The following is a 144,179-nucleotide window of genomic DNA, read 5'->3' as shown; positions in this document are numbered from 1 at the left end:
GATCACAATCACGTATGGGATTACTGTGAAGCTGCTAACTTCATTTTAATGCAATATCTAAAAGTAGTTTGTTAAGTTGTGTATCGTATTTGCTATGACAACATTCAATGGCTGGCTATGTTGAATATGGCTAAACCAAAAATTTGTGTTATTGTAACACTTCTAGAGAAGTATATATCAGTGTTATTGTGTTAAAACGGTTTGTAGCGCATTTTAGGCGCATTTTGATTAAATAGAATATGGAGGTAGGCGCTACTCATGAAATAACCTGAAATACATATTTTATTACATTATACCATGTTTATCAAACATGTGGAACAGTGAGCTACAGTTTTGTTCAGAATTCTGGACCCCCCCACCCGAGTTCTAATATACACTGTTGCCCATCAAGTTGGAATAAAATGTTTTTTACCTCTACTCATGAAATCATTGTGACAATGTGATCTATTCTTGATAAATAACGTGTTATCCTCTCAACTTTATTGATCGAACTCTTCCAAACAGATCACAGTGAAACTTAAAACACAATTAACCTTTGCAAACTTTAACAAAATTGGGTGTATTGAACAATTACTCCAACTTTATGGGCAACAGGTTAATGCGTACAGTTGGTCTTGTTCATCGCACTTAGACTTGTAACCCAAACAATCACGAATGACGTTCTTTTTGCATTAACCTAAGATAGTTTTGATAGTGAGATATATCTAGTGGGAAATGTGCATTTTGTTTTTTATACTCTTCATCACTGAATGTGGATGTTCAGTCTTTTGGTTATTAGGCAGATTCTTTCATGTTGGGAACACAGAAGCTGTCTTGTTATTTCTCATTTGTTATTCATTTTTTTAAGCATAAAAATGACATTACTATACCATTAATTGCCTGATTTTATCTTTGTTTGATTTTTTTATTTTCACTTCATTTGTCCACATCAGCCAGGGCGCTTTCTTTTAATGATATTTCTGACATTTGCCAACACAAAAACACAACAGTGTTCTTGACAACTTAACCATATGATAGATTAATGTTGAGGCCATTCATTTTCATTTAATTCTTCTACAATTCTGAAAAATGGTGCGTTCCCCCACCATTATAAATGCCACTTTTACCCCTGTTCATGCACACACAGCATTGGATGATGTGCGTCATAGAGGGGCATTGGTGTGAATTACTACTGTTTTGGCTAAAATATTTCATATAAACCACCATCTTTACTTTGTTTTTTACATACAATGGGTGGAAAGTAATTTTGACCCAATTTTACCCATATTTGACAACAGAGCTGACAACAGTTGGTCCCATGTTTGTAGCCCTTTTTGTTGTGGAATTCCAAGCCTTCAAAGATGCAGAGAGGTCAAAGTTCAAAGGTCAGTATTTTAAAGCAGGAACCATGTAGAATCTTCATACTGATATAATCTTATACTTTTTTTAGTATCTTTATGATTTGTTTTGAGATGTTAAGTTAAAAACACACTAACATTGATATTCACAAAACTAGAAATACTCACATAACATGTATTTATGGTTCAAAAACATTGAGATTCAACACATCCATAGTTTGGACAATCATAAAATACCAACATTTTCTTCTGGCAACTGGGACTGTGAGTCTAGTCATACAAACAAAGCTCAATGTGTTGGTGGTCACATGAAAAATTAGTGAAAAGTAAGATAATATAAATACTTATGTCAGCATTTAAAGCTCAATGGCCATGTTTTGGTTACTTGACCAAACCTTTGCCCATTATCAATAAACATTTTTCCCATTACATTAAAGTACAATGTGACGAAGGGTTTGCACTAACTTCAACAGACAAAGGGTGACTCAGCACTAATGGAGGGTGTGGTGCACAAGTCAATACAGACGGGTGAAGCTTTACTATAGTCCAGAGAGGTGAAGCTGGATTAGGTCAGGTCTTGGAAAGAGCAGGAAGACCAAGGAAAGTCGCTGTCCACGGACCTCAAGATGTGCCTACATGTCCAGCAGGCACTCAAAATATCAACAGCCCTTTTGCCACCACATTTGTAGAGCTTGGCACTTTTAGAATGATTTACAATCATAGTCAGCCAATGAAGAATCATTAATAAAGGTTGAACAAGATTTACACTTTTAATTTTACTGAAACAAACCATGGGTCAATGTTGTACTTGTATTCACTGTCTCTGATGATCAGATGGTGTTGGACAACCGCTTGGTCTCACTGGATTGACAGGTTTTATTTGATGATTGCTGATGACAGGTTTAATTTCTAAGATTTCACAAAGAATGTATCTTCCCTGATGAAACAGAATATGATATGAACTATCATGGCACAACACATTTTGAATGAACTTAGTACAACTACCAAACTGAGTCAATCGGCTGGAGAAACCTCCATTAGACTAAACATGACATTTCATTTCATTGAGTAGTTTACCGTAAAACACTGTCCAAATATTTTTTTAACAATCTATATGTAGAAGTCAATGTAATGTGTAATACAAAGGTAGTAACAAGTCACAAGTAAAAAAATGCACCACTGTATGTTCAAATGTCAATTTCAAGTGCATTGCTGTAAATACACAACACCATAGATCTGAATATTTCAGCTTAATATATCACATACTGAATCATTCCAAAGAGAGGAGTCAAGGTCCTTGTGTTCTTTCAAAGTATATGAAATATATTTATCTCCAAATGTACAGAGCATGCACTTTATAGTGATCTAAAGACATTGTGAATTGTAGTCATATTTTTTGTTAGAGTAGTGCTATTAAAAGTTCATCAGTGGCATCAGTTTAGTGACAACAAAACATCATCACCATATTAAAGAGCAACTTATTCATTCATTTTTTTAAAAGTAAGAGTTCATCACTGTATTAAGATGACATGTGTTTTATATTGGAAGCTGGACATTTTTAATATAACTAAAGGAAACAATGACAAATGATGTCTTAGTAATGTTTCCTTTATGACGGTGACCATCTTTGTATGTACTGTATATGTTTTAAATCTAATCTGCTATACCTGAACTTGGTTCCCACTTGACGCTAACAAACTGACTCTTTAAAGGGTAAATCAACAGTAAATGTGGCAGGTGTTTTGGCTTGAAATGGATTCAGGAATTGAGGTGCAAATAAAAGTCAAAGACTGTACATTGTTCTACCTTTAGCTCAAGAGAAGGCACCCAAGCAGGAACTTAACAACCTATAACTTAAGGCGTTGCCGTTGTCACAGGTTCTGCTTTTGTTTCCACTGTTCTTTCTTCAAATCTGGGAGCGGGTTCCTGAATCTAAATTCAGCCATTGCTCAGGGTGTGGCGCTAAATCCAAGTTCCAGGAAAAAGCAATACAACAGTAATTAATACAAAAGAACATGTTTTGATAAGTACTGCAAAGAAGTGTGTTTCAAGACACAGATGATATTCTGATTCTTAATATTCAACATGAGTTTTGCTGCTTTTTTATACATTTAAACTGTAGATTGTGCGCACAGTTGTGTGACTATTAAAGAAGACTATATTAAAGAATAACTCCAGTATTTTTAGACCTTTTTTGGGTCCAAAACAATAAAGACAATGAGTAGAAAAACCTTTGGAACTGGTCCAAAAAATTGCAGAGAATGTGCAACGAACAAGAAATGTGCCTGATCATAGTACATCCACTAAAAGTGCTTGTACAAATGAATAAAATAGGGCCCAAACTAGCAGTTTGTGTAAAACTGCCACTGGAGAGCCTGTTAGAAGGTAGGAGATGGTCTGGTGCCAGTCATTCTTGAGGCTCTTATTAATTTAATGAAGCTGCCCTAAAAATCATCACATTAGCTCGACTTTTTCTATTGTTATCCAACAATTGAACTGCCTCCCCATTTCACATACCAAACAGTGTTATAGCTTTATAATGTCACCTTTTCAGTGAGATATATTTAACTGGTCAATAAAACAGTAGAGAACACAGTGGAAACTAGAACGTATAGCATACAGGTTTTTACCAGTTTCAGTTTTCCAGTTTTAACTCGTTACCAGTTTTTAATGCCCAGCTTATGCATTCAGAAAGGACACATGTTTAATGTGCTTTCACACATCCTAGTGGAGTTAAAGCACCTGGGTCAGGACTAGGCAAACTGGCCAGTTTGAACAGAAGCACAGATCAAAAAACACGCCTGCCTGTAGTCCCCTGAACTTCAAACATAAAATCATGCTTTGGCTTTTTTGTCATATTTACAAATGCAACAATGGGTGAATGTCACTTTATGACATTTGGATATGGTCAGAAATGTTGTCAGAAATGTTGTAACCCGAACCCTAACAACAGACGCTGGAGCACTTCAAGACACGCCTCCCTTGAAGTTGATCTGTAAGAACAATGCTTCATCTGCAAAGTAACTCAGGATGCATGTGGTGGAATTAATAGTAAATTGATAAGAAAGTAGATTTTACTCCCTAGGAAGTGGAGTAAGTAGTAAATTGTTTTGTTTACTACTAATTTCATTTAAAAACTCTCCAAAGTCTCCAAAATGAAAGTCCTCCAGTGATGTAACAGGACCTCAAACATAAACCTGCGTACAATACTTGAGTAAAAGTGTTAAGTTATTTCCCGCATTGGCCATATAGCAGTGAAACAGCAGTTTGCTGCCCTTAATGAGTTGATTTACTCTTTAAAACATTGAGTGCCATTACAGTCAGGTCCTTTCTTTCATTTTCATTTCTGGTGATTTTGTGTCTGTATAATGTTTTGTGGCTGTTTATACTTTCTCTTATACTTTTTCATGTAAAACACTATTTGAATAGACGCAGAATTTTCAAAACAACAGAGCATTGCCTGGCACAATACACAGCTAGTGTTACTTTTTAAATGACGTGTATTAAAGATATATCAGAACCAACTTGTGTTGATACAAAACTGTAATGCTAATAAATACCTGATGTTGTACCTGATGTTAACCTCACAAAGGTTGTATGATGTGTGTTGTCTCAAACTTCACTCAGTGTTGAAACTTTAAATATCCTCTTCAGACATTATCTCAAAAATAACCATTTGTGCCTGGTGTGGTTTTCCACAAAAAGTTTATGAAAGCACATCTTCTACTTCACCATCACTTAGAAATCCAGGACTTTTGAATATGCAGATGTTGTCCTCTACTCGGAGTATGTGCACTAGAGGAAGTTTCCAGTTGCATATTGGACCACAATTAGCTGCAAACTATTTATGATGAATTCAGAAACAGAAAATGTAATGAGAACAGAGAGAAGCATTACACCTTCAAAATGTGAAAACATACTGTGCATCATCTTGCACAGTGAAGCTCAAACAATCACAGTCATGGAACAAAATGAAAAATAGTGATTAAAAGAATACTTTAAACACTGGTCAGGCTCAAAACAAACAGTTTAAGATCAATATTTTTAATGTCATTATTATTGCTTTAATAAAATGATTTGCCTTAGTGTTGGAAACCACAGATAGCCACTCCCACTGACACCAGCATGTAATGCCAACGTCAAACTGTAACCATGGAAACACAGATAGAAACTACACACATCATTTATTCCAGTGTCGATTCCAATGAAATGGAACATAGAGATCAGAACATCAGAGCTGACCTAGATTGGGAAGAGCAGGCCATAAGAGTCAGAATCAGAGGGATGAATCAAATGGCCAAATAGATCAGAGTTAATTACACAGTAAAATATTAATGAATGATTATTTCAGAAAGTATTCTATGTTGACTTTACTACAGAGGGTAGGTTCCTCCACAGGGACTTATTGAGAAGCACATAACACCTATGCCTCGCGCAAAATGTTTAGTATGAAACAAAACAGTGGAAATCACTGGTATTTAGCAGTCACTCTCACAGAGAGAAGTGGATAGATGTGTTGCCATGGTGAAGGTGTGATCACCATCATCAATATACTCAGCTGCGTTTCGTTCTAAGGATGAATAATCACCAGGAATTTGAAATGGTAAGTCTGTGCACATGAGGCCTCTCACACCCACACACACTCAACACAATAAAATAAAATGAAAACAATTTGAAAAATGTATCAAAAACAATCATGGGTGTAAATCACAAAGCCGGTGTGTGTTTTTCCATTAAAATGCAAGTGTTTCAATGAAACACATATTTGTGCTTGTTTGCTAGTGTAAACATCAATTAGAATATTATATATCATGTAGCTTTTCTCCAGCTTTTCATATCCAGTAATTAGAAACATCAAGATGTCATGCAAATTGGTAACATATAATTCTGTGTTTTTAGCAGGGAGGAGACATCATAATTGATTATACATTATTGTAATTTTGTACAAACATACACACACTTAGCACACACCATCATGAGCTTACATGTTAATCAGGAAATACAAGTATTTATACCACATTTATCTCCATACTACACTAATAGTATTCTGGTGTCCCAATACAGCAGTTATAATTTATACAGGCCAACTGGTGACTTGATATCATGTAGAAAAGGTTTGATTTTTCACACACAGCACACTTGTACATGCAATGGAAACCTCTCCATGAGACTGTCTTGTTCAATGGTCAACACACTCTCGAACCCACCCTTGTTAAATATAGCAGCTCAATGACCCTCCATTTCTATGTCGTTACCAGTCCACCAATCTGGTGTCAGTTTGCGAATGCAATGTTCGGATTAGGCTTTCAAAATAAAGCCTGTCGAGAAACATTTCAACATTTTATGAGGTTTTGGATGTGCAGAAAAGAACACATTTTGGACGCACATTGAAGGTGACCTTCATCGTCATGGTAACAATAATAACCATGTGTTTAACGTTGTGAAACAGTCTAAGTTTGGTTAGGTTTAGGCACTAAAACTACTTGGATTTTTTGGTTTTAAATGGGAAATCTGTGGGTCTTCTGTATTTGATTCGTCCAAATAATCCAACTTTGTCCAAACTTTTCTTGTTCTTTCTATTATTTCACCTGACCTCAGTGACACAAAAGCATCGAAGCATCATGTGGCAAGGGCTTAGTCTGAAATGACACTCGGTACCTCATCAAGGAGATTTCAGACGCTCAAAAAAAGAGAAGTGAAATATGTCTTTGCTTTACGGAGAATAAAATCAACAGCACTTTAAGACGTTGCACTCAATCAACAAAAGAGCTTTTTGGAGTCAAAGGCCATAGTAGTTACAAGTCTTGAATGTAATAAAAAGGCTTTATTACTGAATAGCCGACATTTTCCCAAAAGCTTGCATCGTCTTGTTGCCGTTTAAATGCCTCTTAAAGAAATCCACTCTAACTGACTTTTTTAAGCTGTGCCAGAGCCTGGCAGCCACAACAGGAACGGTTCACCTTGGTGTTGGGCTTTGACCAAGGAACAGTGTGATGCTGAGTAGAATCTTAAAATTTGATCCCGTATTTCAATGGCAGCCAATGAAGTAAAGCCAGAAAAGGTAAGACATGAGTTCTGTAGCTGGTTTTACATGAAAGTCCTGTTGCAGCAATCTACAATAAGCTGCAAGTCAAAGGCCTGAACACAGTGTCCAGATCACTATAGTAGTAATCTAATATCAGCAGGTGAAGTTGGGAGGAATTTCAACAATTGCCGATCCAATCAGCTACTTGTATCTACTTCAATGGCAGCAGGTATGTTTTCAGAGTTCAGCACTAGCAATGATGGACAGCAAGATGGATTCAAGTTTACAGTGGGCGGACCGTCAGCGTCCTGAAGGGCTTAAGGAGGTCATATGTTTAACAGATGCCTGTATGCGACATCAGCACACCTTTATGGTCTTTTGATGGGAAGTTGCCAATCCTGTCAGGATGAAAACTAAAAGTTCACACACAGTTTCTTGAGTGAGCAATTTGGGGTCAGTGTCTTGCCACAGCTGCCTACCAAATGCAAAAAGACACATCCACATGCATGAGGAGGTCATATGGCCTGACATCACCACCACAGACATCCAATTAAATAGACCATTTCTGAGCAATGTGGCAATAGCTGTTTTTAGTGTGCAGAATTTCAGAGCTCTGATAACTAACTAGTTTTTAACACTGTTTGCACTCTTCATGGTCACTAAGCAAGCTGATTTTTATTTTGTTGGTCTGGAAGTTGATTTATCAACATAAATATAATTTGTTACACATTATGTTTTGGAAGAATAAATATTGTAATAACACGTTTTAAATGTCACAACTTCTGTTATTCTATTCTATTATATTATATTGGGGGCTCCTGCTGCTGGAGGCAGGGCATGCAAACACAGTACCATCTGATGTACACTAAAGCATTGTACACGTACTGTATTTGTCATATGTGCAACAATTACAGTGACACAGTCATTGGCAATGAAATTCTAATTCTCACACTCCCTCCAACAATGGTCATACAAATATGACAGTTTCTTCTGTTCTTCCAACTAAAATCTACAACAAAACCTTTTTTAAATCAGTGACAAGATCCTGCTCATTAGTAAATGAGATAAATTGTCCTTTGGGCTTCTATCCTGGAATAGTGTATAAACCCTGTCAGGCGTTCTTGGTGTCCTTCTTTAAACGTGACTCTATCTCATCCCTGGAGGCTGTCTCACATGCCTCTATTTTGGTTTTGATCTTCCTTTATACTGTTCTCATACTCTCTCCACTTCTTCCAGCCTTGAATAAGGATTTTTCTTTATCAGTTCTGTTGTCAGTCTCTCACGGGTTTTTTGCTTGGGTATAAAGTACTCACACAATTTTTGATTGATTGTACATTATGCACTACAGCAGTTGAACCCTGTGCATTTAAGGGACCAGGCCGACTTTTCCTTATCCCTAGAATGATTCTTAATAAAACTGTATTTTTCACTACACTACAATTTTTTTTGTGCTTGGAAGTTTGGTTAATTGTGTGTAACTTTCTTTGTGCTGCCCAAAAGTCCCCCAGTCGGTTTTGCCCATTCTGTGGTTTCACACAAAGTGTATCGTCGTGCATCGCTTTGTGAACCGACCATTTGACGGGTAAATTGACCCTTGGGTAAGTCACTGTGGCTATTTATCAACTCTGAGCTGTAGACAAAAAAGTAGTGAACCAATACAACACATCCTATTTAATGAGCAGTCAGAGGGCTTTGAGCCTCAATAAAATTAAGTCTTTGATACATTTGATAATATATGCATTATATAGTTCAAGTTCAAGTTCAAGTTAAAAGTAAAAAAAAAATCAGTAGTAAAATTTAGAAAAGGAGCAGGAACTTGAATATAATGAAAAACAAGCACAGTGACATTGAAATATCTTGTAATTGAATTGGATAGTTCCTCATCATGCAAAATCTTTTAAAAAATGTAAAAAAAAGATTGTGTAAAATAATCTAAAATTCAGCAGACTTCACAAGCACCAGGATAAACTACATGAATGGAACCTCAGCGAAATGTGAATCAGTGGATGAAATGAAGACAGCAGAAATAAATCATTGCTGCAGGGAGCTGTTTATTTATTGATGAAGGCTTTCTTCTCTAACCTACATCAAAGGCAGAGTGACACACTAGGTGTGTGTAAGTGTGTGTGTGTGTGTGTGAGGAAGACAGAGAAGCTGACTGAATTTGTGTCTGATGTGTGTGTTTTACCGTGACAGTCAAATCAGGTCATTAAAATGAGATCAAAGTGCCATGACACCATACAAGGGCAGAACCATGGTATAGACATAGGGGGTCTAAATGAGATCCATCAGATTTTTTAAACATTTAAGCATTTCCCAAATTTCAATGACATTTATATGTGAAAATATCGTTCTGTGAACCACACTGACCATTTGAATTCACCTTTGAAGGAGTAGTCTGCAACCCCTCCCTGTCTCTGTTTGCTTTTATTACTAGTTTTATTTACTTCTGACACGTAGGCCTGGGTTCAAACTAAAGTTATTGAGCTCTTTAAACTCACATTCCAATTTTTCACCTTATCATTTGTATCTCACTGACCCCACTGTCAGCATGTCTCTCCCTCTTACTGTCTGCATTGTGGCAGATACCAATATTTTACCACAAAAAACATTTACTTACCTTGAGGATCATTTTAGTTTGATACGTTTGCTTGTATAGCTACTTTCCTCAGAGTGAGAAACAGACGGATGGCCTAAAATATTCCAATTCAAACACTGGGCCACTTCGAACCCCTGAGATGATTATGTTAATCCCATTTGGATTACAAGGTTGGCGTAGGGTATAGAGGCTCTCCCTTTGGAACAGGCTTTGCTTGCTTTCCCATTTGCTTTTTTGCAGCTACCTGTAGCAGACAGACACTGACAGCACACTGTCAACTCTTTACTCTCAGTCCCAACAGGTGGTGGTCGCTGTCACAGCTGGCAGGGAAGCTGTGCAGTCAGCTTGTCATTTTGATTGTTTATTGTAACAATATACATACAGTATATACTAAAAGATCAGCTTCACATACATTTGCAATCCTATTTGTTCATTTCTTTAACTGCATGAGACTGTGGGGGCCCTCAGCAGGTCCTTCAGCAGAAGGCTGAGGCACCCACCCTGCAAGAAGGAACGCTACCGCAGGTCTTTCCTCCCATCAGCCATCAGATTCTTTAACAGCAGCATCACTGGCTACAGTCCATAGTTACTACATAGTTGCAAATTGGCACTGTTTTTCACTCATGTCATTTAATTCATTTCATATTCCTGTCCATACTTGTACATTTATGTCCAAAGTGTAAGATCATTACAACATATATTTATTTACTATTGCTTATTTTCTAAAGTTGTTTTCTTTATTCTTTTTTTCTATTGTTGCTGCTGTAACATGTGAATTTCCCCCTATGGGGGATCAATAAAGAAAAAGTGTAAAGTTGAAAAAGTGTAAAGTCTAAAGTCTGAGCCGCATCATTGCCCTACAAGACAAAAGTGGAAAATGACAAATGTGGAGTAGTACTACTCCAAGCATACTGTGTGCCGTTCTTTGCCATTTGAAGCTTCACTCTCATTAAGGTCAAAAGGGTTATGATACACTTGTCCAACAAAGTACCAGCTGTCTTTATTCTGATCAATCCATGTGTGAAAAAAGGCACGTCAGAAGAATAAGGATGCACCAATAGTGTCTGTGCATAAAGTACCAGGAATTCTCATGCTTTCCTACCATGACCTCAAATTTGGTATTGAGGCCCAAAGTTCAGCTGGGCCCCCAGCCCAGGTTGTTCACATATACCAAGTTTGGGTTTTAGGCCAGTCACAGAACTGGACCCTGCCTGAGAAAACAGTCTGGGATCCAAAAAAAAGAGAATACAGATACATGGGAAACCCTCCACCGAAGGACAGTTACTGGAGGACTGCATGCTGTAAGTTGCCGATATCTTGTGTCCAGTGTCTTCCTCTTTCAGCAAACACTGGCTGTGGCTGTGTTCACTTTGTTGCTGGAGAGTGAAGCTTTGTTAGATTATTTTAATGAAGTTATTTTAGTTTAAAAAAACTGTTTGGAAAATGTTTCTAAACTGCAGTTTCCATTTTGTTTTGTTTGAAATGACAAATTATATATTGAACTTGAATTTTGTAGTGGCCCTCCTGTAAGATGTGTGCTGTCAGTGGCCCCAAGCCAATTTGAGTTTGAGACCCCTGATCTAGAATAAAGAGTTCAGAAGTCTGAAATCATATAGAAGACACAATGCAACCATATGTTCTTAAAATTTAATAAACAAAAGAAAAATGCAAACAATACTATGGCAGTAAACCTTGAGGAAAGCCTTGCAGAAAATGTCCAAAAGGAAGATTTATAACATGAATATTCCAAATGCACTTTGATTTGGAAGCAGCTGTGTAGGCTGATTTTGAAGGTCCCATGTTCTGCTCATTTTAAAGTTCCTGCTTGTATTTGGAGGTTTATATTGTTTAATGCTGTTTTCAGTACTCTGTTTTAGAAGAAAAGGACAATCTGCTGCTTTGCTTTTGCCTCCGACTTCGTGTTACCAGGAGCTGAGTTAGTGAGGAAGAAAACAACGCCAGACAGCGAGGTGGAGTCAGGAGGTTTTTAGTGGGTGGGGACAGTCAGCCTGCTGAAGGGCTGGAGGAGGTTACATGATTATTAGATCCCCTCGTGACATCATAAGCATGCTTTCACACACATTTACTGAAAGGTGTAGCAGGAGAACGAGAGACAAGGTCGGTCTTTACTCAGTTTGTCTGTCTCTCAGCACAGTTGTGGCTGATAAAGCCTGAAAAAGACTGTATGGAAGAGTGTATGGAAATCAGGCTATGAATCTAAAAGTGTTGGGACCACTGTCAGAGAACAACAGGTTTAAGACAAGTATTGTTTTATTTCTGTTTAATGAAGATTCTTGTCTTTCTTGTATTGTCTTGTCCCTGGAGACTCCTCTCTGCGGCCTGTGTCTAGTTTCCCTTGCCTTTTTTTTTCTTTCCTGGAAAAAAGAAAACATGACATGGGCACAAATATTACTCACACCATTCATTCACAAAATGCTGGTCTGCATTTTAAGTAAAGGTGTGACAAATAATTAGATGGTCCTCAGATGGAGGCACAGATATAATCTAACGTGACTCGAAATCATTCATCATTCATTCAGAATCATCTTCGTAGGACAGTGAATATCCATACTAAATTTTTATGTCATGGTCTCCTGTTGCCATCTTTAGGTCTTTTGCCAGAGCAAAAAGTCTCTATTAGGTAACATGTTCTTAGCCATGCCAGTCGCTCGGGTTTAATGGGAATGTCGGTTGGCCCATCAGTTTGGTCCAGACTAACACATTTCCACAACTACTAACTGATTCAATTATTGAAAGAAATTCATGGCTCCCAGAGGACCAATCCAAAGAATTTTGATGATCTCCTGACAATCTAGACATCTAGTACTACTATGAGGTTCCGTTTATTGTGCGTGTGCATACATTTGTGAAATGTCTCCTCGTTCAAAGCTCCAGTGTGTGAATGTGTGTCTCCTCCAGCTTAGATTCCTGTATGAATGATGCGTGATTGGGTGAATGAGGATGTCCATTTTTAACTTTTCTCTAACCTTTGGGTTTTGTCTTGGTTTTCCCAGGGCAAGGTTTGGAGACAGAAATAGTCTGTTGACACTCTGCATTAAACAGAGCCCTCTTCAATGTCCCTGTTCTGGTCCGCGAGCCAGAGCTTGGATCACACTCTCCCCAGCTACCAAAGCGATACTTACAATCAGCTTAAAGAGAGAGAGAGACACAGACACATAGAAGATACATGAACACATGCCATACATTAATTCCTTCAAGCTTCACTGGCTGTTATATCTAGTGGACCTTACGCTTCCATTATAGGCCCTCTTCTCCTGTGTGTGTGTGTTCGCATGCAAGATAAGATAAGATAAGATAGACTTTATTTATCCCACACCTGGGAGACAGAAAAGGTGCAGAAATAAAGCGTCAGTAATGCAAAAACAATGTATATAACAAAAATAACAATAAGTGCAAATATAAAAATATGGGAGAACAAATATAAATATATATAAAATATATAATTGTAAGAAATTTGATGGTTAACACTTGGTTTTAAGGTTAAGGTTACAATTAGGTTAAGGTTAGGGAATGCATAATGTCAATGAGTGTCCCCACAAGGACAAGTGTTTTGATCCATACATTAATTGACATAAACTACTGAGCATGACTTTACCCACTTAGCAGATCACACTGTAAACTATGGCATAAACATTTCAACTGGAGTTGAATCTTTGCTGACAGTGACAGTGTCAACAGAAATTGTATCATAGCTACAGAGGGGTATATAAGGAGGGTCGTTATATGTTACAAGTGCTTATAATGTTGTCTCCTGCCTCTGTGTTCTCATACGATGGAGGCATACGGTCAGTAGCAGAGGTTTGTCTGATGGAGGCTTTGAAAAAATAAAGAAAACTGTCACATTCAATGTACTAAGTCTACTTGCAAATCACTTTACCCTTCCTAATTTCATCTGCACTGTATCCATCCATCAAATTTCAAATGTTTTAGTTGAATACATCATTTTGTGTTTGTGGGTGTTACCTCCAAAGTCTTTTTTCCAGTTGCAAGGTACTTTACATTTCATCTTCTTGTTCTGCTGGTCACATGACCCCTCTCTAAACCCTGCTCCACAGTCCCCGTTGCTAGGGACACAGTTGCCATAGCGCCAGTCAGTGCATTCTGACCCGGTCTGGGAGGGTTTGTTTTTCTCTGAGGACAAAATAAAGATTTATTAACTGGTTATTTTAGACATGCATTGTTTCAATATTCAATCCACAAATTCAATGAGCTGGAGAATTCAGCCAGTGCTGATAATACTGCAGGTCACCAGGAACTGCATGTACAAACAAAGTGAACTTAAGCAATTAGAAGTTTCTTGCTATGTACCTGCAGCACTCAGGTGCAAATTCTGGTAACTATTTGTTACTGCACTTGTGACTCCTATTAGCTAGTGGTGTATGCAATATCTTTATGGGAATGATGTTGAAACAATGGTGGCAGTGCAGGTGGTAGTATATATAATAATAATGAGTCAGTGCCATCAGCTCCATTGTGTATAACTGTAAAGCTCATCACCATAGATATGGGACAGCACTCCACTCCAATCAAATGAATTTTTAATGCACATATAGTAAGCAAAAATACATTTGCAATGCATGAACAGAAACATATAATTATAGCAATGGTTTCCAACCTTTTTGACAATGGGTGTTTTTTAGGTTACATAAGCCAGTAATTCAGCAGGGGAAAAGTCTTCATGACAATCATCTTGTGACCATATGGGCTTTTTTGTGGGTCCGAGCCCCTACCCTGGGGACCACTGATCTATAGTGACAAGAAAAACAAAGAAAGAGTAGGTAAGAAATGGAGAGAGAAATTTACCTTTCTGGTTTTTCCCCCCAGCTACAGTTTTAATGGTCATGAGAGTGACCAACAGAAGCAGCAGCAGCACAGCCCTCATCCTGTACAAACACACACCAGTGGGAAAGTCAACATTAAAAAGGTCCACATACATCACAACTGGTAAACCATTAAGTGCTGACCCTCACCCCGAGGTTATTTCATGTGAAATCATTATCTGCTCCTCTCACCACCACCATCACAGCTCATAACAACCCGACAGGGGACTTCTGGACACTGGCTGTTTTTAATACAAGAAAACAATAAATTGCTTTATGAATCCAACTTTTAGAAATCAGAAGTGAAAATGTTAGGTTTGCACACATAGCACACATCAGGTACTGCCTGCAACCCCTATTGCAAATGATGTGTATTGGGAGAATTTACAGACTTTCAGCTGTGTTCAATGAAGACCTCAAACAAGAACAATTGAAATAGCTCAACACTTATATTACAAATGGTTTCTCTAAATTCAACACAAAATTCCACTTTTAATGACTACTGCAGTCTCAAAATTATTCAATTCCTCCTAGACAAGCACCCTTTTGCTGTTTTGAACTGCTGCAAATGTGATGAATAGCCAGACATCAGGTTCCTGAGGCATCCGACAGCATTCCTGAGGAATTTCAGCCCATTCCTCATGGGCAACAGCCTCCATCTCTCTAATGTTCTTGTGTTTGCATGCTGCAACCGCTTTCTTCAAATCCCACCAGAGATTTTCTATGGGATTCAAGTCAGGCGACTGTGACGGCCACTCTAGTATCTACCAGGATTTTTTCTGAAGCCAAGCCTTGGTGGACTTTGATGTATGCTTTGGATCATTGTCTTGTTTGAAGATCCAATGATGCCCGAGCTTCAGCTTCCCCACAGGCGTCTGTGAGGAAGCGGAAGCTTGGGCATCATGATGTTTTCTCCCTAGGATTTCCAGATACTTGACTGTCCCAGAAGAAGCAAAGCAGCTCCAGAGCATCACCGAGTCACCACCACGCTTCACTGTAGGCAGGGTGATCTCTTCATTCATTCTTCCTCCTCCAGACATATCTGATCCATAGACACAAAAAGTTCCAGTTTTGTTTCATTACTCCACTTCCCTTTTGACCAAACTCGTGTGGCTTATTGATATGGTTTCAAGCATATTAGAGCCGACTGCTGCTGTGCTTTTGGGTCAGTAGTGGTGAATGTCTTGAGCGTTCAGTCTGCTCCTTACTGTAGAAACTGTAACCTCAGTGCCTGCTGCCACCAAGTCTTGCTGCAGGTCTTTTGCAGTTGCTCAAAGGGTTTTGTCCACCTGCCTCCTCAGAAATCTGGTGGCAGCTGTTGTTAGCTTCTTTCTGCCACGTCAGGTCTTTCTGCCAGGTGGTGCAGCCAGTGTTCCTTTAGCTTTGATCTCCTCTTTTAACTTTTTGGACAATTCTCTTAACTTACCCAAACGTCACAGTGAACAAACCCAGAGCCAGTCTGGGTATTTGACATGTTCTATGTAAAGCACACCTGATATATGACGTCCTTGATAAACAACAGCACCTGATTTGCAAATGAGTGCTCTTATGAGGGATTCTATTCAGGGAGTTGAACCAATACCATCTACCCATCCATTTTCTATACCGCTTATCCGTCAGGGTCGCGGGGGGAGCTGGAGCCTATCCCAGCTGACTTCGGGCGAGAGGCAGGGTACACCCTGGACTGGTCGCCAGCCAATCGCAGGGCCACATCCAGAGACAGAGACAGACAGACAACCACTCACTCTCACACTCACACCTACGGGCAATTTTAGAGTTACCAATTAACCTAATGTGCATGTCTTTGGATTGTGGGAGGAAGCCGGAGTACCCGGAGAGAACCCACACTAGCATGGGGAGAACATGCAAACTCCACACAGAAACACCCCGGGTTCAAACTGGGATTCGAACCCCGGACCTTCTTGCTGTGAGGCAACAGTGCTAACCACAGCACCACCATGCTGCCCAATACCAATACCAACACACCTAATTTGAATAATTTTGAGCGCAACTGTATGTTCATATAATGCAGGCTTAAATCGCTGAGGTGGTGAGCCAGCAATGATAATGTTGAAAATGTTCTTCTAAATGTGTTGCCTGGCAGTTAGTGAGCAAAAATTGCCATAATCAGTGGTAGCTGATTTTTTGTTAGACATGTGTCAATCTTATTTTAAGATAGTATTTCTCTTCAATAAACTTATCTATCTTAAATTATTAAATTGTAACAACTTGAGGTCACGAATGCAGCTGTCAATCTTTGGCAGCCCCAGTTCTTTGAAATCAGCCTGGCTTGCAGGAGTTCTACAGTCAGGCTTTAAAGAATTAAAGAATGCTGCAGGCACTTCACTGGTGTTAGCTGCAAACTAGTGAAGGGATATAACTGATTTTCAGTTATATAACTCCATGGCTATAAAACACGCTACTATGACATTTTCTTGATTTATGGGAGGCTTTTCTCTGTTTCACCCAGCGTTTTAAAATTTGGACACGACAGTTATAGTCCTTGTGACATATAATACCCTGTTGGCCTTGGTGGAAACTGCAGTGTGTCTCCACTGAAACATGCAGGGTGCAGTCACTGGCCGGTTATCTGACATTACAGATCTTTACTGCGAAGGTGTGCACACATTTCCAGCACAGCACCCCACCCAGTTCTGCTTAGACACACATTTCTGCCATGCATACAAGCATGCATGCATACACAAGACATCAGGCCTTAGCACGGCATGAAAACATGATAATGAAAGCAAATAAAGGGTTACGTTACGAAATTAAGCTGCTGCATTGTCAGACCCATCTACAAAACAGTCATTTTCAAGTTTCAAGTACAGCGAACAGCCAATAACAAACAGATTTATAGCTATAAAAATGTAGTTCACTCATGTATGGCCGTGGGTTTCTGGAATCATTGTTGTAAAGCTATTCTTTACTGAGACGTGAAATATAAAGACGAGCAGATGCCAAACATGTTTTTCAAAACACAATACTCTTTTATCTTCGAGCAAAGACTTTCCAACAAACATCATTAACTATTATTAGCTTTGCCTCGCTAACTGGCAGGATCAGACATCTATTGAATCACCCCAATGCCTAAGTGAGTCCAAACTTTTTTTCTATTAATATATGTGAAAAAAAGATATTATATTCACAATATTGAGTTTGAAAATGACACGTTTGTTATAAAGTTGACTCACTTGTGTTTTGAGATAAGTGAAGTAAAAGATAAGTGGACCTGATAGAAATGTTTTGTCAAATTGCTATTTCCAATGTGAATCATGAACATTTAAAGCTTAATTCACAATGAAATGTGATTAACTGTTTTAATAGCTCAACAATTTCTAATTAGAATATAATTCCAAACACCCCATGTATAATATCAGTGTGTCCGTTTCTCTCGTTTTCAGTAAGCAATACATAATTCAAGTGAAGCTGGTGGAGAATGGTGGAGTGGATGTTTCACACACCAACCAGGCTGCAATTATGCACTGCTGCTCTAATAACCTGCCCAGGGACTGGAGTTAAAAAGCACCATAGTAGCATCCCATGAGAAAACCACTCCATGCTTTTTCAGATCAACCAAAGTAGCAGTAAGGGGAATAAAAATTATTAATGGCAATAAAGCCTAAATCATCATCAAGGCCTTGGTCAACCAGAGCCTCATTTGAGTCAAATCAGAGGCAGAGGATTTTAAAATGATGTTCCTGATTATGATACCATGAAGCAATTGAGAGGTGGAGGATTTTATGTGGAATTTGTGCATTTTGCTACTATTTTGTTTCACACTGCGTTATTAAAACGAATTTGTGCCAATGACAAAAGAGGCAAAAGAAATAATAATGATCAGTCTCAACTTCCCCAAGGTCAGACTTCTGTTTTCACCAGCTGAAACAACAGACCCCTATTAAGGCTCAGAGTGAAAGGTCAGAGGTCATCATCATTGTGTCCAGTCAGTCAGTGAATGTCGAAGAATCAGGTGAGAGGTTAATAGCAGTCCGCTCAGGGTGCTTCCTATAATTAAAAACTGAGCTCTTCCAAGTCAACATTTTTCCATTCACAAAACAAATTATTAACGAACAATTACAAATATATGTTAGATTCAGGTATGTTCTTTTAACAAAGTACTCGGCTGATAAGGTACAAGCTATTGGGCTCTGTCTTTTGAACAAAGGGCTTCTTCTCTGAACTCCCAGACTCATTTACTTTCACAAATATGTGCTAAATGCACCCCAGGGCCCAGCTTTACAGCCGCCATCGGTCAATCTGTGACACATAAGGGGCGTGGGGCGTGGGGCGTGACTCAATTGGAATCGCAATCGGAAGGTCGGTGGTTCGATCCCTGGCTCCTCTAAGTCAGCATGTCGTGTCCTTGGGCAAGACACTGAACCCCAACTTCAGTGTGTGAAAAAGTAGTCTCCTCCAACTTACATTCCCGATGTGTGAATGGGTGAATGAGTATGTAATGTAAAAGTGCTTTGAGTAGTTGAAACGACTAGAAAAGCACAATTTAAACCAGACTCTCTCTCACACACCCTTGAAGTGGTCTCACTCACCTCTCCTCAGCTCAGCTCTCCCAATGCTCTGTTTCATCTTGGGCTCTGCTGGAGACCACTTCAGTTCACCTCATCTCACCGGGACCCCTGAGAGTCCAGTTACAGACCTGCAGCTTACTCCTCCAGCCCCAGCCTCAGTGTGGCCTGTACCAGAGCAGACCACCTTTCTCATGGTAGCGACACTCAACTGAGAGATAAAGCTAAGCTAACAACAGCACATTTCCTTTGTCTGCTGCACCTGTGAAGCTGCTTTTGTCCACCAGCCTGTTACATATTGTAACAGGGTTGTGAAACTTTTTGTAACTTGTTTCTGGTCACTAGAAAAAAAGAGAACCGACAAAAATCCCTGCTTGATTGATGCTGTTCATTTCTCCATCATGTTTAATAGCTAAATACCGCTGGCCTTTATCCTGTTTATACGGGTTCACTACCTTCAAAACCTTAGAAATGTAGTTACAAAATATAGGAAAATAAGGCTACAGCCAAATTGAAAGTGAAGATATAATCTGTTTAATGCTGAATTTAGTAACTTGTTAAAAAAGAAAAACACAAAAATGATTTTGTGTCAGGTGCATGGCAGGGTGCCGTCCTGCTCATCAGTCTCTTGCTGCTCATGGCTGCTTGTTACCCAACTGACTGAAAAGCTATTCAGCATTGAAAATCTTTGAAAGATACCGGCACCTATAGCACTACATGCAGTCACAAATGCAGCACAGACATCAAGATGCAACTGTGATGCCACTAAACCACTATAAAGAGGAGAGAGGAGAGAGTATGGCTCTTCGGATCATCAACATTTCAGTAACAGCTACAGTACTATGACAGGAAGAGCTGAACTGGGTCATTATTTCACTTTTCTGCCCTTTTGAAGATGGTGTTTCTGGCTGGCAATTTGACACAACAAGTGCAAGTCTACTCTCACATTTGCATGGGAAAAGGTCAACAAAGAGTGCATTCAGCTATGGAATTCTGCTCACTATAATCAAATATACATAAGTATTTTTGCTTGGCCCTTTATGACAGTGTCCCTCATGACTCGGCTTCCTGCAGCATTTACTGAGAAAACATGCTACAGAATACATACATATACATGTAAAAAGAACAGCCTAGAAGAACAGTAGATCGTGATTAATTCAACCAGTTATATTGCATGATGAATTTTTTATGTTTACTGCTGCCCTGCAACATGTTTGAATTTAAAAAAGACTGGGAACAGGCCTCTAGTAAAGCAATTCAAACCTGCAGACTTAAAAGACGAGAAAAAGCAAGAGCTGACTCAAGATGAAGACCAAACACAAGGATTATAGCCCTGTCTTGCAGGCCTGCAAGTGTTTGAGTGTGAAACAACAGTGCTGCTTTTTTGGACAGGTAATGTGCTGCCTGTGCTTACTTACTTGTTGTTTATGTGTTTGGATGCTGCTGGTGTTACTCAGATCTGCTAGCTGTTTCACCTCATCTTACAACATAATTGTTACATGACTCACAACTGGGGCTTAAGTTTTAAAGTTAGTAGAGTGGTTATTATAAATTATCAAAGTAAAACTGACTAAACCTCTTGAGTACGACTGCCTCTGAATGGAACTTATGAAGTTGTGGTTGAAACATGGGAAGTCGTGGACATCATATTATAGTAATATTGATACAGGGAATTCTGAGGCCATTGGGAATATCAACATTTTCACTAGATGTAAAGTTACTAAGATAAACTCTATACTACTAAAACGATACATTAATATACCATTCTCCAAATAATTGCTGGAATCTGGTTTAAGTCCTATTTATCAGATGGATTTCAGTTAGTGGAGTTGCACAAGGTTCAGTGATTGGTCCAGTTTTATTCACCATATATACGCTTTCTCTGGGTAATATTATCCAGAAACTCCTCATTAATTTCCATTGTTATGCAGATGATACCCAATTATACTTTCAATAAAGCTAGATGAATCCAATCAGTTGACTTAACTCCAAGCCTGCCTTAAGGACATAAAGTCCTGGATGACCAGCGCTAAACTCAGACAAAACTGAAGTTTTTGTTCTTGGCCCTAAACACCTTGAAGACACATTCTCTAATAATATAGTTACTCTGGATGGCATTACTCTGGCCTCCAGCCCCACCGTAAGGAATCTGGGAGTTATCTTTGACCAGGATTTGTCCTTTAACTCAAATTTCTAGGATTGCCTTTCTCCATCTACGTGACATTGCTAAAATCAGACGCATACTGTTTATGAATGATGCAGAAAAACTGTCCACGAATGTATCACTTCCAGGTTGGATTATTGCAATTCCTTACTAACAGGTTGCCCCAGTAAGTCTGTAAAGACTCTCCAGCCGGTCTAGAATGCTGCTCTACATGTACTGACGAAAACCAGAAGAAGAGATCACATTTCTCCCATACTAGCTTCTCTGCAGTGGCTCACAGTAAAACCCAGAATAGAATTGAAAATCTTTCTCCTCAGCTACAAGGCACTAAATGGTCAGGCTCAATCACATCTTACAGGGCTCATAGTACTGTACTACCCCAGTAGGGCACTGCACTCCCAATATGCAGGCCTACTGGTGGTTCCTAAAGTCCTGAAAAGTAGTATGGGAGGCAGAGCTTCCAACTGTCAAGCTCCTCTCCTGTGGAATCGTCTTCCAGTTTGGGTTTGAGACACCCTCTCTACATTTAAGAGTAGGCTAAAAACCTTCCTTTTGATAAAGCCTATAGTTTAGGGCTGGCTCAGGCCTTAGACCAGCCCCTAGTTATGCTGCTATAGGCTTAGACTGCCGGGGGACTCCCATGACGCATTGGATTCCGTTTTTCCCTTTCGTCCTTTTCATTTCTACGCTCCATGTCCCTTTAATGTCTGTTACTAACTTGATATCTTCCCCGGAGCCTCTTTGTGTTCCTGTGGATCGTGGTCATGGTTTGCCTGGTTGTGGTTCTCTGGCTTCCATGAATCACTGCTGCAGATTGTCGGCCGCCGCCACTTTTTACTATTATTAATATATATCAGTCATGTTATTATTATTAATTTATTCATGTTATTCACTGTTACCATATTGCTCCTTATTAGTCATATTCCTATTATGATTAGCACGCTAAACACAGCCCATTTTCATTGCACCATACATACTGTTTGGGTGTGAATATTTAAGACAGAAAAGACAGAAAGGTGAAAAAAACAGAAAGAAAGAAAAAAAACACAGAAAGAGAGGTCAGTCTGTCACAACCCATTCTCAGTGAAACCAGTGACTGAGAAACACACTATGAGCACACTGCAGGGTGTCTTGGTTTGTGTGTTAATGTATGTGCTAGTGCAACATAATAAAACATGAAACACATGTAACAACTGGATATTGCTTCCTGGTAACACAGAGCTGGTTTATGCAGTTTCATTATTGTTATTGGGAAAACAATAAAACTTAAGTGAGGCTAGTGGGGAAGTGCCTTAAACCTATGTTATGTGTAATGGCCTGCAGGGGCAACTCCACTGGCGCCATAAAATCTGATTGTTGTATTTGTACACTTACTTGGCTAAAAAGGCTGAGTCTCATTCTAACTCTGATCCCAATTCTATTGATGGCACCCCCAAAAATAAAATTTTGCTTAGGGCCCCATAAAGAGTTGGACCAGTCCTCTATGGCCTCATGAATCTATTTTCCCAATCAGCATCTTATGATGAGTGATGTGTCTGAGTCGCACGTGAACACAACACTTCCTGCCAAAGTTTTGGTTGCTTCACAGGATGCTTTTGTCCTCTGAGAGAAATGTATGTCACATACATCTGTGCACGAAATAGGATTAAGCAGTTTGTTTATGTTAACAACTGCAAACCACACTCACATCGTCCTGATGCAGAATATTGCTGCATTTGTTGAGTGTTGGTAATAAAAAATACATAAATATGTTTTTTTCCAAGTTTTATTGTTGCTAATTTGATAATGAATATTCACTTTATCTGAGAAAAAACAGGACTGTTCATTTTTTTCTGTTTTGATCAATCATTTGACATATAGTAGTATAGTATGGTTTCTGATTTTAAAGGTGTGAATTCTCTATCTGTGTATTAAACTACTGTAGTCATTGTGTGAATATGAAATACTGGCACATACCAGAAAGAAAAACCCTGGTCAACAGATAGAAAAACTCCCTTGAGTGACTTTCTTCTCTGCTCTGATTATCTCTGTCAGTGCCTAGAGGTCCATCTGCCATAAGACACAACAGAAAAAAAACATAGTAAAATCGGTCCTGAAACCACATTCTGACTTTCTTATGAACATTAAAGCAGACAAAAGATTTCTCCAGGGTCATGCTGATATGAGAAGTTATTTCCGGTGGAATGATTGTGCTACAGAAAGGAAAGGAATAGATGCTTTCCCTTTTCTTCAGTGACTGCTTGTTGTGACAGACCGAATGATAATTTTGCTTTCATTTTAATTTTGCTGTCATTTGAGCGTCAGTGTATTGTAACTCAGTTGTAACTCAGGAATGGAGTCACTGTAACTGCATTCCTATTACGTTTGAGTTAGGGAGTTTAAAATTAGCTGTGTTGTTGATTCTGACATTGCCTTGTACTCAATACTACTCAAGTCAACTCAACCTGACTTGGACCACCACATCTGCAGTGGGCCTTGCAGTTTGGTTGATTGACTATTTTTGGTGCCTGTTAGTGCTAAGTGTTAGTGTTAGGCTTTTTAGTGCTTCCAACCAAGAGCCTCAAAGCGTCTGGGCGGCTCCTTCATACCATCAGCACAACACAGCAGCACCCAGCATCTCCTGACCACAGAGCCTTTATCATGGTTCATTAATAGCTTTGCCATTTTGCACATAATGGTACATTTGCACTACCTGTGGACACTTTGAACATTTCTTTCAGATTGCATATTGCACTATATTTTATTTTGTACATTTCTATATTTGTATTTTTTGCACATTTGCATTCTATTTTGTATATTTGTATTTTTATTTCTTCTAAACTTTTTGTCTCCTTTTTCTTCGATTCTGATGTAGCTGTGTAATGAGAATTTCCTCCTTGGGGGATAAATAAAGGTGCATCTTATCTTATCTTATCTTAACAATTATTTTGTGTGTTGATTTCAATACTCATATTATTTCCACGTAATTTCTTCTGCTACAGTCATGACGTTGGTAGAATTATGTTTATCTAAAGTTAACTAAAGATAAGCCACCCAAAACCATCTTAGGAACCAGATGATTCAGAGCGCAAACAAGGACTTTTTATGGCCTTCAAACCAAAGTTGAAATGGTTTAAATGAGACATATAAATATCATCTGCATAGCAGTGAGAGAACCACTAGGGCTGATCCAGATATACCCACCCACTGCCCAAGTCTTCCAACCACCATCCAAGCTGGACTGAGATTTATAAATACACATACAGCACATTTAGTAGTTATTACTTTAGTAGTTGCATATGTTAAAAACTAATGCTCTCTTATGTTGTGTTTCAAAGTTTGAGAGTGTCTGGTTTGGGAGCTCCAGAATTGCGACTTTTTGCGAATTTAGTGCTCTGGACCCAGTTGACTTCGTCAGACCATGACCTCCAGCATGCACTGAGGCAGTTTGCAGCCATCATGATAAGATGAGCACTACTGAGTCTGAGGCATGGTTCTCTGCTGGAAAATGGTGGATTGCTATCTCCATGTTGGGAGGGGGTTGCTGCCCCAAGCGAGGGACCTCAAGCATCTCAGGGTGAATGGGGTAGAATTGAGTGGGACAGATGGATTGGTGCAGTGTTTACCAGAAACAAGATGGCTTTTATTTTACGAGAACTACTAATCACGCGCCCCATGCCCCCAGCACGCATATCTCGTCTGGCTTGGGAACACTTTGGGAAGGAGCAGGAAAGTGTTGCTTGGGAGACAGACATTGGGAGTGCCCTGCTTATCCTACTGCCCGGATAAGTGGAGGAAAATGGATGGATGAATAGAAGTTTAAAAAAAAAAAGGTCAACATATGTTAAAGTAAGCCCTGTGAGTGAAAAGCTCACGCTTCAGACTGGTTTCCAAAGATTTTTCTACTTCCGTGCCTTGGTGTCAAATAAACACAAATTCATTATATGGTCATCTGCTCCAGTCACAGCAAGCTGACTCCCCCCACCTCCTACTGTCTGTCTGAAGTTTTTCAATTGTTCTGCTCAGGACTACTTAAAACAACATAAATATGATCTATTTTCTGGTAATGGTACAAGCACAAGGATGAATCAATACAGGCAGGAGCAATGCTGGGCTTTTTTCACACACTAAAGCCACTTCTATGTGTTTGTGAGTCTGTTTGAGACAGAGACATCTCACTAAAGGCCCCATGCAGCTCAAAGGTGACACACACACAGGTTCTTGGGGTGCTGAGGCAGATGAACTCCTAGAGGGCTGTGGGACCTGACCGTGTAGCACGGAGAGTCCTAAAGGCCTGTGAGGCCAGCTGGCCCACGCACCTTTAAGTCCTCTGTTATAGTGCCAGTCCCAAAAAACTGCCACAGTGAATGATCTCAGACCTGTAGCACTCACACTGGCTGCCATGAAGTGTGTGGAGAAGCTGGTTCTACCTCACATAAACTCCATGGTTCCCGACACAGTGGACCCTCTTCAGTTTGCCTACCGCTCCAACAGATCAGTGGACGACATGATGGTACTGGCACTTCACTCCACTATGCAACTGCCAGCCCTGGCAGCTGCCAGCCCTGAGAGTGCTAACAACCACCTGCAACTGGATCCTGGACTTCCTCACAGACAGACCACAGGTCTTGGCTCTATGGAGAGGACAATGATCTTGTTCTATACATAGACAAAACCAAAGAACTCATTCTGGACTTCAGGAGGAGAGCCCCGCATCTGCAGTATAAGTTCCTATAAGAGCATCAGCTGGGCTAAAAACACCGCAACAACAGTGAAAAGAGCAGAGCAGAGGTTGCCCTTTATCAGGCTGCTGAAGAAGGTCGGACTTAGACATCAGCTCCTCACCCAAGCCTACAGAGGACTCGTTGAAAGCATCACAGTGTGGTACGGCAGCACCACCCTGGCTGAGAGGAAATCGCTGCAGTGAGTCATCAAAACTGCAGAGAGGGTCATCAGCTCTGACCTCCTGTCCACGGACGCTATATACACCCAGTGCTGCAGGGGGAAAGCACAGAGCATCTTCAGGGACAAACACCACGCAGCCTATGCCCTGTTCAAGTGGGTGGATACAACCTGAGACACCGCAGGCCTGTGAGCATCAGCACTCACAAGGCCCAATTCTATAACAGCTTCTTTCCAGCCACTGTCAGGCTGGAGGCACAGAACATTATGTTTGGCCGGTGACCAATCAAATGCAATAATCTGACTAATCATGTGCAATAATTCATGTGCAGTATGACTATGTTCTGTTCTGTTGCGAACCAACATGTGCAATGTTACTTCTGTACACCACACACAAACTATTCTATTCTATTCTTCTAGAGACTGCTGGATAGTGTGTGTCAAGCCGAGGCTAATACAATCATTGCGCCAGGACCTTTATACTGTATTTGCATAATGCCACAACAGAAATTACATTTGAAGTAGAAGAAGAAGAATATTCTGTGAAATTGGTTTCGTGTTTAGTAATTGATAGGCTGAATGTCATTATTGCACTCTTTTGTACAGTACATTATTCAATATTATCTACAATACTGTGACAGGGTATTTATTAATACATCTTTTAAATCTTAATATTATAATAATAATAAAGCTTTTTTAATGAACATTTTAAAGCATGATTATGACAAGAATTGTCCGACAAGTAAAAACTTAACAAGTGAAAAGATCCAAGTTACTCTTTGAAGCATGGTATGGTGCTTACAGTAGCTGCACATATTTTGGTTAGTTCTTCTCTATGAGATCAGTAATTCTTTCAGTTATACTGACATGATAAAGTGTGTTCCAGGCCAGGTTGCTCCCTCATTATAGTGTGGTTTATATGTGTCCACTAAGGAAAATATGGGGACAGTGGCTACAGTATGCAGTATACTATTACTGTGATAGTGATAGTGACTAACCCTAACCCTTTAAGAAAAATAATGACTTGACTAATGTGTCACATCTTCTGTTGTTTCATATCTTTCCTTCCACCCGCACATCCTGGTAATTGTTGTGTTAACACGATACACTGTGTGCCATGCACATGCTAACATGTTTCCTCTGTAGCTCCTCAAAAAATGTCTACTTCACAAGGCTTTGAAGGTCACTTCTCATCAATGTACCTGCAGAGACAAATGTAATACAGAGTGTCTATTTAGGGTTTAGAGAGTATAGGCATTATTATTTGATCGAGAGATATAAATAACAAATAATGATAATAAATAATGACAGAGTTTCTGATAGAGGGTGAGCTGAGGTGCTACATAAACAGCCAGTACAGGATAAATATTTTTTTTTTTTTTTAACTGTGAATCATGCAAAGCTACTCTAGTGGAGTCCGAGAAGAAAAAGGTAGCATTTAGCAGACACAGTGCTCTTATCTTACAAGACCAAGAGTTGATCATCGAGGCAAAACTCGAACACGTCCACTGCCATGCCTCATAATAAAAGGCTGACAGTACACATTTCTGTGGTATGTTCATTTCTTTATCTGAAAAGCCAATGTGCTGTGAATATAGACCAATTTTGCTCCCTCGACACAAAACTTGGAGTTTGGTTCCTGACCAAATTATTAGAAGTGAGGGAGTTTGGGGATAAGGCTTGAGAGCGGGTGAATGTGTGTGTGTGTGTGTGTGTATGTGTGTGTGTGTGCGTGCGTGCTTGCATTCATGCGTGTGTGTGTGTGTTGCTGTTGACTCTGTAATTAGGGATTTTGAAAAGCAGCCAAGCAGAAATGACTTTTTATTGGTCCCTGTATGACCTACTAACTATACCAGAGCACCGGACAGACCACAGAGACAGAAGGAGAGGAGAGGAGAGCAGATAGTGTTATTTGTGAATAAAAGCTTGTCTTTACAAATATATGTGCCAACATACGTGTATCATTTTTACTCAGCACGACTGTGACTGCAACCTGCGTTACATCCACAGACTTATGCACATTACTACATACACTTACAGTTTTAGGCTGCGAACTCTGAGAGCACAACAGTACTGTAGCAGAATGGATCCAGTAGACGCTGACTGCAGCTGCTGTTACTTTTGAAATAATCCACAGAGATAATCCACAGTGATCTCTGAAGTCATCAAAAAAATGTGCAGTGTGCACAACTGCGTTATCTTTTATGATTGCTCAGATTGTATGGTTCTACTATGGCCAGTTACCAGCAATCACTGTATAAATATTGTTTATTCATATTTTGATTAATACATTAAATTACAAGGTGCGAGGTATTGTCATTCTACAACATAGAGTTGCATAATGAAGCGCAAGTTATAGTCCCATTTTGCTACTTAAGAAAAATAACAATTTCATGGTGGAGTGCAGTGGATGATTTAGGGATTTTTGCAGCCTGAGGAAAAAAGCTGCTCTGTAGTCTGGTGGTACAACAGTGGATCCATCTGTATCTCTTGCCAGATGCACAGTGAACAGGTTGTTGTTGGGGTGGTTATTGTCTTCTAGTATCCTTTACTCACTAATATCACTGATGTTTGGTAGATGGGTGCTAAAGTTCTGCGATGTTTCTATTTTCATATATTCCAATAGTGGTCACTCAAGATCGCCGATATGGGATCCAATCATCAGGAGGCAGCAGGAATGGGAGTGGTTGGGGGCGGGGCCTGTCATAGAATATCAATGAAATGCCACCATAGACAACTCTTGTCAAAGAAAAACACAGCATCTTGTATTTGGAGATGTAGGTTCTATCCAGATGTTATGTAGAAGACGTGTAGCAGTGAAGGACATGCAGACCACTAACTTATTTGCACACCTTTGGGTTCACCATCCCTCCTGGGCTGTAGAAATGTCCCAAGCTAACGCAGCTGGCATTGCCGGTGTCTTGAGCCAAAACGCACCCCTTCAGTCTTCGATACTGGCAGATTTTACTAAAGTAAAGGAAGGCAGCACAGGATGGCCCAGCGCACACCAGCTGTTGATATCTTGCAAGGGAGACTCCCATTTCATACAGTCAAGAAATAAACTTTCATGTATCATCTGCTCTTAATCCAACAACACATCCTTCCATGGACAAGTGCTACAGAAATAGTGGCAAAAATATAACAGATTAATGAAAAATGTAGTAAATTTATGGATGCTGTCAGTCACTGCATCTGAAATGCACTGCCATTACCAAGTTACTTCTATCTATCTACTTCTATCCAGCTGAGATCAGTATACCTACTGATGCTGGCAAAAAAACAATGAGAAGTCTCTGGTTCAATTATTGCAAGATGAACTCGATTGCCATGCTGTAAAGCTGTGTATACAATGGAAATGGAAATGGATTTGTACGCCTTTCAACGACTCTTTTATCTTTTGACCCAATATTAACCTTCCCCACCTCAACACAGGATTATAATCCTTAACTAAGTTTAAAGACTTGCTTATATAATCAGCCCCACAGGGTCTCACTCTTTTTACAGCTATTATTTTTAGCTTAAGGTGAGAATTAAAAACAAACAAAAAATCACGACTGCCTTTGATTTTGTAACTTTTGAAGCTTCTCCCACGGGTGCCCTTTTGTAATGGATGTTTCTGTGGTGCAATGACTTGAAACAACATTGACCAAAATGACAAAGTTTCGCAAGAAAATGCAAAAGTGCTTTGCCTGGCCAGTAAAATGTATTTGGGGGATATTCGCTGTAAGTACACTGCCATGTGCCAGTTCCAGTACTAATGGAGTCACCAGCCACTTCTCTTTGAAGTAGAAAGCACAGATTCCATCCTCCACACAGATGGCCTAAGCAACCATGAGTCAACCACGAGTAAACACACCCTGCATATGTCAAATTAAAATTCTACCAGGAATGAGATTATGCCCTAGGATCTTATGAATATATGTATATAAAAAAGTTTTTATATTTTGAAATATAAATGACAAAACCAAGAAATGGAGAATATGATGAACACAGTAAAAGTTGCTAATAAAACTGCAGCATGAAATATAGAGTTGGTGGTAAAGGTAGAACACTTACTTGTTTACTGGACAGTTGTAGAAAGACTAAGGGGGAAAAGTTCTGTGTCTCTCTTGTTTCCCATGTCTGTCACTTATGCACCTCCCCTAGCCCTCTGCTTTTGTCTCCCAAACCAGTTCATTCTGGTTACATTGGCCCCATTCACCCCACACCCTCAAAAACACACGGTCATCATCAACCCACACGCAAACAGACATTACATACACTTCATTGTAAGTGCAATTTTACTTTCAGTTGGTAGCTGTTGATTGATCTGCACCAGCAAATGCTTAAAGCATTACTTGTACCACAGTTGTAGCGAGGAGAATCCCCCTTTCAGCTGTCTTTGATCATTGTGTGTCTTGTTATCAGAAAAGACTGAATCAATTTGTGTCTCCACTTTCATCTTATACCCATAATTTGAAGTTGATCTACAATCAAGGGAGACCAAAGACATGAAAAAGTAAGACAGAGCAGAGAAAATATCTATTTTGAAGCTGTACTGTTACAGAGAAGCTTTGGCGGTATTCAAACAGACCCAGACGTAAGGCATTCTTTATCTCTTAAAATCTGCTGGATGACATTGAAATACATATCACTACTAATAATAACCATAGTAACCCCTGTTACAGAGTATGTGGAAAAGTGGGTCCACAACAAGTTGTTGTTCTTACTATAAATATTCCATGCTGCAATAAGAGATAATACAGTTTGATTAAGCTTTGTAAATGAGCATAAGAGCAGTTGGCAGGGTGTCATACTCGTGATCAAAGACGCCAAAATAACCTCAGAACTAAAGCTTTCATTATTCATGAGAAATTAGCTTGCACTTGTCATTGAGAAAATGAATGGTGATTTCACAGGAATGAATGCAGCAGCATACATTATATCACTTCCTCACTTACTTCAGAATCTCAAAGCAAGGCATGCAAATTCTTTTCATTTCATCACTGATGTCATTTATGTGCATACGGTATCATACCTCCATTCAAAACTCTGTCTGTGTCACAGTCTGAAATTGAATATGCTCTATTGATCTATATACTTCTTCCCACGTTGTATTTGGCAGCCAAAGATCATTGTCTAATAATGAAGACAATGGTAAAAGGATTCTGATTCTGAGGATTTTATTGGCCCAAAAGTGCAAAGTGAATATTGTAAGTCTCTCTACACTTATTGGACTTACTGCAGCGAGTGGACTGAAACAATATTTTGCATATATTAAACCTTTTCTCAATCGCGCTGTCGCACTGACATCAAGATCTTTTTCAAAAGAGAGACCTCGGTAAAGCGAGATAATTGAAGTTGGGGGAGGCAGAAATGTCAAATCAGCAGCTCTCTGCTCTCCCCTCTCCGTCCTAAGCCCCTCCCACAAGACAAGCACAGACATACTGTATGTGGCGCATCACAATGTACAGCAGCATGAGAATTATCATCCTGTTTCCAGTCTATAGTGTGAATGTGTAAAGCCCACTGTGATTATATGCTGGCATCCAAGGCTCTGATGTTAGCTAGCTTTAGCTGTATAACCATGACCTTTTAACGCTAAAATTGTAACACATTTAGATATTACAGGAAAATGCAGTTAGCTGCTTCAATCATCCAAATTGAGATTGTTCCATTACAGAATGTTACACAAACGTATTGCATGCTTTCTTGGTATATCTACGTACATATGGATGTCATATGGAAGTACATCGATGGTACAACCTAACAAATCACCGCAACACATTTATATACAATAGGAAAAAGACGTTAGCAACGTCATCAGCCTCTACATCTCTGAATCATTTTGCTGATATTGACTTGTGTTTTTTTTAAGTTGCTAGACAGTTGTTCAAATCCTGGAATAACAAGTTTTTTTCTGCAGGACTTTCTGCCATTGAATCAGGGCCTCACCTGCATCTGAGGCATGGATGTATAAGGAAATCTGAAGGGACGTGCACGCGCATACACGCTTGTAGAAAAGCCTGAAAAAGAGAGGACCTCTGACTGGCAAAAGTATGGCGTTACTAGCTACATTACCTAAGGCCTGAAAACAGAGCCAAGAGAGGGAGCAGAAGTCTAGTTCTCTCTCAGACCACTTGAATTTCAACAGGCTGAAAGTATATTATGGAGTGCACAAATAAACTGCATACCCCAGCTTTAAGAGCAGACACTTACAACAAACATCTACAGTACATAATACCATCTGCGTCAGAGACAGCTTCGATGTTAAAAGTCACCCACAGGAATGAAAAGTTTAAATCCTTTGTTATTTAATCCTGGGATCTGCTCTGCTCATCAGGGGCCACAGTCATAAAGCTTCCTTGTAAACGATATGCTCATAGTGACACAATTATAAGAAATAACATTTTCTAAGAATTTCAGAATTTCATTATACTTAAGAGTAGATTCTGGTGACAAAAAAAAAGACTTTTAAGATGCTTAAGATTTTCGTGGGCAGAGGAGAAAATGGTAGAAGTACAGAGAAGAGGAGAAATATTCTCCAAATTCTGAATAACTGTAGATGAAAGGCTACAGATTAGATGATGAAGGGATAATGTCTATCATCAGTCTCATTAGAGATGCACTCATCTCAGACCCAACGCAATAATGCCATAACCCCAGACCGAAAGTGATCACAACACAAAGAAATTTGGCAACTTACACAATGTGACTGTGCAGCAGTGATGACTTTTGTCTATTCCAACATTCCATCAGCAGAGTGATCACACAAACAGTTACAGCACTTTCACAAATTCCTATTGTGCTGCGTGTGGTTAACTTCATTTCTACTCTTTGCAGGCTAACAAAAGGGCATTCATGGGCTTTACGGGCTGGCCAGGTATTATTGGTGTAATTGATGAGACATGCATTCACATTATTACACCATCAGAAAATGAAGAATTTTTTTTCAATGGGAAGAGATACATTTGAAAGCAGATTTTGGACATTATTGCAAGATGGCCAGGCTCAACACATGATGCAAGGATGCTGTCTGAGAGTGGATGGAGACAGGTGTTTGTTATGTGCCAGATGAGGAGCCCAGTGCACCAAGGGGAGTCCCCCGGCAATCTAAGCCTATAGCAGCATAACTAGGGGCTGGTCCCAGGCCTGAGCCAGCCCTGAACTATAGGCTTTATCAAAAAGGAAGATTTTTAGCCTACTCTTAAATGTATAGAGGGTGTCTGCCCCCCAAACTGGAAGCATCATTCATAGACAAGATGGGCCTGATTTTAGCAATGTTACATAGATAGAAAAAGGCAGTCCTGGAAATTTGTTTTATGTGGGAGTTAAAGGACAAATCCTGCTCAAAGATTACTACCAGACTCCTGACGGTGAAGCTGGAGGCCAGAGTAATGCCATCCACAGTGGCTATATTATTAGAAAAGATGTCTCCATGTGTCTCCATACAATAACTTCAATTTTGTCTGAGTTTAGCGCTGGTCATCCAGGACTTTATGTCCTTAAAACAGACCTGGAGTTTAGACAACTGATTGGATTCAAGTATAATTGAAGTATCATCTGCATAACAGTGGAAATTAATGGAGTATTTCCTGATAATATTACCCAGAGGAAGCATATATAAGGTAAATGATATCGATCCAAGCACTGAACCTTGTGGAACTCCATGTCTAACTTTAGTGTGGACAGAGGATTCATTGTTGGCATCTACAAACGGAAATCGATCTGATAAATAGGACTTAGACAGAGACAGAGCTTAATGCTGTTCCTTATAGGCCCGTTAAGTGTTCTCTGTAATAGGATGTGATGGTCAATGGTATTAAATGCAGCACTCAGATCTAACAAGACAAGTACAGAGAGATATAAAAACTGATGGCTGGCACTGATGACCAATTATTGATGACAATAAAATGGAGAAATAATAAATAATAAAAGTGATGTCAGTCAGTGAGCAGTGAGTATAAATAGAAAGGCACTATTGTCATGGGGGGCGTCTGGAGACAAACAGAGAGTGGCGGCTGTGGCACTGAACCCCACCTTGCTACTGAAGCATTGCTTCAGTGTGTGAATGTGTGTGAAAGAATCGTCTCCTCCAACTTAGATTGCTACTGCATGAATGAATGATGTGTGAATGGGTGAATGAGGACGTGATATCAAAATGCTTTGAGTGGTCGAAATGACTTGAAATAAATGAATGACAGGAGCTATACATTTACTATGCCACACCACTGCAGCTGCCCTTCTGTCCTGCCAGGGTGTGGTGAAGAAGGTTTGTAGACCTCCTTGGTCTGCTTTAGACTCCTCTTTAGCTCTTGTTGCACTTGCTTCCATCCCTAAAGGTCTCCTTTTTCTGGTTGAGGTGTGTCTTAATGTCACTGGTGATTTATTATTGGGAAAGCAGCGTACAGTCCTTCCTGGTATAAAGGTGAAGTTACAGTAGTACGTAGTGCAGTCAACCATTCTGTCAATGTCAGCATCCAAGTTATTGTTATTGTCCTGTGCCCCCAGCAGTATGTTCCAATCTGTGCACTCAAAGCAGGCCCTAAGAGATTCGCTGGCCACTCTTCCTGAATGTGGTTGCAGGCTGCCTCAGTACACAGGGAGTCAGGGATGCTATCATTCAGCCAGCTCTCCATAAAACACATTAGACTGCACTCACAGTATGCTTGCAGGTTCTTCACAAGTGCCTCTAGCTCGTCACACTTGTTGGACAGAGAGTTGACAATCCCCATGATAACTGATGGTAAAGCTGGCTTGTACCTCCTCCTCCTAGCTGCTTGTTTAGCCGTACGCTTAAGCACCAGCTGTGCACCTGCAGCACAGCTGGAATCTCACTTGAATCTCGAGGTCAGACACCTGCGATGTTCAAGGCCCCCTTTCACCTGATGGCAACCGTGCTGCAGAAAAGGAGGACAAACGTTAAGTTATTTATTGTTTCCTTTTCGTTTTCATTCATTTCACAGACCACCAACATGGCAAGGAGCATGCAGCTGTACCAGAGAAATATGAGACATGGCCTAAATATGTCCATTCCATAAATAAAAATTGGTCTTCATATTCTGTTTAGCAGCTTATTGGTATAAGAAGACCATCTTGTCCTACTTTTGTTGCATTTTCATCAGCTAAATCATTGAACTGTCTTCCTTCGGCCCGGTGATGCTTACTTCTGACTGTCTAAGGGCATTAAATACAGTATCTGCTCCATGAGACAGCTCCCCTAAGAACAATCCAGTATATTGATTCATGTAATTCCGTATTTAAGAATCGCTTTCATGTGCTGCATGTGTGCTCACTTTAGACTGCACCTCTCCTCAGTGGTGTACACATCCAGAGGTAATGAGGTGTTAATCTGCTGCACTATATTACCCCGTGCCTCACACTATCACACTGGGGCCAGATTTTCCCTTTGAAACAATTGTACTCTCATCAACTAATTGAGCTAATAGTAAACAATGTTCCTCTGTCCAGTTTGGTTTTCTGTTTTTTTCACTTTTTTACTTTTTACAGTTAATGGCTTGTTTGCTTATTTAATGTAGATTTACATACCAACCAGTGCTGCTACATGTGAAGGAAAACACATTTTTTTCATACCATTGTTCTTTGTATGCTTTATGCACCCTCATTTACCCTGCTCCAATAGATATAATGCATCGATCAAGTGGTAGTCATCATGCCTGACTGCTGACGTTGTTCTAGACTGTCCAAATAACAAATGGTAAAATGACATACACACAGTCTTTGTCACTTCCCTGCAGACATAGCTGCACCTCTCAGACACCTTTCATTGAGTTCCTCTTTCTGTAGTTCGTGATCCTTCGAACACTTGTCCCTTCGTTCCCTTTTTGTGTAGACCAGACAGATACATAGAAAAACATCCTGTTTTGTATTTGCTCTTTGAATCAGTTTGAATGCTGCTCAGAACTTACACTGCTGTTATGAATTGGCGCTATATCAATAAAGATTGATTGATTGATACAGTAAAGAGAGATACAGATTTTAATTTAGAAAAACAACTGCTGCATGCAGGTTGGTTTTTTTAGTGTGGATTTCGAATGGCGAGCCAGAGCCCAAATCAGAGTTTTGTGGAGAGGAGCGGAGTACAGGACCAGCGTGTGTGGCCACGTCCAGCTCTATCCAAGGCATCACTCCATGACACTCAGCTAGGGATCTTCCGGTACACAAACAAAGTCATACCCGGGTAGATGTACTGAACTGGACTGAACACATACACACATTTTTTCTATTTTTTTGGGAGATTTTACTATTATTTATTTTCTATAAAAGTCCACTAAAATTGTATATACTTGCCTGTTCCGGTCCCTATAGGAAAAGACTTCAGTATTCCTTTGAGTGGTGAGTTCTTGGAGCCATTATTGATATATGATCAGTTACACTGAAGGTCTTTGCATATAAATGTAATAAATGTAATAAATATGTAACTGTTACTTTGTTCTACTAAAACTTGTCCCTGTCACTCTATTCTCCTTGAGCGTACCTAGCGTTACCATTGCCATAGAGAAAGCCCACATATGATTTGTTTTTATTGATAGGCTACATACATTTTGGTACTATATTCATTCCTTTGTGCTACAGTGTCCTTAGTGAGTGTTACACCGCTACACAAGCAAACCAAGCATCGAGCTCGATGTTGCTTGAGGCTCGGTTCCAAGTTAGAGCCACTCTTCTCCACTCCTCTGACTGCTATGTTAAGACAGCCAACCATCAGAGGGTGTGGCTGTCAACCCAGGACCTACCTTTAAAGGTGGAGCCTAAGATGTTGCCTCCCAGATTCATCGGTCCATTAGAGATCCTGAGAGTCATCAGTCCCGTGGCGGTGAGGCTCAACTCATCAGGGAGTTCCATCTGCACCACCCAGACCAACCATCCAAGTCCTCCACATCGTCAAGAGGGAAGGCCCGTGATGCACCACCTTCCTGGTCCCCTGAGAGCTCCGACTACACAAATGGTGACGTGGAATCATCCCAGGATGAGGATGAGACACGTCCTGAAGCAAAGGAGGAGGAGGTACAACACTGACGTTTCCAACGAAGACACATGAATATAACTTTTTCTTATTAAACAACATCATCTCCTTAACACGCTGCACTGGCTTGTAATGCTGCTCAAATCCTACTCAAGTCAAGTCAAAAGCATAAATTACACTTAAGTTATCATTAAAGATATCAGTCAATAGTTCAGATGTACAGAAGCCGTACCTATGTGCACCTATGTGTTTGGGTTTGGACTCCCACAGTCTAAAGACATACTTGTAAATTGGTATGTTGCCTTTAGGTGTGTTATACATGTTTATCTGTCATGCAGTCACACTGTCAACTACTTGTGTTTCTCTCCATCTCTTTGTGTGTGCATTTTCAATTTGATCATACAGAAACAGATGTAGTGAACAAATCATGACTTAGATGAAGCTTCTGCTCCACCGCCAAACTGCAGCAGACAAAAACATTAGACCTCTGTGACCTGATGAGGAGATTTTAATGTTCCTCGTGTTATGCATTACATGACACTTGGACCGGAGCGTCAGTGTTGAATGCAATTTGGTCTGTTGTAGATTTGGTGAACTGACTGGGAAATATTTTAAAAGTTGATGACTTTAATCATCAAATGTGCCAATGAATATGTTGGTCTAATTAAGACTATTCCATGTCCTTTTTGATAGCTTATAGTTTAGGGCTGGCTCAGGCCCTAGTTATGCTGCTGTAGGCTTAGACTGCCAAGGGGAGTTGCCAAGATGTAATGAGCTCCTCTCTCCTCCTCTCCCTCTTTTTTTTGTGCCTTCTCATCTCTCAGGCTCCTGTGGATCCTGGTGCACCTGGCTGCGGTGACCAGGCTTCCATGGATAGCTGTTGTGTACCGCTGTTGGTCTGTGCCACCCTCACGCTACTATTACTATTCCTACTCATCATCCATTATATTATTCCTAAAATTATTATTGTCATGTTATTCATATTGCTCATTATAAGTCATACTCCTGTTTACATTAATATGGTGCTCTTTTAGGAAAAGTGAGTCATCTGTTGAAGGAATACTCTGAATCTAGTATTGCTAAAATTAAGACCAAATGTTCAATTCTTTTGTCCCCCAAAAGTAAAAGAATGCATTTTAAAACATTGAAACCCTTCGTCAAAAGTTTAATATTGTATTTTTACAAAGAAAGCTGTATTTCGGTGGAAATTGGGTCATAGACGTGGCACTGAGAGAAGGCATCTCACAACAACGGTTTCTGGCGCAGCATCAGTCCGCTGCCACTTTTGTAAATACTTTGAGCAAATGTGCAGTAATGATGGAATAATGTTCTATAAATTATTTGAATTAATCACCTTCCAATTAGTTTTTTGGCCACACAAATTAATGATAGTTAACAGAGGAACATCTACCAACCAGTCTGCACTTAACCATAGATTAATGTGAACCCTAACCCTAACTCATAGTGTTTGATATCTGAACTCTCTGCCACCACATGCAGCTGCTGTGTGTGATTACATCACATGCAAACAACAGTAGCTGGTAACCACACACTCTCAATACAGTTACTCAATTGCTAAGAAGCAATTCCTAGAACAATTCACCATTTTCTCAAATTTTCATACGCGCTTTGCCCGCAGACAGCAAACACAAGCTGTAAAAAAAAACTTGAACTACATGACTGTTGGAAACCAGAAGGATTCATTCAAAACTTCAGCTCAGATATTTAGAATGCCACAGGTTTTCAGAGAAATAATTTTGAACTTTGTATAATCACAGCACTGACTTTCCAGATAACCCCAAATTCAAAAAAGTACTTTACAACTGTAAACACCTCGTACATTAGTGCATAAGGGAAAACCACTCTATAAGGTGTTTTGACAAAATAAAATTGTCTAGTATAGTATTATATCATCCACCTATACTGCTTATCCTTAAGGGTTGCAGTGGACTGGACATGGAGTCAAACACCCTATCCCATCTGAGCTGAAGAAGCCGTAGACTGCTCCAGCCCTGCCAGCACTTGGCAGATCAGATCATGACATGGTTTTTCTTAAATCTTCCTTCAAATCCTGTATACTGAGGCAGCCTGTCAGGACCACTGCTCCTGCCCCTGCCTGTTTTGTCTGTCTCTGTCTCTCTCTGGGTGTGATTGCAGGAGTGGAGACAGCTGTGTGGGTCCTGCAATTAACCATCCACCTCCTGCTACTTAAGTCTGGTTCAGGCATCCACTCATCGCCAGTATGTCGACTCAGCTACGCTTGTTAGCTGTCCGTTTTATGTTGGTTTTTGTGTTCCTGCGCTCTGCCAGTGTTCTTAGTTTGTTCTCCTTTAGTTTGTGAGGAGTGGCAGCCTCAGCAGTTGGTATTGTCTCTGTTCTGTTTATATTGTAAATAAACCTGTGTTAATCTTGTCTTTGAGTCTGTCCTGTGTCCACCTTTTTGGTTCTCGGACTAGCCGTGACACAGCCTGCAACCACCCGCACATTCAGGAAGTGGCCAGAGAGTCTCTCAGGGCCTGTTTTGAGTACACGGATTGGGATATACTGTTGGGGTCACAGGAAAATAACAATAAGTTGGACACTGACATTGGCAGAATGGTTGACTGCACTACAGACTACTGTAACTTCTGTAGGGACACCTTTCTACCAGGAAGGACTGTCACCAGTGACATTAAGACACACCTCAACCAGAAAAAGGAGCTAAAGAGGAGTCTAAAGCAGACCAAGGAGGTCTACAAACAGAAAGTGGAGCAAAAGCTGCAGCACAACAACACCAGAGACATTGGTGAGCAGCACAGGGGTTCTTCAGAGGACTGTTCTACCTCTGTTCCTGTTCACTCTATCTATCTATCATACTGGGAAAAATTCTGTACAGTGTATCGATTACCTGCACATATTGTTTCTGCTGTCCACCTTCTCTATCCATAAAAAGCACATGATGAATCAAGAGTGGCACTGATTTCTTCTCTGTTCTCCTACTTTTGCACTTTTAGGATTATTGTTTCAAAGAACACGGACTTGCAATTGTAAGTGGACTTTCCTTTTTTTTATTCAACTGTAACACTACATTCACACATTCATGCTGGAGGAATCTGGAGTTCAAGTGGGGTTCAGTGTGTTTGTCCAAGGACACGAAAACATGCACGACATGTTCGAACCACCAATCTTTTGTTTGGTGGACAATCCGATCTACCTCTGAGCCACAGTTACTCCCTTGTGATTGGTCTGTGAACAATTTTGACTCTTAGTATTCCCATGAAGGGATCTGTGTGTAGAGATTTTTCCACAAATAGTTAAACATATCTGAATGAGAATTTGAGTGTGGTCTAGAACTGGAATCTAAAAACATTTTAAACCTGACTCCTATGATCTCTATGGATATTACTAAACTGCAGAGACACAGACTGACATATAGTTAGGCAAAAGGTTTGGGAAAGATGTTGGCTTGTTAAAGGTTTGGGAAATTATTGAAGCAATGTACAAGTCCTGTGTCTCGGTTGTCTTTTTCATTATTCAACCAAGATAACAACCTTTCCCTAACCCTAACTTTTGGGTTGCCTTGACAGAAATTGTAGAAAAGCAGCCATGTTTCAAATGCACACAATATTTTAGACAAATAGAATACATTTACCGTGAGCCTTTTTTTAAATGCATGCATTATGAACATTTTACAGTGTTGCAGACTCGTTCATTAAGAACATGTCCTTCTCGTTAGCCTCCACCAAAATAGTGAGGACTACATGTTTCTTTGGGCAGCTGTGGCTCAGAGGTGGAGTTGGTTTGTCCATCAATGTGAAGATTTCCAGTTTGATCCCCCAAGTCCGTATGTTGAAATGTCCTGAACCCCAAATTGCTCTTGAGATATGGCTTCAACGCGTGAAAGAATAATCTCTCCCAACTTAGATTCCTCCTGTGTGAATGAGGATGTACTGTAAAAGCAGCACTGTTAAAGCCTTTCTTGACATTTCTAAATGACCAGCCAGCGACCAGGACACAGCAAGAACAAAGACCAGCTTTGACATCAGAAAAAAACAACTCTTCTGGCTTGGTGCCAGCTAAGAAATTAGCACACTGAAGGACCTCTCTCTTTCCCCTCCAAGGACTTTTAATGAACTCTAACTGGGGATACGTTGCATAACATAACAATCACACACATGGCTAAGCAATGGTTGAAATGTATCGGTTTTGATTTGCTTTAATATTGTTCATTACGCTTGATTATGTGGCTGTGGCTCAGAGGTAGAGTGGATCGTCCCTCAATCGAAAGGTCGGTGGTTTGATCCTATGAGTCAGCATGTCGAAGCATCCTCGGGCAGGACACTGAACCCCAACTTGCTCCTGAATAGCATAGCTATAGTTCACATTACGCAGTGAAGCACAGCATAGCTTCAGTGTATGATGTGAAAAAACTACAGAGTCCAGCACTGCCTTTGCATATGTACACACCACAGTAAACACAGTCCACTTTGAAGCTGTTTTAAATGGAATGTGGGTCAGTGTATCATCCGATTAATTCAATTATTTGATCCAGTCATTAAAAAACATTAAAAAAACAGAAAAACAAAGGAATTTTAATATCTGTTTTCCTCTATGCACGAAAGCATTTAAAAAGGATGTTTGTTTTCCTGTTTCAGCTCACAAATCTAATACAAAAGGAAGCCAAAGTAATATAATAATTCTAGTTTATGTTTTTCTTCATTTTTGTGAGTCCAGGCTGTGTGTCCAGGTTTTTCATGTGCACAGTGTATAACTTGGTGGGCAACACAGAAGGCAGCACAATGGAGCACCATCAGAAACTCTTCTGATGGTGCTGACTGTGCATGACATATTGAATGATGATATATTGTAGGGTTGTTGTATTGGATTTCATTAGTTTTAGAAAGGTGGACGTAATAAACTGGCAACTGATTGTAGTGGGGTACTTATGTCTGTACTTATATATACACCTATATATTGCATAATGAATACCTGGTCATACTGGAAGGCAGTATGCACAGCCTCCACAAACAGCACAACAGATGTCATGTAGACATTCTGGTAAGTAAGTGGTTCTGCCACATGAGCAGAGAGCTAACGCTGCCGTCTGTTGGACAGGCTTTTTTAATGAGTAGACTTAATTAGAACAAATAGAACTTAATAGACTTAATTTCAGCAATTTAATACATTTCTGCATATTGTATATTAGAAATATAGAGCTTGTTAACCAAGCATGGTGGTCTTCAGGTAATACAGAAATTATGAGCTTACGCTTCCAACACAAAAGCTGGAGTAGTTACTTGTCTAATCATATTTGGCAGGACTAATCCACTCAGAAGAGCACCTGCAATACCAAACCGTACAAAATGTCCAGCTGGTACAGTAAGAGGAGCTCAGCTCAACAAGTGAATCACAGAAGTAGGCCTGTCTTCTGCTTGTAAAGAGCTTTAGTTTTGAGTGACTTCCTACCAACTGATCAGAAACATGTAGTGACACCAGGTTAATCAGTCTTTAAACAGTGATCAGCTAGCACCAGGGGACGCCTTCATCATCAGCAACTTAGCAGGTGGATCTCAAATTAAATGACTTGTGGCAGGGGGCCACAAAGTTGAAGTCTATCATCTGCTTGACAGACCTCCAGACCTGGGTTTGGGGAAAGGCCTCTTGTAGCTCCCTTGGAATTTGTGCCCTGATCTAATAACAGCTCCATTGGAGATCTTCGTCAGGTAATCAAATCCCTCAGGGCCATTTAGAATCAGTCTACATCCATTTTATTCAGGAGCTTCCAGATGCAGCCCTTGTTGTGAAGCATTTGCAGATGATGCCCCATTGTTTCTCATTATGTCTTCCAACTTTTAGCAGCACTGCCCCAGAGCAGTAGAGTGAAACCAACAGAACATTGACTTCCTGGACAGCTCTACCTTGGATGGGTCTCTCCATCTCACCTACACAAGAATTTAATTATTAATTCTGCAGCCATCTTGAATTGATGTCCACACAGATGGCAAAAAACTTTCAAAACTTCAGAACTAGACAATATACAAAGACAAAGGTCAGTGACATGGTTCAACCACTTTTGAATGCGGAAAAACAGGCAAATAACACATTTAGGGTCACAGTAATATAGATTTGGCCATTTAGCTTCTTTCAATAAGCAAATGAAACTAGTTTATTCTCTTATATCAACTGCAAAGTTATCAGTATCTCAAACCCAAGCATGTTCACACTGATTTACTGATAAATGGAGCAGGAGAAAAAGAGAGAGGATGGTCTCATGCTTTGAGGGTCCGTAAACACACCAGGGACAGACACTTATGTTGAAAAGACATTAGAATGTCCATTTTGCATAATATATCCCCTTAGTGTTGTTAGACCTTCAAAGAATTCCTCACAGCTGTTCCCAGGCAAGCCATGAAAAGACACAGAGAACATAGTATGAGAACATTACAAATACATAGCACACAGCATGAATGGTTTCTGTGCGCATAAGGGGTCCATAAATAGAGAGATTAGACTAACAGATCACCTTGAAGATTGTATTGTGTACAATGGTGAGACTTTGCTGAGAATGCACACCTTGAGGAAGGCCAAACATCTCCCCAACATGCTCCTACAGGAAAAGACTGTATTCCTACTCCAACACTTTAGTCACTTTCCAATACATTCCAGCTCAGTAATAATATACTAATAGTGAGTTCATAACGCAATTTTTCGATTAATCATGGATATGTGGTGACATTAACAGCATGATAATAATGAGATAATATAGGTTTATGTTTATAGGCGACTATCAGTGTTTCCCATAGGATTTTCTGTGTCTGAGGTGGGTAGACCCAGGGGCCACATTTTTGTACATTTTAAAGTTAAATGTATTCTGAGAACAAAATTATGAGGCTAGATGAAGAACTTTGTGCTCTTGTAACACATTGATTGCTTAGATATTAATGGTGATGACCCACAAAGCAGGGTAAATGTGATGGAATTTAACGCAATTCACAAATGGCCAAAACACATAATCAACTACAACATACATTTGAGCCATCAAAGAAATGAAGTGGTTTTATAAAATCAAAAAATATACTTGAGTAGAAAAACTGAAGGTTTTAGCTAAAAAAATAAAAAATATTTCTTTTATATTATATATAAATATTGATTTTCCTATTTCAGTTAGGGCTGAGCCAAACTGTAGAACTTGCTGTTTGATCTCAGAACATTTTACAGAACAGAATAATTCTCTAAGGTGGTACAGTAAAACTGTTTGATTTGACTTTATGTGAACTGAGAGCTGTTCTGAACTCATACACTGTTGCCCATAAAGTTGGAATAAAATGTTTTTTACCTCTTCTCATGAAATGATTGTGACAATGTGATTTATTCTTGATAAATAAAGTGTATATCTTCTCAACTTTATAGATCAAACTCTTCCAAACGTATCACAGTGAAACTTAAACCACAATGAACCTTTGCAAACTGTGTATTCAGGCTTTAACAAATTGGGGGTATTGAACAATTATTCCAACTTTATGGACAACAGTGTATATCAGCTACTGCCCTTCACAATTTTTAATTCATAAAGGGACACAGATGACATGTTTTATGCCTCCTGTAGATATAATCCAGCTGCTCTAAATTCCATATACAGTACATGATGTTATTAGTTTAGTTTGAAAACTGGACATAGTCACGTGTGTCCTTGTTCTAAGGTCAAGCCTGCCACAATTGCATGAATTGTATTGTACGTAGTGTGCCTTTCATAGCCTCTCTTCAGATAAGACTTTCATACTGCAGCACAAATTGAGAAAACTGACAGTATAGTTGCCCCCCTGTCAGCTCGCTCCGGGCTGTTTCAGAGCATTTACCATAAAGGTCAGAATCAAGCACCCAGGAAGTGTGCCAGGCTTTGAAGCCAATTTGACATAGGGGCCAAACAGTGTTACAATAGCATCCATCCTGTGATGCTATTGGGTCCAAAAGCCTTTTTCTCATGGACTTGCATTGTGAAAGAAATATCTGTAAAACAGCCTCATAACCCCAACAAAATGATTTATTTCAGTGGAGGAATTTGATCAATTTCAATCTGATAGCATCTGGAAAGCTTAAAAGAGCTATAGAAATATTTTACTTATTTTATCCATTTTCCAGTTAGCAGACAGCCAAACTGGAAGTTAGGGTCATGGTCAGTTAGTTGGCTTGGCTAACTCAAAGGGGCCCACAGAGCATCTGCAGTGCGTCTCATCTCTATAATATCTCCATAGCTTTAGAGGGGCTGACAGACAAGAAGCGAGAGATGCTTGGCTAAAGCAACAGCACAAAACACAATGTTAGAAATCTTTTATGTTTTTTTTTTTATGTTGGGACGAATTAGACTTTGGAGGGTCACCACAGTCACAGATGAGTGTAATATCTTTAAAGTAACATGAACATTTTTAGAAGTTAAAACTGATGATTGCCATATTGTAATGTTGAAATTCATCCCTCCTTGTGTTCTAATCATTCCCTTTTGATTTAAGGTAATACTGTACAAATGATATGTTTAAACACACAATATGCCATTTCTGCTGCTAGGGGTTTATCTTAATCAGGGAGAAATTATGTTCACAGATGAGATAATATAAAGTTTTATTCATGTTACGTTCACTAGGGGTTTAAAGATTCACCGATAAGAACTGGAAAACGATTTTAAATTTTAAGATACGACCACATTGGTTGGCGGACTTCTGAATCAATCTGAAGGTAACACGAAACGGTCAATTGCTGGTTCTAAAGTGACAAACCTGTTGGCTAAATATGGCCACTCCAATCTCGCGACATTACCACGCAGCCGTTCACGAGACTAACGTTAGCATAACGTCCTTTCAGAGGCAGCAACAACAACATAAAGGGCACAATGCACTATCAAATCTAAAATTTAAAGTTCAGAAGACATTTGGATTTTTGAAGGACAAAACAGAGATTACAGTAGTAGCATGCTCGCTGTTGAGACAGCAATGCAGCCTGCAAGGAATCTGTGGATGCTAGTGCCAGCACAGCTAGTAGAAGCAAGAACACAAGACAAAGTGTCACGGCATCTATTACCCGTGCTATTGTTAAGGACTTAAGGCCTTAAGGTGCAGGTGAAAGTGATGACATGATAGATATCAGATACCAAGTAGACAGCACTTCACTGTCAAATGTGTTACCAAAGTAATACCAAAGTACCAATGCAGAACGAGTGGCAATAACAATCAGCGCCTGGACTTCTTGCGCCATCGATACTCATGTGACTATCACAGCACATCACATGGGACATGGCCAGTGAGGAGATCATGAGGTACAGGTGGACTTAGCACTGCTGTCGTCTATAGACAAAGAAGTGCCTCTGTATACCAATCACCAGTGTGGCATCAGAAAGAGTGTTCAGCAGTGCAGGAGATATTATCTCCCCACAACACGGTCATGATCAATTTATTTTCCTTTAAAAGAATCTTGACAAGCAAAGGGACACGTGAGATTCTCCACTGCGTGTGAGATATGTTATATTTCACATCAATACAGTGAGGTGAAAGAACGTGTGCTGCATGTGTTCGTGTAAAAGTGCAAGGATACATTAATATTGAAAAGAACATGCTGCTGTGGTGCAGAGAAACACTGTATTACTGTCAATGAGAAGAGCTGCCCACCTCTGAGCCAGGTTTTGTCCGGCTTGTCTTCCTGTTAAAGGGGAGTGTTCCCTTGCCATTGTCCCCCTGATGCTTGCACATGCGGGGATTCTTGAATCCTTAATTTTGAATTCTTCAATCATTAAAGAATTTTGTCAAGAAATGCTCTGTAAATGTGTGCTATATAAATAAAGATTGGTTGAACAACTGTAGCCACAGACAATGTCAAACTTTGTAGTATTTGCTATCAAAGAAAGTGCGTCAATACAGGGACAAAACTAATAATTCCATCCTTGTTAAAAGGTTTTATTCACAGGGAAAACCTAAAAAAAAAAATAGTTCCCATTTTGGCAAATTCCATGATATTTCTTCATCATATCTTCTGATGTGTAAGGTATACTAGCTACATCACATTTCAGCAATCTTAGTAATATGGTCAGAAAAAGAACACTTCATGGGGCACCAGGGTCCAGAGCTCAAGCCCCCCTGCAATAAGCATTATATTTAATGAAAGGATGGATATTTAATGAGGAGGTTCATATATTTTGGCATTTTCTACATATCACTATGAAAGAGTCCTTGGATTCGTGAACATTTTGCAGCATTTGTGCTTCGTAATGTTTCTGCTCTACGATAGAAACACACTGGAGGAGCGAGACTTCTCATCCTTGCCATTATGTTGTTTAATTAAACACCGCTCACCAAGAATAGCAATAGATTTCCTAAGGATGGTGTGCAAATCCAGAATAGTTGATATTTGAACTGCTACATCCAGATTAGATGTATTGATCACTTTGTCTTGTTATCAGTATACTTAATGAGCAGCTGTATTGTTTTCTGGGAACAAACTGGAAACAAACTATACTGGACCAATCTTAGTGCACTCTTTGCGTTTAGGACTAGTTGCATAAAAAATATTCAGAAAATCTTCTACACATTGTTGTCAACTTATCAGCAGTCTGGGTAAAAGGCAATGTAAAATGTCACTGTGAATACAGGAGCCTTTCATCCACAAAGTAGGATTGATTAGTCTCGACAATCCATAGCTACTTCAGTGGGTCAGGTATGTAACTCTTCTCATAATTATTCCACTGAACAAAACATAGAAATAAAACAAGTTGACTGTTGACTGTTATCAGCCCGTTACAATGCCTGGTGAATGGATCCCACTGCACTTACCAGTAGGCCACAAGCATTTAGGCACATATTATCATCAACACTCCCAGAACAACATATATATATATATATATATAATATTCAACCCGTGGTAAGCATTCTGAAATGGGCACGTTTTGGTTCATCAAATAGACATGGTTAGGTTTAGGAAAAAATTGCCAAGAAAACCGTCAACTAAATCTAAACCTAAACATGTACTTTCAAAAGCATTAACTCTTTGCTGACTTGTGGTTTCTCTTTTGGTTTTGACGTGACCTGCTGTATACAGTGTCACTGGGATTCTGCTTCTACTAGTTGGTTTAGTCGGCTACTTCCATCCCACATGATGTGTGATGATAGAGCCTGATGCAGATGAAGAGGCAGATGCAGAAGGTGCAAGGTGCAGGCTCTAAATAGTCTATCCTGCTGGATTTAAGGATAAGCTATACTCTGTGTTTTTGTGTGTTTATTGTGTAAAATATCTTAAATCATCTATGTTATGGTTCAAAGGTAGAGCTGATCGCCATTCGTGTCAAAGTGTCCTTGGACAAGACGCTGAACCCCAGTATACTCCCGAAGCTGTGTAGCTCTGTAGTGTAAAAATGCACACACACACACACACGCACCATTGGGAGCATTTCAGAGTTCACTGTCTTGCTTTGACACTTTGACATATGTCCAAATGGTAACCTTGCAATTAGTGGACATCTGCTCTACTGCTGAGCCACAGCTGCCCAATTAATTCACTTTCTGACACATACTTGGCAGATTTTGCATAAAACAAACTACCAACTGCAAATATAGCCTAGACTAGAAGCCAAGTTTAAGAAGACTAATCCTATGCATTTAAAGAAATGACCAACAAAAATATCTGTTGACACCTCAGTAGGAGCATTTGCAACCCGACAGTAACCCTGATAAGAATACTTATAACATCAGCTGCACCGCAGATAACACATGGATGTAATACCTGAATAACGATGATATCTACCTTGTGCACTCTTTCATCACAAGGATAGTTGTTTACTGCAGATCAACACTATAACACACTTGATGTAGGCCTATGTGGTTTACTTCTCCTAATAAGGACTTTGTGTGGGAAATGAAACAAAACAATACTACTCAACAGATCAGAAAACTATATTTGACTTTCAATTCTTAGATTTAAGCATTTAAAGTCTTAAATTGGCTTTTGTACCTCCATGACTTAATATTTATGTGAGTCAACTTGCATGATAGGTGGAGTTCCCCAAGACTCACTCCTGGGGCCTCTTTTATATGGCCAAATAAGGCCATCATAATTATGCTGACAATATACAAATTGACCTAACTCTATCATCAAGGGAATAAGAAATGTTGGCTTAAGTGGCCACAGAGCTGTTTGGCTGCTAATAGCAACATCAATAGCTGCATCTGCTTACAATCACCTCCCATCTGTATAGCAATAGCTGCATATCTGTATAACAACAGTGGCAGGAAGAACTCCCCTTTAACAGGAAGAAACCTTGAACAGACCCAGGCTCAATGTGGGCGGCTTCTGTAGGGGTCCGCGTTGGGTGGAGGGTGAGAGAGAGACAGAGAGAGAGAGAGACAGAGAGAGAGAGACAAGACAAACAGCAACCAACATACTAACAGTGACTAAAGCAAAGCACTTGCAGGAGCCTGGCGCAGCCGCAGAGAGCACAGAGGAGAGACACTCCACTCCGTGTGCACGCTGCTCATGAGTCGCAGAGCGGGATGGAAATGGGAATGTTTCTTCGCTGTCACACTAAAATAAATCCTTACATTTGAGCCACACAGCCTCAGTCACTTCCTCACCTCGTCCACTGTGTGTGTGCCTCTCTGTGACATAAGCTAATCTAGCTAGCTAGCTCATCATCCATCCATCCATTATCTCTACCGCTTATCTGTCAGGGTCGAGGGAGAGCTGGAGCCAATCCCAGCTGACTTCAGGCAAGAGGCGGGGTCACCCAGGACTGGTCACCAGCCAATCACAGGGCCACATACAGAGACAGACAAGCATTCACTCTCACACTCACACCTACAGCCAATTTAGAGTCACCAATGAACCTGCATGTCTTTTGGATTGTGGGAGGAAGCCGGAGTACCCGGAGAGAACCCATGCTAGCATGGGGAGAACATGCAAACAGAAAGATTCCAAGTTCAAAACCAGGGTTTGAACCTGGAACCTTCTTGCTGTGAGTCAACCGTGCTGACCACAGCACCACCATGCTGCTCTGCTAGCTCATCATGTCTCAGTCTAAAGTGTATGCTCAAAAATAGAGAAAGGAGTGGGACTCAAACCCTGAATTCAAATGCTGGTTGAAGCCGTTTATTGGAGACCATACACGGGCGGGTAAGGCTGATTTCTACGCCAAACTTTGTGATATAAAAAAAGCACGACAACTCAAAAACATACTGAAAAGGCAAAGCCTTCCAACAGTTCCACCCAAAGCAAGCTGCCATTAATGAGGAAAAACACTGACTGAAGCCACCATGGCGTTAGCTGTTGCTGAACACTGTTCCATGCTGTCATGTTGACCCACAGGAGCTGGGGATCGAACCCCCGACCTTCTGATTGAAGGAAATGATTAATGGTGTTCTAGCACCATACTTTCTCAAAAAGTTGGTCGCAGATGTGGGTGACCAGCGTTCCAGCCTCCTCCTCCATGAGTCCACAGATGGAAGTGTCTTCTAAGTACCTGGGGGTTGTGATAAGGTACTTTACCATCCCCAGTAGTGTGGAGTACTTGCTACGGGAGACTTAGAACTGGTTTTCAGTGTCTCCAAAGTGCAGGGAGGCCTACAAAGCCATAAATGAGAGCATCAGCTGTGGGGAGAAACCCTTACAAATAACCAAGGTGTGTGCCACACGTTGGCTCTCCATTCAACCAGCGGTTTCACGCATCTTGGACCAGTTGGAGGTGCTTAAACTGCATTTCACATTCAGTCCAGTGAACACTGCTACATGGCTGAGGTTTTATACTCCATGTCCATCCATCCATCCATTATCTCTACCGCTTATCCCTCAGGGTCGCGGGGGAGCTGGAGCCAATCCCAGCTGACTTCAGGCGAGAGGCGGGTCACACCCTGAACTGGTCGCCAGCCAATCACAGGGCCACATACAGAGACAGACAAACACTCACTCTTACACTCACACCTACGGCCAAGTTAGAGTCACCAATGAACCTAGCTTGCATGTCTTTTGGATTGTGGGAGGAAGCCGGAGTACCTGGAGAGAACCCACGCTAGCATGCAAAAGTCCACACAGAAAGATTCCAGGTTCAAATTTGAACCTGGAACCTTCTTGCTGTGAGGTAACAGTGCTAACCACAGCACCACCATGCTCCCCTGCTCTCTGTTATGTGATTGTGATTACTCCCCCAAACATTTATGTAAAACTTGCTGTTTTTTATTTGTTGTTTCTATATAGATAATAGATGGATGGATGGATGGACATAAAAGAGAGATAGAAAGGTGAAGCAGACGTCCTGAGGCAGGTCATTCAAGAGCAGAGAATAGAACTGGGGAAAACCTGTCTGTGCCTTACATGGAATCAATAAATCAATTGGTGTTATTGGAGACTCTTCTGGTGTTTTGGAGACTCTGACTGAACCCCCAACCCCCCCCCCCCCCCCCCCCCCAAAAAAGCAGGTAGAAGTTTGGGTTCAGGTGTTTTGCATTTTTGAGGACACAGCACCCCCTTGTGTCCTGTAGGAGTAACTACTTATCAATGTTCCTCCACTCGTTTACTCTTTTTCACTGTTTTGTCTTTTCATTTATTATATCTTTATAAATCTTTACTTTTCATAAGTCACTCAGTGATATGTGTTAGCACTGTTCATTTGGGATGAATAAAAATAGTGTGAAGTGTGTGTACCTGCCCGTTGTGTTCTTTTCTGTCCAGGGAGCCACATCTGGCCATTTTTGCAGCAAGCACATGAGCCAGAGCCCGTCTGCCCTGAGCCACAGCTCTGTGGAGACATCTGGCAGTTTGAAAAGACTTCAGACTGTTTATCCATCACTTTGAGCTGTTTCATTATTTGACTATGTCAGCCACTTTTAGTTGCTCATTTCAGCCTCTTTGCTTGCTAGCTAGTGTTCAGTTTTTAATACCCCTGCCAGGAATGACTGGTTTAAATTGGTGACTTTGAACCGTGTTGGTCCTCAGTGAAAACTGTGAGTTTTCATCAAAAGGCGTTGCCTTGGCGATGCGGCGAATTTCGATCGAAAATGTTCCTTCGCCGTGAGCATTAAAAGTGCAGTAACTCCACTCTACAAGGTCCTATCTTCACCACATGTTACTGTTTGATGACTGTTCGGCACTGAAGACATGTATATGCCAATTTTGAGTCATAGCGCCACCTAGTGGTGAGAGGAAGTGCATGTTTTATCCTCAGATGTCTCTCTCTCAGCAGGTTAGTCACAGCCACCTCAAATTTGGTTTTTCAATCTGTTCCAAACTTGTCATGATTAATGAGATTCCCGGCCTGAACACATCTACATGCCAGTTAGTGACCACAGTCATTGCGCCACCTAGTGACAACAGGAAGTAAGACTTTTGTGCCAATCATCATTTGATTTGCATGAAATGTTCACGGTGTAGTCAACACTTCATATGCTGAAATATAGGATGCAATTAGTGGCTGTTCTCTAGCGTCACATAGGGGACACAGGAAGTAACATGTAACTCCTTGATGCACTGTCCGAAATACATGAACATTCTGTGCCGCATGGAAGGGTCGGTGTCCGCCAACAGGACGAAGCCGCCACACACCCCGACATGCACAAAGGTGCGAGGGCCCGCCAACGCTGTTTGCAGCTTTAATTGGACTTTAATTCTGTCTCACCTGGAAGGACGGCTGTGGATCAGTGGTAGAGTGGGTTGTCCCTCTATCAGAAGGTCGGGGGTTCGATCCCCAGCTCCTATGGGTCAGAATGTTGAAGTGTCCTTGGGCAAGACACTGAACCCCAACTTGCTCCTGAAGCAGCTTCAGTGTGTGAGAATAGTCTCCAAATTACATTCCTCCTGAAAGAGGAAAGTAAAGAGCTTTGAGTAGTTGAAATAACTAGAAAGGAGCTATACAAATACAGACCATTTACCATTTTCTACTAGAAATCCCTGAAGGTAAATATCTTCAGTGACTGAAAGCTGACAACACAGATATTCAGGGCGCAGTATCATAGTGAGTTATCGTATCTGACGTAGTTCTCTGGTGTTTTGTTTGGACCACAGTGGTGTAGCTGCTAGTTCTGACTGGGCCTGAACGCTCCACTGTAAAGCTAGCACTAATGGGAGGGAGGACTTCCTGTGATTTCTCGTAAAGTAAAAGACACTTAAAAACGGCGAATTACAATCACAGTGTCCTTCAGCCTCTTGTCCTGCCTGCCAGGAGGCAGACAGTCTCCTGTTGTGTGCATAAACTGTGTGGTTGTGGCTACATGTGTGAAAGTCCAGACCTGATTCTCCGGGAAATTATATGAGAAAACGGCTTCCGTAAATGTGATTTTTGAATGGCATCCTACATATGATTCAGCTGGATAGAACTCATTTTGACCCAGACTTGTACTTCTTAATCTCTTTTTCAGTGTATTTTAATGATCTTCATCAGCAGATGGAAAGTCATTTATCTTTTATCATGGAGACGGCTCAGTTGTCACACATTGGGGAACCGGGGAGCTGCACTTGTTCTTAACTGTATTGTATTCAGGAACTAATTATCTAGTAGGAATTTACAGTATTACAGGTTACATTTAGAATGTTCATGTTCAGTAATATGTGCACATATTACTGAGTTCTTAAAGAGCTCATAGTACCGTACTACCCCACTAGAGCACTGTGCTCCCAGACTGCAGGCCTACTGGTGGTTCCTAAAGTCCTCTAAAGTAGTGATGGAGCCAGAGCTTTCATTATAAAGTGGGGCTTAATGAGACACTGATAAACTACAGATGAACCTGCTTTAGGCTGTATAGACTCTATGGAGTATGGTGACATATTTACATATACACAAGTGTGACTATTTGATTCTTAGGAGGTATTTGCATTCTGAGAGAACTTTGCAGCAACATAGTCCTGTGTTTCCAGGAAGAAACAGAAATAATTAAATGCTAAATTCACTGGTGAAAACACAAAAGAAACAATATATGTTCTCAAATATACTGCCTTTTTAATTTTGAGAATAACAAATTATACAAATATCAAAGAACTTAAAAACAAATAAGCAAATACAGGGTTATAAAGACAAATAAAATTAAAAATATTTAAATATTTCACACCGATCTGTTTACTGAAAAACAAAACATGAGAGAATGAAGACTAGATTGGGCACAGATGTAAATTTCAAAAAAAGAAAAAGATCTAGCCTGCCGCATCACTGCGATTTAGCACATGCAAAGAGTTTGACAATTCAAAGCTAATCTGAAGACACCAACACGTTTCAAACGCTGAAATCCGCAGGCAAGAAAAATAAAGTAGTGGAAGCTAGTTTGAGAGTTGTCTTTCTCATTTGCAAATTATTTCAGACGCTGCTGAGCTGACTCAGTGTCAGAGTATATTCTAATAATCTAATGTACAAAGTATAGCCAGAAAGTATAAAAAAAAATCCTGGTGCAAAGAACCTTTTTTTCCTCAACTATGACTGAAAATGGGTTGGACAGTATCTTCTAACAGTTCACTTCAAAACAGAGCAGAAGTCTAGCGGTCTGAAGGTCCAGCTGTCGCTCCGAGTTTAGATCTGCCGAGTACTGTATGTCATATACTGGGGAGGAACTGGATTTTGTTCGCTGATGACATATTAATCTAGAAAGCTCTTTGGTAAACTTGTGTGTGTGTTATGTCAACAAGAACTGGCAAAAAGACATTACTGAAAAACATGTCTTGTGAGGAAAATATTAATTAATTAATTAATTAATTAATTACTATTAATTCCATTCTTTCTGTCGTTATATGCAGACAGATGGCAAAACCTGAACGGTGCTTTCCTGAACTAAGGCAAAGCTGCAGCAGGAGCGATACCAGGGTAGAGACACCAGGCTTTGTGTTTTAAACATCTTCACTCGTGCTTACAAAGCCTGGGTAAATGCACATTAATGTCTCAGGACTGAGTCTTGTCTTTTTCTCATATCCAGGATATGATGTCCCCATGGAAACCAGGTTCTTTATCTCTACATAGACATGATTCTAACAGGCTCCAGGTTTCTGACAATGAGGCTTTTTGCATTAGTATTATTATGTTTATTATTATGAGGTTGCAGCCCATGTTTCCATTGTTATTTTCTCTTAGTGCCTGCTGTTATTTATGAATGAAGGACTTTGTTTCTGTTGAGTTGTTGTCCAGATGTTGCAGCACTGCGTAGATCTCATTCCTGTACACACTGAGTTACCTGATCAGGTTGCTGGATTTGTCTTTTATCAACATTCATTTTGCAGGAAAAAAATCATCATTTTGCCATTTATTTCTGAAGGAGGGGCTCGACTTGTGTTTAAATCTGGATTGGAGGTTGTGCCTCAAAGAGAGAGCTGTGTGTTAATGCTCCCCCTTGTTCTGAGGATACCTTCTATATTCCTCCCTCACCAGCAAACCCCCCCCATATATGCTGCAGGCTTCCAGCGAGCATCCTAAACAGAGTCCCCCACTCATGGGGTCTTCATGTTGCCTCACTTCGATATATCTTCTTCGAATAATGGGCTGCCAGAACAATGTTCACATGACAGTTTCAAAACATTATCAGTAAGTTGAGAGAAATTAGAATTGGGATTGTGTTGTCGCGGTTTAGCACTATAACGATTTCTGCGCACTAAATTTTTTAAATGTAAACTGTAAAAATTTGGCACAACAAATTATAATAATCATGAGACTTGATTAACTTTAGCAAAACAATCTTAATAAAACATGAACATTTAATTTTCTTTTTTTTTTTATCTATAGTGCATACACACACACGCACACTTGCTCTAATTTGACATTACTGTACTCTAATACAAACCTCTGACAACACAGTCACAATAAGGAGAAAAAGTCAAGCAATCACATTAACATTTTGTCAGCTGCTCTTACTAAGAACTGAAAATTGACTGTGCACTTCCAGAGCACAATATGATCACAAGTTAAATCCTTCTGCTGACAAATTATTGAAATACTGCTTGTATCATGATCTGATGTTTTGATTGAAGCATGTTGGTGTAAAGTCACCTCAGCCCAGAAGCTCACCTCAGACATTCAGTCCTTCAGTGCAGGCACCAGACAACCACCTCTTTGATTACTGTCCAACTCATAAATAATAATCAACTCCAGAATATGTTAGGTTTTGTTTGGATTCGAGCTAACCCCTTTAAAACACTCGATGTGGCAGACAAGCACCTCCCGGACTCTGTGAGAGAAAATTACTGTTTTTGTCAAAGGAGTCTGGCGGCTTTGATAAGAGGGATGAAACAGCTGGTCAAAATGACAAAAAATAAGCACTTCAGGTGGACATACTTTGATCAGGTGTGGCCGTCCCAAAGCCTGTTTTAATGAGGCCGTCTACTGGACCAGTTCCAAAAGGTTTTCTTAACAATTAGTGATTTAGGAACCACAATATGTAGAAATAGGGCCAGGTTTTAAAATTCTGGAGTTTTCAAGTCTGAACACTAACTTTACTTAAGACAACTTAACCCCACAAAACATCCCATTGTAGATGATCAATTTCAGTGACAATCCAGTCCTTTGAACGTGTCTGATATGAAAGTATTTCCTGTCAGTTCTGACAACCCAAATTGCCATTCAAATTTAGAAACAAGATTCAGATCATCCCAAAGCTGTTTCTATTTTCCGGACTTCACTAACACTTATTACTGAGCTACTCAAAATGAAAAGGAATGACTTCATGAACTTAATTTTACCGCACGTCTTCACCGTCATTAACATGAGCTTCAACCATCAGAGTGACTGTCATTACCATCATCATTTCCATCATTATTATCCCTTCCATTCTCATTATTAAATGCATGTAGAGATCAGATTTGGCACAGCGTTGCTCTCAGCATCTGTACAAGGACGCACGTCCACCCGTCACACAGGCCTTAATGAGCTGCTGCCAGTCTGATGAAGATGAGCAAGAAGGCGGCAGATTCTTCATCCACACGGAGACTTCAACAGTTTCAGACAGCCGTTTCCTGATCCTCTCTCTGTATCATCTGGTAATGCTGTCTGTTCTCCAGATAGGCGGCCAGTTCAGAGTCATGGGCCTTCTCAGCCCTGTTCTTAGGCGTGTCACCCTGACGAAGAGACACAAAGAAAAACATACAGAGATAGATTATTTCTCTCATTTCAACGGTTTATTCTTTCTTGTCTTTTGCTCAACTTGAGGACCAACACTTACAGTATACATTAAGCTATCTCAAGAGCTACGGGCAAGTTGTCATCTTTTTGTGTCTTTAGCCCCTTTTCCACCGCAGGAACTTTTCTCATTTACCCGGGATTTTGAAAAACCTTGGCGAAATTACCCGGGGAAGAAAAAACTTTCCCTCAACCCCAAACTTTCCCTGAAAAAAGTACCTAGTAGAAGGTAGGACTTTTCAGTCCAGATTACCAGGAATTCTTTCACCCAGGTAAATAAATTCCTGGTAATAAAAGTTCCTGGAAATGTTGGTGGAAAAGGGGCCTCTGACTGTATTATGGTGCTTTTACTACGTGTTCTAAATGTAATCCATGTTTTAGTGAATTCACGTAGCAAAACATTTGCACAGTTGGTTACATAGATTTCTCAATACTGTGTTCATTTTCCAAAATTATTCACCAAGTAAATGGTCTGTATTTGTAGAGCTCCTTTCTGGTCATTTCAACTACTCAAAGCTCTTTACATCACATCCTCATTCACCCATTCACACATCATTCATACAGGAATCTAAGGTGTTCTTTCACACATTCACACACTGAAGCTGCTTCAGAAGCAAGTTGGGGTTCAGTGACACTTCGACACGCCGACCCATGTTGATGGAACCACCGACCTTCTGATTGAGGGACGACCCACTCCACCTCTGAGCCACAGCCGCCCCTAACAAGTCAGGACAAGAGCAGTGCATCTGGACTACAATGTAGGAGGGTTTTCATTGCTTTGACAGTAATGGATTCTATGTCCACATCTTTGACTGTAAAATGTCATTGTTTTCTCCCTCAAACCTAACCACCCGCAAAACATGCACAAGTTTACATCTGTATTGAAAACTACTAAACTGAAGTTCAAAACGCAGCATAACACAAAGTCAATTGGACAGAAAAAGGAAGAAAAAACAGAAGACAGGGTTGACTAATACAAAGTGGTCGCTGCAGTGCATGACCCAACACAGAAGGGTTAACTCCTCAGGCAACACTGAGCAGTCTACATGCATCTAAAGGCCAGCTCAGACAAAAGAGTCACGATGAGACAAAACTGTTTGAGAACGTTGCAGCGGTGCAAACTGGCCTCTGACTGAACTTTGCGAGTCGCCAGTGGCTGGTTTTTAGAACATAAAGTGTGTCACCTGTTTCAACAGCCAATCGGTTCGTATCAAAGTCAGTTAGCCACCTTGTCTGGTTGAAATGGCAGCAGTTTGGACAGAGGCGAGAGAGTGATGGTACTGCTCCGGAAACAGACTCAAGAGAAGGTGACAACAGAGGAGATCTCCTCAGCCTTTGCTTCCATTGTTTTAGCAATACTAGAAACACAACTGTAGCAAGTAACTCACTATCCTCATTCAAATTATAAGATACTACAAATTGTATTCAGCTTAAAATAAAAGTGTGAAAAGCCGTCAGTTCCATGAAGACGCTGAGCTGAGCTGTCTCGTCTTGTGCGTTGGCGTAAAAGTTTCAACTCATCTTGTCACGACTCTTCGGTCTGAACTTGGCTTCAAGAAACAGGTAGACTCCTCTGAGGCCAGCAACATCTGTTCTTCTAAATACGAGGGGATGCTCGTGTTTTTCCACAGCACACTACGGTGGAAGAAGGGGTTTGCCTTGATGGTGTGTTCGAGATGCGATCGTTCACACAAACCGTGATAACGCCTGAGGTCGTCATCTCCTCCTCAAACAGCTCGCTGTGGTTGTTTCTGCTTGTGCTACTCTTCCCTGCAAGATTTAAAACTGATCTGCTGACAAACCAGCACAAAAATGTGTCCACATCTGCACAAAGAAGTCAAATTTGCACACCAGACTAGCTCATTACCTAAAAGGCAGAATACTGTTTACTGTGCTGTGCAGCCCTTTCACGTTCACAGGATTAACCATTTGGATTTGATGGGACCTGTTGTCATTCACCTTGCACCTAGACTTTAACAACAGCAAAATCACCAGTATGTTGTCCACATGTGTTGTGATCTGTGATCAACACTGCCCTTTGCTTCAACATCTCAGCCTCGTTAAAACAGGTCTTATTCCCACTTGGCACAAGGACCAGCCTCTCCTCTCCGATATGCCGCAAACTCCGAGGTGATTCATTAAGTTTTAGCTGCTGTGTCTAAAATGTGAGCGAATGCAAAGTGTGATACTGAGTTCACAGGCCAGCTTGTGCCCGTGTAGATGACTTTTCCATCTCATGTCTCTATTATTGAGAAGTGCTGTTGTTGTTGTTGTTGTTGTTGAAGTAGCACTGTCTCCAACTGATAAAAATGAGATAATATGAGGCAACTGAATTGGAAATTAAATAAACAACACGTGTCCTTGAGAGGACACACACACACACACACACACACAAAGCTGAGCACACATATTAAAGTGGTTGAAGTGGTTGTTTATGGGTAAGGGGCCATTACACTGATCATTTTCAGTTTTCAGAGTTTAGAACAGACTCTAATTAGTTGAGTCCAGTGTGTGTGTGTGTGTGTGTGTGTGTGTGTGTGTGTGTGTGTGTGTGTGTGTGTGTGTGCGCATTTGTCTTTGGGGTACTACCATATTTGGAACCATTCCCAGTGAGAGAGGGAGAGAGAGAGAGAGAGAGAGAGAAGGAGAATGAGAGAAAGGGAGCAGAATTTTATTTCAAGACCAGAGAGCAAAACACAACTGCTCCAAAAGCCTCCAGTTTACATTATCCAGACAGAGAGAGACAGATGAGGGGGGGGGGTTACCCTAAGTGCTGAGTGCAGAGAAATAAAAGATAAAAGAGTACTTTATAGCGAATATCAAAATCATAGTCTTCTTTTAAGTCATTTGTCTCTCTCTCATTCATTTCATCCTCTCACTGTCTGTCTCTTTCACACGCTCTCCCTCTCCATTCTTTCCTCTCCTCTCTCTCCCTCTCTCTCTGTATCTAGGTCATTGCTGAGTCCAGCCAGTTAGGAGCTTTTTCTACACGGTTGGAACCTCCGAGGAAAACTGAACATAAATGAAAGAAGATGTATATTTGAGACCCCCCCACACACACACACACACACACACACACACACACGCGTGCACCAACACGCCAAGAGACATGAAGTGATACAGGAACACACGCCAACCTGTGCTTAAACAAGTCTACGGTGTTATTTTCCAAGCTGTGACTTTGCCAAGCAGCAATCACAGCTGAGCTGTGAGGTCAATGCAGCTGAGCCCTTCTGTGGCCACTATGTGTGTCAAGGTTCCAAGAGAAAGGATCACGCTGAAGTGTATTCTCAGAGGTCACCGTCATGCCTGTTTGGATGTCTTATAATGGATCCACATTGAGAGTGGTCGCCAAGAAGGAAACATTCTATACTTCGGCTTTAATGACAACTTTGGTGCTTTAATTTAGACTCGGGTCTTACATATTTTAGGTTTGTGGTCCAAACCAGCAGCTGATAACGAGCCACAGTGGCCTCTCCCTTCGGGGGAACCATGTCCGTCCACTAAAAGTTGTTTTTGCCACAGACAGGCCCAGATTGTAATTTGAAGTGTCATAGACCTTAACAAGAAACAGCCATTACACAGCTCTCTTCAAAGCCACCAGATTCTATTGACAAAAATAGAAGTTTTACCTCACAGAACACAGATTAGTTACTTTCTGTATTATTGTGTGATTTTGGTGTTTTAAATGGTTCGTTCGAATCCAACATGATGTTTGTGTTAGACACAATAATACAAGCAAACAAGGTAAAAGGTCTGTGAAGTAAAAACACAGTTCTTTTTCGATATCGGCTGAGGCAACGCACCAGATCAATCCCAAACACTCAACCCAAAATATGTAAAAATAGAACCCAAGTTTAAAAATACTGAAGAAAATGAGATACCATTAGTTGTTCACACTATCACAAATCCAAGATGTTGAATGACAAAGTCCAAAAACTTTTTCACAGTCCATTATGTTACCTATAACTAGTTTCAGTTCAGTTCAGCCTCGGCCATCCACATAGCTCTTCCTGGGGGATCCCAAGACATTACCAGGCCACATTTGATATGTCGTCCCTCCAGAATGTTCTGAGTTCGCCCCAGGGTCTGCTCTGAATTGGAAGTGCTGGAAAAGACTCAAGGGAGGCATCCTGATCAGATGATAGGACCATAACTGACTGGATGTCAAGGTTCCTCACCCTATCTATTACGCTGGTTGTGCTCATGATCAAATTTTTGGGGTCATCACCTAAAGATCACGAGCTAGGCAAAGGTTGGAAGGTACTGTAGATTGAATGGTACAATTCAGTCCCATTCTGCCAGCCCACAGGCACTAATCACCTACAGATGACACTGAAAAGGTGCATCAATGCAGCTCCACTATACAAATATCAGAATTTTAGGCTGGCTGAATGATATTATCCCTGACTCCTGTGTGAAATTACCCAGCTTCACAGGGGTACAAGCTGACAGAGACACTAGAGCAAGAGGAAAGAACAAAGGTGGGGGACTGGTTTTGTTAGCGAACAATAGATGGTGCAACCCTGGGTAAAGGAGAAGATCTGCTGTCAGGATGTTGAACTGTCGGTCTCTGACCTTACGATGTACCGAGGGACTTTTCTCACATTTTCACCATTGCTGCTTACATTCAACCACAAGCTGGAGGTTCATCAACAATGCTGCTGCAAAGATACAAGACCAGCACTGCTTCAGCCCTTCCACCACTTGGCAGATCAGATCACAACCTGGTCTTTTTAAAGTCTTCCTACGAACAACAGAGGCCAGAGAGAGGCCTGCTTTGAGTAAGCAAAGTGGGAAAATAACAATAACTACATTAACTTCTCTAGAGGTAAGGTTATACCTAGAAAGCCTGGATCACCGGCACATTAAGACATTCCTCAACCAGAAAAAGGAGGCCTTTAGGGATGGAAGCGAGGAGAAGCGCAAGTGCAACAAGAGCTAAAGAGGAGTCTAAAGCAGGCCGGATGGACAAAAGGAAAAGTGAAGAGTGAAGCTGCAGCACAAGAACACCAGAGATGGTGGTGACCAGCACAGTGTCTCCGCTCCTGTTCACCCTGCACACATCACACTTAACTTGGAGATGGTTGTGGACTTTTGCAGGTCTAAGCCCCCACTTCATCCAGTCCACATTAGAGGAAAGGACATTGAGGTGGTGCAATGGAAATGGTCTGTATTTGTATAGCGACTTTCTATTCACTTCGACTACTCAAAGCACTTTTACGTTACATACTCATTCACCCTTTTGACACGGTGACTCACAGGAGGCGGGGATCAGACAGCTGACCCTCCGATTGATGGACGACTCATTCTACCTCGGAGCCACAGCCACCATTCCTATAAATACCTATGGACAACAAAACTGGACTGCTCCCTCAATACAGATGCCCTCTGCAGGAAGGGACAGAGCTGGCTATTCCTCAGGAGGCTCTGGTCCTTTGATGTGTGAGGTGAAGCGTTCCACATGTTCTACCACATGTTCTACCACATGTTCTACCAGTCAGCGGTGGCAAGTGCACTGTTTTATGCTGCAATCTTCTTTGGAGGTAACGTCAGATTTTGTTTTCTTTGTATTAATCACCCAGTTATCTGCGCAGTAGCAACATTTGGCCCAGTCCTGTCTGTGGTGTTGGAGCTGGGCCGGACTCCTCTGCAAGAAATGCAGCTTCACTGACACAAAACTTGCTTCAGAAATGTGTGTACTCCATGCACTCAATAGAAACAGATGATCGCTTGTTCTCAGTCGTTCTGTTGCTTACTGTACGGTAATATCTTTAGAGTGGACCATAAACCCAACTTGAAGCTTCCATCAAAGACCTTCTGGAGACATCACAGACGCTATATCCATGTTTTCTATGTATGTATGTACATTCACACATAGGACTCATCCCAAGAATGGCGGTATTCATAACCACATCTGGATGCTGTGGGAAGACATATGAGGAAGGAGCCCTGCAGATGGATGACGTTTGAAATGCCAGGCTGTGGAGGGTGTTCGATATGTTCTTGAAGGGCAACACCAGAGTGAACCATGGATAATAGGCATGTATAATGTGTGTTGTGAATATGGGCTTTAGAGGAAGTAGAGAAAACTGATCTGATATCGCATATGGACAGTTAGTGTTCCATATGTTGCATATGATTGATTTATTACATTTATTACAAAATAATATTCTTTATTTTCTGTTTATTATCTGTTTCAGAGTCTGATTTGGGCAAAACAGCAATGTCTGGTGAGCTATTTAGATGTGGGAATAAGCCTCTGCTAGTTAAGTGTTTCTCATTCTATGTATTTAAAGCTGAAATTTAAATGCGTCGACACACACACACTTGTGTGCAGAACCTACCTGTAGGTCTGTTTTCATTAGCGAGGCTCCTGCTTCTACCAGATAATGACAGATGGTTCTGTGACACAGAGATGCAGCTCGATGAAGAACCGTCTCCCCACTGGTGGTCCAGAGTACAAAGACAGAGAGAGAGAGAGAGAGTGAGCATAAAACAGCAGCATCTGACATCTTCTGGGAGTCATGCTCCATTGATCACCCTACTGCTTAGTTTTTCATATTCTCTTTAAAATTTTGTACACATGTTAGGATGCCCAGCGAATATAAACAAGCCAGTGGGACGACATCAAAGCTGGTGCTACAGTCGTGGGACAAAGTTTCACAGTTTTACAACATTTTTTCAGCCACACTGTGCTACAGAGAGTATGTCCATAAATACATGAAATTATAGTCACAGGACATCAAAGGATAGAAACACAGACAATGATATTTCAACATTAGCATTTTAAATCCCTTTATAATTTGTTTAATTCAACATTCATATTTGAATTGTTAAGATAAAGGTAGCCATGATTACACTACTGCACTTACTGTAGGTTTTCTGTGACATCAAGCAGGTCACTTGGAGCTGGAAAACAGACAGATGGGAGGAAATGACTGTAAACAGACATCAAACTAGACCAGCTTACCAGCTGTCAATCAAAACATTTGTCATATGTTCACTGGCTTTCTATGAACTCAAATCAAAAACAAATCTACATATTTAGTTCAATTCATACATCGTCCTAATAAAAGTGTCTATCAGAGAGATGGTGACAAACAATACTTGTCTGTTGTTTGTTCTGCCCACATAACATACAGTTGCACTCAAAATTATTCAACTCCCATTGCAAATTAGGTGTACTGGCAAAATGAATCAGCTGCGTTCCATGAGCAACTCAAATAAAAACTACTGAAATAGCTCAAACTCCAAGATGTGCGTCACTGGTCCCTCCAACAGGACAATGATCACAAGCATACCTCAATGTCCCCCAAGGCTTGGTTTCGCCTGACTATCTGGTGGGATTTGAAGAAGGCGGTTGCAGCACGCAAACCCAAGAATATTAGAGAGCTGGGGGCTGTTGCCCATGAAGAATGGGCTGAGATTCCTCAGGAACGCTGTCAGAACCTGGTGTCTGGCTATGCATCATGTTTGCAGCAGGTCATAACAGCAAAATGATGCTCTACTAAGCACTAAAGATGCTTGTCAAGAAGATGTAGAATAATTTTGAGACTGCAGTGCTCATTAAAAGGGGTATATTGTGTTGAGTTTGGAGAAACCACCTGTAATACTAGTTGTGTTGAGCTATTTCAATTGTTCTTGTTTGATTTGTTCATTAGACACAAATGTAGACAGTATGTTTACATGTGATGTTGATATGCCAGGTATCTTAAGATGCACAAAATATTTTGAAAAAATGAATTCTTTCATTACAGTTTCCTTGAATCTAAACTAATTTCAATATATGGTTCAATGGTGAATTGTAATTCATAATGGATTCTGGTTTGCTGCAGTTACCGTTGTCCAGGATGTAGCGCACCATCTCTTTGCTTCCAGTACTGACAGCATAGTGCAGTAAACTGCAGCCTGACAAGTCCAGTGTTGTGAGGTCCGCTCCCTTCAGGTGCAGCTCCTTCAGCTTTTGGTAAAATAGGGGTTAAATGAGCTTTAAAATGGAAAACAAAATGCAATTTGTGGCAATGTTTTGATAAAATACTACGAGTATTAATCAAGAAGTTGCATCATGCAGACAGAAGGACATAAGCACGAGATTCACACTCTTTTTGCTCTGATTTTGGTCTCCACCAACTCCTGGGAAAAATATCTTGCTCTTTAGCTGTTCAATGCGTCTAAATTAATAGCGGTTTAGGGTATGTATCACAGTGAGAAATGTTAAGGTTTTTCCATGAGCCTATCAAACTTAATACAGCATAGGTCATACATCAAAAGCAACTCACACAAAAAGTGGAAATAAGAATATGTTAAAAAGAATATGGGTTTAAGATTGAATATATAAAAATAAAATAATAAAACAATTGAACTATTAATAAAAATAAGAACTAACAATAAAAATGACAGTGGAGTTTAGACACACTAGGTAAAAGCCACGTTAAAGGGTTTTCTTTAAAAGACATCGAAATTCCACTTCCACTCTCAGCTTCCACTACATTCCACAGGCTGAGGCCATAGTGGCTACAAGCAGCCTTGCAGTGGGTCTTAGACTGCACACTTGGAACAGTCAAGAGATACCCACCAGGGGATCTAGTGAGTACAAATCTAGACCTGTAATTGGGACCAAGTGATTGTTAGTGATTTGTAGACCAGTAAAAGAATCTTAAAATGAATTCTAAAACAAAGAGGTAGCCTGAGCAGGGATTTTAAAACAGGTTCAGGTTGGTCTGCTTTAGCCGCGCTGTGCCAAGTCAACCTGTGATGAACCACCCCGAAGCTAAGTTAAAATAAGAACAGCTGAACACAGACATGAAGTTCTGTTAGAAAGTTGTTAAATTGTAAACAGTTAACACATCTGTAGTTGAATTATATTCTCCAAAGCTGCCTAAAGCTTTAAAACAAAACTATCTATCATGGATTATATATAGAAACGCTGCTGATGGACTGGCTAATAAAACTCACCTTCTTCATGTCTTTGTTCTTAACACACTCGATCAACATCTCTAGAGGGAGAGAGAGAGAGAGAGAGAGAGATTAGCAAAGAGTAGTCAAGCTGAAGATGTGGTTTAAAACCATGCATCTGACCTTCTTTGCTTTGTATGTTTTCTAACTGACAACTCAGGGACAACACAGAGTATTTAGAGTTTTTGATATAAAGCAATCACAGAAAACGTCAGGCTGCAGGATCATACAATACAACCAGAAGACAGAAGTTAGAAGATGAGTTAGGGCGCTATTTCTATAGAACAAGGCAACCTGATATCACAGAAATTCGTGGTATGACTACGACTTCTTCCGTGGTGGTGTCACGTAATGTGTTAAAGTTACGTGCCGCCTCCATGGAAACAATGTCAATGCCATAGAAGTTTGCAAAATACTCAAGAAATGTAATTATTGATTTGTTTCCATGGACACAAATATTTTTTTCTTCATGTCCCTCAACACGATTTTCAAATGAATACATTTCTATGGGATTAGTCAGTGGAACTTCTGTAGGAGCTGGGATCACTGAAGCCGGCTTCTGATTTCTCATTTTATGTTCATTTTTAAACTATAACTAACGCTATATTACTCAACATTTAACCACAAGCTTTTATCCTGTCTGCGGCGGTCTAGAGGGTCCACTGCTGGTCAAAAACGTGTCCTTTATAAGTCAACAACACGACACACACACACACACACACACACACACACACACACACATTTGCTCCATTGAACTCCTCAGTTTGAAATTGCATCACAGTTGCATCACACACATAAGGAGATGTCCCTCTTTCTAATCTCAAGCGGGAACACTACAAGATCTGAACATTAAGGAGCATCACACGCTGATGATGATGTGATTAAGATGATCATACCAGAGGGAGCAAACGGACCAACTCACATGATCTCATGGGAAGCAGATATAAACAAGTCTGGGTGGGCTAACACAGGCTATCTGTTCTTCAGAGAGAACAGGAGGTGAGGTTATCATTGGCAGTTTTAATATCAGTCAACAGTAGCTAGCTCAAAGCCTCGGATGTTTAACGTGAGCAAATCTAGAGGTTTAAGATTGGATCTGTAAACCCTTTACATTACCAGATAATCTGGGCTGAACATCGGAAGCAACCAAGGTACCAGAGCAGATTTTCTTCTGATTGTCAGGAATGATGAATAAGGGATAGAAAAGGGATGAAAACTCCTGCAGAGTGAGTCCAGCCTAATACAGCAGTCCTATAATTAATCCTGCCGTCTGAAGGTTCTATGTTCTGTTTCTTTTTAAAAATGGTTTAAGAGGTGAACTGTATGCTTATTGTGGAAGTGTATTACGTTATACTAACAGGTATATTATTTTGTCATCATTTTACTATTAATGATGGTATATTGAAATAGAAAGATAGGTACAGACAGAGTTAGAGGGAGATAACATTAGACAGAGAGAGATAGAGGTGGGGCACATTTTGTATATTTGCATCATATTTGTATATCTGCATTATATTTTATTTTGTACATTTTCAATTTTGTAGTTTTTGCTTTATATTTTGTATAATTTTTTTTTTAATTTCTTTTTCTTTTCACTGGAATTCTCACAGTAAATTCAAGTTCCTGATGTAGCTGCCGTGTACATGTGAATTTCCCCTTGGGGAATGAATAAAGGTGCATCTTAATCTTAATAATCCAAATATTTGAACAAATATTTTGATGCTCTGGCAACCTTGTTATTGAAACTTGCACTGAATCGGTTTAATAGATATATGTATTGTTACAGATGTTTTTTCATATTGCTTTGTGTATGTGATGGAACTATGACCACTGAGTTATACTGAAGTCATTCTCAGCCTTCAGGGCCTCATCACAAGTTCATATACACTTAAATACAAAGTAAGTAAGTGAACTGGGCACAGACAATAAGAGCATAAGAGCATCATCATCATCAATATCATTTCAAACACAGACATACAGCATTTTCGTGTCATTGGTTATTGGTTGAAACACATGCTCTGTGTATGGCTGAAGCCATATGAGATGAATGTTTATTAGGTTGACCTCAATACTCACTCTCACTCCCTCTCTCGCTCTAAATAGCTGAGTCCTAATCCAGTTATGTTAGGCTTAGTGTGTGTGTGTGTGTGTGTGTGTGTGTGTGTGTGTGTGTGTGTGTGTGTGTGTGTGTGTGTGTGTGTGTGTGTGTGTGTGTGTGTGTGTGTGTGTGTGCACGCGTGTATGGGGGGTGGGGGGGTGGTGGCAGACTTCAAAAACCTCTAAGAGCTTTTGTGGCTGCAAGACAAATCAAAAACAACACACGAACCACAAAACCCAACACACACTACACACTATGAATGTAGGAATTAAATGAATTTTGCCCAGGGAAGGAATTAAATAAACCAGAGGAAATGAGAGCCAGTCTTAAGACATGAGAGGAGGAGAGAGGAGGAGAGAGGAGAAGCGGACCAAGGGGGAAGAGAGGAGCTTTATGAAACCGGGGGGGGCAATGCCCCCCCTCTTTCAGTCTCTCACAGACTCATAAATTGGGCACATCTTTCTCCCTCTTTCTCTCTCGTTCACCCCACCTCTCTCCCTCTCTCTCACACACACACACACACACACACACACACACACACACACACACGTCATTTGCTCCATTGAACTCCTCAGTTTGATGCAGTCAACCTGTCTGACCCTTATGTGAGCTGTGTGTGTGTGTGTGTGTGTGTGTGTGTGTGTGTGTGGATGAGAGAGAGCGGACAAGTGTCTGCATTAGAAATAAAAGAAACATGCATGTTGGACAGAAAGAAACATGGATTGAATATAAAAGGTTTCCAAGACAGAATCTGCTTCTTCTCAAAATTGTTCCATTATGCAAATCAAGAGCAGCATCATCGTGGCCGTCCAGACCCAAGTCAGAAAGCATTCACGTACGGTTAGTGGAGAGAATTGTCAGTTCCTCTCATTGGATGTGTTCAGACTGAGAATAGAGCTGTGTCAAAAATACAGCTACCTCATTCATTAAAAAAAAAAAGAAAAAAAGAAACACTGCATTGGAGCAGCAGTGATGCAGCCAAAGACTTCAGAAAGTAAGCACGGGGTCATCCAGCAACACATTTAAAGGATAGCTTCAGAGTCCGTTTGAATACAACAATCTAGTCTCATACATGTGGAAGAGATACCCACAGATTTTAGCAGTCTGGGTTAGACAGATAAAGAGGGTACCTTCCAAACTTATTTCCTCTATGAGTCTACCGTCCACAGTCTTTTCCCTGTGAGGTGGAGGGATACATCGCGGTAGTCTTGTAAAACCAGCAATAAACCTCCACTCGTTTGCCAGGGCAAAGACTAGACCAGAGATGAGAAATGATTACGGCAACCCAATTTCTCTCGGTGCACCTATGGCGTGTAAGTATTGTGTTACAGGACAGAATTGAATCCCCTAATCCCGGCTTAACTTTTGCATGTAGTGCAATCTAAGTTGCCAGAACACCTCTTCCTCACTGAGCCCCTGGAAAAGCTCCAAGGAATCTCAAGTTCGCAGAAAACCACTCAGTAATCTGCTTTAACGTGATATTTCAAGAGAGAAAGCTAAAAGACGCATCGAAACGAATGAACAAGTTGATTCTTTGCATCTTAAATCAATCCCATATCCAAAAATGATGTGTGTGTGTTATTAAATTCATTTCATAATTACGTTTTGCTGACAAATGCAATCATTAGCTGGCCTACACTCATGGACCTGCAGGGAGGAGGTCGGGGTGGATGGTGAATGTACAGAGCACTTTAGTTAAGGTTGTGATTTTGGTTATTTTGGTGGAAAATGAATGAAATAAATGTAATATGTCATTAAATATGTTGTCAGTGAACACTTCATTGACCCCTTCAGTATTAACATTCTTCCAACTTGCCGTTAATTAACAACATTTCCTCTTTAAATTCATAGAAAACATAATTTGATTGGCGTTACGTTTCCCTCAAATCACATTTGTTGTTGTCAATTTGAAGCAGACAGGACTGCTTAAATACATAATATGGAGGTTGTTGCATCCACTTTCACAGATATTTTGGAGGCTGAGCTGAACCACAAACAAGGTGGGATCAGAAACTAAAGCAGGGCCCCACTCCCTCCTGAACACAGTGCTGCAGTGAGTTAGTGCGATGCAATGTAAAGAGGCCCCGAGTCAAAACCTACGTTTATGGCCTTCAGTATTGAAGCTTATATTGTATCTACAGATTACTGAAGAATACAGACATGGTGCACAGAAGGATGTGGCGTTAATTGCGGCACAAAGCCTTTGGACCCCCCGAGAAAAGCCCACACTCTATCAAGCTTCGAGATTTAGACAGTCTGGATAAACTGTTAGTTACCTTCCTGTCTGATAGCTTCTTTCCCTGTCAGAATTCTTTTTAGGTTAGGTTTGAACCTGGTGTCTTTCTGTGTTTCTGAGTTTGCATGTTCTCCCCGTGCTAGCGTGGGTTCTCTCCGGGTACTCCGGCTTCCTCCCACAGTCCACAGACATGCAGGTTAATTGGTGACTCTAAATATGTGTGAGTGTGAGTGGTTGTCTGTCTCTGTGTGTCGGCCCTGTGATTGACTGGTGACCAGTCCAGGGTGGACCCTGCCTGTCACCCAATGTCAGCTGGGATTGGCTCCAGCCCCCCCACGACCCTGAAGGATAAGCAGTATAGACAATGGATTCATGGACACAGTGTTCCTAGATCTTGGCTATCAATTTGGTGAGTACAACTGACAGACATGATGGACAAAACTACCAAAATAAAGTACAACTGACAGACATGATGGACAAAACTACCAAAATAAAACTCAAGTTGTCAAAGACCAGAATTATCTTTTAAATGTGTTAATTTATGTGTGTGTACTTAACATTCGAAAGTTAAGAATGCTTTCCTCCGAGAAAGCTGGCTCTCAACACGTCTCTTTGAGCACTACTGCATTAGCTGCTGTTGCAGAATGGGACTTTTCTATAGTGACTTTTAATCAGCACCAAGAACTGGGTTGCAGTCGGCTCCACATGCACAACACCACAACTGGAATCAAACACAAGCCTGCAGGCAAACTCATCGCCAAGAAAGAAACACAACTGAACCAGATCATGAAGTAAAAACATGCAAGTTCCCAAAGAGAATAAAACCACAGTGAAGCTGACAGAGAAGAAAGCTCAGGCTCCCGTACACCCAACTCCCTGCATGCAAAGTGAGCGCATGAAGACAGAGGTTGAGAAAATATGTGTCAGAGAAGAAAACAGTCTGTCTGCAGACACAGAGGGGATCTCACTTCTCTGTCCCCACAGACACACACACACACACACAGCTTCTGTGTGTGACATCAAATTTAAATGAATATTTAAATCGAATGTCAAGCTGTAACAGCTATGTCCAGTACTTACACACACATAAGTGTGTGTGTGTGTGTGTGTGTGTGTGTGTGTGTGTGAGAGTTTTTAACCATAGTAGTGAGGACATTTTGGTCGGTTTTCACTACTTCAAATGATCGTTTGAAGTTTTTTAGGGTTCAAGTTAGAAACACATCTAGAGTAGGTTAGAAGAAAGATGAACTAGGGTAGGGTAAGGGTTACGGCCCAGCAAATGCATTCAATCAGTAAGGGTCTGACAAGCATTGAAAGACAAAAATGTGTGAGTGTGTGTGTGGAACCGTTACCTTTTTCTTGCTCATTCTCCGTTTCACTCGTCTTCAGGCTTTTTTCCTGTCTGTAGAGAGAGCCCGACACAGACAGGAGGGCTGTTAAACCACTTGCTGTTTCTGTTCACTCTGCATTTACAGCACTAAAAACACTATGTATAATTCTCACTCCTAAGCACACACAGACACACACGCTGCCTTAATCTTCTGTGCTGTGTGTGTGTGCTGTAGTATTTTTTGTTTACTCGTGTCAGTTTGTGCCCAGGAGCCATATAGCCAGATAGCTGCTATTCAGCTATTTACATCCAGTTTCTTTGAATAATAGATTGTATATTTGTAGACTCTGTTAACTTAAAGAGTTTATGTTATCGTCGCTTTTTAGTTACTGTTTGGTTAGGTTTAGGCATGAAAACTACTTGGGCTCAGAGAAAAAAAAAATCATTCTTTGGGTCAGTAAGTCAATTACAAATATATAAAGTAGGGTACATTAAACACAAAATAGACTCTTTCCAACATACACATAGATAAATAGACCAAAACACTCAACAACCATGACGGTATTCTACCAGCAAGTATTGTGTGTCTGATATATGTTCTTTCTCTGAGACACGGACCGCCATTGTTGTCCAAACATTATTAAATTAATAACCCACCAATGAGCCGCACTGTTGCACTGGCTGACATCTTCTTTCTTTACCACGAACTCACACACTGCAGCTTATTTTGTCTAGATTCCCTATCATGCTGCCTCACTCACCAGAGCACCAAATGTGGATTAATCCGCTGCTGAAAACAGTCCCAGACAAATTCATTTCCTCCTGTTTGACTAGCATCCGTTGTTGTTTTAGCTTATATAGTTGTGAGCCATTTTTGAAGATTCATACCTTAAGGGAGAACCCATGGGCTTGGAGCATAGTAGGAAATTCAGAAAGTTTTGAGAAACTGACTAAAACGTTGTGGTTTTGGGTAATTTCATGGTTTTTTCCCATTAACATATCTGGCATGCATTTATATGCATCTAGTAAACGGGAATAAACATGTACAAATAACAGATGCTGCTTCATATCTGTTTAATTTGTAAGTCTATATGAGACCCACTCCACAGCTGAAAGAGATAAACACGGAAGATAATTATACTCAATAAAGGGAATAAAGCATGCAAAAGATAAAGCAACCTTCAACATGTGGTGAGGGGGCAGGGTTTGCAGATGAGTGGGATGGCAGAATAAATCCCATCGGCAATCCCTGGAAGGAATGGCTGACAGGATTCTAGGCTAGATCCCAACAATAGAAGGGTGTGAAGTTTGAACTGCTTTGTGGAAGCGTCGTCTGAATGCTTCTATTGGAACTTTTTTATATTAGAAGTGTTACGGATGGCCACATAGGAAGCCCATGTGAAAAGCCTGATATTGTAGAGAGGGGTGAGAGTCTTATCCCCTAATGTACAATGGGGGAGAAGACAAATCTATTCCATAGTATTCTAATTCTAATAATTGTAATACTGTGATGAATAAAAAGAGCGAATCATACATACCTGAGATGCTTACAAAACTTTGGTTGCATGTTTTGTTTTGTTCTGTTTACTTGGGCATATGGGGATATGGGGGGGGAAGGGATGGGGAATATGATAATATTCGGTGTACTGTTATGCTTGTATTGTCTGTTCTGATAATTTGGAAATAAAAACATGTTGGAAAAAAAATAAATGAATAAACCTGATGACATTTGTTAGGAGCTCAGTTTTCTTATACACACACACACACACACACACTTTGTGCCCTTGCATTTTCATGCTCTCATACACACTAGATGTTTGTCTCATGTTTTTATACTGAACTATGTATCTTTATGGCTGGATTAATTCACTTCATGACTTCATGAAATGGGATTAGCAACACTTCATGAGGAGATAATCTGGTGGAAATACAGAAAATAACATTAACATGACAACACACACACACACACACAATCACACAGAGACAAGCAGACATGCCTGTTCAGGTTACTAAAAAAGAAATAAAAATGTGTCTGTGCCATGCTGTTTTAATGAGCAGAGTGCTGTTTTGTTTTAATGAGTACCGGGATGTTTTAATGAGCAGAGGAATCTGACAGAGACTTGACTCAAACTGACAATATTAAAAGAACTTTGCGTAGGGGTTGTTAATGAATGAAAACTTACGCTGAACACACACTCACAGGGAGAGAGAGAGAGAGACATCAAAATCAATCTGCCGACAGCAGACGCCAAACCACATCACACCTTTCGCAGCAGCTTTTCGCAAATCACGGCCTGTAATATCGCCTGTTGGTGTTTGTTTGTGGCAGCTTAAGCAATGTCACTGATGAGCTGACGAGTGCCATCAGCGTCGCAGCAGCCAAGAGTGCTGTTCCATCAAACTATTAAGGAAGCAATCCCCGTCCGTATGCGACTGATTGTGCCTGTGTTTTTGTTCTTTGATTTCCTCGAGAACTGTTTATCCAATCGACTTAACACTTTCCGCTGTGAGCGCCAGGGGTTTTACAGTTAAGAAGAAATGTAGTTCATTCAGTATCAGCTATCTGAATTAATTATTTTGGCTGGTTATGAATGACGCTTTGATTCTGTGATTGTGTTGAGTGTGTTAGTTGATTTCCTAGGTCTTAATTGTATTCTTTTATTTATGTTTATTTCGAATTATTTATTTTGTTTGCCTTTTGTTTCAGTTTTGGTTCAGTTAATTGAATCTGCAGACAGATCAGATTAGTTGTTCAGACGTATGTGTGTGTGTGTGTGTGTGTGTGTGTGGCCTTAATGGGTTTCTTTACTTCTGCCCCCCTGACTCTAGGATCGCCGGTGTGAGCTCACAGGATACACTTGCACCCCTGTGATCTACTGATAATTTATTGGTTTAAATAACCAAAAAATTGAGTTTGTAAGTGTACTGACCTCAGCCTTGGTTTAAAATCAGCAGCCGTGGTGTTGGAACGATGGATGCAACCTGCCCTGCAAAACACAAACAAAAAAAAAAGCATAATGACAAACAATAAGTACAGAAAACTAATATTCAATGATACAAAAAAAATACATGATAACAACACATTTAGAAGTATGCATGTGACATAAAAGGCTCACTATTGTTTTTTTCAATACTAATATTGAAACTGCACCTGAGTTGGCCTTTGTAATGTGAAGATTCTCTATTTAACAGGTGTAAATGTCATGCAACGAAGTTCCTGGAGACTGCAGCTTTGAAAAAGGTCAAATAGAAAGATAGAACTTTTCTTATAACACCATGTAAGTTCGTTTTTAACTTATCGTGATCATGATCGAAGCTTTCCCTTTATTTTAAACTTGTTAGAGTTACTGCATTCCTTCTTGTTGCGCCCACCTGACAAATGTTTTAGGCAGGTGTGAAGACAGGCTGGAAAGTAAGAATGTTTTCAAAAATATAAAATTTAAATTGTTTAATTTCATTTATTTACTAAATGTAAAGTGAGTGAACAGAAGAACAATCTAAATCAAATCAATATTAGGTGAGACCTCCCTTTGCCTTCAAAACAGCATCAGTTCTTCAGGTACACTTGCACACAGTTTTTGAAGGAACTCAGCAGGCAGGTTGTTCCAAATATGTCGGAGAACAAACCACAGATCTTCTGTGGATGTCAGCTGCCTCAGATCCTTCTGTCTCTCTATGTGATCTCAGACAGACTGGATGATGCTGAGATCAGGGCTCTGTGGGGGCCACACCATCACTTCCAGGACTCCTTGTTCTTCTTTACACTGAAGATAGTTCCTAATGACATTGGCTGTATGTTTGGACTTGTTGTCCTGCTGCAGAATACATTTGGGGCCAATCAGACACCTCCCTGATGGTATTGATGATGGATAAGTCTCTGCCTGTATTTCTCAGCATTGAAGACATCATTAACTCTGACTTAACTCTACAAACTCCATCTGCAGAAATGCAGCCCCAAACTTGCAGAGAACCTCCACCAGCTTCACTGCTGCCTGCAGACACTCATTATTGTTCTGCTCTCCAGCCCTTCGGTGAACAAACTGCCTCCTGCTGCAGCCACATATTTCAGATTTTGACTCATCAGTCCAGAGCACCTGCTGCCCAGTTCCTGTTTTCATGCACAGTTGAGTCGCTTGGCCTTGTTGCCACATTGAAGGTTTGGCTTTTTGGCCAGCATTCTTCCATGAAGACCGCTTCTGGCCAGACTTCTCTGGGCAGTGGCTGGTCTACCTGGGTCCCACTGGTTTCTGAAAGTTGTCTGCTGGACATTCTCTGATGTCAAAGGGAAGTAAGCATAACGTGTTTCCTTGACGACCACTGTGTCTACGGTCCTCAGCGTTTCCCGTTTCTTTGTGCATCTTCAAAGGAGCCTGAATATCTTGAAACCCCAGTGTGCTTTGAAAAGTTTGCCTGGGAGAGACCTTGCTGATGCAGTAGAACTACCTGGTGTCTTGTTGCTGTGCTCAGTCTTGATGATGACCTGTGACATGAACCTGTCTTCCACAGCCTCACCTTGGTAGCACAGTTTGGCTGTTCCTCCCCCAGTTTTAGTTTCTGTTTCAGTTAATCACTGTGTTTCAACCTATATATGGAATTGATGATCATTAGCACCTGTTTGGTATAACTGGTTAATCATACACCTGAATATGATCCTACAAAACCCCTGACTTTGTGCCAGTGTACCTGATGAACTGATGCTGTTGTGAAGGCAAAGGGAGGTCACACCAAACATTGATTTGATTTTTCTTCTGTTTGCTCACTTTTGTGAATTGATAAAAACAAACTATTAAAGTTTATATTTTGGAGCACATTCTTAAATTACAGCATTTCCACTCACCTGCCTACGACTTTTGAAGCAGTACTGCAAGTCTGCTTTTGTAGCCAGGAGGATATACAGTGTCACCTGCCAGAGCTTTTTCACTGAATACAGGGTATTATTTGGGCACTATGACCAAGCCAGAGGGTGCATATATACGTTAACCAAAATATAACTCACCCTAACTCAACTAACTAACTTAAACTAGAGTCTTACATTCTACTTCAGCTTAATTATATTTCTTTACAGTTCTGTTCTCGCAACTGTTCCTTTAATTTCCTTGTTTATGGTGTAGCTTTGTTTTGCTGACTGTGTTTTTGTGACTCGTCAGGTCTCTCCTGGAAAGGATTTTTTAATATCAATAAAACCGCCGGATTAAATTAAGATTAAATAAATGAAATGCATTAGGCAGACTTATTAATAAGTAAAATGTATTACATACACCATCACACAGTTATATAATCACACTCCTGTGCTCCTCCTCACACCCCACCTCAAGTCTATCTTTGTTAGCTTTAGTGTTATTATACTCAACATACAGCATACAGCTCAAACACATAAAGACAAAACATACTACAGAGTGTATGAGTGTGTGTAGAAGTATACTAACCTGCTGAGTTTGCTGGCCACAGGTGTCGTGCTGTGTGTCACAGCTTCCGCCGCAGAGCTGTCGCTGTTCACTCGCTGCCTCTGGGAGGAACTACAGCAGAACACAGAGGAAACAAAGTCACCAAACAAAACTCCGACCCAACCAGACGGCTCACATCCACGGCTCAAAGTTTCCTGGTCTGACTTCAGATATTTGCTGACGTCTTCAGCCTCTAGGTAGCCCCAGGAATGAAGGGAGTGGAGAGGTTCTGTAGAGGATGTGAACCATGCGATTCCTCTGAGACATCACTATTTTTCCCAAATTAATCTAATTTTGTGGGTAGTATATGCACATGAACATTAACTTTCTTCCAGCGCGCCTGCAGCAGGAGCTCCTCGCTTGTCATTGTCCGCCAGATTTCGTGTTGTTTAGCCGACCATTGTTCATTTCCATATACTTCCCTCATTGTAATGTTACAGAGCCAGAGGAAAATCAGTACAGTTTCTCTTTAATCAACATTTTGCCGTACTTGAGAATCTTTAACATTCCTGTCAGGCTTGTCAAACGAATGTGCTGTGTATCAGGAGGCAGTACCAACTCTGAGCTTGTACTGCAACAGATTCTCACATAATGCACTTGCACTGATGAAATGATGATTGAAAACATCCATTATTTCATCCTTGCTTTGTCTTTTAGAATCACTTTAGTGACGCCTGCCTGCCTTCAAGCCTCCACAACCTTGATGTAACGTCTGTGCATCTATGCATGTGGTATGTTTGGGTCCTTGCTGGATGAGAAGTTGAAGACAGAGATAGTGAGCATGAGTGTGATAAAGGCATTGGTAGAGAAGGAGGAAAGGATTTTGAAGGTTGTTTAAATGTGACAAGCTGAGGGCAAAGCAAGAGAATTTTTCATTCGTGAAGAAGCTGGTAGTTAGGTAACTACCAGCTTCTTCACGAATGAAAAATTCATCACTGAAAGGGAACACCTGGAAAGAAAAATTGGGTGCAGAGGACGTTCACTGAGTCTGCTGTTAGCAGAGTAACATCAATAAGGTCCCCTTGTCTGTGCAAGGTCCAACAGTTTAAGAGGTCCTCACCAGCTTTAAACCCAGAGCTGAGCAGCACGCCCTGATGGTGGATGGCTTTAAAGATGTTAATGAATGCAGCCTGAACCTCTTTCCAACACCAAGCAACCTGACAAGTAATCTCTTTTGGGAGGCTGAATAAGGATTGTCCTCTCTCAGAGGCAGAGGGGGAAATGGCATAGTGTTGTCACATTCATAAAACAAAGGCAGGAGGTTTGGGTGTACAAAGGTTTTTTGTTTTTTTTTCAGGAGCACACAATAGCCTGCTGTATTCACATCATACAGACTCATGCGAGGACCGTGTGTTTCCTCACAGCAGGCAGCAACTGTGAGAACACACTCTGCCGTGGTGCTTCTTGGTAGCAGGGTCTACAGGGGCCACATCCTCCCTCAACCAAAACTGTGTCTGTGACTCAACACACATGTGGCTGTTCCCACAGGCACCTGAGCAATGTAGCAGGCGGAGCAAGCTGCACCCCCCACTTTTAGACCTGGGGGAGCAAACTTGTGCTTTTGCTTCCCCAACTTTGCTATTTGTAAATATTTTAGCTAGTTTGGATCAAAATGAGTTCTATCTGCCCGTGTCATATTTAGAATGTGGATTAAAATTTGATTTTCTGTTCTTCCCAAAGCAGTTTTCTCATATAAATTCCAGATTTTCCTCAGATCCGACATCCAGAGTAGCCATAACCACACCGTCTATGCACACAACTGTCTGTCAGAGGGCTGCAGGAGGCAGGACATGATGCTAAAGTACGCTGCGTTTGTAATACATAATAATATTTAAGTGTTTATCCTCTCTCCCATTTGCACACACGTCACAGTGGAACGTTAAGAACCAGTTAGAACTACGCAAGATATACTAACTACGTAAGATATGATAACCAACTACGTTGCTGCACCCTGAATATCTCTGTGGTTGGTTTTCAATCACTAAGCATGAAGAAGTTTAACCTGCAGGGATTTTCTCCGAGAAAGACTTCAGGAAATCAGGTGAAGTAGTTAAAAGGCCGACAAAGTGAGTAGTATAGGTGAGGTCCTGGAGGGTGAACAGGCCGAACGCAGACCTATTAATCGTGAGTTTGATTCGAGTCCTGCACTGATGAAAAGAAGCTCTGCTGATAATTCATTTTTACACACACACACACACACACACACACACACACACACACTTTTAGGGTTTAACGTTATTTTCCAAGTCTGTCTGTCGCTCACTGCTGAACTAAAACAGAACACAATTAAATAATTATACTCTATGACGCAAAATAAACTGAGCTTTATACTGAATGAGCAGCTTAATTGCTCATTATTGAAGACTGTGCTTTAGAAAATGGCATTTTTCAAATGAAAATGTTCATACTATGTCTCCCACTAATCATGCACCACCACTTTTGACTTTAACTGGTCACTCGTGGCTGTTCCAGTGACTACACACAGCAATATTTCTAACAGTCTCTTGTGGCCGCCTCTCTGTAGTTTACAATCATTTTCCTTATATTAGTCCGTGCTCTCTCTTTGTTTCTTACAGCTGTATCAATGCTGTGTTTGTGTCTCCCTGCTAATGCTGCTTCGTATTAAAAAGCTGTGCCCCAACAAACCATTTAGAGTCTTGTCACTGAGATTAGCAGTGCTTTGTTACCTGTCCTACACAACAAAATATAAACCTATTCAGCACAGTTGAGATAGCTGATGAGTTTTTTATGTTCTGCAGCGTTATACCACCACCTCTTCCGGTCCCTGTCACCTAGAATATCTTTTATTGTAATTATTGCAAGCAGTGCAAGCTTCCCACACGGTTTACTAAATCATATTGAAAAAATAATGCGAATGCGTAAGGATGATAATGCAATAGGTGCAGCAGCTTTTCACATGTAAATTAACTAATCCACCTATCTAGTGCCATTAAAATGAATATATAGAAATATAGACAGGATTTCTATAGTGCACATACTTGGAGCTTACCAACTGTGCCTCCAACCATAAAACATTTACCCCAGTGATAATTCTCTCTCTCTTGTGCATACCAGCCTCACCAGATGTACAAAATAAATACACAATAAAGTCAAGCATTTGTAATATTGTGTTTCCTTGGTCTGTTATTGTTATTCAGTCCGGTTTCTCCTCTGTGTTGAAACCATCAGTCGAAAACACTAAATATAAACTCTAACATAACGAAAATGAAGTTTTCTTCCCTGAAATATACCTCGCAGATATTTCAGAAATTCTCTGTGAGCCTGGTGTCTGCTTTAACAGTTTTCACCTTATGCTGAAGAGTAAACTGATGGTATGCACAGCTATCAGCTCAAAAATCATGTTTAAAAAAACAAAATGTTTTGTGTGTAGGTGTCTTTCAGTGTTTGTCAGAGAGACAGAGGGATGGAGAGAAGCAGAAGAGAAAGAGGTAATTATAGTGGGAGGAAGAACGTTCACCTCTGGCCCTGCGTGGGCAAACTGCTACACTGTTTGTGTGAGAGTGTGTGTGTCTACGTACAGTAGATTGGTGTGACTCTTGAGCGCCCTGACATGCATTCCATTTCTCTCTCCATCCACTGTTTTTCTGACTCTATCTTTCTCCTAAACCCATCTCTCCCTCACTCTGCCCCTGCTTCTCGGTCTCATCTCTCCTCCTCATCCTCCCACTCAGTGCACTCAGCATTGCAAATCAGCCCGCCAACACACATGCACTCACATGTGCATGCACACACACACACACACACCCAAAGGGAAGTGTTGTTAGGATCAGCAGGCTGTGTTGCTCTGCCTATACTCGCATTGTACACGTTACTTTATCTATTCCCTCTTTCTATTTTGTATGCTAATCTGTATACATTTACATTTGGCATATTTGGAAACCACCTCAAGTGAAATATTATGATCATTTTAGTATTTATTTTACTACATTGTCATATTTATTTTCAGGACTGCTGTTTCAGTGGCTTATAATCGAGGGATTCACAGATAATTAAACTCAGATGACGTAAAAAGTAAATACAGTTCTAGGCTCTCAATCAAGACTTGTAAACTAAAAGGTCAATTAACCTTAATGATGGAGCAGAGCTTATGCAGCAGTTGATGGACAGAGCCTGTACTTTCTGAAAATTACAGCATGTAAACAGATTCTCGTAGGAAATTCCAAATATGAACCTGAAAATGATGAAGATGTATGTCTTCAGCGGGAGCCAATGGGCTTGGGCTGAGAGCCACAGACAGGGTAGGGAAGTTCATAAGCATTGAGAGATGCAAACACATTGTTGCGTTGGGTCTTTTCATGGGATTTGCCAACAGTAAGACAAATATAGAATAACACCAGACTCATCAGTGAGCAGAGAAAAATCAGAAACTCTTCATCCTCTGCTCCCTCTCTGCACCTTCTCATGCTGCCTGAGGAGAGTGAGAGACTGTTTAAAGAGCATCAAGAGACAGCTGTTCTAACAGGTTCCTGTAGGTGAGAATTTAATCTGTGTGCCTGTGTGTAAATGCGTTTAAAAGGATTTCATATGGAGGCAGGGCAAGCAGAAGAAAAACGGTTATCCATAGACATACATCAAGAACACACGCAGAGCTAATATTGTAGTAACACTTGGCTGATTCTCAGGAGGAAAAGAAATTGGGGAAAAATGCAGATGGAAAACATTATTCATGCATTAACACACCCACAAACACACATACACTTACAGTATGCACACACACACACTTCAGAATTATGCAGTTCTTCTTCATGCAGGCTTTGCCCTCTTACAGGCTCTATAGGTTCAAACTGTGAAGCAGCGAAATTTGCATGCGCTTGCTCAACCAACCAGAGTGAGCGAAGCACTTCACACAGAGCCAGTATACATATAGATGTCAGGGTGCAGCTTGACACGCCTACATTACGTGGTCCACCGCCACTATACAGACTGTCTTCATCCTGGCACCTACACTGCTGTAGAAATACAACCAAATGTACAATACATGTACTGTTCCTCTAAACTATGGGGCTATAAACTGATGCAGTATGCCCATTGCAGAAGTTATGAAAAGAATCCATCAACATTACATAACATAAAACAATAGACATTTTGGCTACTGAGCCCCAAAATACTCATCGGTTTTAATGCATTGCAAGATTATTTGGTTTTTAAGATATTTTTTTAGTGTGTTTCTTTTCTCTGACTAGGTTACCGCAAGGAGCAATTCTTTGTTGCCAAAGAATAGGCAGTTTCCAAGCAATAATTTGTTGACTCATACGTATTACATGCTGTTCTTAGGGGCGTCATTGGGATTAACCCCAAGAAGTGAAAGAGGACATCAGGGACAAGTAATGTCTAAGAAGACTCATCCAACAGAGGGGTCTCACAGTGAGTCGTCATGTTGCCACTCTTGAAAAACTTGAGTGGCAAATCATGAAGGTTAGTTAAGAGTCCCTTCTTGTTTAAGATGTTTCTCTCTGTCATTGAAGTGTTTCATTTCTGTTCTCCCTGTGCTCAGTTTCTGATCTTTTTTATATACTCTGTCGGCTGTGAGCCTGGACACCTGCATGCCAGCCCTCTACAAATTCAACCATGTTATCCTGTAATCTGTTTAATTGTGCTTTCATACTGTTTTTGTTTCACTGAACAAAGCATTCGCAAAACAGTTTTTTTTTATGTTTAGACTGTAAGAATTAGATTTTTAAAGTATGTCATATTTTTTCTAGGAAAGTTAAGGTAAAACTCAAAAGTGCCGACTTTGAGTAAGTTTTCATTTCCATAAAGTAAAATAAAATATTTGTTAATGAAATTCCTTGCTTAAGGCTAGTAACTCACTCCCAACCCAGGTGAAGCTGTCCACTGTTTTCTAGCAGAGAGCCTGACTGCATTACACTCGACTGCATACCGCCCCAATCCATCCCGAACCAGAGCCACATCATCTGCAAAGAGCAGAGATGCAATTCTAAGGTCCCAAAGCAAGATAGCTGGGAGGGAGCTGTGCTTAAACATCCTGTCCATTGCCATCACAAAAATAATTTGTGACAAGGGACAATCCTGGTGGGGGGCAAGACCCAGACACAGCTCTCACTTTGGTTGCATAAAGACAGGATGGCTCGTAGCAATGGCCCTGGTACCCCACACTGCCACAGTAACCCCCACAGGACTCCCTGGAGAACCTGGCCATAGGACTTCTCCAAGACCACAAGTAGACTGGATGAGCAAACCCCAACCCCCCAACTTCTGTCCCTTCATGGGCACTGTTCCCAACCTCCATATAACTTGAAGGTGGTGGCTGGTGAGGAGCTTCACCCACGTCGTCCAACTCCGCTTCCCTGGGTAACCAAGCGCACAAGACAAACATCATTCCTTTGTTTCTTTTGAGATGAATATCTCTTTGCCAACCAACGTTCAATCAGAGTTAATCACAAAATGGTATATCTGAAAACACCAGTGAATTATTAATGCAGGCTGTCTTTTCCACACCTGCTCCCACTTGGGTCTCAGTCAACGATCTTACAGTTAATTTCAGTTCTAAATTTAGAAATGTTATTGATGCCATTTCTCCCACAAAAGGTTCTAACTTTCTAACCACCAGTCTGTGGTTACAAAAAAACAAAAAAAAACAAATCTTCAAGTTCATCTAAACAGGGAGACTTTGAATTTCCCTCCTTCTCCAACAAAAGTCAAATCAAATTCTTCCAACTTAAGCCAGTAGCACCAAACACAATTCAATCACATCAACTTCATAACCTTAGAGGGCACTGTGCAACATTTGAAAACCCTCGGTCTGCTGCCTTGATATTCCGCCTGCAGGCTTTTTGGAAAAAAAACACTTAACTGCACGGCTTCAGATCTTCGGTACTCTCAGGCTGTTTCCTAGAGGCCCTGAAAACCAAACTCTTCTATATTGAGCCTCTGGTCCTAACTGTTTTGATGTTTTCCAGTCACGATTTCAACCACTCCACAGCACACAGACTGCTCCTGTTAACATCTGGAGTAACATCCACTTCAAAACAGAAAAGTTGCAGTTTTTACGTTATTTGATCTCAGTGCTGCATTCAACACAGTCAAGTACAGCACATCACTAGACGGACAGGTAAATTGGATGGCACAATGCTAAACTCCAAATGACATGGAGTTCCCCAAAGGTTCGGTCTCAAGCGTCATCTGTTAAACATCCACATGCTCCCACTAGCGCAGATTGTGAAACCACATCTATGCAGACAGCTCACAGATCTGGATCTCCTTCCCCATACAAGCACGAAGCATCAAACAAATCAGCGATTGGATGTGCCACCGTTTCCTCCAGTTAAAGATAACACTGAAATGAAAGTCCATGCATAGCTTTAGTCAGCAGTGCTGAAGACCAAAAATCAGAACATAAACGGTCATGGACCTACATTAAGACAGTTATAAACTCCTACTATGGCCTTAGGAATATATCAAGAATTAAAGGAATTATGTCTGGAAAAAACTATCCGTGCATTTAGCTTTAGTAAGTTAGACTACTTTACAGGCCTCTAAAAATAAGCTGTAGATGAATCAGAATGCCTCAGAGCTGACTGAGGCTAGGAGAGTGGATCACATCATTCCATTTCTCAGGTCTTCACAATGGCTTCCCCAGACATCTCAGATCAACTGGGACAGGTCTGCTTACTGTCCCCAACATCAAACATGGAGATGCATCATTCAGTTTTTATGCACCGTATATATATAGAACAAACTCCCAGAAACGTTGAAGTGTGCTCCACCTCTCAGTTCATTAAAATTAGGACTAAAGACCTTTCTGCTCTTTACCTGCATAGACAAGAGATGGACTGATTCTGGAAACTAAAAGTTCTCTGAAAAGTCTTGATGTAAGATGTAAGACAGTGGGTTACAAAATGGTCAGTGTATTGAGATGTTTTTAACTTTTGCTGCAACAGTCTTAAATGATGTCTCTGGTTAATTAGGCTAGGGTTAAGGTTCAACCTGTAAGTGTGGCACTGAGTGACCTACCTGCTGTTTGCAGGGCTGGAGGCTGGGGTAACCAGGTCTGGCATAGCTGAGGGAGAGGTGCCTACTGTCGTCATAACAACAAGCTCTGGGTCCAGAATGAAGATTTCTTCCTGGGAGATTTCTGATATGTAATTGAGATGTTCCTGACAAAACATAAAGCACAGGACAGTTTAGGTAATTATCAAGACCTTGCTGCGAAGAGGAAGATCACTACAATATTATACAGGAAACAAAATCCATTTTAAGTTTCTATGTTATTAATTAACCACAGAAACCTCTATAACTGAAATCCAAGTTAAACTATATGACTGGCTGCAGACCGTTTTCTTTTATTGCTACATTTATTGAATTGAAGAATTTTGACCCTGTTTATCACAGTATATGTCACTTATCTTGTGATATGGTGCATTTTCTGGAAAATTTGTTTTTGGCAAATCAATCAAATTAAAAGGCTGGCCAGTCACACACACTCCAAAATTATTAAAAAGCCAATATTACCATAATGGTATTATTGATTTGCATTACACAGACAAAAAAAATAATCTAAAACCTTCTCATATGCCTTGGCAGTGGTTGTCCTCGCTGTAATGTAAACATGATTTGTAGTATTTGTAATAAAACATGTGAGATAACCTATAAAAAAAAAACGAGGTAATAAATAATGAAGAAAACAGAGGTGAGATACTATGTGTCACCATGACTAAGAGTGAAATCAATGTCTCTCTGGTCAGTTACACATGTGTTATGAGTGGAAAAGTACTGTGAGGCAACACCTGGTGATCTCAGCTCGGCCTTAACCTGGAGCACCTCTGAACAAAACTCCCACAGTCACAATAAAATGATATAACTGTATGGATGTGCATAGAAAAGACCAAGTGGCAGTGCAATATATCCTAGGAAGACCAGCACCCTGCCTCTGACAGTGACACCCTAAACTCTGTCTCTAAACTAGGAAGGAGCTGAATATTAACAAGACACAGTAGCCAGATACAGTTGTAGAAGCCTCCCTACACATGATGTATGAACCACTTGTCAGAGTAATGTGCCAACGATGTCTTCACCACCCCAACAATGGGAATAATTAAGCAGTTGGCAAGAAACCAAATTCTGTTCACACTCATTAAACAGTGGACATCTGCTTCCACTGCTGCAGCATTAACATAAGCTGAGATGAGCCAAGGAAATCAGCCACAACTACAAGAAAGTCTTGGGCTCTCCCTTACACACACATAATAACAACAACAACAACAATAATTATTAATATACAATTATTGAATGATACACATTTACATAAATGAAGAACACACATGCTCACACATAAGCCTGATCTCATGAAACTAAAATGATCTGTGAGTACACAGGTGCTTTTATTAGTGTGCAGAGGTTGGATATTAAATATGAAATATGAGATAAAGAGAAAGAGACTCACCTGTGCTCTGTCGATCCTGTAAAAACGATCTGCTGTTGTAGCTGGACAGACAAACAGAAACACAGTGTTAACCAATGAAGTGGTTAAAAAAAAAAAAAAAAAAGTCCTGGTTTTGTTATTAAACTGCTTTAAAGCGGACTGTTCTTGCCAAAATACAAGTAGCTGTCATTATTGTTAAACTACACATGGGTTGGCTTCCCACTGGTGCAGCAATTATCCCGAGAACCACTGTGTATGTGACAACCTGCAGGGGAACAAGACAAGGCGGCAGCATCATGAAAAAGCACATTCGGTCGATTTGTCTGTCTTACACTGTAAAATACTGATATTTCACACCAGTATTTAGATAATTCATTTTCTGAGGAACTGAGGAAAAGGCAGTAATCACATTTGCGAGAACTGAACTGGCGGTTTAAATGTGGGTGGTATGGCTTTGCTCTCTTGGATTCTTTTTTCCCCGTTCTTTTTAGTCCACGTTTGTTCTCAGCACTTTTAATGAAGATGTTTTCATTTTGCTTTGTTGGATATTTTTTTTATGTTCATGTAATGTGTTCAGCTGCTACTAAAAACCCACTTCGACAGTTAAAACTTCCAGAAATTGTAACTTTCCCAGTGCAGAAATGGGGTTTTGTTGAAGACTGACTGACTGAGTTATGGTGGATCATTACCAGAAGTATCAGTAAAGCCACATCTGCTCATTTCAAATACTGATTATCCTTTTTTTTTTGTCATTTTTCTGTTTTCTATAGTCAAAGTTAGAAATTAGCTTCACCTGCCACCCAATCTAGCCATGGGCTTCCACAGTGAGTGAGGAATAATCCAAACATCACCCATGTCCACTACAGATGTAATACTGCAGATTTGTGTAAACATAAGGAGCTAGAAAGATGAAGTGATAGAAGACCCCAGAACCAAGACGGATCTCGCTGACGGATGCCTTTCAGGAAGACAGCACGCAGGTAGCATGAACACTCATTATGCACACGTGCTATTTCTGTACAACTAGTGTTGCACAGCAAGGACGGCATTCTAAAAGTAGACTTTTTCTCGGTGTAATTACCCAATCTGGAATCAAGTATGTTACGAAAACAGAGAATCTGTGAAAAAAACCATCTCCACTATGCATGCACTGTGCAGCTTAATTATGTGGAGATATTTAAATGTTAGAATAGGACTGACAGATCATCAGTATTCAGTACATCAGTATCATTATTGCTGTTAGCAGTTTTCATTTGGACTATAGGGTCACACACTGTAGGTTTACTGCCGTCACTTTAACAACTAATGTTCAGTGAGATTTCCATTTAATTTAGCTATAGGATCAAAGTAGAACAGATTACGTGCTAATGACACACACACACGTTTCCTCTGTCTGTCCTCTTCAAACACTTCTCTCTCTTTCAGCTATTTTTGTTTGACTCTGCTAAATTCCACCAGGACTCTACACAAGCACAAGTGTTCATGTGTGTGTGTGTGTGTGTGGGGGGGGGGGGGGGGGGGGTTGTGTGCTTGTGAATGCATGTGTAACATTGTGTAAGATGCCGGGTTCTTCTCTGTGATATTTTTGGTAAGCTGCTGCCGTATGAGATTAATATTCATGACATTCACCAGGCTCTGATAGATTATGCTTTATGTTATTTTGAGGGAGCACCAGCATACAAACCTGTTTGCATGTTACAGGTTTGTGTCTGCGTCAATTTCTTCAACTCTAACCCATCCAAGCCATCACTGCTATTTGTTATAGTACACTAGTATACTAGCACAGCAACTGAGGTTTCTTATAGACTTGGCAGCCACATAAATGATCTTAAACAAACCCACAGTTGAACTAGAAAATCAAAGCCACAATGGATGCTAACAGTGTAGGATAACAGGGTATGTTTAATAGGATACATCCAGGCCAGTGCTTGTGTTTATCAGTATCAGGAGGCACAAGTTTAGCAGCAGGAGGTTTTGGCAGGAGCAGTGGCAGTGTGTGCAAATCCAAAAATCTGGTGGCAACAAGAGTGAACAGTTGGATTGTCCCTATACCAGCAATATCAGCTAATATTATGAGCCATGTCACTGTTGTCACACAAGTTTATCTGTAATGTTTCAATTTACCTCTGCGATCTATCAGCCCCCCAGATAAACTAATATCTACCTCCAGTCGCTGAAAGAAAAATTGATGCTTCTGCATTGATAGTTTAATCCTCCTGATTAAACTCCCCTCGAAATGTACCTGCCCTTGTCACCTCTTCATTGATTTTTGTATCGGGGATCAATTTTTCATCAGGAAACAACAACTGTCACTCAACAAGTGTGGAAATAGCTAGCAGTGCTGAGAGACTGTAGAACCTATTTAGTGTAAGGCACTCGGTTTTCCATAAAACAGTGCTATTTTTTTTGGTGTAAATGATGAGGAACTGTCTACTTACACATGTATGGGTGTATAAAAGCCTGCAAGCATGAACTATTTACATAGAGTAGAGTAGAATGTGCATCTGTTCTTCAGCTTCAGTGGATCAGGACGGGATCACTATGGCTGCATTAGTAAAACAGGTTTTCACTTCTATGTTAAAACTACGATCATAAATAGTTTTTGCGTGCTGTAATAATTTCTCCTGTTTGTTCCACCTATTTTAAGAACCACACTTTTGATTCTGTGAAAAATGTGGTCCAAAATCTAGGAAACGATAAAGAGATTTTGTGCTGAAGTAGCTTAGCTTCACATAAACTCAGGACTGTGGATTTATGCTATGTATATGAAGATCACAGCAAGCAAACCCTGTTTCAGTCGTTACATAGGCATGAGACGATTGTTTTAAGACAGATGAACTTCTCCCTTAACCTGTTTGCAGTGGGGAACAAGGTTTTCTGTATCTGTCAGTCTAAAGATTTTAGAACATCTACGAGACATGACCACATATTGCTTTGTAGCAATGCAAGCTGCCAAACACATTTCCAAATTTATTTCAACATTGTGTCAATGGGATCATTTTGGAACACACTGACAAAAAAGCCTGTTCTGTCATTTCAGTGTGAGAACTAGTTGACTAGTTAATCAAGTGGTCTCAATGAAGAACTGCCTTGACTTGTTTTCAATAAAATAACAGCCCATGCCATATTGAATTATACTTACATGCAAGTGCACAATACATTTTTTCACAGTAAATGTGTAAAAATGTTCATTTCACAAGTGTGAAGAGCTCCTGAGGCAAGATAGTCCAGGAAGTTAAAGCCAGAAGGTAAAGCTTTCAGTTCATCAGTCAATCTACCTTTCAACCCAAGAACTTTGGGCAGTGACTGAAAGGTCGCAAGTACAAGTGGCCAAAGTTAGTTTTCTCTACAGGGTCGCTGAACTCGAAGAAGAGTCACTGTTTCTTTGTGTTGAAAGACATTAATTGATACGGTTCAGGCATCTGATCAGGTACCTACTGGGCACCTTCCTATGTCCAATAGGGAAAACCAAGAAAACACTGCAGAGATGATATATTTTTTCTGGTTTGGAAAGAGCTCAGGATCCCCCAGGAGAAGCTAGAAAACATTAAGGAGGGGAACATCGGGACTATTTTGTTTAGCCTGCTGCCACCGTGTCCCAGCCTCGGACAAGTGGAAGAAAATGGATGAATGGATGGATAGACAAAAAGGTGGTTGAAAAACTGATAAAGGAAAAATCTTAAACAAATTTATATTATTATCAACAATGTTATGTACTTACAGTCAAGGAAACACCACTTTGGAGATAATCTCTGCGAGGAAAGAATCTTGGGTTTGGTTGCCTCCTCCTGAATGAGAAACAGACAGAACAGTTGGATTACAGAGAAGGAGATTACTGTCTTACAATGGAACAGCAGCTCAGCTAACCTGAGAATGGAACTTTTTGTTAATAGCGGTCAATCTAGCCACAGAATAGGGAGATGAACATGCTGACAGAACAGCTCCAAAAGAAGAAATAACGGATGGATGGAACAGAAGGTTTGGCTTTGGTTAAGAGACCTCGTGCGAGATTAGTTATTAGCTTAGTGAGTGGTGAGGAAAAGGTAGTCAATCCTCGGTGATGAACCACAACCTCTTTATGAGCTGTTACCATCAGAACTAAAGTAAAAGATGCCAACTTTGCTGTTTGACATCTGTCTGTCGTCTGTAAACTGTAATGTTTTGGTGTGTTTGTGCGACAATTGCCAAAGAAACAAAAGGAATTTCTAAAAGAATAATTAACACAACAATTAAGACATTCATAGTATTGCACCCTGCTATTTATGTGAAAACTGGCAGAAAGAGTTTAGTAGCGAATAAAGGAAGAAGTTCAGCCCCTGGCTCGTTCCTCCCCTCCGCAGAGCTGACCAATTAGCGTGTAAAGGGAGTGTGAGCGTTAATGAAAGACACAGACACAACTCCTGTCAGTTTCACCCTCACCTCTCCTCTACCTGCAGAGGTGATGGTTGTCTGACCACAGAGCCAAATAGGTCAGCACAGGTCAAGAAGAAAGTAACGATGAGGGGGGGCCATTTGTATTCAGACAGATGCCGACATGTTTGACACATGTTGGTGTTGGTGTGACTGGGGAAGTTATCCTATGACTCTCGGCTTTAGTCAGCTTTGTAACATTTTTAGGAGAATAATGTGTCTGTGACCCGGAGAAAGTTGCCCACACCTTCATATCCATTCACATCATTACTGCAACTTTTTGTATTTTGGCATCACTCGGACTTCTTTTCATCCAGCCTCCAATTAGCTCGGAATGCTGCAGCTAGACTTTTCACAAGATCAAAAAACAGACACCATATTACTGAGATTCCTGCCTCCCTGCTCCGGCTCCCTCCTAGCTGTAGACTGAAGGCTGAAACCTTGTTCTTTGTTTACACAGCCACTAAATGGTCTCAGCCCTGCCTCCATCTGTGAACTCCTGCCCCTGTTACCACGCGGTCAGACACCTCAGATCTGACCAAAGACCACCGTCTGTCCGCAGATCAAAGCTTAAATGTCGTGGCGATGCAGCTTTCACAGCAGACATCCCAAAACTGTGAAATTCTTTTTCTTCAGCGAGTTTAGTCTTTCCACTCTATTGAAGATTTCAACTCAAAATACACTTTCACTCACTAAATGTTAACTGTGCCTGACTTTCAATGTTTGTGCTAAGGCCATGTTTTGTATACTTTATGTGCTGCGAAGAACTTTGGATCAGTTTTATTGTGTAGGCTATATTATGCATAAAAATCTGTGCAAATTGGAATAGGTTCAGTGACAAGTGTAAAGTAATGCCTCCAACTTATTTATACAATACACAGATTAAATGGTTGGTTAAATTCAACCTTTTCCCCCTGGTCTTTATTACAAATAGGTCGATTTATCAACAATAATTGATATTGACTAAAATGAAGCATTTTATCATGATTGTGTCATCAAGCCCTACTAAAATGACAGCAGTCTAGCTGTACATCCTCTCTTCATGAAGGTTCAAGTGTCAGTCTTATGGATGAGAATGATGAGCTTTTCTGTGTAGATTGCAATGTGTCTCACTTTTTTTTAAAAAAAGTTTAGTATAACTATAGCTGAACAACTTCCAGTGAAGAATAGTTTATCGCCTCACCAGCTGCAGCTTCAGAGTAGCCTTCTCAACATTGGTGGTGATGTTTCATTTTGCTGCATTATACTGTATGTAATATTTATCTGCTCTGTTTCTGAGAGTGTAGCTGTAATGTTTCTCTGTATGATGTAATACAAAAATTGCAGATATTGAAATTAAGTTCCAACAAAAAGTCAATATACTCGTCATGAAGGTACTATAAGATCGACTGCAGGGCTGTTAGATTACACTGTATTTGTTGAGTTAAAAGGACATGATAAACTGACAGTTAATCAAGTTAAACTAATTAATTGAGGAGATAATGGCTCAACTTAGGCTCCCTTCAGTCTAATGATTCCAAATATGATTACTTAAATAGTTACGTTTCAATGGGTGTGACATTCAGGACACTTTTCAGATCTGAAACAGTGTTGGTTTTGTGAAAACTATTATTAAACTAAATAAAAAGACTTTTGAAAACAAGACCTAGAAGTGCAAGAAGTAATGTTCTCTGAAGGAACTGAGTAAATTAATCAGTTCACTGTAAGAAAAAAAACTGCACGATGCAGCAACACAACAGCAGTGAGAAAGTATGAGAACACGCAGGCTAGCACATGGATATTTGTAAAAAGGGAAGCTAAACATTTTTCTAAGCCATCTTTCATGTTGCTATCAGAATGAGTAAGTTCTAGGATTAATGTTGACAGTCAACCATCTAAATCCTCCTCTAAATGCTTGCTAAAGAAATATCACAACCTTTTTTGGTGGATTATCTTATCAAGCCCAGACAATGAATAGAATTTCAGTGAGCTAGTGAGTGAAAAAGCTCCTGAATGATTTGCTGCTCTGCAGTGGAGACAACAGCAGTGGTAAATGGTACCTTTTCCACTATCATACGATAGATGAACATGACACCTATTGCTGAAATACACTTATCAGCACTGAAAAAGGAAGTGCAGTGACTGGATAAGAGCAGAGGACCTTGAGACAAATGATCTACCCAGCTGGACATACCAAGGCCAGGATAAAGGACCAGCTAGGACCTAAGGCTGCTCCTGGCTGATGTCCACTCACAAGAAAATGGGATGGACGAAATGGGACTCAGGACCGTTTTGCCCACATCTTTACATAGATCTGTCTCCATCACCATGTCCAAGATCAAGCTATGGCACCTGACATGTTCCGAGCTGACAGAACACATGACGCTGGAAAGACAGATCATCAGAGTTGATGAACAATGTCTCCAACATGTGCAGTTTGTAAAGATGCTGACCATATTGTCAACACTGTTAGCACTGCTGCTCACATTCCATCCATCCATCTATCCATCCATCCATCCATCCATCCATCCATCCATCCTCAAGGGTCGTGGGTGGCTGGAGCCAATCCCAGCTGACTTTGAGTGAGAGGCAGGGCACACCCTGGACTGGTCGCCAGTCAATCACAGGGCCGACACACAGACAGACAACCACTCACACTCACACTCCTATACAACATAACCTGCATGTTTTTGGAGTGTGGGAGGAAGTCGAATTACCCAGAAAAAACCCACACAAGCACAGGGAGAACATGCAAACAATGCAGTGCAGAATTATTTCCTGGGTGTATAACATGTATACTTTTTTCATTTTATTCTTAATTCATCTTATTCTGTTTCTAAATGTAATTATTTTTCTATCATATGAGTGAGTAGCATGAAGGGGCTAGAGCTCGCATTTCATTCTGCATCCCTGTGTTGTAAAATGATGAATAAATGACCTCGATGCCGTGATCCCTACACAGTGTGAACAACTACAACGACCTGATGTACTGGTCTCAATAAAAACCTGAAGGCATGCTGTGTAAGAGCGACTGGGATAAAATCCTGGTAGAACACTGAATTATTAGGAGTTCTAGCATAAAAATGGTCACATTTACAAATGATCAATACTGTTTTAGCAGCTACAATGCAATACAAAACAACCTATTTCAGTTCGGCACTGCAGACAAGTGACTGAATGTAAAAAGTCTCTTTCCAATAGATGTGACAAGAGGAAAACAAGCCAAAGAAAGTGAAGTCGCTTGCCTTTCAAACTGCAAACCTTTCATGCAGACTGTGACAGAAAGGCTGGCTGAAGTAAACACCTCTCCTACTCTCCCTCTCTGCGTTTGTCTGTACTTATCTAATCCTGCTGTCGAGTTCAGCAGCAGTCTCAGGCTGAGTAAAATGCCTGCAGGCTTTTACAGCAAACCTACAAACATGGAATCAAAAGCTGAACTTGTCTGACTGACTGACTGAGACTGAGTCTTCCTCACCTTCTTTCTTCTCTTGTCTTTAGTCCATTCACTCCTGCTCACCTTCTTACACAAAGTTTTACAGTTCTTTCTCTTTTTCGGTCAGATTTAGTAGGCCCTCGGGCTTGTGTCTGATTCATTCCGCACCAGGACCCATGGGTGTTATTTAACAAACAGTAGCATCAACCTGGAAGTGCTGTCTATGTGTTGCTCCGGGTGTCAGCGGCAAGATGCACCTCTGCACTACAGTCATAGTAAAAGGTCTAATGTAAAGGTCAAATGTGAAATACATATAAATGTGATATCAAATATGATATTGAAATGGAACTAAATGCAAACAAGGCAAAATTGAAACTGAAATGCTGCTTTTACTCTAAATGCTTTAAGATCCGTTCAGCCAATCGCAAAAAGTGATGCAACAGCGGCACCATGGCAACAAAAGTAACAGCAATAGGTCACCTTATTGCTCACGTCGTGCAGCAGCTGCTAAAACCAATAAAAGTGCACCCAGATTGACACTTCAAACACAATTATGAGAGGAGAAAAAAATGCTCTAATAGACAAATAAAAACACACAAAGTGGTGCAGGTGTACACACAGTCCAGCCGGTGATAGCAGGTAGTAGCGTAGTCATCACAAACTACAAACAGCTGCCTGTTTGCGGTTTCTTTCCCTGTAGATTTCAGGACTGCAGAGGGCAACGGGACTTTTTAACACTCTTTTAGTTAGTTCTAGTTTAGTTAGTTAGTCTCTGCTCATGTGTTAAACTGTGGCCTCAGTAAACACTGATACTTGCCCCAAGGGCAGCAGCTTGGGCCATAGTGTCTTGACATGTGGTTAGGCTGTGCTGGTGAGGCCACACTGGTGAGAAAAGCTTGTCTTTTTCAACAGTCCTGATTAGGGACCCCAGGGATTAGGGAGACCCACTTGATGTTTGAGTGAATAAAAAAAGGATCATACAGACTTGCTCTGGTAGAAGATTGATTGAACGTACCGAATACTCTATAAGTGCAACAATAGTTTACCATATTAGGTCACCATCAGAAATGAGCTCTTCTTCCTTTTCTTCTCCTTCTACTTAATCCCAAACTGCACGAGTGGGCATCATCAGTCACAAGAGACCAGGAGATCAAACGATGAACCAAGCGTTGTAAAAACAAAATAGTGTTGTTAAAAATGTACAGTTAGTGTTGCTCTGCTTGTTCCTGAAGGGGAAGATGAAGAGCTCATTGTGAAATGAAGGGTGTGGGTACATGTCAGTCACCTGAGAAGAACAGAACATGGAGTGTCACCTCATCCACGGCGTCAGCCTTAACACAGCATGCTCAAGAGCTGCTTTCACATTCACTGCATTTACATGGAATTAAGTAATAGGATTACCTTTCATTTTAAAAAGTGTTCTGACGTCTGAAGCATTGTGTAGAGCAGAAACATGTTGGGGAATTACGACAAACACAAAGCTCTGCTGGATTTAACGTGGTTACATGCCCATGTGCACCCTTCCAAGGGTTGTTAACATGTGGACATGTCAGTGTGACAGGAAATATCAGTACTCATGGAGCAAAAATGGTGTCCTCATCAAATGTTTGTCACCAAATAATCCAAAACCAATTTCTGATTGAACAGACTTAGGTGATGCATTTTTAATCAAACTAATTTGACTATTAGTTGCAGTTCTACACCCAACAGTAATGTCACAGTGTGCTGACTACACTTCTCCATCAATTACAATGACATTAATTCATAGGTGCTGGAAGCTTTGTGGATGGAGCATCTACTTTTTGTGCTTCTCCGTTCTCTCAAAGATTAAACTTCATCAAAATACGCTGACACTTCACTCATCACAGTATAACACCAAGTCAGTTAAACTTAAGGAATATGAATGTATCCAGTTAGGAAGTATAAGTGACTGTGAATCAATTTCACCTGTTTTGGTGCCAATGAAAGTGACAACAGGTACACTGGAGAAGCAACAGTGAGACAGACTGATTCTTCTCTAGTTTTGTGTTTGCTAGTGTCCTTGTCACTACTGGTAGCATGAGGCCGTACCTGCAGCCCATTCAGGCTGCACAGGTAGTCCAGCTCCTCCAGGAAGGCACATCTGTACGTGATGTCACCAGAAGGTTTGCAGCACAGTCTCAAGAGCACGGAGGAGGTACCAGAAGACGGGCCGTTACACGAGGAGAGCTGGACAGGGTTGTAGAAGGACATCAACCCAGCAGCAGGACCAGTATCTGCTCCTTTGTGTGAGGAGGAACAGGAGGAGTACAGCCAGAGCCCTACAGAATGACCTCCAGCAGGCTACTGGTGTGCATGTTTCTGACCAAGCTGCCAGAAACAGACTCCTCTTAACCCGGAAACAGCTGTTAAATTGTTCTCTTCAAAACCACCACACAATAGTGATTTCAGAATTTGGTGGTTGCTGGTCTACCACTGCAATTCAATTAGCATTGAAAACATTGAAGTCCCATAACAGGACTACATAAGTGATCAGGCCTGTCGGTGGCAGAAACAAGCACTTTTAGTGGACATACTTCCATCAGTGAAATTCATAGGTGCTGGAAGCAGTTACATTGGGTTACATTGCAGCCACTGCAGGCTGATCACAGCTGTCAACTGGGACGATCTACTAGACCAACTCCAAAACTTTTGCATCCACTCGTCATTTCAACTCCCTGTAAAAACAAGGCCAAGGTTTAAAAATATCGAAGTCATCGTGTTAAGGTTACTTTGGTTGGTTACGTGGTTTCAAGTCTGATTCAATAAACCTTAGAAATGGAAAGGAGTGCAGTGCTCTATGCTTTGTGAGCACAGCAACCCAATCCCCTCAACCGCACATGTCAGGGTGACAGAGTATGACAGTACAGCATCCCAGCAGCAAAATCCCCCAGCAACTGAGAGGAAAGAAAGAAAAGAGACAGACAGGCGGAAAAAAAAAAGACAATCCTTGAGAGTGACTCAGTGAGCAGGTGAGCTTGTTTCTGCTCCGCTGTCAAATATTGTTGTGACTTTTTAAAGCATCTCAACAAGCTCATCTCTGACTTATATTTCCAAGTTAAAGCAAGATACTGCTTATTGTGTTCTGAAGCAAAAGGACGAGCATTGTTATCAACCTGCATACGTCTGACCACAGATAGGATGGGTGTGGAAATGTGTTGGACAACCTTGGGGTGAGTTTGCTGACATCACTAATAATTTGATCAAGACTGCATACACGGCATCTACACTTGCTGAAGTCTTTAAATTATTCTTTTGTTACAATACAGTACTTTTTATGTCATATACATTGTGGAGTTCGACGTTAAGACCATTTTTCTTTTTCTTTTTTGCAGTCTCATTTAGGACTAGTATCGGTGGAGCCAACTTCCCAATTATGATGCGTTTTACAGATGAAAGGCCAAATCAATAATTTTGGTCAAAAATGAAAAAGTGTGGTACTTTCTAACCCCCAGACATCATAGCCTAAATCATTAGACCAAATCTAATCAAGGTATCTTCCCACAGAAAATTGTTAATTTCAGAGACTGTTTTCCTGCATTACAGTGAATTTATGGAGTCATTTTGTAGCTGAAATGTGGAGTCTGAAGAACACGGGGCATGGTGTTCACTTTTCTCATTGGTTAAGCTTGGCAGAGAGAGCTACTATAAGACAGGGGGTTGTGAGTTGTGTTGTTGTTGCAGATTTTAAGAAAGATATTCTTTTAATAGTCCCATGACAGGGAACAAGTATGAGGGATATTTGGAAGATAAACTTTCATTTGCATTCATAGTGCTTCAACAAATGATGGAAAGTGTTAATACTGGAAAAACTACTTTTGTGTCTATTATGTACAAGCATTTCCTCCACTATATTCACGCATGCATACAGAGGGAAATGTTACCACAGCTTTTGTTCTGCCCTTTTACAATGAATGCACCAACACGCTATTAGTTCAGGTTCATTTTAAAGTCATTTGCTGTCTTCACAAAGTTTACTTACTTTCCGAGAATTAGGCATTTTATGGTAAATCCTCTGCTGCCCCCCCATCTCTTCTCCCAAAGTGATCATTTAGAAATTTGATTTTCACTGCGTGAGAAAACGGATGTGTGGTGTGAGAATGTGTGAAAACTGTAAGAGTTGGCAGCCCCGTTAATGTAGGTGTCATTTCAACACAGGTGAGAAACGATCACATTGGCCTGTTCTGCATTTGTTTCAAAAGGTTTCTGTAGGTTTACTGGCCCTATTTTCATGGCAGCAATTCAATTCAATTCAATTCAAATTTATTTGTATAGCCCAATATCACAACAGAGTGTCTCATAGTGCTTTACAAAGTTCACTGAAATCAACAAGTGTAACAGCACAGTAACAAGAGCAAGCAGCGCTCCAACCGTTTGTTATATTCCTGACAATGAAATGCATTTTGCTCAAAATCAGGCCCTCAGTGCCAATAATGCATGTTTGCAACAACACTCTTTTTTGTACCAAATAATAATTTCTTGACACCTGACAAGAATCAGAATACTTCTGAATAAATAACACTACAAAGTGTAATGTTTGAAAAGTGTTAGCAAACAGCATTTTATGGATATGAAGGAACTTTTCCTTCATACTTACTAAAAAGGTAATACAACAAGGTCACGTTCGAGTCAGTCGAGCACCTAAAAAGCAGAAATGTCATGACTCTTTTTGGAGTACAGTTCAGATCTCTGCCTGTGAGAGGAGACTGGTCTACTTGGTGCAGCTGTCCAGAGAAGGCTGGAGCCCCGTATCCACGGAGACCAAGGTCAATGGAAGAAAGCTAAGCTGTGTCTGCTGTGTCCTGAACACTGCATTGACAGGCTTGCCTCCTATTGAGAATGCACTGATGTGGCCTGGACATACTTAGCTATAACTATATATAGTTAATCTAGCGAAGGTTTTAAAAGACTCTGCCAAGAAGTAACCTTCAGAATTTGAATGACATTACACAGCGTTTGACTTGTACTGTTAATTTCTGTTCTGCTTGATCAAGCTTCATTAAATGCTTCTGCATAACCCCGTAATCCCACCGGGCATGTCTGCGTCACGCTTCGGTTGCAGTCCAGTTTAGCGTTTCAGAAGCAGAGTATTTTGCCTGGCTGATCGGTTGACTTGCTCAGATTTTGTTGATTTAGTTATTTTCTCTTGATTTTTCTAATTTTGTCTGTTTTACATGTGTTTCTTGTAGGTTGTTACCACTTCCAAGATGAACCATTTGTTGTCCTTGGTGCTAAAAAACCCTCTGACCAACTGACATCCGGCCAGGTGCCACTGATTACAACGGGGTGTGTTGATTCTCTCTGCCAACACAAAGGAATGCTCACAGAAGACGCAGACAAAGACACTTTCATTCGCAAACTGCTGAGCAAGTGCATTTCATCCGTGACGTTACAAATCACTTGAAAATTGTAGTGTTGAGAAAGCATTTTCTTCAGGCCTCAGAGTGCATTCCATGACAACAAAGAAAATCCCACTAATACTTTCAAATAATACATCATGCCACAAAAGAAAATCTTTCAATACAACTGCACTTTATGTATGAATGCTACACGGTGTTTTTACAGTGACAGAAGACTGGAGTTGTCGATGATGGTTGCAGCTCTTTATTTCACTAGAGTAATTACTCATAAATAGTATAATTGATTAATTTAATTGGTATAAGATATTTTGAAGCAAATGAAAGTATGATTTCAATTGTAATTAGTGCCATGAAATATCAATATGTAGTATTAGGTATTAGCAGTACTTGTTGCACCTAACTGTTTCTGTTTTTTGTTTGTTTTTGTAATTTTTGAATGAAAAGTGCAGTATTTATAAAGTAATTCTTAGGGAACGCAGCAGAATAACAGAGAAGATAACCAGTAGTGATAATGATAAAATACCATAATAATCACTCTCTCTTTAAGTAACATGAAAGAAATAGAGAAAGACATTACAACATAACTTAAGTACATCATTTCGATACTTTCTATGTAGCAGTTTTCCCTTTTGCACAGTTAACATTGAAATGCTGATTGTTCTAGTTAGTGTGATACATTATGAATAAAGAGCAGAAGAAAGTCTTTGTGCAAGATTTAGAAGTGACTTCACATTATCGTCAAGATTCAATTTCAAAAGTATGAAAGACTGAGTCTCATTTATAACATTTATAATTAGGTTTTCTGTCTGATCCTGTCTTTTGCTGACTGTGTGACAAAACCAAAGTGTGTTTGTTGTTCAGTAAAGTTCTCCTGAACACAACGCTAAAAAGACTTGTCAAAGATTAGAACTGTGCTGTGAATTATTTTTGTTCTCAGGCCCCTCCTGAGGAGATCAGGACCTCAAAGAGAATACCTAATTAACCCTATAATCACACAAAGGAATAACTCAAATTAAAAGCAAATCTTTTAGTCACCTAGTGCTCGTTTTATCTCTTCAGACCCAACGGCCCCAACAGTAAATCATCTCTGCGGTATAAGACAATCACGGTTCTACAACAGGTCACAACACAACAAACTCACCAATACTTTGCACAAACACAAAATTGATGACGGATGCCATGAGCACAGTTAATAAATAAACTTAAAGGTCACACACATACATGCAGATAGTCACTGTCAACAGTCCAAGCACCATGCTATAACACCAAGACACACAGGGGAAACTAATGTCTGCAGAAACAAAACTGTGTGTGTGGTTTTGTCTCCTAATGATATAACAGGGATCAAAACCTGCTACTGCTGATACTCTTCAAAGACATAATATCATTTCAAGGTGTGTATTTTGGGGAATCTTGCTCTTAAGTCTATTTTGATGGTACAATTTTTGTTCATATTAGGGCGCAGTAAGTGCACAAGCGTGAGTCACTCATAATCTTCTAGGCAAGTCGCATTACTTGTCACAGTTAGTTGTGCAAATCACAACAGGGAATGATGAAAAGGGCTCATCTAGAGAGGAGAGAAGAGGAAAGATGGTTCGTCCAAGCAGGGAAAATAACTGTCTAGATTCTACAGTTACAACATGTGTTGTCAGATTTTCTGTGCATCATATTCTGAGCCTTGTTTTAACTTGCAACACGGTAATCTATATAAAAGCCATTGCATGCAAGTCTGTTGTAAGGAGCAGTACAACCATTTACTACTCTAAGAGCAGTGGGAAGAATGTCTTTGTGCATCACAAGATGTGTCAAAGAACAACTAGCTGTACTGGTGAGAAAAAGATCGACATTTGCAAACACAGTACTTATTGTGAGGAGGAAAATACCAACAAGTGCTGGGACATACTGACCTATAGTCTCAACAGTGCACTGACCCAGTGCTGCAAAGAGCTTAGTAACTACAGTTATCTTCAAAGACAGGAGGATACATGTCTTATATACCATAACAAGGAGAATAACGTTTTCACAACAGGCCAAAAAAACCCTCCAGATCATTCACACACAAGTAAAGGAAATGATGTCTTCACAGTTGGTACAGTTGTGAAAAAAGTGGTCACACTTCTAGTGATGTCATATATAACTTTAACAACTAAACATATGAGAGATCATTTCTATTGTAAGTACAAGAGACAAGCTCTCAGTTCTACTCCTCTCCTTCCACTGTGCGGACTGAGTCTGGATGAATATAGTCCTGTTCAGACATGAAATCTGTTACATTGCTGGCTTCAGTCATCTGTCAATGTAATGACCCTTTGGCCACTCAAACAGAGGTCTCCATTAATGACTGTTGGAACACGAAAGGGCCATAATGGATAGTGCTGCGATGCTCATGTGATATTTAGCGTCTGACACACAAGACAAAAGGTCTCAAGCTTTTTCTTACTCCTTGCCATGGCGGCAACGGAGCTGGAGAAAGAATGGCATTTTCTCACATGATACATCAGTGACAGAAGTGAAACCTTTTTTTTTGCAGTCAAATAACTTTATGCGGAGCTACGCTGAGTTCATGTCCATTCTAAGTTGTAATTTTAGAAACTTTGAGGAAGCGTATATGTTATATTTTAAGATTTCAGTATTTTCTTCACTCAATATGTTCATTTGGCATTTTAGATGTTGGGAAATAAAACGGCAACATTATATTTTATAGGTTTGTATAATCTCTTATGCTGTACCAGGCAAGCTACATGGGCGGCCCCACGTGCTTCACTTTATTTTGAGCTTTCAGTCTATCAGGCTTTCATCAGAGCACACATGATTCATTAGCAGACAGACTGGAAGAAACAACCAATCCCCTTCTAATTATTGTAGTATAAAATACCCCTGTGAACACCTTGGTGGTTCTAAATGGAGCACTGTGAGGCATACAGATAACAGCCATATCATAGATTAGAAAAAAGGGCAATAAAGGAGAAACACACAGTATATATACAACCAGGAATCCCTTTATAACAGTAGCATACAAATTCATAAAATAGTAAATAGGGCTTAGAGAAAAATCAGGCTGGAGTCATTATAAATCAGATAACTCCAGATCTATACGGAAAAAAAATCTCAAAACTAAAACTAAAAGAGAGAGCTATGGAGTCGTATCATGCGAAGGCCATCGTGAACTAATTCTAATTCTAGTAATCACAAATGAAGAAAAGTAAAATCTTGGATTTCCGCATCACACTCATGTCAGAATCTTTGTTGAGGCCTGAAGTGTTTCTAAAGTGTCAGTCTAAAAAGGTGCTGCCTGGTTGTATATATACACTACTCACTAAAAGTTAGGGATATTCAGCTTTCAGGTGAAATCTCAGGATGAACCTAAAATGCATTCTAACCTTTCCAGGTGAACTTAATGTGACCTTCTCTAAACCTTTGAATGCACATGTCCAACTGTTCAGTGTCTCAGTACTTTCTGCACCAGCTGCTGTTCTCTAACAAGAAGCTTCACAGCAACATTCACAACAGGTTTGATCCATGAATCCACCAATACATTTCCTGCTTCAGTTAGAATTGGTATTTAAACAGTCCTCCTCATCCTGCTGTTCACATTCTGACATCATGAGACCAAGACGACACCTAACAGTTGATCAGCAGCACCTCAACACTGGAGGCTTCAAACAGGAAGTCCTCAGACGGAGGTGTTCACTGAGCTTAGAGGGTCACAGAGTGTCATCAGGAGGTTGGAACAGTGATACAGAGACTGGAAGAGTCACAGAAAGGAGAAGAGTGGACGTCCTTTGGCCACGTCCCAATTTATTGAGACACTGAAAATGTTTTGTTGTGGTATACCTACCACTGTTGGTAGATTTTCTTCAAATAAATTGTTTAAAATGAAGAAATTACCAGTGCATGCTTCTACTTAAATGCCCTACTTTCATGATATAATATCACTGTCGCATTCACTTTTTACATTTTCCATATATTTCACCTGAAAGTCAAATATCCCTAACTTTTTGTGAGCAGTGTATGTGTTTTGGTAGAGAAGGAGCTTCTCCCACCTGCATCTGAACAGGTGTATTGTGTAGTAGTGATGTTTAGCATGGGATTGTTCTGTTGAATTGTGCCTGTTCTGATGAAGCCCTGATAAACTGGTCTGTACTTTTCGACCACTCTGAACACTATTACACTATATTCACATTCACCCATTCACACATCATTCACCCAGGAGGAATCACAGTTAGAGGAGACTGTTCTTTCACACATATTCACAAAGCGAAGCGCAGCTTCTCCAAGGACACGTCGACACGTGAACCGGAGGAGCCGTGGACTGGAACGCCGATCCTCTGATTGGTGGATGACCCCCCCCTACCTCTGAGCCACAGTCGCCCACAACAGACAGCAGTATCTGTGTGTGCTCTTAATAAGATAAAGTCTTTGAAATAACTGTCGCACCAAATAAAACTTGCAGAAAATGCAGAAAAACTAGCTCAGTAAATAAAACATGAAAACTCCAAATAATTTACATATTTTATATAACCCTGACAATCAAACTCACCCCCACATCTCACAGAAGCCTTCTAGATTCTCCGCTAAATGTCAGCAGTCAAACCCTGCGTATCATAATGCATTATGCCTCATCAAAATTCCAGACATCATTGTTCTCTTTAGCAGAGGGTTGGATGGATTTCCTTACAGTCAAGAGCAATATATATAATATCTCATATCACAACACGAGGTTCCAGCTACTTAACCTTTCATATTCTTCAAGATTCTCCATCTTTTAAATGTTTTAACTCCTTGTTTATCCAGTTGTGTTGCTCTATTTTCGCTGATTACACTTTTGTGAATGTTGCAGAAAAAAACCATCTTAATCTCAATGAGACTGCCTGATTAAATAAAGACTAAATGAACAATTAAACAAATGGGAATGATGGTAAAACCACAGAAGTAATACCCAAGTTGTTGAGTTATTCTTTAAGCAGCAGCGCACTATTTCCTAAACATACTTTGTGCAGGTAAGTGATTAATTATGGGGGTTTGTAAATATAATTAAGTGGGTTTAAAAAGTGTTCCGGCAAATCTACCATTTAGGAGGATGTCTTCGTTCTATGTAGAATTTGCAATGACTAAGATCATTGTTTTCTGATCTGGTTTTGTGTGTGTGTGTGTGTGTGTGTGTGTGTGTGTGTATTGTGTTGTGTAATGCATTACTGGCCACATTATGTACTTTGTAATCCCTAGAGTGCAGAATCTGTTCTGTTTATGTGTGTGGGTGTTAGTTTGTTTAGAATGGTGTATGTGAGTGAATGTGTGTGTGTGTGTGTGTGTGTGTGTGTGTGTGTGTGTGTGTGTGTGTGTGTGTGTGTGTGCCTGAGGAATTCAAAGCAGGATTTAATACTGGTGGAACATTTAGGACCCTTTACAGCTGACTCCTTCAGTTGTCAGTCATTCATCGGCTGGCAGCGCTGGTCTCAGAACCTTTTGACCACAATCCGACTCTTGATTCAGACAGGAAGCTTTACTAGTGAATTTGATGGGTTGATTTTTAAAAGATAAGCTAATTTAAACAAGCACATAAAGAACTGCAGCAATATTAGCTGTGCAGTCTGCTACCTCTTACTTGAATCTGTCTCTTTATTGCAGAGCCACGTGCAGTGGGTCCTTGCATTGAGACTGCACCACATCTTGGAAAAAAGGGTTAAATATTTGGGAACACATTTTGCTACAGAGCCACTTGAAGGGTCAGGCACACGGTTGTGTTCTCTCAAATTAAGTTTTGCCCTCCCTTGTGTCACGTACTTTATTCCCTCTGATCCATGGTCCAGTCCATGTATAACTGACAGCCACTTTAGGGAAGAGACTTGACACTTTACATGATGCGTTTCTTGATTATTCCTCCTTTCAAAGGAGCTACAGCTGCAGCTGCATTACCTGGCTGTGCTGGTGGTTATGATTATTGCTCAGATAATATTATGCACATGGCTATGGTAGTTGCACTGTAACTACTTTGCACTGCTGTTTGTTGATATAAGCCAACATCGCTAAGCCACATGGGATTTCAACCCACAGTGCTTCTAACGTACGACAGATGTGTTACCAACACACCACAGGAGTTCAGGGAAATAGTTGCTGCAATACAGTTCTCATCAACTATAAAAATGACGAATAAGGTTGGTTTTTCCAACTAATTGTTAATGCAACATAAAGAAATGGACTATTATTCAGGACCTGTAAGATTTGCAAGTGAAATGTTGAATGCTAATGTTAGTTTCCCATGTGCCTCTGAGCCAGAACAACAAAAACCACACAACAAACTCCAGCATCCAGCATCCGACTACCAACCTGCAATCCCAAGGATCTGAAGGGGGGGTGGACTGAGCAGAAGTCCTAGAGAGGAAGATGGGAGCATAGGAGAGTAGAGAGGAGAGCAGTCCATAGGCTTGACACCTGTGAAGCAGCGCACTGAAATTTGCATGTACTTGCTTAACCAATCACAGGTAGCCAAGCCTTCCCACAGTGCCCACCTATGGATGTCCTGATGCAGCCTGACATTCACTGTCTTGAGTGGAACGCATCAAAAATTGCTTTCTGAAGGATATGCATGCCTGTTTTTGTGTTCTGTGAAACTAACTTTAGAACAATCAAGAAAGTAGCATCAAAAATGGTTCTCTCTTCCATGTTGTTTTGCATCGCTGCTTTTTTTCCCCTCATTAACAATCAGTAACACCACCTTTGCATCTTTACACCCCCCCCTACCATTTTCTGTACATCTTACCTCTTGCAAACGCTGGATGTGTTCTCTGCAGGTTTCTAAGTCGCTGTCACCGGGAACCACGATCAGTCCCAGAGGGATGGCTGGACACACAGACAAACAGGACAGTTATCCAACTGCACTTTGATATTTACATACACAGTGGTGCTCAAACTGGAATATCTACTGAGAACAACCTCTTTGTGAAAGAAAGAAACAGCTTATAGGAAAGGTCGGTCATGGAGACCATTAGGAGACCACAACCTCTCTTGTGTTTTTGAAGCCAATGAATTGCTCATAATCACTGCTCTGTATCACAGTTCATAAAACAGCAAATAAAAGAACATAAAAACAAAACAAAAAAACTGTAACTTCAGTTAGAGTTGTAGCCCACGTTGCTCACCATCACAAGATAGAGTTTAAATGAAAGCCTGACAGCCTGCTCATGCACACATTTGTCTAATGCTGTGGTGGAGCAGCTCAGCATCCAAGAATTACATCAACACTGGACTGTACATCTCACAATTTACCTCCAGAGCCAAGATTCAGTGCCAAGTTGATGTTGGCATTGGTGTATTTTATTTTAATAAATGAGCCTGACCAGGCTGGTTTGTCGTCAGTAAGCCAGCGTACATCATTGAAACAATATAGACGGCTCCCTGAGGCAGCGCAGGCCGGCTGCCCGCTGCACCAACACAACCCTGCTGGCTGTACATCACAGAGCTCATTGTGCTGGAGGAGCTTTCAAACAAGTAAGAATCTCCTGAACCCCCCACACACACCCCCACGTTTCATTGATACCAAATACTTCAATGAGGAAGACAACGACTGCAGTGGGAGCAAGCGGTAATAACTTCACTGACACCCAGTCAGATCTTGACAGATACTAGAAAAGTGTAGGCCGATCACTTTTTTGCGTTCTTCAGAGACGGTGTGTAGAAGTGTGTTTCTATACAAAGCCTAATATTCACAGAAACCATGTGCAAGAAATTATCCTATACTTTTAAGGTGCATCTCACTGTATAACCTACTACAGCATTCATAATAATGGTGCTGTATGTGTTTATTTAATAGCTTTGTTCTTGTAAATTGATTTCTTTGAATGACTTGGCACCTGGTTAGACAAAAGGAGTCATTTGTCACCTGTTATATGAGCATTGCACTATATTACATTATCTTTACATAACTGTTAATAGATGATACAGAAACTGCACATATTGTACTAATACTCTATATAAACTATTCATGTTCAGGATGGAATACGGAGCCACAGCGAGAGAAATGGCACTGACATGATATAACCACTGTGCCTCGGGGTGCGAAACATATTTTTACCATCTCCCTCAGCATCGCACATCCACAAGTTGAAAGCAGTGATTGATTTGCATAATGAGAAAACACCCCAAATTGAGATGGCGAGAACAAAAGGAGGAGATGCGAGATCATCAATTGCTTTAGATGATCATGCTCAATCCATAAAACTGTGGGATTCTATTGGAAAACAGATTAATTACTGATGTAATAGAAATTAGTATAGAATATAGAATATGCATACATATACATATTTTCATCATGGATTAAGCTTAAATCCCCATACAGTACATACAAATGATATGTTAAACAAAAAGAATCATGTCTGCATTTACATCAATATAAATAGTTCAGTGTTTGGGGTTTACCCTGCATAGCAGCGCCACCCTGTGTCCAAACTCTGCAATAACATGAACTAACTATGGGAGCATGAGGAGCAGCTTCCCACTCTACATACCTGAAACATCAGTGGTGAAAGCACTGTTTTTGTGTGTGTGTGTAAAGTAAATCAAATACATATTTCATGTGCGCACAGACACAACAGCCTCTCCACAGCAGCACACAGTGAAGAGTGGCTTAGGTGTGAGGATGGAGAGCCTGCTGAGAGTGATGCTGTAGACCTTCACATCGCTGCTCCGCGCTCTAATTATCAAGCAGTTTCATATCCACTTCAGCCAGAGGACGCTTAAGTCATTCAGGTGCACTAACCAGCAACTTCCTGACCCTGTTTAACTCCTCGGTAGACGTATGCCCACATACTGACAAGCAAGAAGCAGCTGGTTGAAGGCATGATCTGATATAACCAAACCATCTCTACAGAAAGAAATTCAACTTCTTGTTTTTTGCCAGTGAAGACTGAGAGACAGTTCTATAGAACACATAACGCATGTTCTATCCTCACAGCTGTCATGAAATAAATATAATGATGGTATAATGGTGGTTTTTCTTCCGATTTTCAGTCGGTATTTGTGTGAGTTTTGATTTGAAAATGGGATAAAAACATTTCAGATAAGGTGCTGACACAATGGCCATTATAACAATAGTAATATTCAATAATTGCAAACAGTGTTCAGAGTAAAGCATACAGAAGTGTGTGTGTGTGTGTGTGTGTGTGTGCCCTTACATGCTTGCCGTAGTTTGTCCTTGTCATAGTGCAAAGCCTCGTAGTCAGTCATGCTGATCCTGCTGACCCTGATCCTCAGCCTATCTGGGACTGGCTGCTGACTGTGACACAAACAGGACCAGACCATGTTTAACAAATTCATTATTCTGAGTTATACATCATCGTGTATCATCAGTCAGACGTTTACCTGTGGAAGGTTACGAGGTTGTGCGAGTGTGTGATACTTACTCGTTGAGGTGCGGTAGCGAGGTTCGTCGTTTGGTTTTCTGAACCATGTTTGCCTGGTTTCTGAGGCTGATGTGGATGACGGAGGGAGCAAGTCTGCATGGTTCTCCATCCACCTAATGATTACAGCAGTTATTTAAATAGGTGAACTCCTTTAAGTCATTATCATTACACATCATATCATCATATTATGGTTGTTGTGGGGCAGTATGAATATGAAGCAGGCGATGACAGGTGTGGATGGACAGTACGCACCTGCACTGGGAGAGGTTTTGTAGTGGTTAGAGTGACTTCTCTGCACTGGTTTAACCTCTCGCCATGACCTCCAACCTGGAGAGTAGCCTGCATACACACACACACACACATCACCTATCAATTAGTCATCACACCACTCTACTGTCTGTATGTACCATCATGGTGTTTCAGAGCCCAGCATGTTTTTGTGAAACATAAATCATTTCAACACCAGTTGCAGCTGTTCTGCTGTGCTGTTCTCTTCAAAATCCAAAACACTCTTTGAACTATCTTGATGAAAAAAAATATTCTCCCCACTGTGCAATAAAAACCTTTATTTCACAAGGTCCGAGTCAAAAAATGGAAATAGCATATCTCATTTCTTGTTTTTGGGTACAAAATGTTATTGTGCACGGGAATATAAGATATGGAAAGAAGAAAAAACTTTTTGTCTCTTGTCATATCCAAAAGATATGTCAGTTCCAGCTGGCTGTTTGGACTAGGAGACAGGTTGAAATGCTTCTTATCAGACAGAATATTTTCTATGCCGATGGTTAGAAGAGTCTTCTGGTTCTGGGAATTTCATTCAAATATGAGCATATATTGTTGAAATGATGAATGACTTAGCTGTGTTACTCAAGTGTAATTAGAGCGTGAGAGGCACTGAGACAGGGACAACTGCCTGTTATCTAGTGTACATATTATCCCAAATAGTAATTATACTAATCATCATAACTGACACCCATGGTAAGAACCATGAATATTCAGATTAAATAAGACAGACGCGGCTGGCAGCTGGTTGTCAATCCTCAGTAACCGTGACTCCCAGGGCACAGTGAGCTCCATACCAGGGAAGTCATGGTGAATCCGATGACCTCGATGTATCCGTCATCGTGGCGTTGAGGTTCAAAGTCGTGGTGTTCACTGGGGTTTCCCCAAGGCGTAGTCCCTGCACAGTACCTGAAGAGCACAGCACACGTCGTATTTGTCAGAAAAGCTTCTGCTGTTTGAGGGAGCTCTCACACAATCCAAGTGCAAACTGGAGAATTGTGAAGATTTGACAAATGATTTAAAAACAATTATGATATCAGAGTCATCATCGTGTTCTTTTTGCTGTATTTACTGTGGAACGATGTTTGGGCAGATGCAAAAGAAACAACGTTCTCTTATCTAACACAAAGGTTTAAGGGCTCAGAGAGTGTTGAGTGCAGTATGAATGACAAATTGGTGATTTGTATTTTTGCATAGAGATCTCCCAAGTAGATCCTAAGGATTGGTATTTTAATGGATTAGTATCAGCAAAAATAATGGTGAGCATAATCAAAACCCTCCTTTACTGAACACGCTTATGGCACAGGCACTACTTTCATAAAGTTACAGTGTGATCATTTCACTGCCTCACCAAGCAAAAGTGAGTGTGCAAAAGTGAGGGGAGGGGTTGCAGAATTTAAGAGGCTTAATGTCAAGATAATGTTCTCCTCTTATAACAACGCCTCAGTTTCAAACTCTGTCCAGTTTCAAGTCCTCATTCAAGCCATGAATCAAGCCACACCCTGTTTCGCCCCCATTTCCAAATCAAGCCACACCCTTTGTTAGGGACTCCACCCCTATTCCAGAAAAAGACACCCCCCCGTTAAAAGGAACAGACCACACCCTGTTTTCCAATCAAGCCTCGCCCCCCATTTCCACCATCAGACCACGCCCTGTTTGCCCAAAAGATGTGCCCGTTTCCACTGAGAGACCTCGTCCCCATTTTAGAGTCAAGCCCCGCCCCGTTTCACCGATAGACCACGCCCCTGTTGTAGGAAAAAGCCACGCCCTTTTGCAGGAACATACAGACCGTGCCAGAAGTCCCTTTTCCAGAAAAACACGCCCCAGTTTCAGGAACTAGCCACGTCCCTGCTTCTGTTCCAGAAAAAGGAATACCCCCATTTCACGCCCTTGCTTCCTAATCAAGCCACGCCCCCGTTTCAAACACAGACCACGCCCCAACTTTAGCACAAAGCCGTGCCCCTGTTCCAGAAGAAACCACGCCCCCTTTTCTATTACAGGCCACACCCCCCAGGCAAGGACTGGGTAGCTCATAAAGCAATGTGTATCAGATTCAGAAGTTACAGCTGTGGTCGAACTTTCAGCGCAGTTGACTAAAGAGATTTTTTAAAAAGATGCTCATATGTAATTCCTTCGGGTCATTCTGTGCTTCTTTTAACACGGTAACACAAGACACCACATCACAAGCGGCAGTACAAGTATAATAGTGTTTTGGTATTAGCAGCAGACATGGTAGAAGGTAGCATCAGTAACGGTAGCAGCAATGGTGTCACCTGGGGATGTTGAGGAAGACCAGACACTGCAGCTTCAAGTCCTGAACCTTTGATGTTAAATCTGTCCCATCACACTGGAGACAGACAGAGAGAGAGAGAGAGGGAAACAGAGAGAGAGAGAGCGAGATGGAGTGACTCTGTGATTTCACACAAATGACTGACTGCTTGATTGACAGCTACTCACCACCACTTTGATGTGCTTAGACAGGTCTTTGGAGCTTCCCATCAGGAAATCTGAGAAGGCTGTCTGTATGAGACACACACACAGACAGGTAAGCCGGATTCTCCCAGAGGAGCGCATCATCTTCCGCTGCCTCAGAGTCAGTCAGACACAGAGAGAGTTTTTGGGAAAACAACAGCACACACAAATGATAGTGGTGTGTTCGGATGACTGATGAGGTGTTTACAAGATGCACATTTTTCTTTTTCATGTGTAATAGTTCCTAATATACATGAATTAGTTGTATTGAGACTCGTTTGTTATCTCCTTTCATTTTTGTGCTTGTTTTTCCTGTTCTGTTGAACAGTACTGTCACATTTAAAGTCCATCTGCAATTAGAGTGCAGTTTTTGTTAGAGAAAAAAAATCTGAAAAGCAAGAAATAGGTATTTTATAGTTTTTGTTTTGCGGTAATTAGACAGAATAGTAGATGGAGACCTTATTTCCATATAGCCAATCAAATCCTGCATAAAGCAGCAGCATCAGCATTCTGCAGGAGACACAGACTCACTTTTCTGCTGAACTTCTACTTCTTTCCTAATTTACAAACACGAACGAGTGTCTTATCCAGCACCTTAGCTTGCTGAGCACTGCCAACATTAGTTCTCTAATTACCTAACACCCAACCTGTTCCTGGACCCCCCACAGTTCACCTACAAAGACAACACGGCCCCCCACTTCACCCTCTAGCACCTGGAACCTATACCGGGATCCTGTTAGTGGACTTCAGCTACACCCTCAGCTCAGCGTGCCTGTCTACACCTGCAGGTCACAGATCACAGCCTCCCTGTGTGACAGGAGGCAGCGTGTGAAGCTGGGAAAACACATCTGACTCCCAGAGCATCACGTCTGATGATCGCGATTCTGATTGGCTGTTGAGCTGCAGCACAGTCAACAGCATGTAAACGTGCCTGGAAACGTGACCTGGGTTTTGGATGCTGATGTGTTTTCAATACCACTGACAACACACTGGCTGCCTGTGATATGTGGGCTACAGCGCAGGTTTTATTACTGCACCTCTCTTTCTCTGCGGTCTAACAAAGACACTCCTGCAGCCAGCAAGCTGCTATCAGTCAAACACAGACATCGACATGCCCCTTCAGCCATCGGAGATGAAAAGCATTTCTAATATTTCCCCTTAGGCCCCGTTCCTTTTAAAAATAAAAAATTATCAGCACATTTTAAGAATACATTGATATTTCTGACTACATCTGATTTCACTTGGACTTTAAGATTGGTAGAGGGCCAAAGCAGGAAAGTGAAAGAGGACAAAGATGAGTTTATTGATGAGGTTAGATGTTTTGAACGAGTGGCGGCCCGAAGGACAAACGAAGTGTTGTGCTGCTCACATGGTCATTGCTCTTGCTGTTGCGTTTTGGAAAGTGGGCTGAAGCAACTGAGAGAAACTTCAATAATGTTCAAAAAATAGTAATGTGTGCAAATAATAAAATTATTCAAAACAAAGAGGAACTAGTCACCAATAACTAATTAACATTATCTGGTCTTGAACACAACTTTGGAGCAAATTGTACATTTAGTGAAGGCTAATGTCTCACAGTTTGTGCATTGAGCCAGAATCAACACAGCCCATCACCTATAGTACAGATTATTTGAAGTAGGTTTGCCAACTCTTGTGTTCTGCAAGGTAAAATTACTGTTTTTGTCAATGGAGTAAACATTGTAAATATAGCTTACACTTAAACTGTGTACCCCCCCCCCCCCCCCACACACACACACACACACCTACCCGCACTACGAACACTTTATTCCATTAGGTGCACACGTATTTATTTAGCTAAGCTAAATTCAGCTGCTTGTTTCATTATGTTAGTTAGATGTTATATTTTGTTTTTCTCAGATGTTTACGCTGCTCTTCTTTTAGTACGTCTTTTTTTTTTATATAGGACTCTATTTTATATATTTATTGTGGCTTAAACTGGGACCTGAGAGTGAAATTTCGTACCATCTCATGTGTAAATGTGTGCTGGTATGACAATAAAGTTCCTTGAATCCTTTAGGTGGGCCTTTTTTTTACATGGAAAAAGTATGTTTTCCTCTGCTGCCCCCATCCAAAGCAGTACACCGTCTCCTGCCTGCTCCTCCAAACTGGGGGTGTGCTGACCACAATCTACTGTAGGTAATATACCGACTATGGATAAGCACTCCAATCTACTAACTAATCACTATCCCTTTGAAATGGTGACACCTTCTTATGTGATTGTGATTTGTGCACTCACCCCAGCATAGAACATCTTATTCCTGAAGCGACTGTTAAACTTCTCTGGGTTGGCCTCTAAAACAACAACAGACAGAGCAACAGTAAATTAACTCAACATTTTATATACTGGATGTGTAGCAAAATAAATGGAAAACGCAAAGTTTCCACAAATGAGCAACATTCTCATTTGAGGAGCAAGATTAAGGAGCTTCTCACAGTGTGCAGTCACACATGACATTTGTTTTTTATTGGTCTGATTATTAAATCATGTACCTCTTGACTCGTGGAACTCTAGAGTCACATGGGCATCAAATCCAAGACTGAAGTAATTGTTGAAAACATCCAGAGGAAGCTGAGACAGCAAACACACAGAAAACACACACACACACACACACACACACACACACACACAGAAAAACACACCAGTTAAAAATTGACTCCTGCCTGGTTCCTTTTCACACTCCTGTGTATTAATTAATATTTGATTTCGCATTCACTAACTCAGCAGGTGAACAGTCACCTGCTGCAACCACCTGACAGCCAATCACTGTAGACAGCATTAGTAAATGCATTCAGAAGCATGACGTCCATTTAGTCAAATGATAATGGACTGGTTAGATTAAATTCTGATATTCTGACCAAATTATTTGATCTCATGTGGTGCCATGAGATCAAATTATTGATGTGTGCATAGAGCCAACAGGAAGAAGAGGTGTGAGGAACTCTGCAAAGGTATTTTCAACATGTGCATCCTGTGAGCAGCTTTCATGGGAATGAATGGGGCAGCAGTTTTAAAAGAGGGCTCCAGCGTTCTTTAACACTTAAATGGGCTCAGTAAGATCCTTTGGAATAAATACGGGATGTCCACATGAGTCTCTGCCAGAATATGTTGTTCTAAATCAAAGTATTGGATGGACAGTCTGATGCATGTAGCTAAGGAGCAGTTTAGCAGTTATGACTCACCTTTACTACATTTAACTACAATGTCTAGCGACCTTTGCTTCATGTCACACCCTCCTCTCCCTCCACCAATTTCCTGTCTGCCTCATCAGCCTACTGACTAATAAGGGCAGAAATAGAGTCTATAGATACGATGCCTTTGTTTGGAAGTGAGCGCATGTGCACTGACCTTATCAGTTTGTTGTTCGTCAGGTTCGGCCCCTGCACTGTGGTTCGGTTCAACCTGTAGATTCCACCTGTCCAGCTGGACGACAGCTCCGTCCTCAACGTGGGACAGGATCTTAGACAGAGGTTCATCTGTATAGCCCTGGAATACATTACATAACCACTGATCATACATGTGTTAAACGCATGTATAGGAATAGAAAACAGGGTTTTAACTTAGGAGTGATAAAATCATCATCATCAGAAGAAGATGGACTTAATAGTATAGTAGTAATGGACTAATAGCTTCAGACATGGACTATTTGTATTTGCTCATACAGTTTTTGTTGTGTGGGTGTGTTTGTCAGTGTTTGTACTCACCCCTCCCCAGTTGAGGGTCCTGGCAAGGTCATTTCCAGTCCCAAGTGGTAACACAGCAACAGGAGGTTGAGGATTTAATGCTAGTTCATCAAGACAAGACAGGATCCAGCCCACCTGGTTCAACACACACACAGACATGCAATTACAGAGACAAAGGCGGTGTCCCTCCATCCACTCATCTCTCTTAGGCAAGGTTAGGGGTTAAGGATAGAGGTTAGGGGTTGGGAAGTGTTCGACTCCATCAGAAACTCCTCATCTGATTACCCATGAGGTTCCTCGTGTGTGTGCATGTGTGTGTGTGTGTGTGTGTGTGTGTGTGTGTGGGTGGGTGTTACTACTCACAGTGCCGTCTCCTCCACAGGCCAGGATACTCAGGTTATGGACTTTCCGGTACAGCTCTAGGCTACAAGACCAACACTGGTTAATGGACAATTCAGCAAAAACCTATCTGACATCATTAGTGGATGTTCACTGATGTGTGTGTGTGTGTGTGTGTGTGTGTGTGTGTGTGTGTGTGTGTGTGTGTGTGTGTGTGAGCCTTTAACAAACACATACACAGAGCAAAGGCTCATTATTTCGATGATGATTTTATGAATTGAACTGGATTGAAATTGAGAGAAAGAGCCCTACCCCTCCTTTGGTCCTCCTTGACTGAGGTCAAACACCTGTCTGGGGTTCAGATACCACATGAAGGACTGCAGGATCTTAGTTCCCTGTCAGACACAGAAAACAATAATAGGGTTTTAGAGGAGTAGAGAGCAACCAAGCCAACCCAGAATCAGCCCAGAATGAAGTTCAGTCAAGTCCCCAGTTGAAACAAGTGGGTCAGGGTCTGCATCCTGAACGTTGGGTTTTAGGAGCATGTGTGTACGACATGAAATGTAGTGTCAGTTTTATTTCTTTTCAGACTGAGGAACACCGCCAACTTATGTCAACGTATGCATCCATCTTCAAATCATGAAGCCTTTGACTCGAGTCTGATTGGAACCCAAGTGACTCCAAAGCTCTCTGATAACTGACTGAAACATTAATAACAGGCTGACTGAAGAGTTGTGTACATGACTGAATAGTATAACAGCTGGATGACACTTTGACTGGTTCATTGAGTCATATGGTACTACTGTAGTTTACCCACTGACTGGCTGACTGGCTCGTTAATGAATACCTGGTTTCCTCCACTCTTGGGGTTGACAAACACCAGCAGTGGCTTCATCAGTGGTGAAGGGATGGGTCGGATTATAAATGGCTTCCACTGACGTCCTTCCTGTGAGAGAAGAAGATGATCTGCTGAGATCCTCTATAGTAGCACTTGTCCATTCAGGCTGTATAACCTGGTGTGTAACAGGCTGGTGTGACAGAAGACTAACAGGTCTTTAGCCTTTCATTTGTAGTTATCTGAAGATTTCCTTTAAAGGCGCAATCGTACCACAAATTGAGTCTCTGAGAAAGATTTTTAAAAAAGTTCTATCCTTAAGAGAGTTTCAGAATATGTCTGTCACAAAGCAAACAAACTAAACCAGCGTGAGGAAAATTCAAACCACAGGTTTGTGCTCCTACTTACTATATATAGACTACAGTATACAGCTGAGCACAACTACTCACATATTCTTTGCTACATTGGTGGCTGAACAGCGAACATGACTTGTGTGGACAGGTGTGTGTGTGTGTGTGTGTGTGTGTGTGTGTGTGTATGAGAGAGAGAGAGTGAATTTAACCAGGAGCTACCGGGGTTAAATTGAAGACAGTGTTAACCGGGTTCACAAAAGCTGCATGTGCATTTCCAAATGGGCTGATTCATCCATGTGCTGCCCTGAGAGAAGCAGAACGCTTCACTTGCACAGGCAGCAGAATGTCACCCACTCCTAACTGCAAGTCCCTCATTGCTCTGACAACTTATCAACACCACTGTCCTTGCTCTCTTATCATAAAAAGCACATCACTCCATGGTTTTTCTTCTGTAATGAAACTGAGCTCCATGGGGAAGGTTGATCTGTTGCGGTGTTAAAACGTGTGTTCTACTTTCTCCAAAAAGTATTATTCACAAGAGTCAGAAACAAAGAACCAAACTGTGAAGAGAACTTAAAATATGTGTTGTTTGTCTCACATGTGCACCTTCAGCATGTGGCCAGAGGTGGCACAAAGAGACAGGCAGTGATATCTTCTGCTCTGCTGCTGGAGGGTCTAGCGTCTCTGTGGGGTATAGACTATAATGCAGGGCTGACCTCTGCTCCTTTCTTGCTGCTCTTCCTCTTGAACGACGTTCTCTTCTTCTTCTTACTGGACTTCATAGAGGACTGTGAGAGATACAAAACAGAGAGAGCAGCTGTAGGTCACTGCAGGCTGATTTCTTGAGCAGCAGAGAAGAAGGTGTGATGTAAAAAAGTGTTTCTCTTATAAATGTGTGATAAGGTTCAAGGCAAAGTACAATACTAACACCTCCATCCATTATTAACACTGACACAGTAGCACAGTATCGTAGCTCCAACTGCTTTGTAGTTTAAACTAAGTCACTCTTTTAAGAGCTGAGTTTTAGATGACCTTAAAAGTGCTCGGACAAGCCAGCATCAGAACAGTCTGTCCGGTTAACGGTAGAGAACTCCTTGGCTTGGATTTACTGCTCCCTAAAGAGTGCTTTCTCTCATTAAAGATTAAAAGAGCGACGGCTCCACAGTGATTTTGCTAGCGGGTAAAACATCTTTTGTTGTGATCATCATGGAGGTGCTTCGGTGAGGCAAGTTCTTCTCTCTGGCCACTCATGTTGTTTAGCAGCAACTGGTTCACTAGTGACTTGTTACTTAGGGAGTTGTTTTTGATTTGCGTTTCAGAAATTCATCTCATTCAGCAGAATGGTTGGGGGGAAAAACATCAATTCATGATGATCCTTCCATCAAATTTTGTTGCCTGAATCAATATTTTAGCTCACGTGGAGGTGGAAAGCGTATTTGCTTCAAGAAAACCAAAACCGAAGTGAGAAAGCAGACACTGGCGGGCGGTGTGAGAGCCACAGGGATGTGACCTTTACATTTTAAATCCATCGATGCGGACTTAAACACACACAAACACTCTGAGCTGGGCACTCAGCAGCCTGCCAGCGCTTGTGTTATTCAGTATAGTAATGATGCAGCTGAAATTAAAAAAGCAAGTACTGACTGATGAGCATCGTTTTTGGAAATATGCCTTATGATCTACAGTCTCTAGAAGTATGTGATTCAACTTTTTTCCCCACAGTCCAGGGTTAAGAAAAATTAGACAAAATAGCAATAAATCAAATCAATAAATCATTATATCAAACTGCAGTACTTGCAATACTTTAATATCACAATACATATTGAAACGACACCCAAGCATCCTGATAGAATTTCTCAGTAGAGCTGCCGTGTGTTCAGTTCCTTGTATTGTTTATTGCACTGGGTGGATGGAAGCTGCACAAATGCAAACAGACCTGATGGTGCTTTTTAAAAAGGTATATACAGTCTAGTGGGTGACAAGCCAGGGCCTGTAGAGTTAGCTATTTATGATCCCCATTAACACAAACCAGGTTAAAAGGGACTAAAAGCAGTCTTACCTGATGCCGTCTGACCCGAATGATCCATGTGGGTGGAACTGTAAGGGCAGCGTGAGCACCTATTGGACAAGCCTCCTCAATCTGCTGCAGCATGAAGCAGGACACCTTATTGTGGTACTAATGAGGGAAACACGACAGTATACAACATTTTCATTATAATTATTTCTTGTGATCTGTAGAATAAAAAGACTGTTGTGGCAGTTCAGCTTAAGTCAGGTTAAATGATCAGTTCTTTTTCCAAATATACTCACAGCCTGTTTGCACCAGGAGCAACTGATGGCCACAATCTCTTTACTGTGGAAAGCAAACTTCTGCTGGAAGCCCTGCATATATAAACAGTGAAAACAATTAGTTTGTGCTTTATTGCCATTGAAAAAATTAAGTTTAATTATAGTTAAATAAATAAAGTTTAATTATATTTAGTTAAAGTAATGTACACTGCTCAAAAAAGTGAGGGGCCTCATGCTACCAGAGGTGAAAAGGGCACTGGCAAAACACAAAACTAGAGAAGAATCAGTCTTGCTGTTGCCTCTCCAGTGCACCTGTTGTCACTTTCATCGGCACCGTTGGCTTCCTAACTGGACAGATTGATATCCCTGAAGTGTTATAATGTCATGATGAAGTGTTCCCTTACTTTTTTGAGCAGCGTAGGACAACGCCTCAATAAACTCAATATATAAGAAGCAAAGATTAAAACTATTCTTAATGGTCAATAGAAAAACACTGACAGAATGACCACCTACCTTCCCACACTGTTTACATTTGCCTTCTTGCCGTCTCCGATGCACCCAGTGATGACGCACCACAATGGGCTGAGCACACACAAATGACACATCTTCATGTACCAAAGCTGTATCAAACAGCTAGTTTTTCATAACCAAACTCATGACCATATATGAATATGAACAAAACACAGTGAGGATTGTTGCTGGAGCTCTAGTTTCGGAGACATTTCTCTGTTGGTTGCTGAGCTTATAAGAAGAATCAACAATACGTAAAAGGAATTTTCCAGAACTCACCTCTCGAATGTTCCTAGAGCCTGATTCTCTGAAAGATGGTTTGCACCTGAAATTAATCTGGAGGAGAGTAGAGGAAGAGAGATGTGATATAAATGATAGATGGTGATAACCGGCCTTCGTACTCTGCTGCACAGACCACACTGGGTACTGTGGGAGCTTATGAGGAGAAAGCTTGGAGGTCCAGAACGGACGGGCCGTTACTGCACGGACACACCTGTAGAGCCACAGTTGGAATGATTTCCAATGATCAGGTTGGCAGGTAGAACATGAGAAAGAGACAGTTGAGCCAAAGAGGTGATAGTGTGCTCTGCGTCCAGGGAAGGCACCACGATTCCCCAGAATGTGTGCACGGAATAAAAAAAACCAAGGCCACCCTGACCAGAGCAGGGGCACCACCAGGCACCGTGGTTAACCGAGCTGTTCTTGGGGAAGGTGTGTGGGACAGGCCGTTGTATCCTGCCGAATAGTTACGCTTTACTCTGATGACATTTCTGTTCAATCCTATAAATAACAGCTCAGCCTTGCACATCACAAACCTCACTAGAAGTTAGTTTCACACGATTAGCTGAATACTGTTGGTGTTATGACACTGGCAACAGCTTGAAGAAATGTGTTGTGATACCAAAGGACCTGGCTGACTCAATGAGACGATGTCTTTCTCTTTGGTTGACTTTTTGAAACTCTAACAGACTCTGGTTTTTCAGATCCACAGAAATGGTCAGAAAGCTTGCAAAGATATCAAATACATCTGTCTTGATCTTATCAATCAATCATACGTAGAAAAGGATGCACAAGACCACGAAGCAGTTAAAAACATGAAGATCTGAATATTTTACTCTGTATCTAAGTATTGTGCCACCAGCAGTAGGTGATGGGGGTGCTCAGCTACCCCTCTTCATACACTTGTAGAGCATCTGAACTGACGTTGTTACATCCACAGTTTTGCCAGATGTGCGTCCAGTTAAATACTGACACTGCTAATTCATGATCTGCAGGCATCCCTTCTACTACAGCTGTTTTGTGATCTATTATACTTGATGACTGCTAACGCGGAGCCAAAGCAACATCCCAAGTAGCGGATTATATATATATTTTACTAGATTATTACTGTGTTTTACTTCCCATTAGATCTTTAACAGGTGAAGCTTGTTTCTTCCTCACACAACGTACAATGTAACTCATTTGACTTGTGAATCCAGGCTTCTTTTTACTATGGAATTTATGGAATCATCGTTTACCATTGCTTCCAGTAGTAACCTGTCATCAGCCTTGACTGGAAGTGTGTTTAGGTCGCCGTGTAGCTGCACACCTACATGCATAGTGACGATGGTACATACATTACTTCCTGCTGATAATCCTACAGTGCAATCTGTCTGTTTTATGGGTACGATAATCATAGTCAACATCATTGTTGTCTCCTGACTTTGTCTACGTGACCATCCCTGATCCCCCTTTGCTGTTGTCTCCACCTGCACTGTTTCAGAAAGTGGCCTCAGCGTTATATCCCTCCCTTTAACCCTGTCAGACTCATTGTGCCACTTTGATCAACAAGAAAATGAGACAGGGAGACAGAAGATTCTGTGTGATTTAGAGGACAAGAGAATTACCCCGTTCATGATGATGCAAGAACACAAGTTTTTCAGAGGGTGTGTGTCTGACCTGGAGTAGATTCCAATTCAATTCACAAGGACTATGCACAAACTCTTTGTCTTATAACATCCTCTGTCTGCACATCGAGCTGTCTATCTGTGTGTGTGTGTGTGTGTTTATATATATATATATATATATATATATATATATATATATATATATATATATATATATATATATATATATATATATATATATTTATACTGATCTTGCTTACAAAGAAGCTATATTTTTGCTCATTCTGAAGAAAACACTGATATATGGCAGCATATGAGGACCACTGTAGGTAGGTAATAGTTTGATAGATAGATCATAGACAGATTTTTAGGATCTTCTCATAATGTGTGACTTTAATCTAGCAAATTTACAATTTAGTAATCTCAGAGACTATAGAAATTTGTTCTCAAAATGAATGAATTAATATATTATTTTAAACTTTACCCACAATGGTCCTCATACGCTGTTGGACTGGCATCATGTTGTGCACTGGTTTCTTAATCAGTTGATTACAGTCAGGTCAGGACACCACCTCTAGTCTGGGTGTTTCTCTCAAATCAAAGGGCCACGGCGAGGAAAGAGGAGCAAAAGAAGGAGCTTTTGTGTGTCTCACTCTAAAGCTGGTGTCATTGAGGGGCAGGTTGGCATCCAGCAGGATGGCTCTAGAGCTGGGAAACTGCAGGTTGGACAGGAGGGACAGTTAAAGGCAATCTGCCCCTTCTTTCAAGCGTGCTATCCTCTGCTTCACAGATGAAAATGAATGAAATAACAGTTCAGTGAAATATATATATATAAAAAAAAAAAGCTGAGAACCATTTTTGGTCCATTTTTAGATTTCCATCATGACTGAGCGTTTTAAAGTAATCCTCCTTTTCACTTCTCTCCGATCTTAAACTCATCCGTGAGGACTGAAAGTTAAATCCTTCTTTATTCGTGCCTCCGTCACCTTTTGTCACTCATGGAAGACAGATTAAACATCCATGTTTAACGCTCTCTTCCCCACCTTTATCTGTCTTTGATGACTCGAGTGTTACACCTGTGTCGTCGTGTTTCTTGTTCCCGAAAAGTGGATTTACAAAGTGAACTCATTTGGATTCCCTGAATCAGTCCGTTCGGTAATAGTATCTCAAACACATAAGAACTCACCTTCTCCAGTTGTTCTATACAGATGGTGTGGGCGACTATCTTACATGCAGCGCACTTCCTTCGGCTGACAGACTTTTGCTGGAAAGAGAAAGAAAGAGTGGTTAATACGAGGCAGTCATGCCATTTCCCACCACTGGGGGTCAGTCCTGTATTGTAAAAAGTGAGAGGCTGTTTAGCTGAAATAAAAAATGACGGGCATAGTGTTGGACATGTGACGACTTTGTGCTTGTCTAAAGTGACAGGCTGGCCATATGTTTGACTTTGATATGATGTGACACGAGTAAAATTACAACACGACACGACCATGTTTGATGACACTCTAACTTTCTTGATGCTGGAGATGAATCACCATAGTATCACTGGTAATTAGGTGTTATTCTTCAGTGAATGTACAGATCAGAGAGGATCAACACTGGACGGTCACAGACACAGGTAGAGGCCTCACGCTGATTTGACCTCACACAGATTGGAGAGGTTACTTTGCATGACCCACTTTAATTAAACGTGTATATTGTTTTTGGTGGTATGACGATATTTCTTCAGCCTATCAAATAATTTCCTTGCTGCCGGATAGAAAACCCACAGCACAAGGGAGGGCAACCTCTCCTTTACAGTATGTGGAATAAAATAATCTAATTCCAAGAGATCTGATCTCTCCCTCGGGGAGGAAGACTGGAGTGACATCACAGTGACATCACATGAGACAGCTGTGGTGAACACAACATCAGTGAAACAATGATTAACTATGTATGCTTATATCATGGAGGAGTCCATCTAATGGATGGGACATGTAGGAATACATTTCTATGTGAAATTGTTCTGTTACTTCTAGTGCAGAGGTCAATTCATTTGTTTTTTAATGCTCCTATGAAGATTGTTGAGTGTGTGTTAGATTCTTTCAATGCTGTGACCACCACAAACACAACCTCCATTCTATTGTTTAGTCATTAGGATGAAGAGGCCTTCTTTACAAGTGCTGCAGTTGTTTAGTTGGTGCAGATATTGAAGGAATAAATCCCTAAAAAAAAAAATGTTGGCAGGGAGCATTTAGCAGATGTGTAAACATGCATGAGATGCAGACACGCAGTATAACATTCAGTCTAATAATCACTGGAAAATGATGATTTGCACTAGCGTGCTTCGCTTAATCAAAAAAAAGCTGCATATGATTGTAACATACAGAAAAGAGGGAGAGAGAAGAGAGGGCGGAGGGGGAAAGGAGAGATACTAACCAGCGCTCTGGCAATACAGTGTTGTTCTCCGACATAACAGTAGTCTCCAGACACATTTGTCTCGAACCAGATGTGATCTCCATACACAGCCGAGTCCTGCAGAGACACACATGCAGAGATGCACATCATCACAGAAAAATGAAAGGCCGATGGGTCCATTTGACATTAATCACTGATAAGTTAATGATGAGGCTTAGATGATGATCCAGGAATGAAACTTTGGCATGATAGCAATAACACACAAGGTGGAGTGTTATCCTCAGTGATGTCAGGGCTACTGAGCAGCTGTAGGCACGAGGTAAAGGTAAAGATTACATTTCTATGTGTCTGTTGTGTCACAGTAATATTCAGACTCACAGTCCAGTCCACAGAGCTGCGGATATTCGCTTCTGAGTCGGTCCTGCTGAGGGATGATGTGCTGGGCTGACAGGGTAGATGGTGCAGGCCAGACTTAGCTATTGCTTTCCTGCAAACACAAAGAGACAGAAAATGTTTTCTTCTTGAAAATAAAATCTAGGCCAGAAAACTTTTAATATGAATCTAAACTCTCCCAACATCACGTAGACTAGAGAATATCTGACTGAAATGAAACAAACAAAATGCAGTCCTACCAGTGTTAGTTGCCCCTGATCTAAAATTACTTCTAACACATCAGCATATCAAACATATTATAAGGAAAAATTAACAATGAACTTATTTCAAAAGATTCAAAATAAAAAAAAGTAGTAACTGAAAATTTAAAGATTAATATTCAGATCAAAATAAAGTTAAAACCTCTTCATTTTTTATAATTTAAACGAGGAATGGATATTTAAAAAAAAAAAGAATATTGCCACTATCTCGTCTGACACCACATGTGAGGTCAGTGAAATATACCAAATATGCTGCATTTTAGATAATACAGCTGTAATGTGTTTGGCAGAAGCACAAAACTGGCTCAACTGGACCTGCGGGGGGTCACCTATCACCACTACTGCATAACACACGTCTGAACAGAGCTCGACATTATCAGCATGCACACAATACGTGTAATGAAATAAGCCGCTGTGCGACAACAGCAACACTTTTTATCCATCCACTCTGGAGCTCGTGTGTGGAGCTGGAACCCAGGAGGCAGAGTAGACCGGTACAGGTCACCGGTCTCACAGTGTTGACACACAGACAGATGAACAAGCATTCACACTGACAATCACACCAATGAGCCATTCAGTTACCAGAGCAGCAGTTGGACAAACCCACACAGTCACGAGGAAAAGCCTGGAATACCATAATGTATTTTAGCTTAATACTGCAATAGGATCATTTCTTTTATGTGCTGTTACTTTGTCTCGTTGTGAGGGCTATTGTCTTTCATACATTCTAATCAACACCAAATGTGAGCATGGGATAAGATTTTCAAATTATTCAACTAATCTCAGAGTTTTTTTTCTCAGAAGTTTGAATTTTGTTTTGAAAATGTACAACTTTCATTTATAACGTATTCTAAACCATATACAGGAAATATATAGAGGGCAATCAGCACATTTCAAAAGACTTTTTAATATGAATCATGTCTGCGTCGTCACTTGTGTCCTCTATTTTGACATGTCAGAGGTTGTAATTCATCAGGTTTGTGATCAAACATCAAAAAGTAGACACAACAAGAGATGGAAAAGAGCAAATCTTGCGTCACCCCTGCTCAGTTGTTACAACACCCACACGTACCACAGCTGTGCTAAAGGAAAGGCCACGAGATCATTAACATCTAAAATATTTATCACCGTGGGAGCTTCACGGCTATGTATCTGCCTCTTATTATGGGATATCTGCTGTGCTACTGTGACACTAAGCTCAGACGGTCACCACAAACAAGGTTTGGACTATAAGTATCCTCAACAAATCTTAGGAAGAAATCAGTTTACAAGACATTTTGTGACACAATATAATTCTCAAGGGATTCTAAATATCGGTAACAGAACCCTCTTCTGACTGATGGGACACTGTGACACTATCGTCATCCTGTGACCTAAGTATGAAACTTTGGAGCAGCCCCCAGGACCAAAAGGTACGAGGAGTGGCTGCTGAGACTCCCATCGTATCTTAAAACGGCACAGACACTGGCGAATCAGCAGCTCGTTCACATGGCTGGACCGTCAGAACGTCGAGAACAAAGTCATGCTTTCAAATGCGAAACCCCATGTGTGTGTGTGTGTGTGTGTGTGTGTGTTACATACGACAGGAAGTTATCCCATGTATCCAGATGAGGGTCATAGTATATGGTTCCCTCTGGTCTCCCTAGTGGTGAAGAAGAGCTCTTATGGAGTGCAGACCCAGAAGAAGCCTCGTCTGTTTTAGCAGGCCACGGCTCAGAGGCCAGACCTGCTGAGGCCAGCTGACTCAGACTGGGGCTGGTCGTGGAAGTCTGGATTGGTTTATTTAAGGTCCAGTGAACTTGACTTGATTTCCGCCGGTTATAATGACCATAAATTCCATAACTTGTTCCACCGCTCTGAAACACGGAGTCCGCTGGAAGCAGGTGGGAGGAGTTTCGCCTCAGACAGCGAGGAGGGCGGAGTAAGGGGCGGGGTGCTATTTTTTCCATAGTGACTGCCTGGGTTAAGTGCATCTGAGCTGTAGGCCCGAAGCATACGTCTTTTATTCCTCCAGTTCTGTTCTCCACTTCTTCATCACTGCCTTCCTCTCCATCCGACTCAGAAGGGGAACACATGGAGACATCTAGCTCCTCCTCGTCCTCTTCCGTCTCGTTCGCCGCTCGGCCCATCTGGACTACACTTGCAAGCAACATAGAGGATCCAAGTAAATGAGGCTCAATGGATTTGACAGTAGAAGGACGTTGTTGCGCCACCTGCCCACGATGTGTGGAGGAACCACGAGCATGCCGAGGTTTATAGTGAAACCCCCTTCTTCCTCTCTTGATGGCTACGTCTGCTCTCTCACCTCCACCTCCAGATCCTCCCGCTGCTGTTAATCCTTGCTCTATAATGGACTGTCGCCTCTGCCCGCTGGCCACCAGTAAGCCAACACTAGGGCGTCTATGCTGGTCACTGCAAACTGGAGGTAAACCAATGGAGGAGCGTCTGGACTGCACTAACGCTACAGAGGGCAGACCAACACTAGAGCGCCTCCTGGCTTTGCTGGTCTGAACAGCAGGACCAGGTGGACGCCCTGCAGTGGCATGCTTCTTTTTTTTTAACCGGCGGCCAAAATGACGTTGGAAAAAGAAATCCATCATGTGTTGGAGTGAGGTTCAGTATGGAAGGTATTAAAAACGATATGTGGTATCTGATAAAGAACATAGCAGTGATTTTTACTGTCTTGAGCCTGACACCAGGCTCAAGGTTAAAGATCAGATACCAGTTCACATGATGGTTTAATATCCATGCAACAGGAGATGGTATCCATGATAATTAGGCTTCCTCAAACAAAGAGTCAGAGTAAGATGATAGTCCAGCTTCTGTTGGACACCCAATACTCCAGCTCCTTTCTTTCCCTCCAGTCTTCCTTTAGAAATGCTGAAGGGGCAAATAGGCTTTTCTGTTAATCAAACTCATGTTGAGAATTGTTTCCACAAACTTCACTGATACATTAAGTAGCTCCTTCTCAGGGAGGTTAAATACTAAAAATCTAAATAAAATCAAAATGCTTCATCCAAAAAAATTCAATACATGAAGTTGTTCCCAGGTATCATCACCAAGCTAGCTGTTTCATTTGATCAGTGGATCTCTGATGCAGTGCTGCTTTGTTCATAGTCACTCGAGTAATCAAAAATGAGGTCAGGTTTGCCCAGTGGCATTAAAGCCCAAAGGTACCAAGACATTAAAGCACAGACACTAAGTAAGTGGTGGAAAGTAACTAACTACATTTGCTCAAGTACTGTATTAAAGTACAAATTTAAAGGTACTTGTATTTTTTTTATACTTCTAATCCACTACATCTCAGAGGCAAATATTGTACTTTTTATTCCAATCGATAATTATAAGCCATCAATTTAAATTTATACTATTCTGAAATGGGCCAACTTGCATAACGAATTACTTTTGGTGCTTTAAGTATATTTTGATCCTAATACAATGTAGGACTTCTACTTAGATCTGCTTTCTTCTTTTCAAATACAAGCAATATAAAATACCTACATATATTCAGACTAAATGTAAATGTACAGTTGCAGTCAATATTATTCACCCCCCCATTGCAAATTAAATGTAATAGCTAAATGCACAAACTCTCAGCTGTGTTCAATGAACAACTCAAACAACGACTGAAAGGTAAATTTTAATGACTACAACAGTCTCATTCAACTCCCTGAATAGAATCCCTCAGACCAGCACACATTTGTAAATCAGGTGTCGTCTCGAGCACACCTGATGTTAGAAATATGGGTAAGTCAAGAGAATTGTCCAAAAGGTTAAGAGTGGAGATCATTACCTTGAACAAACAAGAAAAAGGAAACAAAAAGATAACAAAGGCTCTGAATGTTCCTAGAGATGCTGTTGGAAGCAGAGGTCACAAGTTCAAAGCTACACTTCCTGGATGTGGCAGAAAAGAGGAAGCTGTCAAAGGCTGCCATCAGATTTCTGAGGATGCAGGAGGACAAAAACCCTCGAGTGACTGCAACAGACCTGCAGTAAGACTTGGTGGCAGCAGGTACTGAGGTTTCAGTTTACAATAAGGTACATACTAAACACTGAAGGCCTCCATGACCAATCTCCAAGACGTTCATAACTACTGACCCAAAAGCAGAAGACAAGTCTGCTCCAATATGCTGGAAACCATATAGATACGTCACAGAAGTGTTTGGATTCTGTTCTGTGGAGCGATGAAACATTTTCAATTTTGTAATTAAGTTTGAAATGACCATAAAACAAACTGAAAAAACAGAATAAAACGTAGCCATAGGAACTAATTTAAGTGTTATTCTTCATTCATCAGATTATTTTTGAACCAGTGTTCCTCCATATTTGGTGACCCATCACATTCTGTGACCTGCAGTGTAGGTTAGGTTGGTCAGCATGAGCAGTGAGGAGTGAGAGAGTGATGTTAGGGTAAGAATATCAGGGCAGGTCACAGAATCTGATGGGACCCCAACAAATATGATGCAACGCTATAACGTATGTTACATCTGTCATTGGAGGGGTATCGGAATTAATGGAAAAACGCTGGTGGGAAAAAGTTAAATGGCTGATCGGTGGCAAAAGAAACGTTTGTAATGGAGAATCAATCTCAACAAGCAAATCATCGGAAGATCAAAGTGAATCTAGGAGAACAAAAAGAAGGACTCGTATTTTTACAAGTGTGGGACTGGATGACCATCCCCTGCCTGTCTGTGTGCTTTACTGTATAATATAATATAATATAAACTATATAGGGAAATACATCATCTTAGTCTCACGTGTTAATCAAGGGTTGTGATTAAAGGTTTGGGTGGAACGCAAGAGATTTTTTTATTTCAAATTGGGCCTCAGCATTTTTACGTTTGGGAACGACTGTCCCAGGAGAAAGAGTCACTGGACCTTCCAACAGGACAATGATCCAAAGCACACTTCAACGTCCACTTCAGAAAAAGCCCTGGAGGATACTGGAGCGGCCGTCACAGTTGCCTGATTTAGAATCCTGTAGAAAATCTGGCGGGATTTGAAGAAGGTGGTTGCAGCACGTAAACCCAAGTATAGCATAGAGCTGGAGGCTGTTGCTCATGAGGAGGGGGCTGAGATTCCTTAGGAACGCTGTCAGTACCTGAGTATGCATAATGTTTGCAGCAGGTCATAACAGTAAATGGGTGCTCTACTGAGCACTAAAGATGCTTGTCAAGAAGGGGTTGAATAACTTTGAGACTGCAGTAGTCATTAAAAGTGGCATATTGTGCTGAATTTGGAAGACACCTAATTTCCAACAGGAAACTGTATTAATTCATTGAATGTAAAGTGATGGGACGCTCATAGTGATGAACCTATAAAAGAATTAACTCCACAGCTTTAGCGTAATTTAGCTCATAGTTTTGGTTCAGTCGCACATTTATTGTTTTGGCTCAGTCTTGGCATTTTGTCAACTAATTTTCAAAACTCTGATAAACATGCTGCAGTTAAAGAGCTATTTTCTCTTGAGTTGCTAGAGACCAAAAACAGAGCTATAAGAGAGTGAATATTGGATTAATATTTGCATCAGCCACTCATGTTGGCTACACACTCACACACTATAAGTAGATATAAAGTACTGTATGTCTGCCAAATGTCAGAAAAACTCAACTAACACAGCTGTAATAAACTGCCATTTCAAATTCAAAAAGTACAACTGAATTTACCTGAATTCCCAATAAAAGGATTGGATAAGGTGTTCTGCTTACATGCTCCACAGGAAGTAGAGCTTTGACTCTCAGGAGAAACATGATGCTGTCTTTTGTGTCCCTTTTTACAGGAGGGTCTTTTCCAGGAACCACAAACATCTGACAGCGGGTTCCTACACAACTACGTACTAAAGATCACCAACTAATCAAACACAAGTCCAGAAACTGGTACAACTTCCTGCATTCAGAATGCAGCTGCACCTGATATGTGCCACAGGGGATGACAGGTTGGATTCCCAACAAGTTGAAGAATGACTGAAGCAAGGGGGAGAGATGGGGAAGTAAGAAAAATAAAACCGAAACTTTAATGACTTATTATTTCAATGTGGTCACAGTAAAATTATTAAGATGTCTCATCAGCAAAGCTTAGACATATCTGTCTAATCTTTCTGGTTCTTAATAAGCTGTGGCAATGCAAATACAAATGTGTTAAACTAACTTTTAGTTCTTGATTTAGCTTTTTGTCCTCTTTGTTTTCAGTGACTATTGGAGCAAAAAGACCCATGAGGGTAACAGGCACGGCCAGGCCCTAAGGTATTCTGTGAATCAAATTTAGCTGAGTCAGAAAGTATCCTATTACGCTGGCATTGGCAGAAGTGTGAGCTAACATTAAATTGAGAGGGCACTGTGTCCGATCACGCCATGAAAAGAAATCTGAACTCTAATAGCTCCGCATTAGACCGAGGCTACAAAAACTATATAAGGATTCTGCGTCACTCAGACCGCCATCCCTTCATTTCCTGGATTCAGAACTCAGATGTTCACATTAACGCTAGTGTTATTGGGTAAAAGTAGATGTCTGTGGAATGTCTGGTATGGAATGAAATACATTGGCGGAGTACTTGTGTTTAGAGAACAGCTTTGGTGAACTTTGACACATGGACATGTGCCTTTGGCCTTTTGCTTAAGCAAAGCACTGGCTTTTTCCATAAGGACATGAGAATGAAGCTCACTCTGCCTCTTTCTGATATGAATGGGTGGAATGAGGAAACAAAAACTAAAATTTAGTGAGTGACAAGATGACTCATCCAGACCAAATATACAGACTACGGGCAGTTTTTGCATGTAAAATGTTTTGCATATGAAACATGAAGGCCTGAAACTGTAATATGCATAAGAACAAACTCTTAGATGCCTTTTACCATAGTAGTTCCCTTTTTACCCGTCAGCAATAGCTGTTCTGTTTCCTCCTGCAGACACAGTTTACAGTAAACACTCTGCTATGCTTTAGAGAGAATGGACAGCAATGTGCTACTGATCAACCACACATTATATCATATTCTTAGATTCCAGTTTTCAAAAGATCTTCACTGATATTCAGCTTTAAATAATGTTGAAAAAAAAACACAAGAAAAGCTCCATGGTTATAATCAGCGGAAATGAACAGAAGTCTGCTCCGTATTTGGATCTAGTTTTACAAGAAAGAGAACTACTCAGTCAGCGCGGCACGACACACACCACACGCTAATCTAACTCAGTACAAGAGACGAAAACCACAGCTGAGAGAATGGGACGGAAAACATGAGACACACGGTGGGACCGGCGTTACTGACGTATACGGTGTTTAAGAGCAGAACAGAACCTCGTGTAGCATAAGACATCAGATGAGAGTGTAGGATCAAAGAGTGTGCAGCTTAGACCTCCGCTTCTGAAACCACTATACATCTAACAGGAAGTTCCATCTCAGAGAACCATCATCACACTGAAACCTCCGCTGCTCATTTAATCCCACCGCTGACATTAACCACACAAGCACTCTATCTCCTAATGCTCTGTCACAAAGGTCACGGGTCACTAGTGATGACTGGCTTTCACGAAGCCACGCAGTGAAGCTAACGACAGCCTAGTCTGAGGTAATATACTATTTCTTCAAATGAAGCCATTATTACTATTATTATTATTATTATTTCTCATTTCTCTATAATTATATATTTCTCTGAAATTGCATTCACATTGACTTTCTATTTCTGTTCAAACACATGCTAAGAGCACCTTTGCAGCTCCCAACACACCAGTCAATTCTCCAGTGGTGTAATATGTAGCCGGCCTATACAGCACATACATAAATATACACAGGCACGACTTTCATTTACACTTAGCATACGCATGTCTGTCTATTAGCCAGATCCCAAATCTGATTATTATCTGTCTTGGTTTTTGCAGCTCAATACAACTCAGTGGTCCAGTCCAGAGGGTGCTGGTCCTGCTGCTGTGGTTCTCTGGTTCCTGTGGATCCTGGTCCTGCTGCTGTGGTTCTCTGGCTTCATGAATCACTGCTGCGGATCGTCATGTTTTTCAATATTACCATATTGCTAATTTATTAGTCACACTCGTATTGTCAGAGCCACAGTCGCTGTTAGTATGTTGGTTGCTGTTTGTCTTGTCTCTCCCTCTCTCTCTCTCTCTCTCTCTCTCACTGTCTCTCTCTCTCTCTGTCCAACCTCCACCCAACATGGATCCTGACAGAAAGCATCCCCCCCTCTGAGCCTGGGTCAGTTCGAGGTTTCTTCCCGTTAAAGAGGAGTTCTTCCTCCACTGTGTCCTAATATAATATCTGATGCTGCTCATGTGGGGATTCTTGAATCCTTCTTGTTGAATTCCTGAATCGTTGGGTCTCTCTCTAATTAAAGAGTTTGGTCTAGACCTGCTCTTTATGGGAAGAGTCTTGAGATAACGCTGTTATGAATTGGCGCTCTATAAATAAAGATTTATTGATTGATTACTGCTCTCTCGCCCATCCAGGTCACTGACTGGTTGTGCTGATCAGGTTAAGTGCTACCACAGCATGTTATGGCTGTGCCCAGAATATGCATACTAATGTACTATTCCTATTAGGAAAAGATCAAACTGAGTATGGAGCGCGTTTACACTGCACAGCCTATGGATTTAGTGTAAGCGAGAAATGCGCAGATGTATTAGCAAGCTTAGCAAGAATTTTTACGTATGCACTATGACCTAACTCGACATACTCAACCTCCCTAGAATGCACTGAGTCTAGTTAAGAGGGAAAATTCATATAATGTACTGTAGCTCATACCATAATGTCACAGAGCAGAGCCTGTGTTCTGTATGAGCACATGTGCTGAAGTTGCTGGAAGGTGTTTCTATAAAAATTGATCAGATTGTCAGGTTTGTGCATCAGTTCAAAAACTTCCAAATATGAATATTGGCCTCTAAAATGAAGTATGGGTCAAGCTATAAACACTTTCCATGTCCTTGTTTATTGTGTAAATGATTAATGCTGAGCAGAGATTTCCCTCAGATCCTCACCTCTCCATTCATGCTCTCGTCTGTTTCCAAACAACTGGATTATGACTGGGTGTCTCCACTGTCTGTGTATTTGTGTGTGAGTGTGTGTGTGTGTAATTATGGGGACTCACCTTCCTTTGGGGGACAAACTGCAAGTCCCCATAAGAAATCATTATATTTCAGGGGGAAGATTTGGTTGAAGATTATGTTCAGGATAAGGTAGTGGTTACGCCCAGGCTTAGGGTTAGACTGTAGGACATGAATGTAAGTCAATGCAATGCCCTCTGAAGTGATGGAAACATAACTGTGTGTGTGTTTGTGTGTGTGTGTGTGTGCGCATGTGCAGCTCTTATGTAACAGCTGCCTTCCACAATGATAATCCCCTACCATAACGGGGGAGAGTGAGGGAGAGATGAGGTGAGAGTACTCAGTGATAAAACATTACCCACCTAAGTGTATATTTGCTTGGCAACGCATCCTAACACTCTTTGTGTGTCTGAACTGAGACTGAAAGACACTGAGGTATTTCTGTGCATGGAGGCAGGGCAACATCTTCCTATCTCTTGTTTCCAGAAATAGAGACTTCCTATTGAAGAGAACAGGCCACCATTTACAGGCAGAGCAGCAGCTGAAATGATACTTAAAATAAATCGTACAGTCGGGGCTGAAGCAAGACCGAGGACATACAGTGCCTCTCAGGAGCTTACTAGTGTACTCAAACAACAGACAAATCATTTCTTTGTTTTTTCTCCATCATGTTAAAGCCTGTTGTCTGACATCTCCATTTATTTATTATTTATTGGATCCGATGAAATGGGCACTGGGAAACTTTCTGGAAAACCATAGGCCTCCTCAAAACAGTACATACCAGGTTTTAACCTACATCCTTGGGAGTCCAGACTTGATTGGTTAAACTGAGGAGTCCAAACACCCAAAAACATGCGGACGCAGTATGTGGAACATGTCTTCATACCGAAACAACAGAGAAGGTCAGTTTCACTCCAAAGACGGCGTATATGAGCATTACTTTCATCCATGGATGCGAGCAAATAAGTTAGATTAGGTATGTAGTTTATTGGCAGCTTGGTTAGGTTATGCACCAAGGCTACTTGGTTAGGTTTAGGAAAATAGTATTATTTGGGTTATGTACGTTAGATATAGACGTGATGACAGTGAGACACAAGTTACATCAGCTGTGTAATGAAACTCGCACCTTAAGTCACTTAAAAGAAGTCAGTTAAAATGATGTATTGAGAATTTAAATGCAGATTTCAAAAGGAGTGATTTGGAACACAGCCTACATCTGCTTTTCTATTTCAAGTTGAGAGCTAGAGCTTATCCCAGCATTTATTGCGTGGAAGAGAGAAACACTGAGAAAGGGCAGTACCAGCTACATGTTTGGAGTCTGGCTGTACCAACAGAGAAATAAACACATTCTCCCATATAGGCAAAATATGATATTCCTCACTGTTTGCTTACTTGCACTTTAGGTACTCATTTTTACTTAATTGTATATTGTTAAGAAGAGTAATTGTCTAAAAGCACTGCTTGATTTCTGTTCTCAAGAGCTTAACAGTTGCAATATAACATGTCATGAGAAGGAACCATTTTTTAGTCTTAGGGGCCATCTACTGGAGCGCAAGCCTACAACATTTTAATTATCTTTGGTTAGGCTAATAAATCTAAATATTCTTCTTTACAAGTGATCATTTTGGAAGCGACAGTCATCAAAGGCATTAAAGCTTCATAGAGACCAGAAATACTCACAGGACAGTCCTGCTAATAAACAGCAAAATATGTCCATGTCCCACACAAGTGTTTTGTGATCCGATGCTCCAATCAGCAGAGCAACATCATTTGTCTCCGCCTTCCATTATGCACTACAACCACATGGTTGAATTCGGGGAAAGAGAATGGTTTGGGTTAAAATGTCCTTAAGGTTAGGGGACCTTTGTTGTCATGCTTAAAAATGTTGAAACAGGAAACAATGCAGTGGTGTTTGTGGTTATTAGTATAGTTTGTGGTTGTTGAGTCCATGCCCGTTGTTGCCACTACATTCAGACATGCAGCAAAGATTTTGACCCAATGAGTCATCCTTAAACAACAATACAAGTTGTCTGTCAGTAACTTCATGCCTGAACACCAGTTTGCCTACAGTACCTCCACGTCAATCAAAGTGGCCATTCCAAAGAAGTCATCATGTTTTTCTATCTGCTACCCAATGGTTAAAGGATAACGGGTATTTTTAAACCTTGGCCGCATTTTGGGTTTGAAATGACTGACGGATACAGAACAATTTGGAGATGATCCAGTAGATCACCTCAGCCAGCAGCTGCCAAAGGGCTACAACATAAGCTTTTTGGGGCACTCCTGTCAAAGTATGTCCGCTAAAAGTGCCTGTTTTTGCCACTGATAGACTCAGATTGTTATCCTAGTGTCTGAGAAACAAGAGTGTTGCTGGTCTACCACTGCCTCAGTCAATTACCACAAGCATTGTGTTGGATCCAAGCTAACCCTTTAAACCACACAGTAGCAGGCAAAGCAGGGCACTCCAAAAGCCCCCCTGAGCATAGCCTTCCAGGTCTCCTGGGGGATCCCGAGGCACTCCCAGGAAAAATGAGAATTATAATCGCTCCTGCAAATTCTGGGTCTGCCCCAGGGTCTCCTCCCAGTTGGACACGCCCAAAAGACCTCGAAGGGGAGACACCAGGAAGATATCCTGACCAGACGCCCAAACCACTTCAACTGGAGCTCTACTCCCTTGTTTCTACAGCTGAGCACAGACACCAAGGGAGGAAAACTCATTTTTGTCTATTTGTATTTGCAATTTCATACTTTCAAGTCTACTACCCAAAGCTCATGACCCGAGGCAGATCGACCGGTAAATCGAAAGCTTAGCCTTCCAGCTCAGCCCTCTCTTAACCACAATGGTCTGGTACAGCGCTCACATTACCACGGACACCACGCTAATCGGCTCAATTTTACCCTCACTTGTGATCAAGACCTGAGATAACTGACACCTCACCTGGGCCAGAAACTCACTCCCAAACAGGAGAGAGTAATCCACCATTTTCCTGCAGAGAGCAGTGGTGTCAGACTTCAGTGGAAAGTAATCATTTGCACAACTGTACGTATAGAATAGTCCTAAACTTTAGTTCAGCACCACCATCAGACCAAAAACACTAAATACTGCAGTTGTGCAGGTGGACTAACCAAGATCACACATCACACAAAACAGATGAAGCTTTAAACAAATAATACTATCTGGCAATACCCAATAAAAGGGGCAGCATGTTTGCCATTTTTTAAATGTCAGTTTACCTCTGTCTCATACTAGCCGAGTGTTGGTGAGCTAAAAAGGAAAATGGCATTAATTTTTAATTTACAGGAATACTTATGTTCTTGAGTACAAAGGAGTGTAAAACCTCTGTTGAATGGGCAGCCAGCTCAGGTGGACTGCCTGGGTGCACTTCATGGAAAGAATGAAGAGTGTGTGTGTGTGTGTGTAAGTGTATGAGACTATCCAGAGCTCTGTGGTGTTGGCTTAAATATTTACATGAAAAATGGCGGGGGGGGAACTATGCAAATATACTGACATAAAGAGTGTTCTAAAGCAATGTGGTTTTTCTTGCTGGGGTGAAACCAAGCTTTGGAGCGTATTTGTAGCTCTCATCTCTGCAAACCTTTGCTTGAAAGCGAGAAAGGAAGTGATTTATACTGTCTGTAGAAAATGTACCTATCCCATACTGTAATCCACAGTTTAATTTCCACTCATGTGATGTTTGTTTCAACCTGCTTCTTCTACTTCTAATTCCACGTGACTCTGTGTCCTCAGGTGCCTTTCTAAACCTCTGTGGTACCATAGTTTAAGATTAGGTTAAAAAAGCAGGATGCAGTGCAATGAGTAATCCTTTCTGACAATTTGCCCCTTCGGCCAACAGCGGTGCTGAAACTAAATAATCACCTGCAGTCCAAAACATATTTACCCCAGAGATAAACATTACAAAAGAGATGTCAGAAGAAGTGTTGACGAGATTTCCCAAATGACACGCAAAGACATCACTCATCATGTAAGGGATAATGCCCGACAAGGTGTGTGTTGTTAAGGACGTTTGTCTGCCTCCACATCATCCATTAATTCCTGATTATGGACACCTCAAAGGGCATTATCCTGCTCATACCAAGAAAAAAAAATTAATACATTTATATTTTCATGTGTTTTCCAACCAAAATCTAAATCTAAAACGCCTGAGGGTCTGGCTGATACGTGGATCAATCATTATTATCCCATTAGGTTCTTATGCAATGGAAACACTGTTCACTCCTCCGGTAAATAGGATGGATCATAGATATGACAAGGCAACGGGAGATATTTCTAGTCCACTCAGCTCATAGATCCCTTTAGCTCAGAAAGCTAACGGAATGCTAGCAAGAGTCAACACTAATAACGGTTGAATATGGTTGACAGTCAGTAAATATAATGTCACAGCATGTTGAACAACAAGACTGTCTTGCTAACCAACTCTGTCACTGTCCCCAAATCAATATCAAGATTTTCACAAACAATTACTGTCACTGCAGCCTCGAGCTACGAGCCGAATGTGAGATGTGAGATGATCGCTTGTTTCCGACTTTACCCTACAGGATTGTTTCCCTGATTCTCCACAAAGCAACAGGTTTTCAGGACAGCAGACGAAAGCTCCAGATCACAGGCTCTCAGACTGACAGGCTAAAGACGGTTTATCACATTTTACAAACACCCAGCAGCCAATCAGAATCGAGTATTCACCCAGGCCATGGTTTGCAAATAATTAAACCATATGGGATTATGTGTGAAAAGTTCAGACAGTAAAGTGACACCGCTGAGCATGTGCAGTGGGCCACGTAATGAGGAAGAAATCCAGGAAGAAAGACTACACTTTTTGGAGTACAGCCGAGCCAAGCCCGAAGGAATAATGTGCAGCCTCCGCCCTGTGGGCTCACCACCCACAGGGGTCATTACAGGGGTCAGCTGCAAGGCAAGCAGGTAACAGGCCGAGGCAGAGTACTGGGCGTGCGGACTGGCTCTAGAGACATAGAACGTCACCTCTCTGGCGGGGAAGGAGCTGGAGCTGGTTCGGGAGGCTGAGTGGTACCAGCTAGATATAGTTGGGCTCGCTTCTACGCATAGTGTCGGCTCTGGAACCAAACTCCTGGAAGGGGTGTCGTCTGGCCGTCATAGTTCTACTGGGAGACTTCAACGCTCACGTGGGTAATGATGGAAATACCTGGAGAAGGGACGAGTGGCCTGATCTGAACCAGAGTGGTGTTTTGTTGTTGGACTTCTGTGCTGGGCATGGATTGGCCATGACAAACACCATGTTCTGTGGTTGTGTCATCGGATCTGCGGCAGTATGTCTTGGACACTCCGGTGACAAGAGGAGCAGAGCAGTCAACTAATCACCATCTGGTGGGGAGGCTGCTGGACAGACCTGGTAAACCCAAGCATGTAGCGAGGGTGTGCTAGGAGCATCTGGTGGAGGCCCCTGTCCGGGAGGTCTTCAACTCCCATCTCCTGAAGAATTTCTCATATATACCAGCAGAGGGTGGGGACATGGGGAAACGTCCTCTGTGGATGCTGTTCAAATATGAACAGCATGCAATAGTTTACCGAATAGCCTCTTGTTGACTCTTGTGGACTCAGTGGACAGAGAAGGGAGACAGAAGGACTGAGGGAAGCTGAAAAAGGCCAGGGGCAGGTGACGTGGAGGAGGTGAGAGGAAATAGTGTGAGTGGAGTCAAAGTTTATCATTACTCTTTTTGGCCACTTCATATTGACCAATAGAGGCTTAACAGCTTAACCTTTCGTTTAATATTTACTCAATCATCCAGGATTTCTGCTTCAAAATGCTTTCTGCTTCAAAATGCTTACAAAAAAACCTTAAAAAGGTGATTACAGTCCTGTACTATTGACATCGACTTTCAAAGTATGAACAGAAATTTGGGGATCTGGAACACTAAAACAAAATCAGACTGAATCAGACTAAATCAGTCTGAATTAAATATATACATATTTAATTCAGACTGATGTTTGGCTTTGCAGAGTCACTAATCTCTATCATGCATGAATGCTGCAAAAGACTTATCACACATTATCTTATCACAGCCTTAGAACACTGACAAACCCCCATCTCTTGTACTGAGACTTAAACAATGTTTTGTGTGCCCATCACGCCCCCACACAGCGTCCCTCTCTCTCTATTTTCAATCCAAACAGTAGCTCGCTCTCGTGCTCTCATTATCGCTCTCTTTCTGTGCTGTTAAGACTAACAGCACAAAAAGGCATGGTGACATGTTTTTAGTCTAAATAGCAGCTTTTATGTCAGCCCAATGACTGTAATCATACCAAAACACATAATTCCACACACACACGGGCACCAATATAATCTTATTCAGCATAATCCCCAGCGCCTCTGTTAACAGGCACTAAAAGCACAACAAGAGAAGATATGATACTTAAGTATTAAATACTTAAGATAATATCCTTTTACTGAACCTTAGCTTAGTGTTAGAATTCAGTAAGCACAACACTGACACATCACCACATCACAAGCTGATATGGCAAACAGGTTCGCCTTCTTAACATTGTGCAAGACAAATATCTAGTGGTGAGTCTGCAATTTGGAGCTGGACAACTCATATGCGTGAAGTTTTACAGCTGGAAACAGCACAATGACAAGAGAAAGACTGAACCAGAACAGTGAAGCTGTCAGAAGACCAAAGCGATGAAAGAAGTTTTAAAAGCTCCACAGAGCTGAGGGGAACATCAGTGATTACTGTCTGTGGGTCTGTCAACATAATTTAACAATAATAAGAATTCAAAGTTGATCCACTGTACTCACTGTATTATTTAATGAAGCACCAGACAATAAGTTTTATTAGTTTTTCTTTGGAGTTAATAAAGTTAACAGCAGAGGCGACAGCTAAATTGGTAAAGCTAAATATTCCTCTAATAATAATAATAATAATGTAACCGCTCACATTTTAACACACTTTTAAACAATGTATTTGAAAAGCAGAGGATAAAACGAAATTTTGCCTCTTGATAAACGACGAGTGACTTTGTTTAAGACGGCTTCCAAAGGCCTTTAGTACCAGAACCCCTAAGACGTAGCTGACCACCATGAATAAAACCTGAAAGCTAAAGTTGTGGAAGTAGCAGCATGACCTAGCTGTTGTTGGCCTGCGTGTTCACCTTATCTGTCATTCAAGTTTGTTCATATCAGCTGCTCATGCTGCTATTTATGCGAGTTGAGTGATAACTAGGAAGAACACAGCACTGCATCACTGACGTTACTGACTATCACTGAGTTCACTGTCACAGTTCATTTTCTTAATACAACAAAACTGAAAGTTATTCCTACAATGGTGTGGAATTAATTTACATTCTTAAAATGTTAAATAAAGCTAATGCAATATTCTTTATCCTGATACATATTTTAAAAAAGAAAGAAGAAATGACAAGCCAACCTGAAACATGAAGAGAAAGCTATCCATTCCATCCATGCCTCCACTTCTCCTCACTTCATCTATCTATCTACCAATCTAAAGACTAAATCCTGGTGTACAGAGACCACTAATGGTGAGCAGAGAGGGAGGGGTGAGAGACACAGCTAGTGTGATAGGAGGAAGAGAGACAGAGAGAGGGAGAGAGAGTGTGTGTGAGAGAAGGGGGGAGAGAGAGAGAGAGAGAGAGAGTGGGCGTGGTCCAGAGAGAGAGAGAGAGCCTGAGAGAGGACTAAAATAACTGTACTTCCTTGACAAGCTGAGTGCAAAACTGTGTGTTTACACACACACACACACACACACACACACTCGTGCACTGAGAGAAAGAGGAAACCGGAAAGGCCTTAAGAAAGATTGTGCGATTATGACATTATACAAAAACACTGTAAGCAACTCAAGATTAAATTCCATGAACTGAACTAGAGGTGTGAATTAAGAACAGATTAATAGGATCCCCAATACAAACAGTGATCATTAGACATTTCATTTCCAACCCATAAACATTGCATGTAGAAATGGAGTTAGGGATTCTCACACGTTACTAAAGAAGCTAAAAAAGCTAAAAGGGGTGAAAGCTATAACAACATTTACCCTCAAAGATGGAAAGAAACACCACAGCACCACTTCAGCGTCTGAAGAACTGTTTTGTTGTCTAGTTAGCTGACTGCATCACTTCATTTTCACCCGAGCTAACAAAAGGCAAGACGAACCACGATCTCTTGCTCCTCACCCATAAACACTGAGAATTGTCTAGTGGAGTGTCTAGCCAAGCTGGAGGCGCTGCTGTCATCGTTGTTGCTGTTGGCATGACAACTGTGGCCCCTGTTGCCGTGGGAATCATGTCCCCTGTCCACATGATGACTAGTGACCCATTGGCAAGGTCACACAAAGACACATTCACACACAAACACATGCATAAATATAATCCAGATCCTGCTCTGATTCACCAGGACAGCAGAAAATAGCGCCGCAGGAAAAAACCCAAATGTTTCCCCAAATGTGTGAACTAAACCTTTAACAACACATAAGGATAAGGCCTCATCATATGGCTGCATTATTGGATGTCTGCAGATCTAAGGTTGTGCGATGGTCTATAGTTGAACATCTGTTGTACTAGAAATGTGCGTCAGAGAGGGTCTACAGCAGTGTGTCTGAGAGTGTGAAGGTGTGTGTGTGTGTGTGTGTGTGTGTGTGTGTGTGTGTGTGTGTGTGTGTGTGTGTGTGTGTGTGTGTGTGGATAAGGCTTGAGAGCTGTTACTGCAGCTGTGAGCTGTCTTAGTGGGACGTCCAAGTACTACACATCTGTTCACATCCTGTCTAATCAGAACAGGAGGCTGACTCTCAGCCTATGGCTCCACCTGCTGGTTAATCTCAGGTACTGCACCCGTGCAGAGAAGACTGCAGTCATACATCCATGTCTTTTCAATTATTTCAAATTCTGGTTCTTGTTTTAACTCTCTTTCAGTCGTTCTTTCTTACCTCCTGGTGAAGAGCTTGAGTCCAGTGAAAGACTTAGAGCAGCCGGACAGCATCTCCCTCTCCTCCACTTCCACGCAGACTGGTGGGGGCGTGGAGAGGACTGGGGGCACAGTGGAAGAGGAGGAGGGCAGGGACGAATTAGAAGAAGAGGATGCAGAGCTGAATTCTTCATCGCCTCCCGTCACGTTTAGTAACCCCTCTCCTTCCGTTCCCGTCTCCCTGCTTTGCTCTTCGGGGCCACCACCACAGGCCTCTGGTCTGCCCTCATGCCCCAGATCAGCGTCTGCTCCCAGCTCAGGATCCATGATGTGAATTTGTGCCTGAGGTCTCATGACTTCTCACATCTTGGCAGCATAAGATACAACTCCTGGAATTTTGTTCTTGTAAAAATTGGAGTATACTTATAAGGAGAAGTCCTTATATGACTTAAGTCCTGAATTCCTTCCTTTAAGTATTCCAAATATTCCCTAAGGAATTCTTGGGGAGAAATTAAAGCCCTACTGACTGCAGGCTTTCTATGAAGCCACCAAGCTGCTAATGGAATGCTCCTTAAAGTGTGGGCATGGGATCTCACCTACTCTGCACAAGACCAGCTGCCTCACTGTCAAGTCATGAAGCTCTCACGGTTGAAAATATGACCTGTAAGAGACACAGACTCCCACATTTAAACCACTCCTCTGAAGCTGTGGTGTAAACGCGACGGAACAGGACATCTTACTAAATACACACACTTAAATAATATGTAGTGCTTTCCTCACACACTGCACTCAAACAACTACGTGCACTATGCTTAATGTATTAGAATAAATGTGCAGCTTTTACTGCAATCTGCTCCAGGTACACCTGCAGAACAGCACTGCAGGGAGATTAAAGCAATGAAGTGTAAAGCCAATACTACACTCAAACAGCCATTCTTAAAAGTGTCACACTCAGTATCATTACAACACCTACACTGCTATTGGACTTCAAACATGGCTACCCTGCAGAG

The 144,179-nt window shown here is 40.9% G+C and overlaps 2 protein-coding genes across 4 annotated transcripts; both read right to left on the bottom strand.

Moving 5' to 3' along the window:
• Positions 1–12,307: 12,307 nt before the first annotated feature.
• Positions 12,308–14,864, bottom strand: LOC139223800 (midkine-B-like). Its single transcript, XM_070855798.1, has 4 exons — positions 14,786–14,864; positions 13,946–14,113; positions 12,949–13,110; positions 12,308–12,336 (listed from the first exon to the last, which is right to left on the bottom strand). Exons 1-4 carry the CDS (start codon positions 14,862–14,864, stop codon positions 12,308–12,310), a joined length of 438 nt encoding a protein of 145 aa, XP_070711899.1.
• A 39,399-nt stretch (positions 14,865–54,263) lies between these two features.
• LOC139223469 (diacylglycerol kinase zeta-like) lies at positions 54,264–143,682 on the bottom strand. Of its 3 annotated transcripts, none has more exons than XM_070855373.1 (35): positions 143,192–143,682; positions 124,936–125,044; positions 124,579–124,674; positions 123,347–123,424; positions 122,814–122,876; positions 120,554–120,610; positions 120,278–120,346; positions 119,786–119,857; positions 119,535–119,651; positions 118,192–118,263; positions 117,135–117,233; positions 116,600–116,682; positions 116,312–116,372; positions 115,970–116,083; positions 115,614–115,751; positions 114,758–114,836; positions 114,504–114,559; positions 112,232–112,294; positions 112,048–112,121; positions 110,572–110,683; positions 109,745–109,831; positions 109,493–109,605; positions 109,265–109,365; positions 106,855–106,934; positions 90,616–90,682; positions 86,916–86,956; positions 85,487–85,629; positions 77,474–77,563; positions 74,978–75,034; positions 72,070–72,119; positions 66,384–66,424; positions 65,268–65,388; positions 64,301–64,337; positions 63,773–63,872; positions 54,264–57,364 (listed from the first exon to the last, which is right to left on the bottom strand). In XM_070855373.1, the coding sequence occupies exons 1-35, from the start codon at positions 143,521–143,523 to the stop codon at positions 57,248–57,250; spliced, it is 3,189 nt and encodes a 1,062-aa protein (XP_070711474.1). In that variant the 5' UTR covers positions 143,524–143,682; the 3' UTR covers positions 54,264–57,247. The 3 variants fall into 3 exon arrangements, with proteins under 3 accessions (XP_070711474.1, XP_070711472.1, XP_070711473.1); XM_070855371.1 differs by lacking the exon at positions 143,192–143,682 and adding an exon at positions 126,792–127,965; XM_070855372.1 differs by lacking the exons at positions 122,814–122,876; positions 143,192–143,682 and adding an exon at positions 126,792–127,446.
• Between the last annotated feature and the right edge of the window lie 497 nt (positions 143,683–144,179).

The sequence above is a fragment of the Pempheris klunzingeri genome, chromosome 24 (assembly GCF_042242105.1).
Source record: "Pempheris klunzingeri isolate RE-2024b chromosome 24, fPemKlu1.hap1, whole genome shotgun sequence".
Taxonomy (NCBI): Eukaryota; Metazoa; Chordata; class Actinopteri; order Acropomatiformes; family Pempheridae; genus Pempheris; species Pempheris klunzingeri.
The sequence above is the reverse complement of the archived record's forward strand: the minus strand, read 5'-3'. Positions and strand labels throughout refer to the sequence as shown.

Bases quoted from the DNA above. Each gene is read 5' to 3' on its own strand.
- LOC139223469 (XM_070855371.1), bottom strand. From the start codon at position 127,810: ATGATGGATTTCTTTTTCCAACGTCATTTTGGCCGCCGGTTAAAAAAA. The intron at 122,877-123,346 runs GTGAGTTCTTAT...TCCAACCTGCAG, and splicing joins GTATAGAACAACTGGAGAAG to TTTCCCAGCTCTAGAGCCAT. The intron at 109,606-109,744 runs GTGCGTACTGTC...TGTAATCATTAG, and splicing joins CAAAACCTCTCCCAGTGCAG to GTGGATGGAGAACCATGCAG.
- LOC139223800 (XM_070855798.1), bottom strand. From the start codon at position 14,864: ATGAGGGCTGTGCTGCTGCTGCTTCTGTTGGTCACTCTCATGACCATT. The intron at 13,111-13,945 runs GTAACACCCACA...TCTCTCTTTAAG, and splicing joins CTGGAAAAAAGACTTTGGAG to CTGATTGTAAGTATCGCTTT. The intron at 12,337-12,948 runs GTTAGAGAAAAG...TCTTTTTTCCAG, and splicing joins AACCAAGACAAAACCCAAAG to GAAAGAAAAAAAAAGGCAAG.